The following is a 139739-nucleotide window of genomic DNA, read 5'->3' as shown; positions in this document are numbered from 1 at the left end:
TGGAGCCTCAAGCCCAACTTGGCCAAAAAAAGATCTCATGACTTCGAATTGGTTTCTTTAACCAACCTGGGCCATAGTTTCCTCATCTGTGAAATGGAGATGATAATGGAACCAACCTCATGGGGGTGCCTGTGGGGATTATTGTGGGACAGTCCATGTGTAGCAGTGTTAAATAGGAGTGATTTCCCCGCACCCCCCCCACCCCGCCCCACCCCAGGGGCCATTTGGCAGTGTTTGGAGACAGTTTGGGTTGTCCTTCTGTGTGTGTGTGTGTGTGTGTCTGTCGAGGCCAGGGATGTTGCTAAACATTCTTTAGTATACAACAAGATGGCCCCAGGACCAAGAATGTTCAATCGTGCCAAAGTTGGGAATCCCTGACGTGAAGCACGCCAGGCACAGAGGCAAAGCTCAGGAAGTGTGAGCTATTGCCATTATTTAAAGCTTCTAAAGCATCTGGCTGGCTCCGTCGGTGGGGCATGCAACTCTTGATCTTGGGGTTGTGCGTTTGAGCCCCACGTTGGGCGTAGAGATTGCTTAAATAACATCTTAAAACAAAACAAACAAACCCAAAACTTCTGTCTCCCCCTTTCTGCCATTTCTTCCTTCGAAGAAAACGTAGCACCATCTACCCAGTATTTAAGGCAAAATATATGCGGTATCTTTCACTCCTCTTTCTCACATCCCCGGGTCCTATTAGCAAATCCTGTCAGTTACTCCCCAGACATCCTGAGTCCTTGCGCCTTCCCTGCCCCCCATGCCTCCACGGCGTCATCGGTCCTCCTGTGCAGTGTGAGTGCTTCCTAGCTGGACCCTCTCCTCCCGCCCTGACCCCACTTTTGCCAACTCTCCGCACAGCACCCAAAGTGATCTTTTATTTATTTTTTTAAGTGTATTTATTTATTTTTGAGAGAGAAAGAGAGAGAGAGACTGAGAGTCGGGGAGGGGCAGGGAGAGAGAGAATCCCAAGCAGGCTCCGTGCTGTCAGCACAGAGCCCGACTCGCGGCTCGAACTCACAAACCACGAGGTCATGACCTGAGCCGAAGTCGGACGCTCAGCCGAAGGAGCCACCCAGGCGGCCCCCCCCCGCCCCCCCCCACCTAGCATCCTTTTGGCTTCTTGAACACTCGAGCTCATTCCCGCTTGGAGACCTTGCCCTACCTCATCGGCCCCTCCCCTGGAGGGCTTCTCCCCCTGACCCTTCCGTGCTGTCAACACTGACTCCATCTTTGGCCCGCCATCTTGTTCACGATCACTCGACGACCTCTCTTGGGGCTGTGTGTTCTGGGGCCCTTGGAGATTAATGTACATACCCTAGGAATGCCTGCCGAGGCTGGGATGGGGGAGACTTGCTTTGGCCTCCCATGCGTCTGTTAGAGATAACATAGTCTTTCCCCTTCCTGACACAGAGATGGGGCCACAGGATCTAATGAAGGCTTGGCTGTCAGGTGCGTGGGAACCCGCTGATCTCACCGCCTGCCCTTCTGTGTGTCCCCTCGCTCTACAAAATCTATGGACCAAGGTCTGGACTTTGTGGAGAAGGCTGTGCGGCTGCCACGGATCATCCTCTGCCCGATGCTTGTTGCCCCCCCCACCGGATCGTTCCAAGAGTGGAACGATCTTGGTCTTGTTCACCCTGTCCCCCCAGTGTCTACAACAGTGCCTGACCTACAGTGGTTTGCTCAATAATTGTTGAGTTGATTTTAAATTATGTGGCTTGCCTCTTCCTGATTTTTACTATTTTTCTCCTGCGTTTTTATCTTCTTTACTCGTAAGAGCTCTTGGCTTGTTAAGGATGTTATCACTCCGTCTTTCGCAATCTTAAAACAGAGAGGGAGGCAGACCCTCAGAGACTCTTAGGTACAGAGAACAAACTGAGGGTTGATGGGGGAGGCGGGGGAGAGGGGACCATGGGTGAGGGGCACTGAGGGGGGCACTTGTTGGGATGCGCCCGGGGTGTTGTGGGTAAACGGTACATCACGGGAATCTACCCCCAATACCAAGAGCACCCTCTATACGCTGTATGTTAGCCACCTTGACGATAAATTATATTAAAAAAAAAAAAAAAGAAAGTGCTCGTTCAATGTGAAAAAAAAAGAAAAAAAAGTTTTTGCTGAAAGTGCTGTAAACTTTTGACGGTGGTAGCGTGGGCTCTAACCACTTAGATTCACTGCTCCAGCCTCCGAATAAGAATATACAGAGTGAGGCAACCCCCACAAACCCCACTAATGGACACTTAGGGTTTGCCAACTCATGTGCAGAATCAGAGGGAGGGACCGTGTCCCCTCCTTGGAATGCTGAAGAGCTTGGGCTCCCAGATCCTTGCCCTGACTTAGCGAATGGCACGAGCCGGTGACTTTTTGGCATGTCTCTTTGCCTGAGCTGACTCACTCGCAAATTGGGGATAATGATGTTTGTCCCTGGCTCGTCAGCTTGGGGTGTTTTAAACTTTTTGGGTAGTAGGCTTTGGTGGGACCGACAGGTCCACAAATGTTCACTGAGTTCCCTCTCTGCACCTTGGCCCTGACAAAATAGTTCTGCCTTCGAGGGGCTCAAGGTCCGGAAAGGGAGAGAGACGAGTACAGAAATCACGACAGTGGCTAGGGGAAATGTGTGTGTGTGCACGTGTGTGTGCAAGGAGCCACACACATCATACCCACGAAGCGGGTGGCTGCCTAGAGGGGGGGCAAGAAAGGCTTCCCAAAGGAGAGGACATCGGAAAGGGTTGGAGGGAATAAAGAGAATAGGCGTTTATTGGACAGACAAGGGGCAGGGCAGTGAGAGAGAGGGAGGTGCGGGCGCAGAGGCTTGGAGATTCGTGCACCGAGAGCCCTGACAGCGAGGCTTTTGCTTCCAGGAAGCAACTTTATTCATGCCGGCACCGCTCAGTTGGGTTCGTACCCAAGAACTGAGCCCCGAACGCCACGTGGCATAGTTTCTTGAAATACATTTTCTATTTCTTTGTCTCCCATCTATGGCAACACTCACAAACATGCAGCCTGATTAAGTGGTCTCATGTTACAAGGTCATGAGGGATGTTGTCTCCTACACGTATAGCCAGGTTGCCTTGAAGTGTTTTTGGGTTTTTTTCCCCCTCCAACCGCAGCAACACAACAGAGATGGGGCCACCGAAACCTCTTTCCCTTCCCGACTTTGGCCTGAGCCGAGGTGGTCTTGGTGGGGAGGTGGCTGGCGTGTGACTGAGTGCCCAGCCTCCTCCCTGCAGAGGGCTGGGAAGCAGCCCTGCTGGGAGGTGCTGCTTGAGGCAGCAGGTCTTTGGGGGGGGCTGGTCAAGTCTCGTTTCTCTGCATGACAAGGAAAGAGGCAGAGGGAGACTCTGCCCTGTGGCTCTCTGGCCTGGCCTGGTCGTCTCACCTCTCATAGGGGAGTACTCTTTCCAGGAGCAGAGAAACCGCAGGGATGGGGACTCCGGGGGAATTGGAAGGCCCTGAGCTGAATGGCAGAGCTGGGGAGAGTCGGAGCTACCTTAGTCCAGGGAGGGCAAAGGGTTTCATCTTTCCAGGGACCGCTATCCTTGGTGCTTGGTGGCTGCTGGGAGTTGTGTATTTGAGGCTGAGATGTGTTTCAGCCGGAAAGTGTGCTGCGATCAGTTCGCAGGGTCTGTTCCGGGTGCTAGAAGGCTGGGAAGGGGCCTGTACACTGTATTTCTTGCCATCTCTGACCTAGTCACGTGCTGCTGGTTTACAGATGGGAAGACTGCGGAACAGAGAGTGGAAGAATCTTATCTGTTGTTCTGTTGTCCCAGGACAGTGTTTGTCACACAGTGTCGGGGACAGTCTGTGGAACCGGCTTGTGTGAGATCAGTCACCCAGTGCTTGAGCCTCAAGTTTGTGTTCTGTTAAAACTGGACAAGTGGCCAGTGCTTGGTGCACAGAAGGTTGCATGTTTCCAGGGAGTTTTTCTATCAAAGAACAGCCCCCAGAGGGGGAACTGGATTAATGCCTTTTCCTGGCAGCTGTGGGCTGACCTGGGCAGAAAGGCTAGAACAGATTCAGGCGTCAGGCTGCAGGAGACCTGACTCTGGACTTTTCAAAAAGATCAATGGGAAAACTTAAATATTAACAGTAGAGCCACAGAACCTCAGGTCTGAAAGCCCTCAACAGACTTTTCATTTCATTTCAGTTCGAAAAAGAGCACAGACCTGGTTTCAGACATCAGCTCTATCTCTTTCCAGCTGTGTGGCCTTGGGAAAGTGACCTAACTTCTCTGATTCCATGCAGTTTCCTCATCTTAAAAGAAGAATAACATAATCTCCAGCTCAAAGGTTTAAATGAGATATGCAAATAGGAGCTTCCATTTTACAAAGTGGAAGGGAAAAAGCAAGCAAGCAAGCCCAGCAAATTGAGGTTCCAAGGACACTAGTGTCCAAATTCCTAGCAAATACTCGTATAAAATGGGCACATTTCACTGGTCTACTCCACTCCTTCCAGAATATGCCATCCTTCCACCTCTCCGACTAAGTCTTCAGGCCACGGCCTCGTCTTTTTCTCCATCCAGTTCAATGTGGAGTTCTGGAATGACCCCGAAGGCCCCAGGTTCACGCAGCACCTATTGTGTACAAGGGCCTGGCCTAAGCGTAAGGGCCAGAGTTCAGTGTAGACAGCAACAGGCAATGACAGTCGCTGACCAGGGTTTCCACGAGGAAGTCCAGTTCTGCTGGCCTTGGCCAAGTTCCTTCCTGCTGGGCCTCAGTTTCCCCATCTGTGACTCGGGGATGTCGGCCTGGACCAGAAGAACTGCAGGGGCCGGGGCTGTTCTGGCCTGAGGTGTAATGCACGGAGGGGGGGTGGGGAGGTGTTGCTGATGGGGGCCTAGGGGCGGGAAGGGGCGAACCGTGTGGCGTGTGCGGGGCGAGAGAGGCGCGCCCGGCCGGGCCCTGACCCGTGACCGCCTAGCCCGGCCCGGGAGCGAGCCGGCAGCGAGGGTTTAGCGAGGCATTAGCCCGGGATTAGGGCGGACCGCCAGCACTTTAGTGACTAAGCGGCACCTTCGCGGCTCGAGCCCCCGCCCCCGGGGCGCGCCCAGGGAAGGGCCACGCCCTCCTCCAATCACAGGCTTGGTCTCACTCTGTCGAGGGGGCGCTGAAGAAACGCCAGAGCCCATTGGCTGGCGGGGGTGGGGGGTGGGTTCGCCAAGTCTTTGAGCGAGCCCCCCCCCCCCCCCCCCCCCCCCAACCCCAGTCCCGCCCAGCCTGGCTCCTCGCGGAAATCTGCGAGCCACTTTTCGGTGGTCCCAGGCTTCCTTCCGTTTCGTGGCAGCCCGGTGTGCTGGCGCGATCGATCGTGAGCCCTGGGTTCAAATCCCGCCTTTGCGGTTGGCGGGCTCCGTGACTTGACCAGTCACACCCCCCCAAGGTCCAGTTTCCTTACGGGACCGTGGTTACACTCGTCAGCGAGCACTTATTAAGAGCCCATATAGAGCGTGGAAGCTGCGTGTGGTCCGTGGACCAGCAAGCCCCTCGTCTCCGGCGCGCCTGATGGAAATGCAGAGGCTGGACCCCCAGTCGGACGTGCTGGGCCAGCCGCCTGCTTTGTACCGGGATCCGCAGGAGATTCCAGCGCGCTCTGAAGTCTGCGGGGCCGAGCGAGCGCGGAGAGCAGACCCTGTCTGCCTCCTACCACCTGCTAAGTTTGGGCAGGACACTCAGGGGGGCAGTTTCCTCCTCTGTGAATGTGGAGAATAACTGTGCTTTTAGAGAGCTGTTGTGAGGGTCAAGCAACTGAAAAATGAAAAAGACTAACAGCCCTACCCCCCCTCCCCCCCGCCCCCCAAACAAAACAGAACAACGGAACAGTGGCTGGTACAGAGGAAGGACTCCCTCCAGTCCGTTAAGGCCAGTGGAACCTAAGAGGCTCCTACATCTGGCCCTTGCTGTCTGCTCCCCTTCCCCAGAAAGCAGCTCCCGGCCCTAGTGCCTGCCCCTCTGGGGTATGACTCCCCTCCCTCCTTCCAGAGACCCCTGTCTCCTCTCCCTGTCCCCCAGCAGGGAAAGGGCCCGTGTCTTCCGATTTGCACCGCCCTTAGGGCCTCACACACAGTACTTCATTCAGAAGCGCTCCGCCAGGGACTCCTGGATGGCTCAGTCGGTTAAGCACACGACTTCCGCTCAGAGCATGATCTCGTGGTCCGTGAGTTCGAGCCCCGCTTGGGGCTCTGTGCTGACAGCTTAGAGCTTGGAGCCTGCTTTGGGTGCTGTGTCTCCCTCTCTCTCTCTGCCCCTCTCCCACTCGTGCTCTGTCTCTCTCTCTGTCAAACATAAATAAACATTAAAAAAAAAAAAAAAGAAGCGTTCCTCTAGTCCAGGCGGACCCCACCCTTGTTGCTGGGGGGTGGGGAGGAGGAAGAGGAGCTTAAAGAGAATTCATTTTTTTTATATGTACATATAAAATCTTTAATTCCTTTATTTACATCTATAAAGGGAATTTAATGATAGCCTTTATTAAGTACTTACTATGTTTCTAATCCTTGCTACATACTTCACATGGTTATTCATTTAGTGCTCAATAAACAGCTCTGAGTGAGATAGGCACTCTTATTATGCCTATTTTTCTGGTGAGGAAATGAAGGCTCAGAGAGATGAAGTCATTGGTTCAAGTTCACCCAGCTGGCAGGCAGCTGACCTGGGATTTGGCTTTATCTTTCTGCCCTGCTGTGTGACACTGTCTCCTCTTATTAAGTCTCTGGGGACAAAGAGCAGTGAATGCCTCGTGGGGAGAAGGGAGGCTAACCTGGGTCTGGACTCAAGTGGGGTCAGAGGTTCTCCTTTGCTTGCTTCTGGGAGAGAGTATTAATCAGAGCATAGGGTGGAAGGAGGGAGGGAAGGAAGGAGAGGGAGGGGAGGTGGGGTAGGGGAAAAAAAACATGCATATGAAAGGGAGCCGGCTATTTCTAGAACTCTTCTTCCCCATTTCCCAGATGGGGTGAGTGAGGTTTAGGCTAACTGCCTTTCTGGGGGTCCCACAGTCAGAAGCTGAGCCTCTTCCCTCCCCCCAACACCCTGGCTGCATCCGGCATCTGGGCCAGGACCTGCCCCTGTTTCTTCCGGCCCCTCCCAAGACTCTCCCTTAATCCTTTCTGCTTTGGCCTGACCAGGTGAGCTGGCTCAAGATCAAAGGCCCAAAAGAGAGCTTGGGGAGAGGTTCGGGGTGAGCTCTTGCCCTGCCCGCTCGGGAGGAGTGAGACCCCATGTAAGTCTGGATTCGAACCCTGGACTTTGTGACTTTAGGGCTGGGCTCTCAACTTGTAGTTCTCCCAGGAGTCCAGGGAGGGTGGTGCCGTCACCTATTTCCCAAATGGGGAAACTGAGGCCCAGTGTCCGTATTGGTTTCCTACGGCTGCTGTAACAAATTGCCACAACGTTGGTGGCCGAGCCATACACATTTATTATTTTATAGTTCTGGAGGTCAGAATTCTGATGTGAGCCTCACTGGGCTAAAATCAAAGCATTAACAGGGCTGCATTCCCTTCAGGAAGCTCTGGGGGAGAATAATTTCCTTGCTTTTTCCAGTTTCTAGAGGCTGCTCACGTTCATTGGCTCACAGCCCCCTTCCTCCGGCTCCAGAGTCAGAGCTCCAGGTCCATGACCCTTCTTCTGCAGTCATGCCTCCTTCTGACCCCAGCGAGGAAAGGCCCTCCTCTAAAGATTCCTGTCATTAGATGAGCCCACGCAGATAATCCAGGATTAACCCTTTATCTCAAAATCCTTAACTTTGATCACATCTGTACAGCCCCTTCTGCCACTGTTTGTGGGTTCCAGGGTTAGGATGTGGACCTGTTCGGGAGGGACATGATTTTGCCTAGAACAGAGAGGCTAAGTGATCTGTCCAAAGCCACACAGCCTAGGAGTGGCAGAGCTAGGCCTTGAACCCAACCCCCCAGGCGCCAAATCCCAGCGACCTCTCCTACTGTGGTCCTCTGCCCTCTGGTTCTAACTTCTGTTGACTGGGTGAAGGTTTGCTCAAAGCTTTCAGGAGCCTTCTAAGTGCATAAATCACTTTAGAAACAAAGAAGTCTCAACAGACAGGTGCTCAGTAGATACCCTTAGTTGGAGGACAGAAATGCCAAAAGTAGGATGGAGGCATTGGAACCCCCAGGGTCACTGCTGCCCGTGAAGAGTCAGTCTTTCTACCAAGGCTGGTGAGAGACAGGACCTTGTTGGTGAGAGATGTGGTGGGAGGACTGGCCTGGCCCCGACCGGTGTCCTCCACGGCAGGTGCTTTAGCTCCGCCTCCGTGCCAACCAAGCTGCCTCTGGGACTTCGCCCTCGATTTGCCTCGTGGAGTATAACCATGAGGTTTTATTTAGCAAAAACTGTGGCAGTGTGGATGGAGCTGGAGGATGAGTAGCCACGTCCCCCCTCCTGCTCTCCTACCGTCTACCTTAATATCAAGTGGGTCATGAGAGCCCTATAAAAGCAGTGTATTTCTTGTGGAGATATTATTGAAGCTATTTCGATTTGTTAGGATACTTTTCAGCAGCTACAGTGGGTTTGTAGAAAGCCCAACCCAATCAATAAAGGGAATTTATTGGCTCATGACACTAAAAAAGCCAGAAGTAGTCTAACCTTCAGGTATAGCTTGATCCAGCAGCTCATATCTGCTCAGTTCTGTAGCTCTATTCTCAGTCACATTCTCCCTGTGTGTTCCTAAGAGGGCTGAAGAAATTTCTGGGACTCTGGATTTCTAGATTCAAATTCAGTAGTGAAGAGAAAGTTCTGTGGTACTTCAGAAAGGTTCTGGAATGGGTTTGTTGGCTCTAGTCGGCCTGCCTTGGGTCATCTGACCGTCTCCCAGTCAATAGCTACGGTTCCAAGGATGAGACATTGACTTAAGCCAATTGGTGCCTGCCTCTGGCGCTGGAGGTGAGGTCAGTTTCTCTTAAAGTACCAGGTTGGCAAACTTGGGGTTCCGTTAGGTAGGGAGAATGGATGCTGGGGAGTCCATGGTGTGGCCCTTCCAGTCATCATCGTGTCCTCTTTGTGAGGACACACACCTCTGCTCTTTCGGAGTAATGGGCACATTTATAACTTTGGATACCATGGCTCTTAGGTTTGTGTGTATATGTGTGGGGGTTGGGAGGGTGGCGTTCAAATGAAAAAGAAATGGGGGAGAGGAGAAAATGAAGGTCACCGAGGCTAGAGCCAGGGAGAATTGGCACTTGGAAGCTAACATCACAAGCTCGTACTTTGTCCCTGCCTCTGTAAGCCTTAGTTTCCTTATCTATAAAATAGGGAAATGAACCCCAGCATCATGAAATTAAGGGAGAGGCCATTTGTAAAAGTGTGTAAATAGAGAGGGGTGGCCATCCAAGCATTCAACAATCCTTTATTAAGCACCTCTGTGTGCTAAGTGCCTTGCTGGGGATCTACTGATGGGCAAGCTAGATGGGGTCCCTAACCCAAAGGGCCCAGAGTTTTCGAGGTGTAAGAAGCTGTTGTTAGCATTTTTTAGGGGTGCCGATGTCAGGTGGGTGGGGACTTTCCCAAGGCCACACGGTGGGGGAGCTGGGACCTGGAGCCTCCGGCACTCTCCGGTGTGACCCTGGGCCTCTCCCGCCCCACAGTAGCTACTTCTGGTTAATGGGCCAGACTTCCTTCTGGTGAATTTAGGGGCCACATTTGATGTTGTCCTTCCTGGCTCCGGGAGCCGAAGGGCCCTCCTCAAATTGCCATCGGTAATTGGGGCGGAGAATTAATCACCGCTTTGACGGTCCACTTTCCCCTCGGGCAAAGCTGCCTAGAGAGGAAGGCAGAGCACCAGCGCAGGGTAATGATTTTTGTGTTCTGGGACGAAGCCACTGGGAGGAGGTCAGACCCGCTCTGCTCTGTGTTTAGGTGTGTGGAGGCACATTTGTGTGTGTTTTGTGTGTGTGTGTGTGTGTGTGTGTGTGTGTGTGTGTCTCGGGGGGGAGGGGTCTGTGAGTGTCGGAAGTATCACTGGACAGGGTTGGGGCCTCCCCAGAGGACACCTAGCTCCACTTGTCCCTAGATGGGTCCCCAGGGCCAAGTCACTTTCCCCCAGGTGGCCTCAGTTTCCTGAACTGTAAAACAGGAACAATTCTCGCCTTGGTCCTTGTCTTTTTTAGGCGATGTTTGTGAACGACAAGACCATGAGGATAGGGGCGGCTGGGTGGCTCGGTCGGTTGAGCCTCCGATTTCAGCCCAGGTCATGATCTCACGGTCCGTGGGTTCGAGCCCCGTGTCGGGCTCTGTGCTGATAGCTCAGAGCCTGGAGCCTGCTTCTGATTCTGTGTCTCCTTCTCTCTGCCCCTCTCCCATTTGCATTCTCTCTCTCTCTCTCTCTGTCTCTCTCTCTCAAAAATAAACATTAAAACATTTTTTTTCAAGAAAAACCATGAGGATCAAATTCGACAGGGGAAAGGGAAGGACGGCCCACAGAGACAGGACGGCCTCATGGTTAGGATGCAGACTGCTTCTGTTCAAGTCCCATCGCCCCCGTTTCCTAGCTGCATGCCCTTGACTTCACCTCTCTTGGCCTGTTTCCTCATCTGCAGAATGGGGATATTATTAGAAACCACCAAAGTTCATCAAATCTAAGACCATCAATTGCCCAACACCAATATTTTATGTCCCGTAAAGAAAGAAAGAAGGCGGCCGGCCAGGACACGGTGCTTCCTTACTCTGAGGTTATATCTTATTTTTACCGAAAGAGCTCTTTTTAGACAACATTCTTCACTATAAATCAGTCCTGTGGATGCTTTCCAAGGAAAATATTAGTGAAACATGAGTGAATTGGTTAGGATATTCCTCAAACATCTTCACATTCAGAGTCCAACTTTTCTGAATCACTTTTCAACTCAGACTTGCCAGGGAGCGTGTTTTCTCACGATTTTGTCCTCTGTGCCAGCAAGAGTGTGTGGGGGAGGGGGTGGCAGCACGTGTGTGTGTGTGTGTGTGTGTGTGTGTGTGTGTGAATGTTTGTTTATTTTGGAGAGAGCACAGGGGAGGGAGGGGTGGAGAGAGGGGGACAGAGGATCTGAAGCGGGCTCTGCTGTCACAGAGCCTGATGTGGGGCTTGAACCCACGAACCGTGAGATCATGACTGGAGCTGATGTGGGACATTCAACGGACTGAGCCACCAGGTGCCCCGATTGGCAGCATCTTTTAGAAGAGAGCCTGTCCTTCAGTGTACTTCCTTTCAACCCCTTGACCCTCCTGCATTCCCAGGGGCCACTTGCCCCCAAACCGTACAAGAGGCAGAGAGATTCAGAAGACAGGTGACAGACTGGAGTCCCCCTGACGCCGTGAGAGGGGCTCAGAGGGCACGGCGACTACAGAAGTTAGGGGATCAAGAACAGACAGGGCATGAATTGGGAAGCAGTGATGAAGGGAGGGTTTCCAGGCAGCGCCCCGAGGTCTCTGACCTCAGATGAGGTGCAGGGCAGCGGGAACTTCCAAGGACGGTGTGCAGCGGCACCGTGGGGTCATGGCAAGGTGGCCCTGGGTCAGGGCAGCTGAGACCCCCCACAGCTGAAAACGAGACAGGGATGCAGATCCCTCAGGATGGCCGTGAGCCCCGTGGCACGATGCCCACTTTGGATTCTACCCAAATGCCGGATGACCCCGGCCCTGGTCTCAGTATTACAACGCTACAGTTAAGTTATGAACTGTATGCTACTTAAATGCTACTGAGGAAGGAGGAAGGAATGAGGAATGGGGAGGAAGAACCCTAAATTGACGGAATGCACTCTAATTTGCTCAAAGCCGGCAAGTCCTAATTGGCTGAAATCATTCTGAAATTACTCAAGTTACCCACTGGCTGGGGTAGGTTCCCACCGGCAGGGAACAAGGAGCTTGAGACGTAAAGTACCTTCAGTTGCAGAAAAACAAAATGTTGCTTGCATCTGTGACTTTGTGTCCTGGGAAGGCCCTCGCTCCGCTCCGTGCGTATTTCAACACACATGCCCACGCGAACAGGTGAGTGTTCATGACTATATCGATATATGCAGGAAAAAGAATCGAAGGAGAGACATCCAAGGTTAATAGAGGTTTCCTCTTGATGGGGCCACCTGGGCACACAGGTTTCGTCGCTGTAACAGCGGCCAGAAAAGCAGTGGCTTCCAGGAACGGGCAGGACATACGCAGTCTGGGACCGATGTCGGAGCTGACGGGCATTTCGGAGCCCAGGCTCCTTCTGAGTTGTTGCTCTATCCTCCCCGATCCTTGGCTTCCACCTTATGATCTCATCCGGCTGCCCAGGTCCTTCCCTCACATCTGCCTTCTCTCGGGTGGGAAGGGAGAACGGGAAAGGGAGGGCAGATCTCTTTCTTTCTTCTCATTTTAAGGGCACGATCCAAAAGTTGGCACGCCTCACTTCCCGTCACGTGACTGGGGCATCCCCTGGGACATCACATGGTCACGGCGGCTGCAGGGGATGCTGGGAAATGGAGTCTTTCCTCGGCAGCCATGTGTCTACTCTTAAAAGGAGCAAGTGGATCTGGGGGAGGGGCGTCTAGCCGTCGGCCACCTGGATGGTTTCCAGTATTCCTCTGTTTCTTCCGTCGTTGGTGAAATCATTCTGCCCTGTACTGCTGACTCCATTTTTACGTGTTTTTTTTCCTTCCTTGTCTGACGGGAGGCAGTGTGATGTAGAAGGAAGAATGAGGGTCTGATCTGGGTTTAAATACTGCGTTTAAGTTTGCTACTTTCTGGCTGGGAAACTTAGGGCAAGTCATTGAAACTCTCTGTGGGGGATGCTGTTGTGTGCTGGCCAGATGCTCCCCTTCCCCGCGAGACAAGACACATGTGCCCCAGCTTCCAGGACTCTTGGTGGCTGAGAGTCCTCGGGTGAGTCCCTCTCCCGGAACTGGCCTTAGCGGGAAGGAGCTACTTTGTCCAAGGCCGTGCCCCTTTCCTGGGGCAGCCCATGTGCAGCAACTCACCAGGGTGGGGGTACAGAGCCCCCCCCGCCCCCACCTCAGTGGAGGACATCTCTGAACATTCCAGCTGCAGAGCCTCCTGTGGGGTTGGCAGAGGTCTCTGTTGTGAATACACCTCGGCCCAACTTCTCCCTCCACCCAGCCTGGCTCCCTTTCCCCCACCACCCTGCAGGGATCGATCCTGAGAGCAGCCCTCAGCTAACTCCTGCGTCCAAATCTCCTTCTCAGAGTCTGCTTCCCTGGGAGGGACTCTAAGCCTGTTCCCTGGATTTGTAAACTTGAAATAATATTGTTCTGAGGATTGAATGGGATTTTTTAAAAGTTTGTTTAGTTTTGAGAGAGAGAGAACCAGCGGTGGGGGGGGGGGCAGAGAGAGAGAGAGAGAGAAAGGCAGAGGATTCAAACCGGGCTCTGCATTGACAGCAGAGAACCCAATGTGGGGCTCAAACCCACGAACCGTGAGATCATGGCCTGAGCCGAAGTCAGATGCTTAACCGACTGAGCCACCCAGGCGCCCCCTGAACGTGATGTTTTAAGTGAAACACCCGGCACGTAGTAGTTGCTCAGTAAATTATATTAGCGAACACCTAAATGGGTAGCACTGACTCTGCCGGGACTTCAAGGCCAGGGCCTGGAGGACGGGCTCAGTGACTCCAGGCAGGGCGCCTCTGCACGTCAGCACAGGGGCTCCTTCAAGGCTCCCTCCCGGGCCGCCAAGGATGAAAGTGTTTTGTAAACGGTTTTGCGCTGGGCACCGTGAGGGTGTGCTCGTCTCGTGATTCTTATTACAATGATGACAGGGTCCGTTTGCGCCCCGCTCGCCATGTGCCGGGCCTGCGTTAAGCACTTGACCGACATTATGCCATTGACTTGGTACCCACCCCACAAGGCAGGCGGCTGTCACTGTCTATTTTGTAAATGAGGCAAGAGAGGTTCGGGGAGGTTAAGTAAATTGCCTCGGTCCCAGGGCTGGGAGGTGGCAACGTGGGTCGCAAACCCGGGGCAGTGTGAGTCTGGACGTTGTCCCTCACCACGAGGCCTTCGTCAGGATGAGGCCCTGAAGCTACTGAACAGACCCCAAGAGAGAGGATAGGCTTGCCAGGGCCAGGCTGGCCAGTGTCCCGGAGCAGGGGTCCAGGGAGTCCCCAGGGCATGGGGGAGACACAGGGCCACCCTGGAGAGGCCCCTACTTTGACGGGCAGGCCCAGCTTCTCTCCGGGCAGAACTGCTAGTCTGAGAGGGGGGTCCTGGGGAAGCTCCTGGTGTGGAGACGGGAGACACAGCCCCTGCCTGAGAGGAGATGCCAGCATAACGTGGGGGGCTCAGGCCCAGCCCTTGCTGTCCGCAGTGGGGAACCCGGATGCCAGGGCCCCAGGAAAGAAGAAACACGGTGGGAGGGGAGCCAAGGGAGGGGAAAAGCTGAGCAGGGAGCTGGCTGGAGGCCCAGGCCCAGGCCAGTTTCTCCTGCCCTCCCCCTCCCCTGTCTGTTCGAGCCTCTGTAACAAGCCCGTGAGTAACTGCCCAGCAGCCGGGTGCCAGTCACGAGGGCATGATGGGGCCTCATGAAGAAGCCACACAACCCGCTGAGGAATCTGCTGACTCGGGAGCTGCCCCTGTCGGGGCGTGGGCCGGCTGGCTCCGCCATCTCCTGGACGTGCTGTGTGGCCCTGGGCCGCTTCTTTCCTTTCCGGACCTCAGTTTCCCTCTCTGCCAGTGGGTTCGATATATATATACATTTGTTTTTCAAATAAATACAGTGACTGGCTAGTGGAATAAATGCATGAAAGCATCCTCATCTGTACGGTGGGGATGGTCATGGGGCTGACTTTCTTTAGGTATTTGGGAGGAGAGATCAGAAATGTCTGTGAGGGGCTCAGCCCACGCCTGGCACAGGGGGAGTGCCCAGTGCGTGTTGACGGTGACTGTTATCATCTGGCTGCAGTTTGGCAGGACTGAGTGACAGCAACTTAGTTTGCCACCCTGCCGGTTTCTTTCAGGCCTTGATTCAGATTCCTGCCCTTGGCTTTTTAGGGTGAGTCTGAGCCGGTATCTGATGGAACTGCTCAGAACTGCCGAGTCTCAGGTTCTGCCTCCCGGGACTTGTGGGCCACCCAGACCTCAGTGTTACTGTTGGCCAGTGCCCCCAGCAGTGACTGGGAGGGCAGCCAGCGACCCTTCGGGAACGCCCCATCTGAAAGAACAGAGGCGAGGCAGGACCTCACGTAGAGGGTGCCTCCTGGGGTTAGATCAGCCTTTGGATCAGTCTCTGACTCTCTACCGTGGGGAGGGGGTGATCTTGGTGAGACGCAGGAGGCAGCTGCTTATCGGGAACTTGGAGTCAGGCACGCTTAGGGTCAGATCCTGATGGTGTGGCCGTGGAGGAATCCCCTCACCTCTCTGAGCCTCGGTTTCCTCAGGCTGCGAGCTGGCCCTGAGGACTAAGTGAGCTCAGAACACAGCCTCATATGGTCATGCCGCGGGGCACAGGACACAGCATTCAGAAAACGGCATCTACCTTGTATGCTTAATTATAGCATGTGGTCTTGGCTCTTAAGGATCTTATATTCCAGCTGAGAAGACAGGACTGGTAAGAAGCAAGCTGGGAGTCCATAATTTCGGCCATGATAAGCATCTTGGCATTTAAGATGAAGACTCGCCCTGGGTTAGAGTGATCCAGGAGGGCTTTCTGGAGGAGGGGGGTCCCCGAGCAAAGCCCTAGGGAGAAACGGGCCGCGGACAGGCGGTTGGGAGAGTGGAGGGCATTTGGGCAGGGGGACAGGTGCAGAGGTCATGGTGCTGGAGAGGAACAGCGTTGGGGTGGCAGGGCCCACAGTCCTCTGAGGGCAGGAGGAGGCTGCTGATTGGGCCTGTTTAAGGAAGTTCTGACGCTTCCACACCTCGAAGGGTTAAAGGTTTAGCCGTTCAGGGAAGCGACCAGGGGCCTGCAGCCCTACCCAACCCCCTAGCTCTTCTGAACCCCACCCTGTCCCCAAACCACACCCTGCTTCTGAGGCCTTTGCTCCACTGTCCTTGGCCTCGAATGCCCTTTCCCCCACGTCCCCCTGGCGAACCCCTGCTAATCCCTTAAGACTTGGCTTCAAAGTCGCCTCCTCTGTGAAGCCTTCCTTGATCTGCCCAGGAGGAACCGATTCCTTTCTCTCTATGCCCCACAGGCACCCCCCGCCTTCCTTCACCAAAGCAAACGCATTTTGCTCTGCCAGTTACCGGCTGTGTGACCCCGAGCAAGTTATTAAACATCTCAGTGCCTCAGTTTCCTCCCCAGTAAAACAGGGGCGATAATAGTACCAGCCTCAGATGGGTTAACACTTGTAAAGCATGTACATCAGTGCCTGGCATTTAGTAAGTAGTAAATGTTACCCATTATTAAAATAATTACTGTTACCTCATAGGGCTGTAACGAGGATTAGTGAGTTAATGCATGTCAAGTGTTCAGCACGGTGTTGGGCACCCGGTGAGCCCTTGACAAACTGGACCCATCATCCCCACCATCACCGTCATCCGTTGGCTCGGCTGCCTCCCCCCCACAGAACCCCCAAGGCACTGCTGTGACCTGGCCATCTTTGTTCCCAGTGACCAGCTCAGGACCAGTCACACAGTAGGTGCTCAGTAAACGTTTCAAGTGGTGATGAGGACAGGGCAGAGAGACTCAGAGCTGGGTGGAAAGGGCTCAGGGGCGTCATTTTGCCCTCCTCCGGATATTTTTTAAAAATTCTTTTTAGGGGCGCCTGGGTGGCTCAGTCGGTTGAGCGTCCGACTTCGGCTCAGGTCACGATCTCGTGGTCCGTGAGTTCGAGCCCTGCGTCAGGCTCTGGGCTGATGGCTCAGAGCCTGGAGACTCCTTTGGATTCTGTGTCTCACTCTCTCTCTGCCCCTCCCCCATTCATGCTCTGTCTCTCTCTGTCTCAAAAATAAATAAATGTTAAAAAAAAATAAAAAAAAATTCTTTTTAACGTTTATTTATTTTTGAGAGAGAGAGAGAGAGAGCGCGCTGGGGAGGGGCAGAGAGAGAGGCAGACACAGAATCTGAAGCAGGCTCCAGGCTCTGAGCTGGCAGCACAGAGCCCGACGCGGGGCTCGAACCCATGAACCGTGAGATCGTGACCTGAGCCGAAGTTGGACGCTTAACTGACTGAGCTATCCAGGTGCCCCTCTCCTTGGAATATTTTAAAGGCAGTGCCACTGGAGGGTTAGAAATTTCTGTCTAGCTGTGACCTTGCTCCGGGAGGGTTGTCCCGTGAAGTTTTAGAGCCAGGGGTACCCAATTATGCAACCTGGTAGCTGTGTGGCCTTGGGCAAGTCCCTCAACAGCATGAGGCCTCAGTTTCCTGCTCTGTTTAAGGGGGGAGGTGATAACCACGGCCGGCATTCGTTGAGTGACAGTCCCCTGCCAAGTGCTTTGCACCTGGTGGTCAACTGAATCCTCAGTCACTCCGCGAGACAGGTACTGTTGCCACAGAGGCACAGGAGCACCTGGGCGACTGTCAGCTGAGCGTCTGCCTTTGGCTCAGGTCGTGATCTCAGGGTTCATGGGTTCGAGCCCCGAATCTCACTCACTGCTGTCAGCACAGAGCCCGCTTCGGATCCTATGTCTCCCTCTCTCTGCCCCTCCCCCGCTCTCTTGTCCCTCTTTCAAAAAATAAATAAACATTACAAAGAATTATTAAAAAAAAGAAACAGGCACAGAAGGGTTCCGCGTGGTAATGCTGGTGAAGGGTTTGGCTCACACGTCTGACCCTGGGGAGCACTCGGCACTTAGAGTTGCCAGGGAGGAGCGCCTGGCGGGCTCAGTCAGTGGAACATGGGACTCTTGATCTCAGGGTTTTGAGTTCAAACCCCACGCTGGTCTTAGAGCTTACTTAAAAAAAAAAAATTAAAAAGTTAAGTCTGCGTTAGCAACAAAAACAGCCAGTGAAATCAAAGAGGGGGCATTTATTTCCTTTGCAGAGGGAAGCAGCACAGGCCCTAGAACCCTCTGGATGCTGAGTAGGACTGAGGCCCATCCTCAGAGTTCTGTACCTTGATGATGCCCTTCTGTGTGAGGCAACGTCTGTGCATTTCCAGGTCCTTCTCTGGAGCCTGGTCAGGCCACCTGCCTCTCCGGCCTGTCTCGCTGTCCCCCCCCCCCCCGGGCAGCGGCGTGAGTCACACAGTGCCCCCTCCCTGGCTGTGAGCCCGGCCGGCTACCTACGGAGCCTCACATTTTGATGTCAGTTAATTACAGCCATTACTGTCATGATGAAAAAGGTTCGTGATCGTGCAGGCCCAGGAAGCCCCGAAACGCCCCGAGGGGAGCGCCTCTCTGTGGATGCTTGGGACGGGGGGTTCTTCCTTGCCGGCCAGTTCTGTCTTCCTCCGTTGGACTAGGAACCCTTTGAGGACAAAGACAGTATCTCCCTCCTCAGGCTGCAACTCTGGACAAAAACTCCAAAAGAATGTTTTTAAAATGCATGGCCGAGCTGGCAAGAAAGCAAAAGAAACACTCGAAAGCAAAAAATAAGCAAAAACAGATGAAAACTAAAGAATGCATATGCCCGTCAAGAGGTTTGTGTACTACAGAACCCGGCGATCTCACTCCCAGCTCTTTACCCCAGTGAAATGGAAAACCTGCACTCACGCCATAACCTGCACGCGAATGTATATAACAGCTTTGTTCGTAATCACTAAACACTGCAAACAACCCACCTGTCCTTCAACAAGCGAACGGATCGACAAAATGTGGTACGTCCATACAATGACATGAACTACCCTGCACGGGCAGCTCCCCGAAAAGATGCCTGTAAACTAGCGTTTGCGGGTTTTTCAATCGAAACCAAATTTACAGAGAGTAAAATTTGCCCCTTTTAGTGGAAAGTTCCTTGAATTTTGACAAATGCGTGTACGGCCGACCCTTGAATGACCTGGGGGTCAGGGATGCCGACAATCCCTCCTTCACCATGCCGTCGAAAATCCCCACATAACTTCTGACTCCCCAAACTCAACAGCCCGCTGTTGACCGAAAGCTTTACTGATAATGGAACAGTCCATTAATGCACGTTTTGTATGCTATATGTATTGTATACCGCGTCCTTACGGTAAAGTAAGCTAGAGGAAAGAAAATGTTAAGAAAATCATAGGGAAAAGAAAATACGTCTGCAGTACTGTCCTGTATTTATCGAAAAGAAATCCAAGTATAAGAGGCGGGGCGCCTGGGTGGCTCAGTCCGTTGAGCATCCGGCTCTGGCTCAGGTCATGAGCTCGTGGTCCGTGGGTTCGCGCCCCTCACTGGGCTCTGTGCTGATAGCTCAGAACCTGCAGCCTGGTTTGGATTCTGTGTGTTTCCCTCTCTCTCTGCCCCTCCCCATCTCGTGCTCTCTCTCTCTCTCTTTCAAAAATAAACATTAAAAACATTTTTTTAAGTGGACCCGTGCGGTTCAAACTGTGTCATTCAAAGTCAACCGTAGTTCTATACCCAGCACTACGGTCAAGATCCAAAAGTTTTCTCTCTTCTCAAATCTCCCTGTGTCCCTCTCTAGTCAACCTATTTTCTCATCTCCAGCCCTTGCCAAACACTGATCTGTTTTCTGCCCCTACAGTTTTGCCTTTTGCAGGATGTCATATAAATGGAACCATATAGTAGGTCACCTTTTGTGGCTGGCTCCTTTTTAGCATAAAGTGTTCAAGGTTGACCATGTTGCTGTGTGGGGCGCTAGTTTATGTCATGGTGTGGACGCACCACATTTTGTCGGTTCATTCGCTTGTTGAAGGACATCTGGGTTGTTTGCTGTTTTTAGTGCTTACGGATAAAGCTGTTACATCCACTCACGTACAGGTTATGGTGGGAATGTAGGTTTTCCACTTCACTGGGGTAAAGAACCGAGAGCGAGATCGCCGGGTTGTATGATCCGCACATGCTAGACTTTATAAGTAACTGCAAACTGTTTTCCAAATTGGCTGTGCCAACAATGGGGACCTTTGCTTTTAACACATACGCATGAGGGGCGCCTGGGTGGCTCAGTCGGTTGAGCGTCCGACTTCAGCCCAAGTCATGATCTCACGGTCCATGAGTTTGAGCCCCGCGTCGGGCTCTGTGCTGACAGCTCAGAGCCTGGAGCCTGCTTCAGATTCTATGTCTCCTTCTCTTTCTGCACCTCCCCTGCTCACACTCTGTCTCTCTCTCTCTCTCAAAAATAAATAAACATTAAAAAAAATTAACACATACACATGAGACAGGAGACATAGCCCTAGACCTGACCATGTAGAAAGGGGGATCTGAGGTCCCCGTAAAGTCAGAACTTCTGCAGGGAATATCTTCAGTGAAGGGGTAAACTTGAAAAGTATCTGTCTTCCAAAGATGGCAGGAAAAGTGTTGGCCTTGGCTTTGACTCAGGACGGAGTGGGGGAGAAACCCTTCCCAGAGCCAGCCTTCAGGGGAGACCAGAGCCCGAATTCCTACTTCTCGCTTGTTCCAGAAACCTCAAGCTGAGAATTAAAATAGTTCCTGGTGAATTATACTCCGGTATCCAGCAAAAGCAAACTAACATCCTTTCTGGAGGAAAACCTATCAATCAAAACCTCATAAAAGTCCCATGGATAGAGTCCTAATGATCAAGAGCTCACAATGACATATTTTAAAAAACGCACAAACCCCCAAGATTCCATGAGCAAGTTTCTAATAGACACGAAAAGCAGCAGAATCAGATCTGTAAATACGTCAGGCATGGGAATGAGAGCATTCCTGTGAGGAAATAAAGGCGCCGAATAATTTAAACAAATAAAAGAAAGTACAGACAGTATGAACACAGAACAAGAGACTATTAAGAGTGACCAGGCATGGTTTCTTATAATATTGTAGGTATTTGCCAAAGAGAGATGAAAACATACGTCCTGGAAAAAGATTTGTGTGTGAATGCTCATGACAGCTTCTAATAGCCCCAAACTGGAAACAGCACAAACGTCCATCCAGAGGCAGATGGTTGAATCAGAATGCTACCTAGAAATAAAAAGGAATGAGCGACAGACACCTTCAACTACCTGAGTTCATCCCCAAAACACTACGTGGGGAGGGAGAAGCTAGATGCAGTGACAAACTGTACGATTTCATTTTAGGAGCTTTTATTTATTTTTATTTTAAAGAGAGGGCGAGAGCATGAGTGGGGGGTGGGGGAGAGAATGAGAGAGAGAGAGAGAGAGAGGATCTTAAGCAGGTTCCAAACCCAGCATGGAGCCCGACTCGGGGCTCGATCTCACCACCCTGGGATCATGACCTGAGCCAAAATCAAGAGTTGGACGCTCAACCGACTGAGCCACCCAGGGGCCCATTATGAACTTGGCGAAGAGGCAAAAGCTAATCTATGGTGGCAGAATGCACATCGGCGGCCACTTTTTTTTTGGATCATGGAAACGTTCTACACCCTGATTGATTGTTGTCAAAACTCATCAGACCGTGCACTCCAGATTGACACTTTTACTGTACGCAAATTATACAGCATAACTACACCTTGGTAAATTATACTTCAGTAAAGTTAATTTAATAAAAGCAATAAACAGGCAGTTTGAAAAAGACTTAAGCTGAGCTTCTGGAGATGAGATATATAAAATCAAAATAGAAAATACAACAGAGAGGTTGCACAGTAGATTCATCACTGAAAAGAGACTCGATCAACCAAGCGATTGCTACGCAAACACCCAGATCACGGCACAGAAGGGCAACGAGACGGCAGTTGTAAAGAGGAGGTGAGGAGACGCGAAGGAAGACGTGAAAACATCTAAGACAAACGGACGCGGCATTCTAGAAAGGGAGGAACGTTTTTCAAAGGGATAAAGGCTGAGAATTTTCCAGAACTAAGGAGAGATGAATCCTCAAACTCAGAAACCCAAGCAGGAAAAAGAAAAAGAACGGCACATCTTGGGGCACCTGGGTGGCTCAGTCGGTTAAGGGTATGACTCTTGACTGTGGCTCAGGTCACGATCTCCGTTGACGGGATTGAGCCCTGCGTCAGGCTCGGTGCTCTGCAGGCTTGGGATTCTCTCTCTCTCTCTCTCTCTCTCTGCCCCTCCCCTGCTTGTGTTCTCTCTCTCTCAAAATAAATAAACATAAAAAAGAAAAAAGAAATACCCATCTCGACGATTACATTGAAATTTTGGAATAGGAAGGATAAAGAGTAGACCCGAAGGTAGGCTGATAGCTAAGAGCTGACCTTTGATCGGAGACATTGGAAGCCAGAGGCCGCGGGAGCCAGAAAGCGCAGGGGAAAAACAGCTCTCTCCACCAGAACCGGATGCTTCACAAAGCTATTTCTGTGGCGTGAGAGGGAGTTTCAGGCTGTTTCGGATCAAGAAAAGCTGCGAGTGTAGTTCCCAACGAGACACGTTTAGAGGGGATGGTAAAGGATGTGCTTCAGGAAGCCAGAGCACGATCTGAGACGGGAAGTCTGATCTGTGAGTAATAAACACTCCAGACATGTGGCTGAATCTAATTAAACACCGAATCTATAATTAGTGGTAGTAATGTCTTTTTTTCTGAGGGCTTGAAAAAATACGGTGAAAACACCAGACAACGGTAGCACGTTAAGTCTGGGGGGGCGGGTGGTGACGGGGTTTAACGTTGTCTAAGGTGGCTTTGCTGTTTTGCAGGAACGTGACTTAATGCACATGCGTTTAGGACAGAGGTCTGCAAACCGGGGCCCTTGGGCCAAATTAGGCTCCGTGCCTGTTTTTATACATAAAGTTTTATTGGAACACAGCCACGCCCCTTCCTTGAGGTCTCGTTTGTGGCCATTTTCACGCTACCTACCGAAGCAGAGTCGAGCGATTGCTTCACAGACGGTATGGCCCGTGAAGCCTGGAATTTTTACTACTGGGCACTTCGTAGGACATGTTTGCCGACCTCTGCTTCCGGACAACTACTGAAAGGAGACAGACAGAGGATATAACGTCTAAATGGAGGGGGAAAACGGAATGAGGAGCAAACTCAGTTTAAAGGGAAAAAAGGTGGGGTGCCTGGGTGACTCAGTGGGTCAAGCATCTGACTCTTGATTTCGGCTCAGGTCGTGATCTCATGGTTCGTGAGTTCGAGCCCCGTGTTAGGCTCTGCGCCCACAGTGCAGAGCCTGCTTGGAATCCTCTGTCTCCCTCTCTCTCTGCCCCTCCTGCACTCTCTCTGTCTCTTGCTCTCTCTCAAAATAAATAAATAAACGTTAAAAGATGCCCCACTGTCCCAGCTCCGGTCAGGGTGACCAACAACGTCCCTGTGGCTGAGCCCGGTCATCCAGAGCTTCTCGACTGGGGTGCCGTGCAGGGAAGGGTCCTGGATGCCCAGATGTGGGTTCATTCAGCTTATGGGGCATCGGGCAGGGCCCAGGGTGGCCGGAGATGCTGAGTCTGTCACGTTCTGTCTGTCCCTGAGCAGCCTTGTCTGTTCCCTGTGGCCAGACCCACATTGGTGTTTTCTCTGTGCGCCATGATATGGAAAAAGTTGGGAGGTCTGGCTGGGGTCAATCTTTAGTCCTTTTCTTTCTTTCTTTCTTTCTTTCTTTCTTTCTCTTTCTTTTTTCTTTCTCTTTCTTTCTTTCTTTCATTCTCTTTCTTTCTTTCATTCTTTTTCATTCTCCCTCTTTCTTTCTTTCTCTTTCTTTCTCTTTCTCTCTTTCTTTCTCTCTTTTTCTTTCATTCTCTTTCTTCCTTTCTTTCTCTTTCTTTCTCTTTCTTTTTTCTTTCTCTCTCTTTCTTTCATTCTCTTTCTTTCTCTTCTTTCTCTCTTTCTTTCTCTTTCTTTCTTTCTTTCATTCTCTTTCATTCTCTTTCTTTCTTCCTCTTTCATTTTCTTTCTTTCTTTCTGCCTGTCTGTCTTTCTAAATGTTTATTTATTTTTGAGATAAAGAGGGTGACGGGGGAAGGGGCAGAGAGTGGCAGGGACAGAGGATCTGAGGATCCAAAGCAGGCTCCGTGCTGACGGCTGCAAGCCCGATGCGGGGCTCGATCTCAGGAACCGTGACATCATGACTTGAGCCAAAGTTGGACGCTCAACCGACTGAGCCACCCAGGCGCCCCTTTAGTCCTTTTCTTAGACTCATGTGCCGCGTTTCACACAACCGATCGTGCCCCTTCCTGAGATACCCTCTCTCCCAGACACACCCACTCCTACCTCCCTGGCTGCTCCTTTTCAGGCTCTTTTGTTCTCCCCAAACTCTGGTTGTCGGAGGACTGCAGGGCACCGGCCTGGAGCCTCCTCTCTCCTGTCTACACTCCCAGGAGCGCTCAGCCAGGGCCCTGGCTTTGAACTAGCCCAACAACTCCCCACACTGCCACCTCCAGCCCATCCAGGCCTCTGAGCCCCAGCAGGACTATCTGTGCCCCACGTATCACCTCTTGGAGGCTTAAGTGGCACCTCACTGTCAACACCTGCAAAACCGGCCTCCGGATTTCCAGCCCCGCAAGCCTGCCCCTCCCCCAGAGCCCCCCTTTCAGTCAGTGGCAGCCCCAGGCTTCTGGTGGCTCACACCTAAATGTGGAGTCACCGTTGGCCCCTCTCTTTCTCCCACAGCCCACACGTGATCCATCGGTGAACCTGTCGGATCTGCCTCCAAAAAACAGTTTCAATCTGACCACTTTTTACCTGCTCCACTGCTGGGTTCTCATCTGGATTATTACTGCTGTCTCTGACCGGTCTGTCTGCTTCACCCTTGCTTGCCATGATCTGTGGTCGGCAAGGCGGTCAGAGGGATCGTGGTAGAAACTGGGCCAAATCATGTCTCCTCCAACTAAACCCTTCCCGTGATTCCTAATCTCATGCGGATGCGTGAGACCCTTCCTTCCGTCTTCAAGGTCAACACGAATCTACCTTCCACTTTCTGACCTCATCTCCTAGCACCCTGTCCCTCTTCCTCCACCCCCTGGCCACACTGGCCTCCCAGGAGGTCCTTGGATGTGCTAACCAAGCTCCTGGCTTTGCACATTCTGTTCCCCTTCCCAGCACTCAGATCCCCTAGACATCCCCACTGCTTGTTCCCTTGCTTCCTTCAGGTCCCTACTCAAATGTCACTCGGCCAGAGAGGCTTCCTGACCCCTGTACCAAACAGCAGCCTGGCCCTGCTCTATGGTGTTGAGCACCGTGCCTTACTGCTGTTGGCGTTAACCTTGATCACCTGGCTGAGGGTGTGTTGGTCAGTTTCCTCCACCTGCTGTGGGTTGAATTGTGTACCACCCCACTCCCTAAATCCATACGCTGCAGTCCTAACCCCCTGATCTGGAGATAGGGTCTTCACAGAGAGAAGCAAGTCAAAATGAGGTTGTTAGCTGGGCCCCAATCCAATATGACTGGAACCAACCAGAAAGAACCAGAAGGAACCCACCCTGTGGATGTGCCAATCTCAAAATTCCAGCCTCCAGAATTTGAGACAGTTTGTGGTACTTTGTTATGGCAGCCCTGGAAAATATATACCCCATTGTGAAGTCACTCTTTCTTCCCCCTTTCCATGCTCTGCACATTGGAAGAAAGTCATTATGTGCCTCCCATAATTAGGCTGTACCTCCTTGAGGGCAGAGTATCTACATAAGCTGCTTGGAATTCTCATCCCTGGACAATATATGTGTTAGTCATGTGTTTGTTGTCTCCTAGGGCTTGGATTCTGGCTCCCTGGTTCACTGCCATATCTCAGCCCCTAGACCAGTGCCTGGCTCATAGCAGGGACTTGAATATTCGAATGTACAAAACCGATGAGTCAGCAGTGACAATACTTGGAAGTAGACTATACTATCTACTTTTTTGCGGGGGCCACAAGTGAACGAGAGGCAGAGAGAGACAGAGAGAATCCCACGAGAGGGAGAGAGAGAGAGAGAAAAGTGGGGCTCACCCGAAGCGGGGCTCGAGCTCGCCCGATGTGGGACTCAAACTCACGAACCATGAGATCATGACCTGAGCCGAAGTCAGATGTTTAAGTGACTGAGCCACCCAGGCGCCCAATATATTATCCATTTTAAAGGCATATATAGTCCGGGTGGATGAAAAAGCACAACTTTGTACTAAAAGAAACCCCCTGGTATTAAATCACAGAAAGTTCGAAGAGTAGAAGAAGAGAAAAGAGACAGATGAAAAGAAATGTCAACCTAGAGGAAACTGGTGTGGCTTTAATAATTGTGGATAAACCATTATGAGGAAACAACACTGTGATTGTTTATAATAACAGAATAATTATACATAAATAAATAGAGAATGAAGGGGCTTGCCACATCATGTTAAAAGGTTCAGCACACTGGAAAGCTGGAACAGTTCTGACATGAGTTCAAAATATATAAAGCTGGGTTTCCTGGCTTTTCTTGTTGCCTTTCTTCTTCTTTTTTTTAACGTTTTCAAAAATTTATTTTTGAGAGAGAGAGACAGCGTGTGCGGGGAGGGGCAGAGAGAGAGGGAGACACAGAATATGAACCAGGCTCCAGGCTCCGAGCTGTCAGCACAGAGCCCAATGTGGGGCTCGAACTCACAAACCGTGAGATCGTGACCTGAGCTGAAGTCGGATGCTCAGCCAACTGAGCCACCCAGGTGCCCCATCTTTTTGCCTTTCTTTTGTATATCCCAGACTGGATACCAGAGAAGGTAGTAACCCAGAAATATCAACAGGCACAGACAAAAAAAGTCCCACAAAGGTCTATCTTCTTGAGCCAAAGCACCGGAAAGGAGGGAGTTGGGGAACACAGGACCCTCTTAGATAATAAACCACTCTCCTCCAGCTGAACACCGCAGACAGAACCGTCTTCAGGATCATCCCAGGAGCAAAATGGAAAAGAGTTGAGATCATACCATGCGTACTCCCTGACCAGAATGGAATTTAAATAAAAATGAATCCCAGAAGGTAACAGGAAAACCCCCTAACTCCTGAAGACTAAAAAATACACCTGTCAGTGATCCGTGGGTCAAAGAGGAAGTCTCAAGAGAAGTAAAGAATACACGGAGCTGAATGAGAATTGGAATACGTCATATCAAAATGTATGGGACACAGTGAACACAGTGCCGAGAGCGAAATCTACACTCAATGCTCATTTAGAAAGGAAATGTAGAAGTCTCAAATCAATATTCCAAGCTCCCACTGTAAGAAGTTGGGAAAAGAAGGGCAAAAGAAAAGCCAAAGCAAGCAGAGGGAAGAAAATAATAGATAAGAGCAAAAAATCAATGCAGTCAAAACAGGAGAACAACAGAGAAAATCAATGGAACAAAAAGCTGGTTCTTTGAGGAGATCGATAAAATCGACAAATGTCTTGGGGCGCCTGGGTGACTCAGTCAGTTAAGCAACTGACTTCGGCTCAGGTCATGATCTCGTGGTTTGTGGGTTCCAGCCCCGTGTCGGGCTCTGTGCTGAGACAGCTGGGAGCCTGGAGCCTGCTTCTGATTCTGTGTCTCCCTCTCTCTGCCCCTCCCCCATTCTCACTCTGTCTCTCAAAAGCGAACATTAAAAAATAAATAAATAAAAAAATTGACGAATGTCTAGGGACACTGACAGAGGAAAAAGAGAAAAAGCACGTATTGTCAACACTGGGAGTGAAGCCAGGGATATCAATAGAGATCCTGCAAATATTAAAGGGATAATAAGGGAAAAATAACAAACAGCTCTACACACAAGTTTGAGAACTTAGGTGAAATGGACCACTTTCTCAGAAAACACAAACAGCTAAAATTCGCCTGGTGTGAAATAGGTAAGTTAGTTCTATACCTATTAAAGACATTGAATTCATAATTTAGAGACGCCTCAAAAAGAAATCTGTCCCAGATGGTTTCGCTGGAGAATCCTACCGCGCGTTGAAAGAATTAACACCCATTCTACACAATCTCTTCCAGAAAATGGAAGAGGGGTGGTCATTTCTCAGTCCATTTCAGGAAGCCCTAATTACACATAAAAATCTAAAACAGTTAAAATATCACACATATAGAAAAATTTTTTTTTAATGTCTATTTATTTTTGAGAGACAGAGCATGAGCGGGGAAGGGCAGAGAGAGAGGGAGCCACAGAATCCGAAGTAGGCTCCAGGCTCTGAGCTATCAGTACAGAGCCGGATGCGGGGCTCAAACTCATGAACCACGAGATCATGACTCGAGCTGAAGTCAGAAGCTTAACCGACTGAGCCACCCAGGCGCCCCAAAATATCACACATATAAAAACACAAAAGTCACAAAAATATATGAAGGCAAAGTGGATGGAACTCTGAGAACTGGACAGATCTATGAGTGGGGGGGGGGATTTTAACATATCTCACTAACTGATGAGGCGGATGAGGAATCAGTAGCCAATAGAAAGTTTGACAAGCGCAGGGGGCCCCTGGGTGGCTCAGTCGGTTGAGTGTCCGACTTCGGCTCAGGTCATGATCTCTTGGTTCATGAGTTCGAGCCCCATGTTGGGCTCTGTGCTGACAGCTCAGAGCCTGGAACCTGCTTCGGATTTGTGTCTCCCTCTCTCTCTGCCTCTCTCTTTCTCTCAAAAATAAATAAAAAAAAGAAAGTTTGATAAACACAAATAAGTCTCCATCCGCTCAACAGATCTGAGGCTCTGAAACTTAATCACGGACAAACGCATATTCTTCTCAAGCCCAGGAATGTAAGTGAAAACTGGCCATGTGAACACTGCCCATAAGGCAAGTCTCAACAGAATCGGGATAAATCGTATCATCCAGACCGCATCTGACTCTACTGCAATTAACTTAGAGCTCAGGAAGGAGAGTGAGAAAAACCCGTTCGTTCGGAAATTTTCAAACACGGCCCTTTCAATAACTTGTCGGTCAAAGGAAATTGCAACGGAAATTAGGAACCAAACAATAGTTGGAAGACAACATCTGGAAACCAGTGGGCTCAGCTACAACGGGTCTTTGCTTCTGGGAGCTTCTCCGTCCCACTTGCAAACATACAAGCAGCTCAGGCCTCCAGGGAGGTGCCTCTGCTTCCTCTCTGACGGAAGCCCCCAGGGCGGGAGCCCCTTCCTGGGGTGATCGCAGAACCGTCAAATCACCCTATGGCTGCCCAGCTGACTTCCAAAGCAGCTACACCATTTTACATCCCCACCAGCTGTCTAAAGGCTCTGGTGTCTCCCCATCTTTGCCAACACTTGTCATTATCTGGTTTTTTTTTTAAATATATATTTTTAATGTTTATTTATTTTTGAGAGATAGAGACAGAGCACGAGCAGGGGAGGGGCAGAGAGAGAGGGAGACACAGCATCCGAAGTGGGCTCCAGGCTCCGAGCCGGCAGCACAGAGCCCGACGCGGGGCTCGAACCCACGAACCTCGAGATCGTGACCTGAGCCGAAGTCGGACGCTCAGCCGACGGGGCCACCCAGGTGCCACATCTGTGTTTTTCATAGTGGCCATTCTGGTGGGTGTGAGGTGCTCTCTCACCCTACTGACTCGTGATGCTGAGCGTCTTTTCATGTCTGTTGGCCACCTGGATGTCTCCTTTGGACAAATGTCATTTAAATCCTTCGTCCATTGTGTAGGGGCGCCTGGGTGGCTCAGTCGGTTGAGCGTCCGACTCTCGATTTCGTCTCAGGTCATGATCTCACGGTTTGTGGGATCGAGCCCCATGTTGGGCTCCATGCTGACAATGCGGAGCTTGCTTGGGATTCTCTCTCTCTGCCTCTCCCCTGTTCGCGCCCGCTGTCTCTCCTTCTCAAAATAAATACATAAACTTAAAGACAAAAATCCTGTGTCCGTTTTGTAATCGGGTTGTCTTTTCACTGTTGAACTGTAAGAATTCTTGATATGTTCCGAATGTTAGACCCTTGTTAGATGGCAGTTTGGAAATATTTCCCCCCATTCTCTCGATTGCCTTTCGCTTTCTGGATATCGTCCTTTGAAGCACAAACGGTTTAAATTTTGACGAAGCCCAATTTATCTTTCTTTCGTGGTGAAAATTAAATTTACATGAAAGGAAAAATGTCTGCCGACAAATGTGAAGGCTTAGACGTAATGGACACATCTCTAGAAAAATATAACTTCTCCATACAACCCGTGGCGTGCTGGTGAATGCTTTACACGATTGGCTTTCCAGACCAACAAAACACACCCTCACCAAAGCCAAACTCCCTGCTGGTCGCACTTAACCAATTTCCACGGTATAACTGTTCCCCCAGGACCGGTTTCAAGCTCCCCATGAGACATCGTGGAGGGCAGAGGTGGAAGAGAGGTGCCCCGTCGACTCTGCGGAGCCGGCCTCCAGCACCCCGCTGAGCTGTGACACAAGACATAGACACCTGCCGTGTCTTCCTGCACGTGACTTCCCACCAAGCCACCCTCCACCCTCGTAGAGTTGCTCATGCCGCAGCTTGTGAGGGATGGCAGAGTCCTACCAGAGAGGGACAGTCTGGGAACTCACCCCTCCTGTTGGCCCGGTCCCTTCCTAAGCACCATTGTTCAGCAGCGGTCCTGCCTGAACCTTTGAGCCCCATCAGGCATGTGCGGACTCATGCATCGCAGACTGTCAGCGAACAGCATCTGGAAACTGAGGCTCAGAGGAGGCCAGCAAAATGCCCAAGGTCACACAGCAGGACCAACTGGGACCTGAGCCTCTGAACTCCCATCCCAGACTTGGAGCTGTATGAACTTGAGTGTGGCCACAAGCCCTCTTCAGCGGGGCCCCTCATGCTGCCTGGCACCGGCCTGGGGATCCCCGTGGGGTCAAACATACCCCAAGGTCAGCTGTGGCTAGGCCTGCCCCATTGCTCCCTGCAGGGAGTTTAGGTTTGCTCAGGAAGCTCCAGGCCAAGGCTGTGGCATGCGGCAGGAGGCGGCAAGGTCAGCTGTGGGCCACAGCTAGAACCCTGCCTCCACGGGACCTCTATCCTGTGAGGTAGACAGCTCAGAGGAGGCGGGCAGCCCCTGGGACCCTTCCCGAGGCTGCGGGTACAAAGGAGAGCTAGAGCGTGGGCTTCAGAGGCAGACAGCCGGGCTGGCATTCCAGCTCCCCACACAGGTGCTGCATGACCTTGGGTGAAGTGTCTCAACATCTGTGAACCTCCGGTTCCTCTCGTAAACGGGCCCAGCCTGACAACGGTTGTGATGAGCTCATGTTTCAGGGCTCTCTCTGGGCTGGTGCACCGGAGCCGCTCCATAAATAGCATGTTCCCTGGCTTTCTCTTCTCCTCCCTAGGGGATCCTGGTGGCTGATGGTGGGGGGCTGGAGGGAGGGACGACGTGATCCTATGCCCCACCCAAACCTCGGCAAATCCCTACCACGGCCAGAACCTGGGTCGGCCTCCTCAGGGGATACTCTGGGGAAGTACAGAGCCAGGGGTGGGGAAGGGGGTTCAGCCCCAAGCCAATCCCCAAATATCCCCAATACAGAAGATCTTTCTGCCACCTGGGCTGTTCCCACAAGGACAGGTTGAGGTGCAGACCTGTTCTACCTGGCCCCAGGCTGGGAGAGCGCCCGACAAGGTTTAGGGGGCCGAGCCGTGCTGCTGAGGCGCTCTGTGACCTTGGGCAAGTCCTTGCCCTTCCTCTGGTCCTCACTGTTCCCTTCTGTAAAAGGCAGGAGTGGGGCTAACTCAGCCCTGGGGACCCTCTGGCTCTGACCATTGACGATTTCCAGCCCCTGCCCAGCCTTGGCTCACACAGAAGCCGTGCCCCAGGCTCCCTGGGCCAGACCAATAAACCAGGCTCATAAATGCCTGGCGGGACGGCAGGCCTCTCGCGAATAAAAGATGTTTCCCAAATAGGATTGAGAAAGACCAGCTCTGGGCGCCCCTGAGTCAGCCGTCACAGGGACACTGGTTACGGGGCGTTTAGCTGCCCGGCCTTCTGGGCCAAGGGTATGGGAACATCAGCTCCCTTAGGCGCCCATCCCTCTTTCTTGCCTCCTTCCTCCCCTCCTTCCCTCTGGAGATAAACTTGGGCTCTAATCCTGTCTTCCTGTGTGACCTTGGCCCTGCCGCTTCTCCTTCTTGGGCCACAGTTTCTTCATCTGTCAAACAGGGAGGCCAGTCCCTGGCTGGCCTTGCTTCCGGGTGGTGGTAACACATTAAGCACGTCAAGGAAGCACGTCAAGGAAGACGGTATATATGTGAACGCTTTTTGCCACAAGTTGAGTAAATGTGGGGTTTAAGAATGACGTTCGTGGTAGAACGGGTCCCTTTCACAGCCAGGAAGACTTTCCTTAGGGCTCCTCCATCGAACTGGAGATTCCTCTGGGACAGAACTGTGCCTCCCCCTTTAGATCGGAAGGCTTGATAAAGAGAGAGGAGCTTTGCTTAACTCTTATCTCTTACAAGGTAAGAGCTGTGTTTCCCCCATCAGACTAGCTGATCCCTACGGTCAGAGGCTGTGCCTCCCTATCCGATCGGAAGCTTCCCAAGGGTAGGGGCTGTGTCTCCCCCATCAGAGAGGACACTCCTGTCGGACAGGCAGTTTGGCTCTATACTCGGTCTGGGGACCCCACAGAGTGCGGGCTGTGCCTACCCCTTCAGACCGGGGGCTCCTTCACAGCCAGCACGCAGGAGGGCTGTGTTGTGGGCGGCTGCTGTGTGCGTGGCTGGCCCTTGGGGACCAGCACTGGACTTCAGGGAGAAAGAGGCCGCGTGGGGACTCGGGGGAAATAGGAAGCACAGGGAGCAGGAAGTGCACGCTAAAGCTGAGCGGTGGCTCAGAACGAACGAGGTGCCCGCCCTGCCAGGCCACGTTGTCACCAGGCACTCTCAGGCCAGGGGGCCGGGGTCAGGCTGGGTCCTCCAGGCCCGCGTTGGGGCCGGTTGGCTCTCAGACTCGGCCAAGCCCTGACCGGCCTCACTGTGGCTTCCCTGGGGGCGTCGCTGGGGCTGGGGGCCCTGGGATGCTGTTGGGGAGCCGGTGGGGGAGGGGTAGCAGGAGGCGCGTGCCTCACCAGCTCTCAGGGTCAGTGCCGGGAGTGCTCCAAGGATCAGCTACCCCTTCCTCTCCTGGTACAGACGTAAGGACCGAGGCCACGGAGACGGTGCCCGAAGCCACCTGCCAGTCTGCACGTGGCGTGTTGGCCCCGGATCCCAGGGCTCCTGACGCCTGGCCCGGTGCCTCTTCCACCCTGCCTGCCTGCTTCATGTAGTTGCACTCTTGGGGAGCCTCCCCACCCATCTGGGGGCGAACAGAACCCTCCCCGCACACCCCACTGTTAGCACTGAGCTGGGTGACTGGGGGGAAGGGGGGGCCATCTGGGGAGACTTCCTGCTCCCCTTACCTTTGCTCCGGGGGTCCCCCATCCTCCTCCCCTCTTACCCTTTGTTCTCTGGCTCTGTAACCGGGCCCCTCTTTCCATGAGACTTTGCAAAATAGACCCCCGAGTAAAGGCCCCCGTGGAAGCAGGCCCCCGAGGGGCCCAGGGGTCCCAGCCGGGGAAGCCAGCTGTGAGCACGGACTCTCCCCGAAGGTTCCCGCTTGGCATCTGTGGCCCGTGAATGTTGAGTGTCCTACTCGGCTTACTACGCAGGGCTGGTGGTTTCTATTTTTCGTGTGGATTATAGGCCATTTTTTTTTTTAATTTTTTTTAACCTTTGTTTATTTTTGAGACAGAGAGAGACAGAGCATGAATGGGGGAGGGTCAGAGAGAGAGGGAGACACAGAATCAGAAGCAGGCTCCAGGCTCTGAGCCATCAGCCCAGAGCCCGACGCGGGGCTCGAACTCACGGACGGCGAGATCGTGACCTGAGCCGAAGTCGGCCGCTTAACCGACTGAGCCACCCAGGCGCCCCTGTTTATTTATTTTTGAGAGAGAGAGAGAGAGACTGAGCACAAACGGGGGAGAGGCAGAGAAAGAGCGGGAGACACAGAATCTGAAACAGGCTCCAGGCTCCGAGCTGTCAGCACAGAGCCCGACGTGGGGCTCAAACTCACGGACCGCGAGATCATGACCTGAGCCGAAGTCGGACGCTTAACCGACTGAGCCACCCAGGCGCCCCTAGGCCATTTTTAATGTATCCCGGATGTGGGCCTTTTGTCGGATAGACAGATAATGAGTATCTTCTGCACTCAGCCATGGGTCGTTCCAGGAAGGTTGGTGATGACCGGCCAGGCCCTGTTGGTGCCGAGGCCTGTGCTGTGCCCAGGCCTGTGCTGTGCCCCTGCCCTCCTGAGAGCTCCCCTCCGGGGGAGACAGCCGTTCAGAAGGGGAAAGAAAGAGCTGTTAAGAGGCCAACGCCTCTCACCAAGCTGATAGGATTTTCTTTACAAACATTTTATTAAGGAGAATTTCTTCAGAACCCAGGTGGGGTGAAAAAAACAAACAAACAAACAAGGTTCCCCTGTGTTTGTTTTCTGGGCTGGGTCTTTATATCCTTTGCAGTGAGTACTGCTTCTAGAAGTTTCCCTGACGCTGCAAGTCCCAGTGGGTGAACATGTGCTCACCTGCTGACCTCGCTCCCCTGGGTTCTGCCCTGGTTTTGCGTGTTACGGCTGGACCCATCGGGACCCGGTGGGGAGCCTGAGGACACGCTTAGCTGATGTCAGCAAAAGTTAGGAACAGCCTCCCTGTCTCTTGCCAGTTCTGTGTGGCAGTCTGAGTCGGAAGGGGGTGGGGGGGTGGTGGTGGAGATGCCCAGATCCTGGTTCCTGGCAGAGATGACAAGTCTGGGGGTTCCTGAGCTGCACTTCCCAGAAACGATAGCAGGAGAGACGCAAGAAGGATGTGGCAGGGGTGTGTTGACAGCCTCTAGGGTGTTGGCGACGGGCCATCTAATAAGACCTGGGTCCCGCTGGCTGAAGACTTAGTGAGATTTATTGTGTCTTCTTTGTAAGCAGGCAAAGCTCCAGAGGGCCCGGCTTTTACCTTTGGCTCTGTGGCCGGCTGCTGTGTGACCCAGAGCCAATCACTTCCCCTCGCTGGGCCTCAGTCTCTCTGCCCCTTGCACTTCCTCCTTTACCCTGGCAGTGGTGGATCCAGTTTTATTGACTGAGTAACCTGATGGCTCCCAGCCTCAGTTTCTTCATCTGCGCAGTGGGGATAAACACGGCCACTACCTGGGAGGTCGCAGTGGTGGTGGGGGGTGGGGTGGGGTGGGATCGTGTGGCCACAGGACCCAGGGCAGGTGCTAAATAGGTGATGGGTACATGTCTGAGTGCGGGAGCAGGAGGCTTGGGGAAGGGAGCCCCTGGGGGAAGCAGGGAGTTGAGAGGGGGACCCTCTGTGCTCTGGGTCTCACGGAGCTCCTGGGCTCTCGTCTGCCTGGCCCCAGCTCTTTCTGCTTTTCCATCCGTGTCTGCCTTTTATTCTCCCTGGTTTCTGTCCCTCCCTCTGTCTTGCAGTTTGTCTGTCTTTGTCCCTGCCGTTCTCCGTGTCTTTCTTCTGTCTGTTTGTTCTCTGTGGGGCTTCCTTTGTCTCTGTCTCTCCCGGTTTCTTCCTGTCTCTGTGCACCTCTCTGTCCCCTCTTCCTCCACCTCTCCTCTCCGGAGGACTGCCTGGCCAGGCTGGCGTGGGGAGAAAGCTGGAGCTCAGCCCCTTAGACGCTGCTGGGCTCCCACAGGGTCGAGAGAGCGCAAGGGCTTGTCAAGGGGTGGCCGGACCCCCTGCCTGGAGAACTTGGCGGCTGCCGCCGACTGGCTGCGGGTGGGTGGCCGAGATCTCCTTTACCGCCTTGGTTGACTGATTTCATTCGAGCTGGCTTCCTGATCCCCCAGAGCTGAAGTCCTGGCCACTCCCCGTCCCTGCCCTCGGAAAGATGTAGTCTTGCTAGAGTGATGAGAAAAATGGGGTTAAAACAGGTGGTTTCCAGGAGCAGAGCCTGGGGCTGCTCCTTAGACAACAGAACATTCCCTGGGGGCCAGAGGCATGCGGGGACGGCTTCCTGGAGGAAGTGGACTTCGAGGGGCCAGCGGGGGAACTGATATGTAGAGTGCCCGCCAGGGGCCCAGACCGTACTGAGTGCTCTGTAAACATGACCTCAGTTTCTTCATCTGCACAGTGGGGATAAGCACAGCTACCACCTGGGAGGTGTCAAGGGCAACGTGTTGGAAAGCCCAGCTCTTGGACCAAATGCGCATGTAACAAGCCCCAATTTGCAGATGAGGCCAAAGCAGTCCTAGAAGGGTCAAGCTTGGTCACCCAGCCAGTGAATGATGGTCCAGGGCTGGACCTGCCCTCTGGACCCACGCTCTGTCCACTGTTGTACAGCCTGACCGACTGCTGACCTCCCTACACCCTCCTTCTTCTTTCCCTGTGTGGGAGAAACAGGATGAGCTGTGTGACCTTGAAAAAATTGCTGGCCCTCTCTGGGCTTATTATTGGTGACAGTCAGGCCATTGGCTTTCGGAGAGGATCTGTGGAGCCCTAGGCTCCTTCTCAAGGGCTGGGGGAGGGGGGCAAGGGTGAGCAGGTGGGCTTTGGGCCCCCACCTCACTTGGTCCTGAGTGTCTCTTTTGTCTGTTTTAAATGTAACCCCCTGAAACTTCCAGCTTATCTCTAAAGCCTCTTCTTTCCCTGACTTTTTAGGAGTCTCTGTGCCCCCACACCCCCACCCCAGCCATCAGGGCCCTCTCTGAGGTGGGCGTCTGCCCCCAGGCTGTCCCCCAGCCCCAGGGCTCAAGTCAGACCAAGGCCAGTGGGGGCCAGATGGCCAGGGCCCATGTCATGGAAGGTTCCAGGGTGTGAAGGTGCCAGAGAGAGTTGGGTGACCGGGGCTCACATGGCCTTAATGGTGTGAGGCATCTTGGACTGGGTGTCTCTTGAGTCCTGCCGTCTGGTCTCTGTGTCAGACACAGGACAGTCTTGCCTCCCCAGGGCAGAAGTTGGGGGTGCGTGTGATGCGACAGGAGGGGTGAGGCCAGCAGGCCCTGCAGCCTGGAAGCGCCGACGACAGAAGACTGTGGCAATTAACACACACGCTCTGAGTCCCCCCGGTGGGGCCACGGCTCCGTTTCCACCCTCATGAGCAAGGGACGTGTCCTGAAACTCCCTCAGACTAGATTGCCCCCTCTCCCAGCAGTTCGCTGCCTAGGTCGGATACAAGAATGAAAGATAGTGCTCAAAAAACACAGGCTGCGATCATTAATATCTTTCTCTCCTTGCGTGTGTCCCCGGGCCTCAGCACATTTCCCTGTCGTGGCTCTTGGAAAACTTCCTTGTGACAAAGCGTTCATACACCCGCATTCCCCATTAACCGTGCTCTCCTATAAGGCGGGATGCGGTCAGGTTTCGGTCCTCTACTCGTGGCCTGGCCCATGGTAGGTGCCCAAGGGGGACAGAGGATCCGAAGCAGGTTCCGGGCTGATAGCACAGAGCCCCACGCGGGGCTCGAACCCACGAACCGGGAGATCATGACCTGAGCCGAAGCCGAACGCTTAATCGACTGAGCCGCCCGGGAGACCCAGGAAAGAAGAGATTTTTAAGGAACCCTATCAGGCAGCCTGAGAATCCAAGCTTCTAACTCTGGGGTTGATTCCCTGTCTTCTACTTCACGAGGCTGTGTATTTTGAGGCAAGTTGCTCTCCCTCTCTGGGCCTCTTTGTCTTCAGCTAGATCTACTAAGCACAGTAGGTGTCCATTCCTGTGTTTTTACTTTCTTCCCCTACTCTCTGACTTAATTTTCTCATTTAAAAATTAATCTTATTCAGGGTGTATTTTGTAAGCTGGCCCAAATTCTTTCTATTAGGACATGGGATAAAAATCCAGGAAAGACATCCGGGTGCCCCGGGTGGCCCAGTTGGTTAAGCCTCCAACTTTGGCTCAGGTCATGATCTCGCGGTTTGTGAGCTGGAGCCCCGCGTCGGGCTCTGTGCTGACAGCACGGAGCCTGGAGCCTGCTTTGGATTCTGTCTCTCCCCCTCTCTCTCTGTTCCTGTCCCACTTGTGCTTTGTTTCTCTCTCTCTCTCCCAAAAATAAATAAAGATTAAGAAAAAATTTTTTAAAGTCCAGGAAAGACGTGGAAGTGTTGAGTCTGGGGGGCAGTTGTAGGGGAAGGCAGGAGGGCTGGGGATGGGCAGAGGTTTATGGAGACCCCCCAGGGCAGGGAGCAAAGCCCCAGGACAGGCAGTTGGTGGGGGCGAGAACAGGAGTCCGGCACTGAGTGAAGAAGGGGTTGTCAGGGACCTGTTCTGGGGGGGCCTTGAACACCAGGCTCAGTTTCTATTTCTTGATGATCAACTATATCCCAGGCACTTTACATATATCATTTAAAATTTCTACATTATTCTAGGCTTTCCACATTAGAGCACTATGCCTCCAAAGAGTTTAATCATTTGCCCAGGGCTCTGAAATCTAAGAAATGGCTGAGCCCAGACAGGAGCCCAGACTGGAACCACAGAAGGGTCCGTCTCCCATCCAGCCACCCTCCTTTACCTGGGAGCCTCGGGAGGCTGGAGCAGCCTTGTCAGGGGGAAGGCCAGATCAGATACCTGTTTCAGACAGGTCACTGCTACCTGTGGTGTGGGGTGTAGTGAGCCTGGGGACTGGGGGAGCGGGGGGCTGCTCAGGTCTTGGCCCAGACCCGGGGGCCAGGGCCGGGGGGGGGGGGGGGGGTGAGAGTCAAGGTGCAGGGGGCCAAAGGGGTTTGGGAGTTAGAGCTGATGAGTCAGGTGGGATGACTGGATATTGGGGACGAGGGAGGGGAAGACCAGAGAGGTTGCCTGGGTCTCTGGCTTGGCACCTGGGCTGGAGGCCACACCATTTGCTGAGATGGGACAAAGCCAGCTGGGGGCAGAGAAGGAGGTGATGTGCCTGGGGGGCTGCTGAGTCGGCCACTTGTGGGGGTGGGGCTGACTCCACCTGACCACAAGCCCCCTGGGCCTGTACGTGCCCAGCCCAGTCCTGCACGTGATGCCATTAAAGCCTCTGACGCTGCCCCACGGAGCCTGGGACGTCCCAGAGCCGAGGAGGGAGTCAGTGATTCCTGAAGGTCCGTGGTGCCCGGCAGAGACCTGGGCCTGTGTTTCCGGCTCTGAGGGGATGTGTGGATTGAGTTGGGTGACTCATGGCCCTTGCCGCTTCCTGCTATTAGAGCCACTGGCCCCAGGCTCTCTGGCTGTGCAGTATCGGTGGGTCCCCTGCTTTCTTGCGCGAGTTGAGTCAGAGCCCCCGAGGCCCACAGGGGGTCCAGGATCCTGTCCTGGGTGCCCGGGGTGGGAGAGGCGGTTGGGGTACCCTGGAAGACCCCAGAGGGGTGAGTCAATATAAGGAGTTGATGGTGACCGCTCTGATGCTCAGAACAGCAATGTAGACAGAAGAGCCCAGGAGATGTTTTCTTCAATGAATGAATGAAAACCTTGGATCCAGACTTGGCCTCCTGTGACTCCACAGTTGTTGTTTCCCGTCTGTCATCGCCCTTCTCTGAGCCTTGGTTTCCCCAGCTGGAAAATTAAGGGGCTCTCAGAAGCCCTTCCAGCTTGAAATGGGAGACTCCTGGAAGGCAGGCGGAACTGACCCTGTGGCCCTCAGGGATGCCGGGAGCGGAGAAAGGCCACAGGCAGGGGGTCCAGAGAACTGGGCTCTGTTAGCCCCGTCACCCCCTGCCACCTCCCCTGACGGCTATCCTAGGTAAGCTCAGGCGCAGGTGGTGTGTGGGGGCTGGGAGAGGGGTCCCCCGAGGAGAAGAGCCCACACTTGGTATCAGTAAGCATATGGGAGCAGTCCAGAACCCATTCTGACTTCTCACCAGGCTTGAGGCAGACAGATTCCTTGCCCCAATGATGCCAAGGCTTACCTGGGGCCAGGTAGCTTTACCCTCCTGGGCATCAAGTGACTTCCCCAGCCTGACTTTTTCCTTCCACCACCCTCCTTATTCACCAGTTTTTATCTATTTTTTATTTTTTTAAGTTTATTTATTTACTTAGAGAGAGAGAGCAAGCAAGCAGGGTAGGGGCAGAGAGAAAAAGGGAGAGAGAGAATCCCAAGCAGGCTCTGAGCCATCAGCACAGAGCCTGATGCAGGGCTTGATCTCACGAACCACGAGATCATGACCTGAGCCAAAACCAAGAGTCGGACGCGTAACCAACCGAGCCGCCCAGGTGCCCCTTCACCAGTTTTTTAAATAAGTCCATGTTGGGGTCTCAAACAATAGCCCAAGGGGACAGGTCTGACTTACAAATGGGTTTTGCTTGACCTATAGTGTTCTGTTTTTAAGAAATACTGAATTTTAATGCACTGGGCAAAGCGGGTTTTATTCCCTTCGCCAGTTGCCACTTGCTCTGTTGCGATGCTCCTGGCTCTTCCCACACTTACGTTACCCGCCAGACCCCCGAAGGCATCTGAGTCTGGAAGCCCTGCTCTAGCTCAACAATGCCGTTTTGTGAAAGGGGGGATGGGAGGTGGGGGCTCCTGGGTTAATGGAATCCTAGGTTGCCCGAGGCTGGAAGAGCCCTGAGGGTCCCTGAGGGTCTCCTCTTCAGGTCTCTGCTCCAATATCCTTTCTCCAGCGAGCTCTTCCCTGATCAGCCTACTCAAACAGCACCCCTTCTCCTCTGCCCCTCTACCCTGCTTCACTGTGTCTCATTTCCTGACCCAATGAGGTCATTCAGCTCCCCCACCCCTGCTCCTCCCAAATTTGACCAATCAAGCCTGAAATCCCAAGTTCAAATAGACCACAGCATAGGTGAACAGGATGTACCTTTTGCAGGTTTTGGGCAGGGCAGGGTCCCGGGCAGGTCATGGTGTCTTAAAGGAAATGTTCTAAAAGCCCGGGAAAGGAGGGAAGGAGACAACGAGCAAAGAGCCAAAGGTAGGCAGGGAAGCCAAGAGCAGGAAACTCCTTTTATATTTTCTTAAAGAGAGACTTCATTTTTTTTTTAAGTAGGCTCCATGCCCAATGTGGGGCCACAACTCATGATCCTAAGATCAAGTGTCAGATGACCTACTAACTGAGCCACTCAGGCACCCAAGAGAGACTTCATTTTTTTCCAATAGTAAAAATATTTGCTTACCAAACTTTCAAATAATACACAGAAGCATAAGGAAGAAGGTAAAAAAACACACCCCAAATCAGAGATATTCTATCTCCCAGGGACCCAGTCAACAGTTAAAAGCCAACCCAGGGTCAGATGGTGTGGGCTCGAATCTTGGCTCTGCCGCTTTCTAGGTTCAGACCTTGAGAAGGTCCCTTAACTTCTCTGTGCCTCGGTTTCTTCATCTGTAAAATGGGAATGCACTGATGTTCCTCTCAGTCTCTCTGCCACCTCTCTTCTATTCCCTCCCTCTTTCCTCTGGCTGTGAGAACATTTCCTTTAAGACACCCTGACCATGGGGCGCCTGGGTGGCTCAGTCGGTTGAGCGCCCGACTTCGGCTCAGGTCATGATCTCACAGTCCGTGAGTTCAAGCCCTGCGTCGGGCTCTGTGCTGACAGCTCAGAGTTGGAGCCTGTTTCGGATTCTGTGTCTCCCTCTCTCTGACCCTCCCCCGTTCATGCTCTGTCTCTCTCTGTCTCAAAAATAAATAAACGTTAAAAAAAAATTAAAAAAAAAAAAAGACACCCTGACCTGCCCGGGCTCCTGCCCTGCCCACAACCTGAAAAAGGCACATCCTGTACACCCATGCTGTGGTCCATTTGAACGTGGGATTCTCAGCTTAGTTGGTACCTGCCACCTAATATTATTGTGAGCATTAGGCGAGTGAATACATGGAAGGGGCTGAGAACAGTGCCTGTACATGGTGAGTGCCAGGCAGGTGTTTGCTAGCATCTCCTTATCACTGTCACCATGATCTTTGTCATTTTTGCAAATAGCTCCTTATGCAACAACCTGCCTTCTTCCCTTTCTCTCTCTTTCCCATCCATCTGTTCATCCATCCATCCATCCATCCACTCATCCATCCATCCACCCATCCATCCATCCATCCATCCATTCATCCATCCACCATCTATCCATCCACCAACCCATCTACCCATCCATCCACTCATCCACTCATCCATCCATCCATCCATCCATCCATCTATCCATCCAGTCATCTACTCATCCATCCATTCATCCATCCATCCACCCATCCATCCACCCATCCATCCATCCATCCATCAACCCATCCACCCATCCATCCACCCATCCATCCATCCATCAACCCATTCATCCATCCATCCACTCACCCATCCATCCATCCGTCCATACATCCATCCATTCATCAGTCCATCCGTCCATCCACTCATCCATCCATCCATCCATCTGTCCATCCGTCCATCTGTCCATCCGTCCATCCACTCATCCATCCATCCATCCATCCATCCATCCATCCTTCTCTAATGGGTATATACCTATGTGCTTTTTGGGAACCTGTTTTTTACACCCCACATTACATTACATATGAACAAAGTGACTCATGTTCTGATGAGTGGGGGTGGGGGTGGGGTGGAAACCATTGTGACCCCCTGGAAACCCCTGTGCTGTGTTGCTAGGTCCTGTGTCCACAGAGTAAACCTAGACTCTGTGTTGGTGCCATTGGGTATAAAGAACTTTGCAGATTAAGAACATTTGTAATCAGATATGTTGGCAATAAAGAAAGATGTTTCAGGGGCGCCTGGGTGTGGCTCAGTTGGTTAAGTGTCTGACTTTGGCTCAGGTCATGATCTTGAGGCGCATGAGTTTGAGCCTTGCATTGGGCTCTGTGCTGACAGCTCAGAGCCTGGAACCTGCTTCGGATTTGTGTCTCCCTCTCTCTCTGCCCCTCCCCTGCTTGTGCTCTCTCTTGCTCTCAAAAATAAATAAACATAAAAATGATAAAAAAAGAAAGACATTTCAGGAAGATCTTCAAAATCAAACTGAACAAATAAATGTTTGAGGGGCACCTGGGTGGTTCAATCGGTTGAACCTCTGACTCTTGGTTTCAGCTCAGGTCACGATCTCATGGTTTTGTGAGTTTGAGCCCCACGTTGGTCTCTGTGCTGGCAGCACTGAGCCTGCTTGGGATTCTCTCTCTTTCCCTCTCTCTCCATCCCTCCCTTGCTCGTGCGCTGTCTCTGTCTCTCTCAAAAATAAATAAATAAACTTAAGAAAAACGTGCCATTTTAATGCTTCCTATCTTCCTAGTCAGGCCGGGGGTTCCTGGAGCAGGGGTTGTGTCCCCCTCCTGCCCCATCTGACTGGCATCCCCCAGGCAAGCGTGTTCCTCCTTTCTCCCTCTCTCTCTCTGCCACCCTTTCACCCAGGCCTGTGGACGGTGGGGCTTCTGGTTGTGCGTCCTTATTCTGCCTTGTGCGATGGCTGCCGGGAACGAGGGGACGCTGTGGCCAAGGGGGTGTCCCGTGCTTCTCAAGGGAATTCTCTTCCTCTTCCTCCTCCTCCTCGATGCCCAGTATGGAGGGAGCACGTTACTCGTAAAGCATTGCTTCCCCTGGAGGCCTAATAGACACTTCCTGTCTAACTGGTCCAACATGGGCCGGCCGAGCCCCCTGCCTGCCCTGCCCACCCCCAGCCCTCCCCATGTCTCTATGACAGCTCTATCCTTCCAGCGGCTGCGGCCCGAAGCACTCCTGTCATCCCAGACTCCCCTCTTTCTCTCACGCCCGGGTCCAGTCCGCCAGCCACCCTCCCCCGCCCCTGGGACCGAGCCACCGGCGACTCAACTCTTAATCGTGTCTTCCAGAATACAAACGCTGTCAGGGCAGGGTGTGCGGTCTGTTTCACTCTTAGCTGCATCCCCATCACCTAAAGGGGGGCCCAACACGGAGTAGGTGCTCAGCGAATGCTTGTCCACTGAGATTCCACAAACACCCTGACAACAGGCAGGAGGGGCACCTGCTGGAGCTGCAAAGAAGGGATTTTGAGAAACGAATCAGCCGTCCCCAGCCCACTGCCCTGAGCTCCCTCTGAGGGGCCCTCCCCACGGGCTGGCCAGGGGTGCCCGCCGGCGGTGGCGGGGGGAGGGGGAGGCTTCTGCCATCTCTGGAGAATCCGAACCAGTCGAAGGGAACGGGTATAACTACCGTCTTCGGCGCCGGGAAACAGAGTCTTGAGAGGTGGGGTAACTGCCCGAGAGCATAGGTTGTAAGGGGCTCTAGGTTGTAAGGGGACTCGAGCCCCGGAGGTCTGACTGCCCTGTGCTTTGTATATGCTACCTGATCTCTTAGCGCGTGAGATAAGATCTCCACCCGGTACTTGGTCAGCCCTCAGAGCCAGGAGTCTCAGAACAGAGGCAAAGCTGGAGAACGAGAGACGCGGGGCTGATGGGGAGCTCCCGCTGACCGCTGAGCCCTCCTCCCTCGGGGTCCCTCCATTTCCCCCCATCTCTCTGAGGGACCTCGGTGCCTCCTCTCCCGGCCTCCTGGATTGGTAGCCTGAGTGAGGAGGGCTGGGCACGGAGCCAGGAGGTGGGGACTCGGCTTAGGCAGCTAATCAGGTCACAGGGTGAAATTAAAAGGGAGGAGGAAATCACCGACCCATCAGAATGTGCGCTCCTTCCTGGTGACTTGGTGCCCAGGAGAGGAGCTGGGGTGACCGGGCGCGCCGAGGCCGGGAGCCAGGGGCGCAGGATGGCCCCGCAGAGAGCGGTGCAGCTGTCCCTGAAGAAGCCCACCTATGCCGTGTGTGTGGTGGGAGTCGAGACATACGTGGACGTTCACAGGTGAGAACATAGAGGCAGCCACCTGGCTGCATTGGGCCGGGCCACCCCGGAGGACCCCAAGGCAAGGGGGGGTGGGTGCCCGGTGGACAGATCGAACATGCTGGAGGGTGCTCGTAGGAGGTTGCTCTGACGGCAGAGTAGGGGGAGTGGGATGGAGAGTCTGGGAGGGAGGAGCTAGGGTATCAGGCCCATCCTGGGGCTCTGTCTCCTGGGCACCTGGGTCAGGTCTCTGGCCTCAAGCCTGTGGTTAAGGGTTCCAGCTCTGGGCCCCGGGCGGTGCGTTCTGACGTCCGAGCGGAACTTGTGTGCAACGGCGGAATGACCTGGGGCTCAAGACCGGGTCGTCCCGAATTCCGCCTTCTGTTTCTTGCCCACGACCCGTATGTCTGAAAGGAGGTGTGGGGTGTGTGGCATCTCGATCCTTGGAGGCCAGCCCGGGTGATTGGGATCAGGAGGGGAGTGTCAGAGGGATGATTCAAGGAGTTAATAGAGGACCAGAACCTGGTCACTGAGGGAGCTGGACTTGGGGACCTCGGGTGTGGGGCTTTTCCAGCTCTGACACTGTCTATGGTCTCCATCCCTGCTGGAGGAGATGGAAGGTCATTTCAGAAACTTAGGCCGCACGTAGTGCTGTTGACTAAGGCCAGAGGCATTTTACTGGGAGCCAGAAGACACGGGTTCTGGTCCTGGCTCTGATGCTCGCGTGCTATCTGGCAGGGGGCCAAGTCACTGGCCCTCGCTGGGCCTCATGTCCTCATCCGAGCCCCGACAAGGTGAGCCGAGCCCCTCTTGAGTTCAGCGTGGAGGTCGAGTGCGCAGATTGCGGGGCTGGACGGACTTGGGTTCCCCCTGCCATCACGTCTCAGAGGGCGGCAAGAGCAGAGGACAGATCGGGGCATGTGTGGTGGGAGCGGAGGGCAGTGCTGTCTGGGGACCCCCTTCGGGATCACCAAGCATCTCGGCACCCTCAGATTTGGGCGCTGGCCCAGCCGTGGGGCAGGAGGAAGCTGCCCAGCCTGGCCCGTGCTGCTGTGCCTCTGGTTGACTCTGGGAGGGGGTGCTCCTGAGTGAGCGTTTTGAGAGCCCCCCCACCAAAGAGCCTTTCAGGAGCCTTCACCGGGGCACGGGTGGCGACCAGGGACATAGCCACCGAGAGTCTCGAAACTAGAAAACAAAAGTTTATTCTGCAGCAAGCTGGCTGAAAAGTAGACTGAAGGCAGGGCTTCCTGCCCATGGGGTCTGTGATAGACGGAGAAGGGCCATGGGACTGTCAGCCTGGGAAGGTTTGAAGAAGAAGCCTGAAGGTCCCCCAGGGCCTGGGCTGATCAGGAGGAGGGGACTCCACCCCATGATGAACTTGGGGCTCCTCTGCCCCATTGCCAGTTGTCTGGCTCCGGCTGAGGCCAAAAGCAAGGGGTTTCTACTTAGCCTTACTGGTCCAAGGGGGAAAGCCCTCCCGAAGAGGGGGTGTTTCAGTCGCCAGGGCAGCCCAGGAGCTAAGCCCTCTGGCAGGGCCGGTGGCGATGGGCATGTGGGGTGACGTCATGGGAAGTGATTAATTCCCCCCGGTGCTGCGTGGACTGGTTATTTGGAGAAATATTTGTGTTCGAGGTAATTGTGCGCCCCGGCCCAAGGAAGCTTTAGAAATCCCGTGACTCAGGGGCGCCTGGGTGGTTCGGCAGACCGAATGTCCGGCTTCGTCTCGGGTCGTGATCTCACAGTTGGTTCGTGAGCTCGAGCCCTACATCGGGCTTGGTGCTCTCAGAGCAGTGCCCACTTTGTTCGGATTTGCTGTCTCAAAAAGAAATCAAATGTTAAAGAAAAGAACACCCTGCCTTAGCATGTGCTACAGATTCTGTCCCCTTCCCTTCCCTCCAATGGACTAGCTCACTGCCCTGACCCACCACCCCTCACCCCCCCCAGCGGGCTAGCTCACCACCCTGACCCTCCAGGTCTGGTTAGACTACCCTGGTGGTCCTTGTCCTTGCTCAGAAGTGACCCCTGGAGGACTCAGGCCAAACAAGAGGGGGTGGGCAGTGTGGGGAATCCATGCCTGGTGCGGTCTGGTCTCTTTGTCTGCCCAGAGGCCATAATGAATGTTTATTTTCTGGAATGGAGGAGAAGGCTGGCTGGCTGGGGGACAGAGACATTCTCCTGGATCTCTCCCAAGCCTCCCCGAGCCTCCCCGAGCCCTGCACAAAAGCATCAAAGCAAAATAGATGCTTCCTATCGGACGGGTAGGATTGGAGGTGTGCAGGGAGGGGGCACTCTGCAGGGCCTCTCTGATGAGCCAGCGTGAGGCCCCAGGCTGCTGGCTGCTTTTTCCTGCGGTTCTGTGTATTTCAAAGAAGGAAAGCACCAGAACAGAGTTCTGAAACTTGTGGTGGAATATATATGTATATATATATATATATATATATATATATATATATATTCTTAATTTTATATATATATATATTCTTAATGTTTACATGGACTAAATTGATGCTTTTAACTTGCACAGAAGTACAATGAAGCATAATTGTGCTGCTCATGGGATAATTACAGGATTGATGCAGACACTAATTCGTCATGACTGACAGGCTCCGAGAGCCAGGCTGGGACCTGGGTTTAAAAGCCGGGTGAGGACCTTCTCTCCTCCTGGCTGCATCCTGTGCCACACGGCATTCCTTTATTAGAAGTAATCTTACAGTTTAAGTGTGAGGTGTCTAGAGAATGTGAGGCCAGGGTCCTCCCTGTGTTCCACGGAGGGGTGATGGGCCGGCGTGTCGTGCTGTCTGGACAAGGGTGGGGGGTGATTTCTTGGAACAGAAAATGCTGGCATCTGGGTGGACCTCTGAGGTCAGCCACTCCTTAACCCTACAGGTGCCCCTGCCTCCCTGGTCTCCCTGGCCACCTGCCGTTTGAGACTTCGGGACCCTCCCTATCAGCCACTCTGCCCTCCCCTCCCCGCTCCTCCCATCATTTTTGGCCCTGGAATTCCATTCTCATTCTTCACCTCCCAGTCCCTGCCCTTCCTTTCTTGGTGGGCGGACCAGCCGGGGACCCCGAGAGGACACTTGAGACACAAGGAATGGGGGTGTTGCTCATGTGTGAGGTCGATTCCTCTTGACCCCCCCCCAAATGGTCTCCTTGTGACATGTCCTCAGCTTTGCTCCGTCCAGAGAAGCATCCACTCCCTTCTCTTGGGGCTGCTAAGCAGCTGTTCAGCTCTGTCAGGTGGCCCTGATGCTCGAAGGTGTGGTGGGTAGGATGTGGGGCTCGAAGGAACTGGCAAATCGCCACCCAGCCTAGGACAGCGGCCCCTCGGGGAGCTCCGCGCCTGTTTCGCCCACGCTAGATGGGGGTAACGTTTTTTGTTGCTGTGACCTGCGAATTTGGGCCCCGTTTTACAGATGAGGAATTCCACAGTCCACAACACGCATAAGCACAGCCACACTTGCTTTTCCTTCCGCACACGGGGGGCCTGCGGGGGACAGGGAAGCAGTAACTCACGGCTGACTCCCCATTCAAGGCTCTCTCGCGGGGAGGTTTGCCCCTGGTTTGCCTCTGCTGGGAGGCCTGTGGGTGACAGCCGTCTGCCCTTGCCCGCCTCTAGCCCCCACTCCCAGGAAGGCAGAGGCCCGCTTGAAAGAAGGGCCTACCCAGCCTGGGGCCTCCTTCCAGGCCCTGGGTGCGTCCTCCCTGAACAACGACAGAGCAGAATTTACCCATAATCATTATCTCTGGGAAGGAAGGAAAGAGGGAGAGGATATGGCCGCACCCTAGATTTAGGAGAAAATGCCTGCCCGTGATGTGGGGTCTGTAAGGTGCCAGTCATTGCCCTCCCCGACCTCTGTCAGCCACTGCCAGCACCCCGGGAGGTCCAAGGAGAAAGCCGCACCAGGGTCGGGAAGTTGAAGGACTCTCTGTGGCCTTTTACCCCACGGCGCACAGTGGTCATTTAACAGATGTTACTGAACAGCTCCACGCCGACCTTGACTCTGGAGGCGATCCATCCAGCCCGTACCCGCCGGTGAGGGGCTCCCATCCTAGTCTGAGGGCAAAAAGGACTTCAGGATGTGGATGTTAACAATCCACAGTTTCGGTCAAGTGGGCGAGTGAAGGGAGGTACCAGGATCCTCTGAGCCACCAGCCCTCTCTCCAGGATCCGCCTGTTCCCCACGCTCTTTGTGACGGTAACGGCCGTGGGCAGGACTATAGTCAGTGAAATGTCACAGCAAGCCTGTGAGACGTGGGCACCTACGATCCCCACTTTGCAGACAAAGAAACCGCGGTACAGAGAGGTCGGGAGACTTGCCCAAAGTCACATGGCCCTCCCGTGCTGGAGCTGGGATTTGAATCCAGGCGTGCCCAACCCTAAATTCTCTGAGTTCGACACCCAAAAGCTTCGTCAGCTGGGAATCTTCTGTGTTGCTGGGTCAGTTCGAGGGGCGGAGTGGCGGTCGAGGCGGAGGCTGAGCTTTGGAGTCAGGCCCCGAGTGGGGTCCAATCTCAGCTCTTGTACTGGGTCCCTTTGAATTTCAAGACGTCTTCTGTCAAATGAAGAGAGCAGCTCAGCAGGCGGGGGGCCGTGGGGATGGAATTAGAACAGGGTCAAAGTGTGGTGCAGACTGTGGATCACCTGCCCCGTGTGGACCCCCCCCCCTCCCAGTGCAGGGCTGGGGTGAGCCATCTCCGCCCTCCCCATGCCCAGCAGGTGCTCAGGGAATGCGTGTTGAGGCCGAGCAGCCCGCAGCACTCGCAGGAAGCTCCGTGCACCCCTGGCGAGCTGCCGTCCTTTAGGACTGGAGCCCGTGGGGGCCGGCCAGCTCTGTGGGACTCTTGGCTCCCAGCAGAAGCACTCACAGAGCTGGCCGCGTCAGAAGGGACTTGCTGGATCCTGCTGGCTGGCCCTATGGCATCTCTTGTGGCTTCAGTCTAGAAAACTTCAAGTCTAGGGTGTCTGGAAGGTGGCACCTTGGGGGCATCCAGTGGGCAGGTGGCTGGCCGGGCGTGAGGCTTGCCTGGCCTGGTCTGCTCGAGAGCTGCCCGCTGGCTTGCTTTTCAGCCTTTCCCTCCAATTCTGCATTATTCTCCCCTCCTGCCCTTGCCTCTCCCCAGCACCGGGCCCTGGGCCACCCTCCAGGGCGCACTGGTCCTTTGCCACGATGCTCCCATCCCCCGAGACCAGGTCAGCACCACTCTGCCCTCCCGCCCGGACCCTAGGCTGGGAAGAGGGGCCCCAAACCTCCGAACTCTATCCCCGGGGGCTGGTGAAGTCCAAGTGGCAAGAATGACGGAGGGCACGGGAGAGACTTGTCCAGGATTGCCGTGTTTCTCCTGTCCTTAGAGGTCAGGCAGTCAATTTCTGAGTAGTTGAGAGAAGAAGGTATGGCCTGCTGAACCCCAGTGGGAGGAAGCTTCTGGGAGGCAGGGTGCAGCTAAGCAAAAGGAAAAGCTTTCTAATTACCTGAGCTGTCAAAACACAAAGGGGTGTGAGAGAGTGAGTTGTCTGTCATAAGAAGTGTTCAAGCATAGAGCCCTACTACGGGCAGGAGGCGGGCCAAGATGATCTCCGAGATCCCTTTCTGACCCAAGGCTTATGCAGATACTTCACAGGCTCGTTGTTTTAGGGCAGGCAGGAGCCAGGAGTTCCCGGGTGCTGCCCTCTTGGCCTTCACTGACCTCACCCCTGTAAAGTTCAGGTGCGTGTGTGGGAGGAGGGGACATGACTTTCCTGACTCAGTGCCCCACATGCTGCCCTAGGCCTCGCCTGTCCACTGCCGAGGAACCATACCGAGGAGCTCATGTTGCGAAGTTTCAACATTTTCCTTTTCCCTTCCTGTATCTTCCCCAGCGATCTCATCCTTCCGGTCCCCGCTGGGGACGTGCTCAGGGCAACCGTGTTCCTTTTAACGTCAGCCAGGACAGCATAAGAGAGAAGACAAACCTGCTGCTCCCTCCTCCCTTTGCCAGCTGTGTGACCCTGGGAAAGTTACTTAACCTCTCTGAGGTTTTTTCATCTGCTAAATGAGGACAGCAGCATGTACTGGGGAGGGTTGTTGCGAGGATGGATGAGATCATGAGCGTCAAACACTGAGCACGTGCCTGGCCCATGGTAGGTGCTTGAAAATGCCACCCCCGATCCACCCCACCTCAGTATTACCTGTGGCACATGCCACCCTTATGCCCTACCAGGTGGGTGGGCACACGCCTTGCCAGAGCAGGTGGGCCTGGCGGGGAATTGCCCGTTGACTTGAAATTCCTCGTCCCACCCTCTGCGCCTCCTTCTGCGAGATTCTCTAGGAATCTACTCTGTTCTCCTTGCAGCCTCTTTATTAACCTGGTCCCCCGGGCCCGGGCTGGGGCGTGGGGTGTGGGGACGTGCAGGGTGAGTCAGGCAGGACGCTGCTCTGGGCGACACAGACGAACCGTGAACGGACCCCAGGGCAGGTGTGAACCAGCCCCGTGGGAACACGAAGGAGAGGACGCCGGGATCTGGCCCGAGTGGTCTGGGCTGGTAGGGGGCTCTGGGGGGAGCAAAGGTAACGGTGACAAGGGCAACCTCATCCCTCTTAAGCACCCACGGTGTGCCAAGCGCTCTAAATGCATCATCTCATGGAATCCCTCCAACAGCCCTAGGGAGTAGCTCTTTGGATTAAGCCCATTTCACAGAGGGGGAAAATAGAGGCCCAGGGCAGTTGAGTGACCAGGTTTGAGGGCGCCCACCACGCTCCGCACAGAGCCCACAATTCCCTCCACCAAAGAGGTGGCATTTGAAACGGGTCTTCAAGCATGCAGAAGGTTTCTCCTCCCCCCTTCCCCGTCCTCATCCCCCACCCCTGCAGAGACAGGAGGAGGGCGCTGGGGAAGCAGAGGGCAAGGGCAGGGCCCCGGAAATGATGATAAAGACAACAGTGGTTACATGTATGGTAATGACTCAGACCCTCTGATCTAAGGGGTGCTTTCAAACCCATGACCTCACCTGACTGTGAGTTTGGGCTGGATCTGGGGGCTGCGGGGTGAGACTCCCCTGGAGGCAAGCAGGCGGGTAGGTGTGACCTGAGAGGCTCCTGCCGCTGCCGCGGGTGGGCCCGGAGCTCGCCACAACCTCCCACGCCCGCTGGCGACACCCCCAAGAGCCGCCCTGCATCCACGGCCCCGCCCGCAGATCCGGGAGCCTGAGCGACGAGGAAAGGGCGCTGCGAACCCTCTCATCGAGGCCCGGGGCTCGGGTTCGTGGGTGGCGGATGGCATCGAATGAGAATCTGAGGCGGCAAGTGCCTGCCTGGCGTCACCTGCCCAGCGTGGGCACCAGGGAGAAACAGCAGCCCCTCCGGGGGTTCCCTTCCTCTCCCTCCCCCTCCCAGTCTGCGAAGCTCCTGGTGGGATAGCCTTGGCTCTTTTAACACCTTTTCCATCCCGAGAGGCAGCCCAGGCACGGGAAGTTGCCTGGATGTATGTGAGTGACGGAACCTGGAAGGCGGGTGGGTGGGCACAGGGCAGGGGAGACCTGCAGAGGCGGCCGTTTAGGGACTCATCTGCCGCCTGCAGGGAGGAGACAAGCCGAGCCCGGACTCCCGGCACCCCGGAGATTGCGAGCTGAGACGTAGTGACTGAGCAAGGTGGGGGGCGAGGAGCAGGCTGGGCTCGGAAGGTCCGCTCTGCGCCCCTCTTCTTTTACCCCCGTTGTTGTCCTCGCTGTTTCTATTATTTCTTACTCCAAATAAGGGAGCTTTGCGCCAGGGCCGTGACTTGGAAATGTCAACTTTTGCCCAAAGCCGGGGACTGGCCCCCCGGAACCCCGCTCCCCTTGAAAGGCTCCCACGAGCCGGGAACCTTTCTGCCGCCAGCTGGGGGCCCGGGGCTCATGCCTACTTGCTCTCGGGATCAGCGGGCCCAGGCTCTGGGGCCAGGAGGTTTGGATTCAAATCCAGGGCAGTCTTGGGTTCCGGGGTTTATCCTGAACACAAGGGCTCATTGTGCTTCCGCTCCAGGCCAGGCGCTGAGCTGGATGCTCAGGTGACAGCAGCATTAGAGAGAGTCAAGTGGGGTGGGGGGGTGTGGGAAACGGCTGTATTCTAGAGGGAGAAACGGGAGGGGCAGGCAAGAAGCAAATATGTCAAAATGAGCAGATGTCGGGGGCAATGACGTTGGGTCACGGGGCTAGGGAGCATGGGGTTCGTGGTGTCCTCTCTATCGCACTGTCCTAAATTGGGCAGAGACGACCTCTCGGAGAAGGAGCTGAGGGAGCGAGGCCCCAGTGGATATCTGCGAGCTGAACATTGTGATTAACGAGAACTGCAGGTGCAAAGGGCCTGGGGTGGGAGTGCGCCAAGCATGCCGGAGGGGGAGCAAGGAGGTGGGTTCGTGGGAGGGGGAGAGGAGTCACATGGCCAGGAAGCCAGTTGGGGGCAGACCACAGAGGCTCTGTGGAAGGCTTACGAGCAGGAGGGACACCATGGCACTTAAAAAAAAAAAAAAAAAAGCGTGTCAAGAACAGACCGAGGGCGGCAGGAGACCAGCCATTTTACAAAATCCGAGTGAAAGCAATTGGTGGTCAGCACCAGGGCGTTAGCTGTGGAGGAGGTGAGAGTGTCAGCTTTGGAGATGATGTGGACGCAGAGGCGTTAGGGTCTGCTGGGGTGCTGGGTGTGAGTGGGAGGGAAGGGGGGAGGGGGGGCACCCCAGGATGAACTTGAGGACGGAGAGGCAGTGCAAGGTGTTGGGCACGTTTGGACGGGGCGGGGGTGGGGAAGTAGGAGTTCGGTTTTGGACGCTTCACATTGATTTACTTATTTATTTATATTATTATCGTTTTCTAGAGTAGGAGGTCTTTTTCCCCTTCTTTTAATTATTCCAGTATAGTTAACATGCAGTGTTGGCTAGTTCCAGGTGCACGATACAGCGACCCAACAATTCTGTATGCCCGTCAGCGCTCCGTACGATAAGTATGTTCTCCGTCCCATCCGCTATTTCCCCCATTCCCCCATGGGTAACCTCCCCTCTGGTAGCCATCAGGCTTTTTGTGCAGAGTCTGTTTTTTTGCTTTCTCTCTCTCTTTTTTCCTTTGTTCCTCTGTTTTGTTTCTTAAATTCCACCACGACTGAAGTCGTTTGGTATCCGCCCTTATGTTCCTTGGCGTTGTGCTTTCTAGATCCAGCCACGTTCGCATACGGCAAGATTTGTGTCCTTTCTTATGGCTGACTAATATTCCACTGTGCGCATGCGTATACGACACGTGTCGCTAGCACGTCTTCTTGACTGTTCGTCTAGTGATAGACGCTTGGGCTCCTTCCATAATTTGGCGATTGGTAAATAACGCTGCGACAGCGCACGTATCTTTTCAAATTCGCGTTTTCGTGTTGCTTGGGTAAACACTCAATAGGGAGATGATGGGATCCTATGGTAATTCTATTTTTAGTTTTTTTGACTCACCTCCGTACCATTTTCCAGAGTGGCTGCGCCAGTTTGCGTTCCCACCAAAACGCAAAAAGTTCGCATTCACATCCTTGCCAGTCCTTGTTGTTATTTCTTGTGTTTTTGATTTTAGCCATTTTGATAGGTGTGAGGTGATATCTTACTGTTCCTTCCTTCCTTCCTTCCTTCCTTCCTTCCTTCCTTCCTTCCTTCCTTCCTTCCTCCCTTTCTTTCTTTCTTTCTTTCTTTCTTTCTTTCTTTCTCTTAGAGAGTGAGAAGGCGAGGGGAAGAGAGAGAGGGAGAGAGAGAATCTTAAGCAGGCTCCGTGCTCAGCTCAGGGCCCAATGCAGGGCTCGATCCCACAACCCTGAGATCATGCCCTGAGCCACAGTCAAGAGTTGGACATCCACTGACTGAGCCACCCAGGAGCTTCTCTCACTGTAGCTTTGATTTGCATTTCCCCGATGATGAGTGATGTGGAGCATCTTTTCACCTGTCTGTTGGCCATCTGGATGTCTTCCTTGGAGAAATGTCTGTTCATGTCTCCCGCCCATTTTTGATTGGATTGTTGGTTTTTTGGGGGGTGGAGTTGTATAAGTTCTTTACATATTTTGCATACTAACCCTTTATCAGATATGTCATTTGCAACCATCTTCTCCCATTCAGTAGGTTGTCTCTTAGTTTTGATGATTGCTTCCTTTGCTGTGCAGAAGTATTTTATGTTGCTGTAGTCAAAGAGCCGATTTTTGCTTTTGTTTCCCTTGCCTCGTGAGACATATCTAGAAAAATGCAGCTATGGCCGATGTCAGAGAAATGACTGCCTATGTTCTCTTCTAGGAATTTTATTGTTTCAGGTCTCACATTTAGGTCCTTAGCCCATTTTGATTTTATTTTTGTGGATGGTGTAAGAAAGTAGTCCAGTTTTATTCTTTTGCATGTTGCTGTCCAGTTTTCCCAATACCATTTGTCGGAGAGACTGTCTTTTCCCCCAGTGCATATTTTTGCCTCCTTTGTTGAAGTTTAATTGACTATATAATTGTGGGTTTTTTTTTCTGGATTCTCTATTCTTTTTTTATTTTTTTTTTACGTTTATTTTATTTCTGAGAGACAGAGACAGAGAACGAGCAGGGGAGGAACAGAGAAAGAGGGAGACACAGCATCCGAAGCAGGCTCCAGGCTCTGAGCTGTCAGCACAGAGCCCGACGCGGGGCTCGAACCCACAAACCGCGAGATCATGACCTGAGCCAAAGTCGGACGCCCAACCAACTGAGCCACCCAGGCGCCCCTCTGGATTCTCTATTCTGTTGCATTGATCAACGGGTTTCTTTTTGTGCCAGTTCCACACCGTTTTGATTACTATAGCTTGGTAGTATATCTTGATATCTGGAATTTTGATACTTCTAATTTTGTTCTTCTTTTTCAGGATCGTTTTGGCTATTCAGGGTCTTCTGTGGTTCCATGCAGATTTTAGGATTATTTGTTCTATTGTGTGAAAAATGCTGTTGGTATTTTGGATTGTATTAAATCCGTAGGTTGCTTTGGAAAGTATGGACATTTAAACAAGATTTGTTCTTCCAATTCAGCTGCACGGAATATCTTTTCATTTGGTTGTGTCATCTTTAATTTCTTTCATCAGTGTTTTATAGTTAACAGACTACAGGTCTTTCACCTCCCTGGTTAAGTTTCTTCCTAGGTATTTTAATATTTTTGGTGCAATTGTCAATGGAATTGTTTTCTTAATTTCTCTTTCTGCTGCTTCATTATTAGCGTCTAAAAATGCAACCGATTTCTGTATATTGATTTCGTATCCTGCAACCTTACTGAATGCATTTATCAGCTCTGCTAGTTTTTTGGTGGAGCCTTTAGGGTTTTAAATATATGGTATCATGTCGTCTGAGGATCATGACAATTTTACTTCTTCTTTACCAATATGGATGCTTTTTTCTTTTTGTTGCTTGGTTGCTGTGGTTAGGACTTCCAGTGCTATGTTGAATAAAAGTGGTGAGAGTGACGTCCTCGTCTTGTTTCTGACCTTAGGGAAAAGGCTGTCAGTTTTTCCCCACAGGGTATGATCCTAGCTGTGGGTTTCCATTTAAGGCCTTTATTATGTTGGCGTATGTTAACTCTAAACCTACATGTTGAGGGGTTTTGTCACAAATGGATGTTGAACTTTGTCAGATGCCTTTTCTGCTTCTCTTGAAACGATAATTTGGTTTTTTCCCTTTCTCTTGTGTAGAACGGGTATTGGCTTTTCTTTGAATGTTTGGTAGAATTCACTTGTGAAGCCATCTGATCCTGGACTTTTGTTTGTTGGGAGCTTTATTTTATTTTATTATTACTGATTCAATTTCATTGCTGGCTATTGTTCTGTTCGATTTTTCTGTCTCTTCCTGTTTCATTTTTGGTAGGTTGTATATCTCTAGGAATTCATCCGTTTCTTCTAGGTTGTCCAGTCTGTTGGCACATAATTTTTCATCATATTCTCTTATAATCCTTTGTATTTCTGTTGTGTCCCTTGTTATTTCTCCTCTTTGTTTCTGATTTTGTTTATTTGAGTTTTCTCTCTCTCTCTTTTAGGTCTGGCTAAAGGTTTATCAATTTTGTTGATCTTTTCAAAGAGCCAGCTCCTGGTTTCATCAATGTGTTCAATTGTTATTTTAGTTTCTACTTCGTTTGTTTTGGCTCTGATCTTTATCATTACCTTCTTCTGGTTTTGAGTTTTGTTTGTTTTCTAGTTTCTAGGTCCTTTAGGTGTAAGGTTACATTGTTTAGTTGAGATTTCTCTTGCTTCTTGAGTGAGGCTTGTACTGCCATAAACTTCCCTCTTACAACCACTCTTGCTGCATTCTGAAGATTTTGGACGGTTGTGTTTTCATTTTCATTTGTCTCTAGGTATTTCTTTTTAATTTCCTCTTTGATTTCTTGTTTCATTCATTGAAACATTCTTTGTTTAGAAGCGTGTTATGTAACCTCCAAGTATTTGTGTTCTTTCCAGATTTTTTCTTGTGGTTGATTTTTAGTTTCATAGTGTTGTGATCAGAAAAGATGTATGGTATGACTACAGTCTTTCTGAATTTGTTGAGGCTTGTTTTGTGGCCTAACATGTGATTTATTCTGGGGAACGTTCCATGTGTACTTGAGAAGAATGCGTATTCTGCTCTTTTAAGATGGAATGTTCCAAATATATCTGTTAGACCCATCTGGTCCAATGGGTCATCCAAAGCCACTGTTGCCTTGTTGATTTTCTATTTGGATGATGTGTCCATTGGTGTAAGAGGGGTGTGAAAGTCCCCTACTATTATTGTGTTACCATCAATTACCTTCTTTATGTTGGTTATTAGCTGCTGCATGTATTTGGGTGCTCTCATGTTGGGTGCATAAATATTTAAAATTGTATCTTCTTGCTGGATTGTTCCCTTTATGCTTATATACAGACACATTAAATTTAAAATGTCTGTTACTCACCTAAGGGAGATGTTCAAAAAACAGTTTGCTATAAGGGTCTGGAGATGGAAAGTGGGGTTTCTAAGCATCTCAGGGTGGCAGGTGGAGATCATCAAGGGAATGAGTGTCACCAGAGAGGACTGAGCACCAAGCCCTGGGGCCAGGTGGGCTGGAGCCCCCTGGGACACACTCATAGGAATGTCTGTAAGGTGGCCCTGCCTGTCGTTGGGTGTCTACTCCAATTACGTGTTCCAGATCTGGGGGATAACCCCCCGCCAATAGAATGGGTTTGGGGATAACCCCCACCCCCCAATAGAATGGGTTTGGAGACCTACTAGACCCACTGGGAGCTGGACCTGAGCTAACCCCATTGATCACCTGACTGCTAAAAGCCTCTGCTCTGACTGGCAGGTGGCCGTGACATGTGGGTCTCTTGGAATTAGCCTCAGTTCGGAGCCAGTGTCTACTAAAACCAGAAAAGTCTGATTATTTCCTTTTCCCCAGGGCACGTCACCTGGTAAGGGCTGTGAGTTCCTTTGGAGAAGGCTAGGAGAGAGGTGAACAGGGCCTATTTTTAGCAGGCAGGGTCCTTCCCTAAGAGCACCTCATTGCCCATTTTTAGGAAGTTTACCAGCCTGCTGCTAAACACAGCCATGACAGTATTTAAAATGAAACTCTACGTGTTTGCAATCAAATAAATTATATTTAAAACAACGGTAACAACTCAAAACGCACTGCTTCCTTACGATGTTACTGGACTCTACTGCAATCTATGCTCTGACATCATTCACCACCGTCCGTCCGTCCGGGAGAACTAGTTGCACACCAGGTGTGATCGTGTATTTCTTTGCAACTCTGAATTCGTTGATGTTACATTGGCAACTTGAATGTGGCTGTTGCTGGAAGCCTCTGTACCACAGAAATTGGCAAAGGCTACAAACCAGGACTCACATTTATTGCTTTATTGATGAAGGAAAGGAGATCAATGCAGATTAACTTTAAAGGTGTGTTAGGTTGAGATTAGCACAAAAAGGGGGGGGGGGGGGGGAAGCTGTTAGTCCAGCATTAGCTAACTCAGCAAAGAGGTTGCCCGAGGCACTGACGGAGTGAAAGTTTTCACTGCTTCCCTTCCATTTTCTTCTTCTTCTTTTTTTAATGTTTATTTGTTTTTGAGACAGAGAGAGACAGAGACAGAGCATGAGTGGGGGAGGGGCAGAGAGAGAGGGAGACGCAGAATCCGAAGCAGGCTCCGGGCTCCGAGCCGTCAGCACAGAGCCCGATGCGGGGCTCGATCCCGTGAACCGTGAGATCATGACCCGAGCCGAAGTTGGACACTCAACTGACTGAGCCTCCCAGGCGCCCCTCCTTCCATTTTCTTCTTGGACACAAATGAAAACATCAATCCACATTTATGTCCCTGATTAGTGGCAGGTCACAGGGACCACAGGGAGACAGAGTCAGACAGCAAGCACACTCAACTTCTGAGGCGTTTTCCTGTAAAGGAAGGGAGCTGAAGAGACGAAGGCCCCGCCACCTCAGGCAGATGGGTCGTAGGCAAGAAGCGGGGGGAGAAATTTGGGGCAGCCCAGTCCTGTCCCCATCTTGAGCACCAGGTCATTCTAGGGCCACACCCAGGTTCCACTCGGACGTCAGAACGCAGAGCCCAGGCCCCAAAGCCTGGCCCCAGGGCTCAGAGCCGGAACTCTGGAGATGGAACCCCAAAATCGGCCTGACACCAGCCCCTCCCTCCCAGGCTATCCAGCCCCCAGAAATGTTGTAAGGCTGCTGGGCAGTGACAAGGGTCCCTTGAGGACAGTGATGGCGAATCTGGGTGGGCTGCAGTCAACTGTGTGGGTGCAGGTGCACAGTGGGGAGGGAGGCAGTTTGATGGGGGCTGGGGCGGTGCTTAGGCAGTCGGATGGAGAGCAAGGGGCGCAGAGAGTCAAGCGGTACCGGGGAGTGACTGTGACACAGGCTAGGGACTCTAAGCCTGCGAAGGGGAGGGAGAACAGGCAGCCCTGGGCTGCCCAGGGGGGATGGCACCTTCAGTGGCTGCGGAGCTGGGGGCTTCATGGGGTTGGTGTGTTAGGGGAGGGAGCTGGCAGGTGAGCAGGAGGAATCCCCGGGCTGCTGGTAGGGGAGTCTGTGGTGGGCGCAGTTCTCAGTGATGACAAAGTCTAGGGTCTGCCCTGGGAGAGGGTGGAGGACAGGGTCGCTGGGGAAGGAGGTCAGGCACTGGGACGCCCGGTGCCGGCCCATCACCCACCTGGCTTCTGAAATTGTAGGTAGTGGCAGACATCGGCCCCCTCCAGGAATGAGGGCAGAGTGACAACGATCTGGAAGTGACAGGGAAGAAAGAGCACGCAGGACTCCCACCCACCTCTGGGCCCCGGTCGAGGGGGAATGAGGGGGAACTGGCCACCATTGAGAGGGCTGCAAGGGGACGCTGCCCACTGTGGGGAGCAGGTTTCTGAGGCAGCAGGAAGGTCAAGGAAATACTCTGAGATGAGATGAGCCCCCCCCCCCCCCGCACACCTGGTGGCACATGGGATGGTCTGGGAGTGGGGGCGGATGGGAGGCGGGGTCAGATCAGAGGGTGAACATCAGGCGGGTTCCCGTGCTGTTTAAACGAGGACGAAGGGCGTGCGAGATGGGGGTTCCCGAAGGTACCATGGCTCATGGGGATGAGTGGGGGTGGCGGGGGCGGGTCTGGCCAGCGGCCTGCAGGGCTCCAGTCTCTTCTCTGTCCCGGCTGCCTCTGAGAAATGAGGAGAGTGATAACTGCTTTGCAGGGCCGTGCTGAGCATCAGGGAGCCAGGCACTGAGTGGGACTTGGGGTTCTTATAACCACAACCCCCATCAACATTGTCAATGGAGGCAGTTTGATGGGCGCAGGTGACCGTGGTGGTGGTTTCGGAGGGGTGTCTGGTTTCTCCAGAGGGTTTAATATCTGGCTGGGTTCTCAGCAGCCCAGGAAAGGATAGAGGCAGGACCCCTCTGGCCCAGCATCTTTGCAGACAGGTGGACGTCTGCAAGTGGACTTTACCTTGAGCCTTGAGGCTGATGGCTCTGTCCTGGGGAACGGCAGGGAAGAGCCCTGACATGTAGGGGGACGGAGAAACACTGACGCATAGTTCTGTTGTTCAACTTCCCCTCTAGGGTATGGGATCCGCACGGCCAAGAGCTTCATGGAACCCTGGGGCCTAGCTATCAGAGCGGAGTGAGAGGGATAGGGTGGAGGGGGAGAAGGTGGGGGCAAGGTGCAGCATTAAATGGAGTGATGGGGGGCTCACTGAGAAGGCAACCTTTAAGCAGAACCCTGAAGAGGGTAAGGGAATGGGCCCTGTGGATATCTGGGGGAAGAGCATCCTATGCAGAGGAAACAGTCAGTGCAAAGGCCCTGAGGCAGGACAGACTGGCTTCATGGACCAGCAGGGAGGTCAATGTGGCTGGAGCAGAGAGGATGAGGGGGAGCAGAGTGGGGGAGGAGAAGGTCAGGGAGGTGGCAGGGGGCACATCACAGGGGGCCTGGTAAGCTACTGTGGGACAGGAGCCACGGCTTTTGAGCGAAGGAACAGCACAGTCTGCTCAAGTGTGCTGTGTGTGGAACAGAGGGGGCACGGGTGGGGACAGGGAGACCAGTGAGGAGGCTGCCCGGCCGTCAGGTGGTGAGAGGTGGATGGCCAAGTGGGTTCCCTATTGGGTTGGAGAATTTGCAATTATCAGAACGGGAAGCCTTGGGGTGGGGGGTGGGGTCTCCAGAGGTTGGCGGTCTCCGCTCTCTGGAGCCTCGGGGACCACTGTCAGCGTGCGGGGGTTAAAACCGTGGCTCAGCTCCATGCCCCGCTGCCTCTTGGATTCCACCTGGGGTCCGCTGAAGGGGCCCTGTCACTAGAGCCAATGCTCTGCTCCAACCCCTCAGGTTACGGTCGGGGAGACTGAGGCCAGAGGACAAGGTGCCCAGGGCGGGGTCCTGGGGAATCAGTGGGGAGCTGGGATGGAGTCCAGGCTGCCTGATGCACAGCTGGGCTGGTCTCCTGGCCAGTGGCAGGTTAGGGGGTGCTGAGGCTTGTGTCGCTTGGCTGCCCCAGCCCCCACTACCCTGCTGAGGCCTCCGTCCCGAGTCCGCCGGAAACTGCCCTCTCTCCTTTCTATCAGTGATGTGCCCAAGGGTGCCGAGACCTTCGGGGTCTCCGGGAGCCCCGGAGTGGAGGTGTTCGTGATCTATGACCCAGCACGGGTGACAGTGCCCACAGGCAAGACCCGCTGGCCCCTGGACGCCAACGTGGATGTGACCGTATCCGTGGACGCGGCCAGTAAGGACTTACATGATCTCAAGGTAAGCGCCCCACCCCCCTCCCCGCCCTCGTCTCCACAGTCAGAGGCTGCATCTCCCAACCCCCACCCAAGCTCAACCCCACCCACGTATCCCCCTCTGACACCTCCATCCACGTAACGCGTCCCGATACAGCTCCACAGACACCCCGCACACGCAAGCACACCCCAGCACGGCAACGTCACACGTACACGCGCGGATGGATATGCCCATAAAAACGGCCCGCCTGCGCGTCCGCTCAAGTTCACAAGCACCTCCCCACTAAGCCCCGTGCCCGGGCTACACACAGACCCGGAAACAAGCCCCCGTAGCGGGCGGGACCCCGCAGCAACACCGCGGGCCCGCGCATGCGCGCGTGCCCGCAGACGCAGGTGCCTTCCTGGATGTGTGTGTGTCCCCGTAGCGAAGGGAGAAGGAAGGCTTCTCTCCTTCACGCCCTCGTCACTCACCCCCGGGCACCCACGGCACGCACGGCGACCCACTGGGTCACTGACTTGGCCCTTTCTCCCCCGGCAGGCAAGAGGCAGAGGCTGTGCGGCTGTTCTCCCCCTCCAGAGCAGGGGCCCTGGAGCCTGCCAAGGGTTCAAATCCTACCTCTTCTGCTTCCTAGCTGCATGCCCGCAGGGGTGGGGGGAGGGGGCCGGAGTGGCCCCACTGTGAATGGGCCTGGACTCTTGGGGCCATGTTGGGGGCCTGGACTCCCTGGTGGAGCACTTGGCGTGCATTCCGGGCCATGGGAGAAGCCGTGACCATTGGCTTTTATTGGGGAGATGTCCCATTTTCCAGATGAAGACACAGAAGGCTAGACAGTCCGAGTAACTTGCCTCCATCAATGGCGTCGGCGGCCCCTTCCCTCCCTCGTCCTCTTTGACGTCTCCACGGATTCCCGAGGGTCTCGTTGCTCCCTCTAGGATGCGCCCCGCACGGCCGGGCCCTGCTTGCTTCTTCAGCCCGGCCCTGGACCGGGGAGCCAGGCACAGCCTCTCTAGCAGGGAAGGCAGCCCTGAGTCCAAGCCGGGAGACTGAATCTTGGACCTTCTGCGGCGGGGAGCGTCTTGGGGTGCCCAGGGGTCCCCACCTCTAAGCGGGACCGTCCCTCCTACTCCCTCTGCCACTGCCACCTCTGAAGGGGTGGCCGTGCTGGCTCAGGGCTGACGATGTCCCCACAGGTGAAGGTCTCCTACTTCGGGCGGCAGGAGGCTGGCACCCTGGGCCACAGCGTGCTTTACCTTACCGCTGTCGGTAAGTACTGCCCCCCCATATCCCCTCCCCCCTCCATGTTGCCCCCCGAGGGCCTTAGGGGAACCCCTCAGTGCAAGGCCCATGGCCATCTTCCTCCACCAGCAAGGAGCTTCTTCAGAGGCCTTCCATTCGTTCTAGAACCTCAGGGACGGAGACCCAGCAAGACTTAGGGCCACCAGAATCTAGAAACTGCACTGCCCACAGGTCACCAGCTAGACCCACCATAGGGCTCCTTTCTCTGGAGGCCTTTCTCCCACATGTCACGCTGTCGGAACCCCAAGATTCCCTGAGCCACGAGCCGCCCTCGGCCAGAGCCCGGGCAGCAGGCTCCGAGGACCGCAGAGCCAGCACCTAGAACCCGGGCCTCGTCCCAACTGCCAGAGTCAGGGCCGCCCGGAGCATGCACTTCAAGAGCCCGAGACTGGGTCCCTCCAATATCCAGAACCAGGGGGCGCGGCCACACGGCCCCCCGGCCTCCCAGGCGTTGGGTATGGTCCCCAGAACAGGGCTTCCTGGGTCTCATGAGCGAAGCTTGCCTCGGCCGGGATGTCATGGGTCTGACGACGGGACCGGGTGAGCCCCTGGCAGCCCCACTCCATCCCTTTTCAGACGTGTCCCTGGACGTCGACACGGGTCGCACGGGCAAGGTGAAGAGGAACCACGACAACAAGGTGACAGTCTCCTGGCTCCCCCAGATGGAGCGGTCGACAGGCAAACCTGGGGGTGGTGGGTCCTAGGGTCTGTGGTAGCCGAGAGTGTAGGGAACCCATGTGGGGACCTGCCAAACGGGCGCGGGTGGGTGTCACTTCCACCGTGCGATCGACATGCTGCGTGACTCCCGTGAGACCCTCTCTAAGCCTCTCTTGTGCCACTTTGGAGTTGGGATTGGGTCTTTTGCTGGATGTGCCTTCTATTTCCTTGGCTGTATTTGGACCCCCAAACGTGGTAGGTGCTTCATAAAAGGTCGCTGAGTGACTGACTGAAGGCTTCTGACAGAGGAGGCTGGGGCGACAGCCTCAGTTAGACCCCAGAGAGTGAGGAGGAGGGTGGCGTGAGTTCGAGACATTACTGCAGGGCAAGTATCTGGAAGCCATCCTGGAAGGGTAGAAGGTATAGTTTATAGGGAAAGACCCTAGAGAGAAAGCCTGGGCCACAGGGACAGGCTTTGAGGACAAGATGGGGAAGGGTAGCCATGGATGGCTGCGCAGGTTGTTCACTGCACAAGGTTGCTTGGCTAAGCGGGTGAGTGGGGCTATGACACAAGTCATGTCTAGTGCCCAAGCACAGGGCAACATTTACCCAGAAAGGTGGACAAGAGTGCCATATGGGTTAGCAATGGCCCTCTGAAGTCCCCCATAGGAGTTTGAATCTGACCTATGGGACTTAAGGCTCATTTCCCAGAGCGTTTCTTTCCTTCTCTGTGAAATGGGGCAAGTGAGCCGTGCCTTGTGGGGTCTGGTGGGCATTAAGTGGAGGTGTGTCAGGGAGAGCTGAGACCAGAGGCGGGGCTCCAGCTATCTTTCCCACCGCAGCTTAGACCTCTTTGCAGGGCATGCAGGACTGAGGGTAGGTGCCAGAGATGTCTATGCAACAGGGCCCAGGAGAGTGCTGAGACGGAGAAAGTTCCCCTGGGATTGTCCAGCCCCATCAAGGTCAGGGTGAGGTAGCCTCTGTCCCCCAGTCAGGGCCAAAGCTCAGCAGGTTGGTGGAGGTTGTTTCTGGATATGGCGACACCACCCTTCCTCCTCCAGTGTGATGGCCAGGTGAGGCCCCTGGGTATGGTTGCCCAGGTTGTTCACTATACAAGAGTGGGGTGGATCTGGGTCTAGACACCTGAAACTCCAGTGCCCACATCTACGATGCCTCTTTAAATCTTTAAGCAAACCCAGAATACAGCAGTCTCCATTTCAAAGAAGCAGCCAGCTCTAGCCAGCTCCAGAGCCCCTTCCCAGGCCATCCGGGTCCCACTGACCCCCCAGTCTCTTGTTTTGCCACAGAAAACCTGGCGCTGGGGCCCTGAGGGCTATGGGGCTGTCCTGCTGGTGAACTGTGACCGGGACAGTGTCGTGTCCGCGGGGCCCGACCTCACCAACAGCCAGCTGGCAACACTGGATGGTGTGTGACCGGGGTGTGTGTGTGCGTGGCGGGGGGGGGGGGGGGGGGTGGGGGAGGCTTGGGGGGGGGGGGGGGGAGCGTGTGGGTGGGGTGCGGGGAGAGTGGTCTCCAGGTACCACTCTCTCCAGACCTGCAGGACATGTCCCCCATGGTGCTGAGCTGCGACGGCCCAGACGGCCTCTTCGACAGCCACAAGCTGGTCTTGAATGTGCCGTTTCCTGATGCCAGAAGAGTGGGGGTCTTCTGCGCTAGGGGTGAGTGGCCCGGTGGGGCTGCTCTCCCCCCTGCTCCACTCGTTCTCTGCTTCCCAAGCTCTTTTCTTCTCTGACCCCTATCCCCGCTCGCTCCCGGCATCTTCCATAACGCTCTCTACCGCTGATGAACAGCCTCTCCAGCGGCTCGCCGCGTGTTACCTAAGAAGGAGGGTCCGACACGAGTCCCGTTTTACAGAGGGGGCCAACTGAGGCTCAGGCGCACGCATCCACCGTCTCCAGGTCACCCAGCCGACTGGGGTGGAGCAGGCGTCAAACCCAGGTCTCCAGAGCCCCTCCTCTGGTCGGTCAGCACGGGGTGAGCTCCGTCCAGGCTGGGTGAACTGAACCCTGAGCTGCCTTTACTCCTTTTTATAAATGGCAAGAGGTCTCTCCTCTTCCCTTCCCTCTTCCTCCTTACTGTCCTCTGTTCAAACTGACCCAGAACTTGTTGTTGTGGCTAAATGAGCCTGGAGGGAGCCCCAACGTTCCTCCTCTTGTCCCCCTGGTGGAAGTTCAGGCAGACGCCCCGCTCGGAAACACCGTGATACCGGAACATGAGCAGAGTCTCAGTCAGTCAACCCGATAGCCTTTCCTGCTGTGAATGAGAGCATGCCAGGGTGACATTTCCCAGACACCTTCGGGGGGGAACAGTGGGGCGCAGGACAGAAGTACTGTGGGCCAGGCACTTTTAAAAATAAATGAAGGCAGGGGCTGGGCGGGGGGGGGGGGGGGGTGTCTGGCTGGCCCAGTCGGTTGAGCGTCCGACTTCGGCTCAGGTCACGATCTCGCGGTTTGTGAGTTCGAGCCCCGCGTCGGGCTCTGTGCTGACAGCTCAGAGCCTGGAGCCTGCTTCGGATTCTGTGTCCTCCTCTCTCTCTCTCTGTCCCTCCCCTGCTCGTGCTCTCGCTCTCTCTCTCTCTCTCTCTCTCACAAATGAATAAACATGAAAAAAAAAGTAAAAATACATAAATAAATGAAGGTGAAATTCACGTCGTACAAAATTAACCTTTTGAAAGTGGATAATTCAGCGGCCCTTGACACGTCCTCACTGATGTGCGAACACCACCCCCGTCCAGTTCCTAGACAGTGTCATCACCCCCCAGGGAAAACCTCATTCTTCTCAGCTGTCACTCCCCCTCCCCTGCCTCCAGTCCTAGGCAGTCATTGATCTAGCCACTTTCTGTCCCTACGTATCTACCGATGTTGGACATTTCCTGTCGACGGAGTCATCCAGTATGTGGCCTTTTGCATCTGGCCTTTCACTCAGCATAATATTTTCAAGGTTCGCCCGCATCGTAGTAGGTGTCAGCGCCTCGTTCCTTTTTATGGGTGGAAAACATACCATTGTGTGGACATACTATATTTTGTTCACCCATTCCTCCATTGATGAGCATTTGGGTATTTTGCACCTGTTGTGGTGCCTGCTTTTATCCCCGTATCTGACTTAAAGCTTACGCTGATCCCAAGAGATGCTGCCAGCCATTTTACAGGCGAGGAACGGAGGCTCAGAGAGGTTGAGTCACTGAGCCAAGGTCACACAGCTTGCGCGTGGCCGAGCTAGAGAGGAGCGGCCAAGTAGATCTAACACGAAGGTGTAGTCGGCTCGGCCCTGGATTCCGGGCCTCTGGTGTCCTTCCTCCCATCCTTTGTCCCAGCACTGGCCCCTGACTCTGGCTCCCCCTAGGTGGGACTTCCCTTGAGGACTACAAGCAGGTACTGGGACCTCAGCGTCTGTCCTACGAAGTTGAGCGGCAGCCGGGGGAGCGGAAGATCAGCTTCTTTGTGGAGGGACTCGCCTTCCCCGACGTTGATTTCTTGGGGCTGGTCTCCCTCAGTGTCAGCCTGGTGGACACGGGGGTAGGTACCGTGCCGGTGGCTGGGATGGGGGCTGAGGGTTTGGGGGACCAGTCTGGAGTCTCTGGGGCCGGGCTGGCTGGGGGCTGGGGGATCTTGAGGCCTGATGGGGCTCCCCGCAGGGCCACTTAGTCCTCATTTTGCCCCCTAGACTCTGCCTGAGGTGCCCCTCTTCACAGACACCGTGGCCTTCCGCGTGGCCCCCTGGATCATGACCCCCAACACCCAGCCCCCCCTGGAGCTGTACGCGTGCAGGTAAGGCCTCACCCTCCTGCGCAATCCCACTATCTCTGGACCGGTAGAGACAGGAACAGAATGCCGTGTCCAGGGCTGGGCCCTCACTCACTGGATGGATTCACCGAGGGCACCCACGGGCGCAGGCTGGGTACGGGATAGCAGCAGGCTGGCTTGGGCCGGTCGGTTAAGGCCCCCAGCTGAGGTCACCGGCTCAAGCTTCAGCACCCCTGCCTCTACCCTGTCCTGTCTGTAGCAGCCCTGGAACAGCTCAGACTTAGTCCGGGCAGTGAGACCAGGCCCTGTTCAGGCAGCTGGAGGTTGTGGGAGTCCTAGCCTCGCTCTGGCGTGGGGTGCTGTGGGGCTGAGGAGAACACGGGACCCAGCTGCTGGTGTCTGCCATGAGCCCTGGCCCAGCCTGGGATCCTAGTCCTGTGTGGCCCAGAATCCTCATCAGTCCCCTCATGGACAGGTGGGCCTTGATGGGTGAGGCTACTCAAGGCCCCTGCGTCAGAGGTCAGACTAGTGGGAAGGGCCGCAGCTGACTTGGAACATAAGTCACAAGGCCGGGATGGTGTAGAGAAACAGGTTTGCTCTGTGGGTGTTTGGAGGGGAATTCTTTCTTTCCGTTTGCTCACGAACCCCACCCTGGTTCCTTTGCGTAGGCCAAAGGGGCAGGAGTAGAGGGGGCTCCCTGCCCCCTGGCTGCCACCTTAACCCAGTCCCCGGGGCCACCTCCTCCATGGCTGTCACCTGGTTTTGGTGGCCCGCCTTTGGGCTCCACCCACCTGGGTGCCTTTGGGCTCCACCCACCTGGGTGCCTTTGCACTCCACCCACCTGGGCTTGCCCCGCCCCTTGCACCTACCACCGGATATGATGTGGGGACATCACCTGCCTTCTCTAGGGCGGGGGCTGTGTTCGAACCCTGAAACCCAGAGGCCACATGGGGCCCAGTGCCGACTGGACCCAGGCCACCGCCAGAGGTCACTATTACGTTCCCCTCTCCCTGGGTTTTGCAGTGTGGTAGACTCCCATGGCTCAAATAAGAAATTTCTGGAAGACATGTCTGACCTAGCATTGAAAGCCAACTGCAAGCTGATCATCTGCCCTCAGATTGAAAATCGAAATGACCGCTGGATCCAGGTGGGTACGGGAGCAGGCCTGGGGAAAGAGCAGGGGTGGCCTGGGAGGCCTGAGCCCCTGTCCTTCACCCCGACTTTGGGAAATGGAGCCTGCACAGCTTTGGTCTCCCTAGAGAAGCCAGGACTCGGTCAGGGCAGGGGGGTGGGGGGCGGGGCGAGGTGCAGGCAGCTTCCAGAAACGCTTCCCCACTGCCTGTGTCACTCCAGTCTCTCCTGTTCCCTCGAATGCTCAGGTCCCAGACAGAGTCCTCTCCCAGTTGGGGTCCCAAGAGGCCTCACCTCCATCCCTGGCCCCCGTGCCCCCAGGTCTTGGGGGAAATCTGTGGCACCGCCCTGGGCGAAGTCTGGGGGCAGGGCTCACCGTGTCAGGAAAACGACGCTGGGGATACCACTGTGATCTCTTCCTCTCCCCTCCTAGGACGAGATGGAGTTTGGCTACACCGAGGCCCCTCACAAGGCCTTCCCAGTGGTCTTTGACTCCCCCCGAAACAGAGGCCTGAAGCATTTCCCTTACAAGCGGATCCTGGTATGTGGCAAAGGGCAGAGGGGAGGTCCCTTGGGTGGCTCTGTAATAGGACCCTGTAATCAGTCTTCCCTGGTCCTGGTCCTTTAGGGGGGCCAAAAGGACACAAATGGTGGGGAAACGGGGAGTCAGTGGGGGGACTGGGACAGAACATGCAAATAGCATGCAAACAACATGCAAATCCTCCTCCCCCTTCTGGGTGGGGCAGGCCAGCAAAGTTGTCCTGGGGAACCCTTCTCCCCCACTGGGGAGTCGACAGAGGGGTCAGTCCTGGGGAGACCGCCTCATGGGGGAAATGCACCAGTAGTGAGCCCTCATGACTCTTGCTTTTACGAGGTGGGGCCTCTTTTGGGGTAACACACTTTTTCTGAACACCTACTGCGTGCCAGGCCCCATGCGGCCTCTTCTGCGCAGGCTGGGGACAAGAGCAGCCCCAGCAACCGTGCGGCCCTGACTTTACACGGTCACTCATCCAATCCACACTCCTGTGGCTAGCTGCTGTCTTTATTCCCTCTTTCCTGAGGCTCAGAGAGGTTAGGTAATGGACCCCATGCCACCCAGCTATGGCACCAAGGTGCAAAACCAGAGGGGCTGTCTCCATACCCCTACTTCCGGGCTGAACTGCCTTTCGAGGTGGGCCCGAGGCCTGCAGCCTGTTTACCAGCTCCCATACCCCCACCGCCAGGACAATGCCCGTGTTAGGGTGGGGGCTGGGAGGGAGATGCCCGGGAACTTGTGGGCACACAGAGCAGGGGCATTTACCTCAGCCTAGAGGGGCCAAGAGACCAGTCCCAGCGCAGGTGACAATGAGCCCTGTGGGGTGACTCTGAATCGACCAAGGGCTTGACCCCAACCCCAGGCTTCACCTGGCCAGGGCTTCCTCCACTGATCCCTGCCCTCATCTTTTTTTTTTTTTATATACAATTTAAAAAAATGTTTATTTAGTTTTGAGAGAGAGACAGAGAGAGCAAGCCAGGGAGGGACAGAGAGAGAGGGAGACACAGAATCTGAAACAGGCTCCGGGCTCTGAGCGGTCAGCACAGAGCCCGACGCGGGGCTCGAACTCACGAACCTTGAGATCACGACCCGAGCTGAAGTCGGATGCTTAACCCACTGAGCCACCCAGGCACCCTGCCCTCGTCTTTGCCCTGTCCCCCCTTCCACTTTCTCTGGGTCTCATTTGCTGTTCTTTTCCCAGCTGCAAACGGAAGCGAAGATTTTTCCGACCTCTCCTCTTCTGTACCTATGCGTATGGACCTACGGGTGGCTCCCCAGCAGGTGCACCTTCACCAGCATCCTGCAAGTTCTAGTGTGCTGTATCTTTTATCATCTTTTGCTTCAAAGTCTTGCCTCGTTTCCCCCTGGCTTCCTTCTTCGGCCCGTGCGTTCCTTCTGAAGCGTGGTGCCTGATCTCTCAGCATTTGGGGATTTTCTAGTTATTCTGTTGTGGACGTTAATCGCCCCCCCGCCCCAACCCCTGCCAAGAGCCGTCGCTTCCTGTCCCAACTGACCCCTCCTTCTGGGGTGGGGGGCTTGCTGGTCCTCCCCTAGGGTCCCGACTTTGGATATGTAACCCGGGAGATCCTATTCGCTGGTGCCTCCAGCCTTGACTCTTTCGGCAACCTGGACGTCAGCCCGCCTGTCACGGTGGGCGGCAAGGAGTACCCGCTGGGCCGGATCCTCATCGGCAGCAGCTTCCCCAAGTGAGAGGCCCTGGCGGAGGGTGGGAGGGCTCGGGGGACCGCCGTGGCGCCCACCTGTAGCTCCCTCACCACCAGTATGGGTCTCCAGGCTCAGAGGTGGTCTTAAGTCCCTCGCTCAGTCCTGGAGTCAAAGACCCAGAGTCCTGGAATGTTAGATTTAAAAGGTCATAGAATCTTGGGGGAAAACTCAGAAACGACTGACCCACGGTCTCTTGGCCTGCCTAGTATTTCGTGAGTGTAATTAGTCACCGACTCCGTATGTGCGGGGAGGCCTTCCATAAAATCCCAGATTTTCAGCTTCTTTAGAAACACTGGGGTTCTGGGGAGGTGATGTGCCAGCTGGAGCAGAGGCGGGAGACGGACGGGTTGACCTCTCCCAGCAGGAGGTCAAAATAGCTGATGTTCTAGCAATAACTTAAAAAGCCCCGGGGTCACCCTGTGGCTACTGGTGAATGAGTGGCTGGTCAGGAGACCCGGGTGACAGAGGTGACTTGGTGGGTGCCCGCCCCCTCCCGCCCCACCCCCCGACAGCTGTCATCAGGCAGGAAACAAGGTGCCCAGGATTTAGTGCTCAGACAGGTGACAGTATCCTGCTGAATGGGTCCCCACCTTGCTGCGGGCCACCACAGAATGGGGTGAGCTGTGCGGGGATCCTGGTGGGGTCCTCTGTTTCCCGCCTGGAGATGAAGCCCGCTGCAGGCACCGGAGCCACCTTCTCGTCTGTGTGGGGTTGGCATGGAAACCAGGTGAGCCCAGCTTGCCCCTCCCCCAAGTCCCCAAGCCCTGACTGACTATTTAGAGCAGCCAGGCAGTCATAGGAAGGTCACCCAGCCCCTAGTGCTGACCCTGGTGGCCCCAGGGCTCTGGATCAGGTGAGGCGAGGTTTCCTGGCACCAACCGCAGGCATGTAGCCGGGGGCCCAGGGCTAAGGTCGGCTAGAGCAAGAGGAGTGCTCACCTTGGCGGTGACTCAGGCTCAGACACCACTCTGCGATGTGATCCTGCCCACAGCCCTGGAGGCAGGAGGATGCCGGGCCTCTGGGTAGAATCCTGGACTTCGGGGATGGACCCAGGAGGAAGGAGCACAGTTGGACTCGGGTTTGAGTCCTGACCCTGCTGTATATACTAGCCATGTGGTTTTGGGTATACACCTAAGCAGTGCTTACTATAGTGCCCGGCACACAGTAGGTGCTCAGTTAATTCATTTGGAGCAATTTATTTCATGCCTACTATGTGCCAGGCACTGTTGAAGATACTAGGGATATACATCAGTGTGCAGCAGATACTTTATCAAATGAACACATTAGTTTATAGTCCATGCCTCAGTTTCCTTGTCTGTGAAATGGGTCCATTAAGAATCTCTGGGCTGGCTATAAAATCAGCACTAGTGGGGATAAAGAATCCCCCACTAGTTTAGGTATTGTTTAGCCGGGCCCCTAGCAGTGGGTCTGCTTTGAAGCAGGTTGGAACTTATCAGACAGAAGTTATCGATCACCTACTACGATTTAATTCTTAGAGCCGTCCTATGGGGCTGGGACGATTGTTATTCCCATTTTACAGATGAGGAAGCTGAGGCTCAGAAAAGCGAAGTGAGTGCACTCATTCACGCATTCATTTGCCAATTCAGCAAATATTTACTGAGACTTCCCACAGGCTTAGATAAAAGAAACAATCTAGAAGCTCTAGATAAAAGAAACAATCTAGAAGCTCCCAGGGTCAGAGCAAGGACTAGGGATGGGACAGTGGGGGCCTCCAGTGCAGCTGTGAGCCAGTCCGTTGACCATTGTATTGAAAACCAGGAACAAGGTCCTTGGTAAACAGAAGGGGTCCTGAGGCTCAGAGAGGGACAGCGACCGGCTAGGACCGCACAGCGAGTTAGTGGAATAGTCAGGATCCAGGTCTCCTCCCTGGACTCCAAACAAAAGTAACCCTCTGTCCTGTGTTCCTGTCTTGGCTTCTTTCTGTCCTCGGCAGTGAACAAACAGACAGCCTGCATTCATTCTAACAGGGAGAAACGGACAGTAAGCAAACTCAACAAGTAAGTAGATAATATAGTGTGTTAGATCAAGGAAGCCCTGGTGAGAAATCGCCATTTAAATAAAGTCCTGAAGGAAATGAGGGAGTCAAAGATGGGGGTATTTGGGGGGGAAAGCGTGCAAAGGACTGGCAATGGCCAGTGCAAAGGCCCTGAGGCAGGAGTGTGGCGGAGACATTAGAGGAGCAGCAAGGAGGCCTGGGGTTTGGAACAGAGTGAGCATGAGCAAGGAGGGGCTTGATGGGAGATGAGTTCCGAGAGCTTAGCGGGGCAGAGTTCAGATCGTGACCTGGGCCTGTTATTTGTACGTACATCAGAGAGGACTCATGGAGATAAAGCAAGATACTTAGTGGGAGGAGCCTCAGGCAGGCACACACTAGGTGCTCAGTAAGTGTCACAATCATTCGCTGAGCACCTAGGTCTGTTCTCTGCCTGCTTGGGTTCTCCACAGTCTGCTCCCCATAGTTAAAATCATCTTTGAGCAATTCTGCCCCCTAGTGCTGGCTTTGATGTGACTTGAAGAGCGGGTCTGTCCCGTCACCCCCGCCCCCACCAGCCTCCAGGCAGAGGGCAGCACAACGCGGGGCTCTGTCCCTTCCCCAACCGTATGTGTTTCTGATGCCTGCCACTGCGCCCATGAGAAGTTTCTGGAGTCCAGCGCTTCTCCACCATCTCACCGTGTTTAAGAACTCCTTTTAAATTGCCGGCCCTCTACCAACATAACAGAAATACAAGGAAATAGTTGCTACACACTTATCCCCCAAGTCAAATCAGCGTTGTCATTTGTCACTGTTTGTCAGGTCTCCCTTCTAATCTTTGTCTATGACATATTTGAGTGATAGAGACCAGGGATTATTACACAGCTGTTCAAAAAAAAAACACTTTTTTTTTTAAAGCATTTTGAAAAAAGCTGTTCAGAAGCACATCATTCGCTGAGCCTCTATTATGTAAGAGGTGCCGGGGATACAGCAGTGAACGTAGACAACATCCCAGCCCACCCGGAGCTTACATTCTGGTGGGATGCCAGACAATAAATGAGATATCAAATATGCCAGCTGATACCAAGAAGAAAAATAAATCTGGGAAGGGGGTTGAGGGACGGTTGCAATTTTCAAAGGGCTCGTAGAGAAAGAGGGTGACATTTGAGTTAAACCTGAGGAAAGATGGAAGTGAGCCATGACAGATGGGGAGTGGGCGACAATTCCTGGTGCAGAGAACGGCATGTGCAAAGGCCCTGAGGCAGGAATGTACCTGGTATGTGCAAGGGGCAGCGGGAGGCCAGCATGGCCAGCACGAAGCAGATGAAGAGGAGGGTGGACCGAGGGAGGTGGTAGGGATGGGTAGGGGCTGTGCGGGTTGTCCTGAGGACTTTGCTTTTACAGTGAGGGAGAGGGGAGTGGTGGGAGGGTTTTGTCCGGAGGAGGGAGACGATCTGACATATTTAAAAACTCTCCATCCGTTTAGACTGCGGGGGAGCAAAAGGGTGAAAGCAGAGAGACCAGAGAAAGGGGCAAGCCGCTAAGATTATTTAGAGGAGGGGGGTGTCTGGGCCAGACGGTGGCAGAAGGGGAGGAGGGAGGGGCTGGATGGTGTTCTGTTTACGGTAGAAGGCACCAGATTCGATGCAGCCTGGGGAGCTTGTCCATGACAAGCAGGCAAGGTCAAGGAATGTGATGCCTTTTTTGGTAAAACATATTGAAAGAAGAAATCTCTATACATACGTATGCGTGTTTCCTCATGGCTACCTGTGCCAGGGGCAGGTGGAAAGTGCCCAGAGTATACAACGCATTGTTCTGACTTTGAAAAAGTCACCCCCTTGAACTTCTGGGGACTCAGCTGCCTCATCTGCGAAATGGGGACATGGCCTTGCCTGAGGCAGGGTCGAGCTCCACACAGGCGCAGGCAGCTTTGGGTAACGACTCCTCCCACAGCTCTGGGATCCCGGCTCCCGAGACCCGCTCCCTGTCCTAGGCCACCCCAGCCCCTCCTTCTGTTAGTAAAGGGTGGTTTGCAAATACCCAGAGCCCATTTCGGGAACTGCTGGGGACGAGACAGACCGTGTTGAACACAAAATGATGGCGACAGGGCTTCTCTGGCGCATGAGTCATTATTATTTATTTTTTTAAGTTTATTTATGTAGGGGCACCTGGGTGGCTCAGTCGGTCAAGCGTCCGACTTCGGCTCAGGGCGTGATCTCACAGTTGGTGCGTTCGAGCCCCGCGGCGGGCCCTGTGCAGACAGCCCAGAGCCTGGATCCCGCTTCCGATCCTGTCTCCCTTTCTCTGCCCCTCGCCTGCTCACATTCTGTCTATTCTCTCCACCAAAAATAAATACACATTAAAAAAATTAAAAAAATAAAGTTTATTTATTTATTTAGAGAGAGAGAGAGAGCCAGAGAGAGAATCCCAAGCAGGCTCTGCACCATCCGTGAGGAAGCCGATGTGGGGCTCGAACTCACAGAACAGTGAGATTATGACCTGAGCCAAAATTGAGTTGACGCTTAACTGACTGAACCCCTCAGACGCCACAAGACCCCTCCTTGTAAACAAGCGCCGCCTGCCCCCCCCGAGTCTGCCCCCGAGTGGTCCAGGCCCCACACTTTGGGAAACTCTGGGCTAAGGGAGGGGTTCACCAGGTGCTGGTCATGTTTTGACCCAGAGACTGGGCATCCTGGGTAAAGAGTCAATGTCTCTGAGTCCCGGGATGGGAAGTGAGGGTCTTTGTCTCTCATTTGGCTCATTTTAGTGGGCAGGAGCGGGCAGGGCCTTCCCAGCCTTGGTGTAAGGAGGGAATGAACTCTCTGGAATGATGGTCCGGAGGGACAGTGAGTTGCTGGGAGCACCTGGGGGCCGGGGCCCAAAGATGACCCGTTCAGAGGGTTGTCGTGAGGCTTGCACAGAGGTGGGATGCTCAGGAGGGGCCTGCAGGGAGCCAGCAGTCAGCAGGCACTGGTGACCCTGCTGTCTCCCTCCTGGGCCAGGTCTGGTGGGAGGCGAATGGCCAAGGTGGTGCGGGACTTCCTCCAGGCCCAGCAGGTGCAGGCGCCCGTGGAGCTCTATTCCGATTGGCTCTCCGTGGGCCACGTGGACGAATTCCTGAGCTTTGTGCCCACCTCTGACCAAAAGGTGCGTCCCTTCTCTCTGAGCCCCCTCTGCTCCTCCCCGACCTGATGGGATGGGATAGGGCAAAGCCACTTGAAATCAGCTCCCCGCCCGTGTCCGTGGTCAGCTCAGAGTCCGGGCACCCGGGGAACCAGGCGGTGTTAATCAGAGGGGGCTTCCTGGAGGAGGTCAGAGCTCAGCTCCGGAGGGTACTCGTCAGCCCCCCTGCTCATACACCCATCCTCACACTTGCTGGGTGTTTGCCCTGATCCAAACCTCTCAGCCTAGACCCAGGAATGACACGGATAGTAATTGGTAACATTCGGCATCTATGATGTGCGTGTGTTTTAACTCATTTGATCTCCTGACACTTCCGTGAGGCGGGTACGCTTCTCGCTGACCCCATTTTATAGATGGGAAAACTGAGGCTCGGAAGGACAGCTACTGGTAGGGTAAGACCCAGACCCAGACAGAGGGCTTGGGACCGCTCGGCTGCCACCACTTTACAGAGAGGGGCCCAGCCCTCAGAGAGCACGCAGCCCGGGAGGGGCGGCCTCCCAGTGACCAGTGACCGAGTTCCCCGGAAGGCAAGTGAGGAAGGGCATCCAGGCAAAGAGATTATCTTGGACAAAGGCCCCAGGAGTGTGAACCAGCTTGGGGGGTTAGGGGATGCTGCCCGGGGGTGCTTTGTGGCTGGCGGGTGGGACTGAGCGGGAGAGGGGAGCCGCCTGCGTGGTCTGGCCTCCTCCCGAGTTTGGGGTCTCCTGCATCTCGGGGAGAACCCGTCCACCGAGCCATTCTCCCTTCCTCTGTGCCAGGGCTTCCGGCTGCTTCTGGCGAGCCCCATCGCTTGCCTCAAACTGTTCCAACAGAAGAAAGAGGAGGGGTATGGGGAGGCGGCCCAGTTTGACGGTGAGTGCCGATGACCCAGTCACCCCGTGCGTGGGGCCTCTGCCCTCTGATTGCCAGCCCTGAGCACCTCTCATGCCTTTCGTGGCTGTGCTCTGTTTACGGGCCCTTCGCCTCACTTGGATCCCTCAGCTCAGAACCGGCCATCACTAATTCTCCCAACACCCTCACCTGGGAGCTAACGATGAGCGCTGTCCCTTTACTGGGCCAAGGCCAGGAGGCCAAGAGGCCGGTGGATGGCCCCAGGCGCCCACAGAAGGTGACGTTCTCAGGAAGAGCGGGCGGCTCCTGGCCACACCCCAGGAGAGGAAGACAACTGGACACAGCGCACACCCCGCGGGAACTCGCCCCCGCCCCCAACCCCTTTCCCCAGAGGCTCAGAGAGGGGTGGCGTGCCCAGGGCTGTCACCGGGATGTGGCAGGGCCGGGGGCTCGAGAGTGGCAGGGGTGGGAAGCCAGGTGGGTGGTCGGGGCCCCTCTGGGGACCTGCCTCTGGGGCTTGCCAGACCTACTCGGGACCTGGCTGGCCCCCCTGAGCACCTCCCCCTTCCCCACCACAGACCTCAGTGTTCTCATCTGAGAACTGGAGCACTGGAAGGGACGTGGCAGAGCTTCAAGACCTGAATTCAAATCTTGATCTCGCTACTCATGGCTGGGAGATCAGGGTCGCGTTCTAAACCTCTCAGGGCCTCAGTTTCCTCTTCTCTGAATGGGGGGGGGGTGATAATTACCCCACCTGGCGTTGTTTTAAAGATGAACGATAATTTAGGAGGGTGCCCAGAGCATGGCGGGTGCTCAGTAATGGCAGCTGTACCGTGATCATTAGGCCCCGAGTCGGGAGTCCCTTCCCGAAGAGTCTGGGCTCCATCACCAGGAATTCCCGGCCGTACTGGCAGCCAGACCCTGGGCGCAGCAGGGTCTTGGGTCTCTGGCTTTCTCTATCCTTCAGCCCCCTGGCCCTGGAGGCAGCCCTGGGCGGTCCTTCCTGAGCCCTTATACTGTCTTCCTTCTCTTGCAGGGTTAAGACACCAAGTGAACAGAAGCATTAATGAGATGCTGGCTGACAGTCGCCTCAGGAGGGACAGCCTCTACGCACAGGTGAGGATATGTGGCCACGCTGCTTGCTCTTGGGGGGGTCCCCGTCCTCCCAGGAGAAGCAGCCCCAGGACTCGCTGGGGTGGAGTGGGAGTACGGGGCTCAGCCCCAGGTCTCGGCCGTGAACGCACAGTCTGATGGAGGAGGCACAAAGGAGCCCCCAGGGAGCTCCCGGTCTGGTGAGGGGAGATCCAGCTCTGGTCTGGGGGAAATGATGAGTTTCCGGAGAAGCTGAGTGAGATGAGAAATTGGGGCCCCGTGGGGGTGAGGGGTGGGGTGGGTGGGAGTCAAGGGGATCCGGCAAGGAGGAGACTGGGTGGGAGGAGGTCTCCGGAAGGGGCAGGGCTGACGCCCACCATGGGCATGGTGCAGGGCCCGGCGCAGAGGCCCCTCACGTCTCCTGCGTGGAGCCTGGCACCTTCTCCAAGACGACTGAGATGGACAGACGTGTGAGCCGCGCTGTGGCTGGGATGGGGGGGGGGGCGGCCACAAACACTCTTGGAACTAGAAGCTGCCTGGGTCCAAATCCCAGCTGTGCAGCTTCCTAGCTCTGTGCCCTTGGGCAGGTCACCGGAGCCTCAGTTTCCCCATCTGCGGGTGGGCAGTGGCACCCAGCTGTTGGAGGACCTGAGGAGCACGAGGGCGAGAGGGCTCTGCATGGGGCCCGGCACGCAGCCGGCGTTCAGCGAGCGTGAGAGCCTCCCTGGCTCACTGGGTGCGCCCGCTGCCTCTCCTCGTGCCCCCCCCAGAAATGCATCGACTGGAACCGGGAGGTGCTGAAGCGGGAGCTGGGCCTGACCGAGCAGGACATCGTGGACATCCCCCAGCTCTTCTTCCTGAAGGGCTCCCATGCGGAAGCCTTCTTCCCTGACATGGTGAGAGCGCAGAAGCAGGACGGGGCACTTCCTGTCCCCGGGGCCCCCTGGCAGGGTCCGCAAGGGTGTCACTTGGGGTTCCAGAGGAGAAGCGCTTCCTGTCCGAGGGCAGAGACAAGCACAGAGACCGGGGCGGGCCTGGCGGATCTCTAGGTGTGTGTTTCCTTTTTTTTTTTTTTTTTTTTTTTTTAAGTTTATTTATTTACTTTGAGAGGGAGATCGGGAGAGCAAGCACAAGCAGGGGATGGGCAGAGAGAGAGAGAGAGAGAGAGAGAGAATTCCAAGCAGGCTTCTTGCTGACACAGCACAGGGCACGACGCGGGGCTCAGACTCACGAACTGTGAGATCACGACCTGGGTCGAAATCGAGAGTTGGACGCTTAACTGAGCCACCCGGGCGCCCCAGTGTGTGTTTGCTTTTTGTGCGGGTACAGGACATCTCCGCCGGGGGGGGGTCTCCACCGGGGCGATTTTGCCTTCCAGGTTTTCTTGCTTGTTTTGTTTTTCTTGCCACAAGGAGGGAGGTGGCTACTGGCATCAGTGGGTGGAGGCCGGGGATGCTGTTGAACGTGGGTCAGTGCCCAGGGCGGCCCCCACCACTGAGGGCTTTTTGTTTCCCTCCCAAGTCGAGACAGGAAGTCTGTTTTGGTTTCAGTGTTTCCAGCTCTCACTCCCGGGGGGCCCCAGCCGCCTGCTCTGCTCCGCACCCCACCGGCTGCTCCCCGGTGCGGCTCCTGAGGCGGGCAGGCGGGCCCACGGTGGCTGCCTCCCTGGCTGTCATTAAGTCAGGCAGCTGACAGCCGATGCATAGCTGTGATGTCACCCGTGTGGCCTCTGGGAGGGGCCTGGTGATGCTATCGGCTGCACAACCATTAACGCCTTTGGGAAGGGATGTCAGGCTGTTGGCCCCTCGTGGCTTGGTTCCCCAGCATGGGAGACCCTCCCTCTTCAGCCTGGGGCCTGTAACTGGAGTCCCCCCCCCCACCCCGGCACCAGCACTGGCCAAGCGAAGGGTTGGGAGCGGGTCCCGAGGTCCTGATTGGAGGCACGGTGACAGGGCAGGGTTTCCCTGCCGGGACCCCACACTCCTGACTCCTCGCTGCGGGGTCTTGGCAGAGGCCCCTAAGGCAGGACCTCGGCTCTACTGATGTCTGGGCCTGACTCCTTTGTCGTGGGGGCCCCATCCTGTGCATCGCAGGATGGCGGTGGCATCCCTGTCCACTGCCTGCTGGGTGTCAGCCGCTCTCCTCTCACTGTGACAACCAAAATGCCCTGGGGCCCAGATCGCCCTGGTTGAGAACCGACCCTCCAAGGCGGTGCTGCCTGTGAGAACTTTCTCGGACGATGGAAACGTTCTCCATCTGCACGATGGGACAGGGGAGCCACCAAGCCACATGTGGTGATGGGGGTCTTCACATGTGGCTAGTGTGGCCAAAGGATGAACTTTATACTTCTGTTTAATTTAAATTTCGACAGCCATGTGTGGCCAGTGGCTGCCCCATTGGACAGGGGGGCACTGAGGGGGCAGCCTGGCTCTGGTTCTGGCCAGAGCCCATGACCTTGGCTGGCCCTCTCTGGGCGGTGGCCTTGCCCACACCGGGTGGAAGCCCCCCTCTGTGGGAATCTCTCAGCTCCCACCCAGACCCTGCTGAAGGAGCCCGGTGTGTCCTCACTGGAAGAGCCCACAGGGAACTCAGTTAACCAGTTTGTCAGATGAAGAAACGGGCCCTCAGAGGAGAGTGGTTGACTCCCCTGAGGTCATCCAGCAAGTGAGTGGCCTCCAGGCTCCTGAGTCCTCATGTGGGAAGAAACGGACCTGGCTCCCCTCCCTGCCCTTTGTCCCACTACTACCCAGCACGTTCTGGCTCCTTAGGGGGCAACTGGGTAGCTCAGGGCAGAGGCCATGGGACTGACCCCAGAGGACCCTCCAGGGTCATGTTGATCCCAGCTGTGGATGGCCCTGCAGGGCAGTCTGGAGGGTGAGGGGCCAGAACATGGAGAGCGTGAGGGCACAGAGCCCAGGACAGGCCACCCCATGCTGAGATGACCCAGCCCTCCCCTCCAGACAGCAGGTTCAGCGTATCCCCTTTGAGCACCAAGGACAGCTCCTCTGGCCACCCATCTGGGGCCGAGGTTTTCTCTAAGACACTTCCATACCCTGCCCCGGGGAGACGTCCCTTCCCCAGTGTTAGGGCCCCCCAGCCAGGGAAACAGATGTGCCGCTGGAGACACAGGCACCCCCAAGGGCTCCCAGCCCCTTGTCCCAACTCCTCAGCTCCCCAGGCAGCCACCGTGCCACACTCTGGCAGCATATGAAGAGCATGGGTTTGGGCGTGAGTTGGCCCCATGTCAAAGTTCAGTCTCCGCATTCTCTGATTGTGTGGCCTGGATTATGTCACTTAACCTTTCCCTGCCACCGACTCGCAGGGAGGCTGTGAGGCATAGTGATGACGTATCTGGCGTGCAGGAGATGTTCAGTAAACCATGACGACGATCAGGGCTTCCAGGGAGAGTGAAGCAGGCTGTGCACTGTACAAGTGCACCAAACCTAGAAAGACATTCACACCATCGACCTTGTAGATAGCTGCTGTACAAGGTTTCTGGCAGAGGAAGGTAAAATCTTGCCCTGAATTGTCCCGACAACTTTCTGATGGATGGAAGACCGCGTGGGAGGAAGGGGTGACTTTCATTCGTACAGAGTTACCATGCATGTTACTGGCAGCCCTATGTGGTATGAATCCTCTCTTCCAACCGTCAATCCATTTCTTCTCTTCATGGACCCTAGTTTTTGAGGCAGCGCCAGTCCTGGTGGCCCGGGCATGCTGGGGAAGGTGGGTCGGACCTGGGGATGGGTCCCCTCTTGTCTCCCTCTTGCCTTCTCTCGTCTACAGGTCAACATGGTGGTCTTAGGCAAGCACCTGGGCATCCCCAAGCCCTTTGGGCCCATCATCAACGGCCGCTGCTGCCTGGAGGAGAAGGTGCGGTCCCTGTTGGAGCCGCTGGGCCTCCGCTGCATCTTCATCGACGACTATTTGTCCTACCACGAGCTGCTGGGGGAGATCCACTGTGGCACCAACGTGCGCCGGCGGCCCTTCTCCTTCAAGTGGTGGCACATGGTGCCCTGAGCCCCCCTCCACCCGCCGTCCCCTCTGCCCACCTGCCAGGGAGCCCCACCAGGGAAGGGGGCGAGGAACTTCCACCCGGCCCCCGTCCTCGTGGAGGAGCCTCGGGCGCTTCTCCTCGGGTGCCTGCGAACGTGCTGGCCACCGCAGGCCCCGGGACGCAGCGACGGACGCCCACACCCTCACCTCTGGAGTGGCCTGCACAGCCCGAGAGGGACTGTCCTCATTCCTCCCTCCCTCTTCCCGATCCGCCACTCCCAGAGGTTCTGGAAAAGAGCAACAGCCTTAGCACGTTCAAGGGCAGCCGTGTGTGGCCGCAGCTGTGCCCGACTTTGAGTCACTCTCCCTCTGTTCTGATATTCCTCTCGCGGGTCTGCACCGGGAACGGCATCCATGGGGCCTGGGCTCAGAGGCAGGGGCCTGGGTCCAGGCCATCTGTGGTTCTTGTAAGGGCAGGCACAGGGAGGCGAGGCAGCCTCTTTTCCAGACCAGCTGTCCTCTCCTGCAGGGGACCCTCAAGATGTGACCTCCCAGCACCCCTCAGCCATATTTATAGAGGCAAATAAGGACGGGAAAACCTAGCATCTGGGGGCCTGCTTTAAAAAGAAAAGGCAACAAAAACCCTTTAATACCTGACTCCGTCCTCAGAAGGGTGCTTGTTACCTGTTTAGAAGGCCTTTAATTACGAGTGCTGGCTGCTTCCGCCCCGAAACGCTGAGAGGCCAGAGAGAGGCCTCAGAAGGGCACACGCGAGGAAGGCTGGCAGGCGGGAGGCCAGAATGGTAGAGGGGGCCGAGGCATGAGGACAAACGGCGGGGCCTGGCCTCCGTGTCTTAGGTCTCCCCGCTTCGGATTCTGGACTCTGGATGTGAAGGGGGCTGGCCATTCCAGATGTCACAGGGGATAGGAGCCCAGATGTTAGAAGAGGGTGGGGGGGGAGCCATTAGGTTATCTCGGAGGGTGGGGTTTAATTTCCTTTAATAGTCTTTAATTATTCCCCTTCGCCCTGCAGGCCGTGGGAGGGAAGGCTCGCCCAGTCGCTCTCAGCAACCCGGAGACCCTGCCCGTAGCCTGGGTTTCGCCTGTGAGGAAACCCCCACGGCAGGCGTGTGTCCCCTCCCATACAGGGCACAGAGCTGCCATGGGGGTGAGGGGATGTTAATAGCCTGGCCCCAGGTGGGGTCACGGGGACATGCACGGGCTTGGCCAGTGCCGGGTGAGAGGTGACCCCTGTCCCAGGCACACAGGGGCGCGAGGTGGCCAGCCTGCCCTCTCCCCACCATTGCCCCTGGGGCCATCGCGGTGGCTATCAGCCCTGGGCCTCCGCCTCCTAGATTTTCAGTGGCCCCTGGGAAGACCGAGACTGAGCCAGCCCGCCACGGTCAAACTCTGTTAGCCACGGAACACTTGGCAAGGCTGCCGTGGACACCCGACGCGTGAAATGGATAAGACAGAGCTGCTCTGGTTTCAGGTGGCTGGCGGGGGGGCAGGGGGGTATACCTGGGTTCTTCCCCTTCCGGAAGACTCTGTGGGACCCCACGTGCCAACTCCTGGTCTAACCTTTGCACTTTCTGCTCGTAACCATGACCCACAGCCCAGCCCGAGCCAAGACGGCAAGGAGGCCCTTCGGGGCCCACGGGCATGCGGCCAGGGTTGAGGTTCCCCAGGGAAAGGCTGTGGGTGGAGGGAGGTTGCAGAGAGATGGGGAGGGTGGGGAGCAAGCCTTCTGGACCTGCGCTGAGCGTGGGAAGCCCTGGAATTGCTTCTGGAGCTGTCGGAGAGCCCGATATCCCCTCTGAGAATGTTCCGGGTGATGGATCGCCTCCTACCTGATTAATAAAAATGTCAACGTGCGTTTCTTCAAGTGGCTGCCTCCTCAGCTTCTGTTTGTCGGGCTGTGGGGAGGAGTGGGGAGGGGAGGGGAGCCCTATCCTAGTTCTACCCCCCCCCCCCCCCCCAAGCTGCCAGCTCCTTGGCTTAGCTTCTGCTGGCTGGGACAACCCCTGGGGCCAGTGCCGGCCAGGCAGGCTGATTCAGCAGGATGGCTGGCACAGGCCCGTGGCTCTGAGGCCAACTGCCCCGCTGAGATGGGCATCAGGCGAGGGGCGGGTCCTACCTCGTCACCTCTTCTCCCTTCCTTGGGCTATCTCTTCCAGCCCTCAGAGGACAGGTGTGCTGGGCCCTATTGGCAGAGGTGGGAGATTCTCCAGCGGGACCTGTGTCCAGGGCCAAAGGCTACTATGATTGCCTTTCATTCCTGCCTCCCAAGTTACCAAGCTACCCAGCGGTCTGATCTCAGGGGCCTGAAAGTATTATCCCTCGCATCCTACACGCTGGCTCCTACCTCGATTGCACCCTTTGCCAGTCGCTCACTCACTCACTCAGTCACTTTTGAAAACAACCTTTTGTTGTGGACTCAGGCAAAAAGATGCTGCCTATCAGCCACTGACACTTTAGTCTGAATGAATGCCAGATGTGTTTCTAAGCGCTGGTATTAACTGGGGGGAGGTGAAGGCATGGGTCTATTTCCAAAGGGAGAGACAGGGCCCCGAGCCAGAGGCTGGTCTGGCCCCCAGCACAGTGGTCCAGGGGCCAGGGGGAAGCCTCCACTTTCTGGATCTATTTCCCAACTAGGTTCATAAGCAGGTAGGAAGACTGGGGCTTCCTCCTGAGCCCTGACTCTTACCCAGAGGTGAGTTGGCCAGCAAGCCATTTTATAGCCGAAAAAGTAAAGCGGTCACTGAAGCCAGCAGCCCAACAGCTTTCCTTGAGAACGTCCTTCCCAGACTCTTGGGTATAAGAGCACCAGGCTTAGAGTCCCGCTGAGATCTGGGAACTGCTAGGAGTGCACCCACTGGGGACCTTGGGGAGCAGGTCCTGGTCCCCGCCCTGTCTCAGACTGGCAGCATGTCCAGAGAGAAGGGAGGAAGTTTCTATTCAGCACCTTTGGAGCCTGGCCGGGCAGGGTGTGTCCCCGCCATTATCTCTACCAGGCTAGTGATCAGCCTCATTCTCTACAGATGAGGAAACCAAGGCTTAAGAGGGAACGTAACCCTCCTCCCACCCCCCAGGCCACAGAGCCGGTGCATGGTGGAGTCTGGACCCGAACCCAAGGCTCCTCTCCCCAGAGCCCTTGCTCCTGCTGTTTCAGGTGGCCGAATGCCCCCTTCTGGCCTCAGTCTCCCCACCCCACAAATGAGCCTTTCTACGCCCACATTCTAAGCTCTTCCTGGCCAGAGAGGGATTTAACCCTCACCACCCACCCCTTCCACAAGTGTTTGGCATGTAAAAATAATGACAATGCCGGTAATAGAATAATGCCAAGCTCCACACTAGAGCTCTACCCACGTCGTCCATTTAAGCCTCGCAAGAGCCATTTTCAGAAGCAACAAGTGAGGCACAGAGCAATGAAGTGACTTGTCCGCAGCCGCACAGCAAGGATGTGTGGTTGACTTAGGGCTGAAATCCAGTCCTGCTAATACGTTCCATGCTCGTAAGAAAAAAGCCGGTGTTTCTCAGTTTCTCAAAATGCTTTGGGGTGTTTATACAAAAAATCCAGTTGTCAGGCCGCACCCCTAACCTGCGGCGTCAGACCTGGAGGCGGGGCCTGGGAATCTGCGTTTGCACCAGCTCCTCCAGCAGGGTAGAGAAGCTCCCCTCTAAACCGCATCATCTCGGAAAAGGCAGGAAAGGGGGTGAGGAGGAAGAGCGTGGAAAGTCGAGAAAGAGGCCCAGGTCAATACTCCACGTCTCTGCCTTCCCCACCCCCCCAGTGCCCCGGTGCCCCGGCCAGGTGCCTGTTGGGACACGCTCCCTTAGAGAAACTAACTGCCTCCGTGCTGGGGGCGGAGCAACAGGTTCATATGCAAACGATGGCTTCCTCCTGGCCAATCCTGTGCTCCTAGCTCTGGGAAGGGGCTGGGCTTCCAGGAGTGGAGCCAATGAGCTAGCACCCCGGGCTGGAGAGGCGGGGCCAAGGTCTTTTAAACCACTCGCCAAGGGCTCTGGGAGGCAGTGTTGGCTTTGGTGGCTCAAGTCCGGGTCCAAGGCCAGCATGTCAATGAAGAGGATTGTGCGTGTGTCCCTGGAGCATCCCACCAGCGCCGTGTGTGTGGCTGGCGTGGAGACCCTCGTGGACATTTATGGGTAAGAGCCAGAGGCCTGGGGGTCTGCAGGCCCTTGGTGCTGAGCCCCTTGGGCTGGTCTGGTGCGCTGTGCAGGATTTCCTCGGGGCTCAGGCCTGGCTCGGCTTCCCTCCCCCAAGCCAGGGGAGTTGAGTGTCGGAGACTGCATGGGGGACAGAGAGGTTTGCAGTGTTTGAGCTCTGGTCCAAGGGCCTTTGAGGGTGCTGGGCACGTTGGAGGACCCTGCAGGCTGGATACATACAAATAGGAAGAGGTGTATTCCCCTTGTCCTGGTCCCCAGCCTAGGAGCTCTGCAAACAGCGAGTGTCATTTTTTAAGAAATCATTTATGCTTACGTAGCATTTCCTATGTGCCGAGCACTGTTTTAAGCTTGGCAATCTTCTCGAACTTTAACGCTCGAATCTAGCCGCTCGAATCTAGCCTTCACGACACCCCATGAGCTACGTTTGTTACTAGCTTCTCATTTGACCGATGGGGAAACTACGGCACAGCGAGGGCGAGCCATTTGCTCAAGTCAAACAGTTACTAAGCGTCAACGCCAGGATTTAACACCCCCCTCCCCCCCCACCCCAATGGTCAAGTGTCTTATGCTTTTAGCTGTCTGCCACTTGGAGAGGAAGGATCTGGTTTCCTCCAGCCATTCAGAGCCCACACGTTAAGCTCCTACTGTGTGCCATGGCCGTGTCCTTAGAGCCAGTGGCTGGAGGTGGGGCCCCACCTTCTCTCTCTCTCTCTCTCTCTCAGGCAGAAAAGGAGAGTTTGGGCAGGTTTTAGGACCTGGGTTCTGGGAACCCCCAGGGAGCCTTTTGGGGAGTCTCCAGGGGTCCCAGCTCCAAGGCTGAGCTGGGGACACAGGTAGTCAGGGGGCTGGGAGGGGAGAAGGCAGAAGCGTGTCACTGTTCCCTTGTCTCAGGTCTCCCACCCTGCCCTGTGAGCCGTCGAGCAGCGCCCTTGGCTTCTACTCACTAGATGCCAGAAGCACACCTTGACTTGCGATGGCGAAAAATGTCTCCAGGCATTGCCAAACGTGCCCGGTGTGTGTGTGTGTGGGAGGGAACCGATCCCAGTTGAGGACCAGTATCCCAGAACAAGACTGTATGAATTGGAGCAAACTTAGTTGAAAGCAGAGACGGGGGCGGTCCCAGGACATTAGATGTAAAGGGGTGAGGGGCTGGTCAGGGGAGGGAACCAAGTCCGGAGCAGGCCCAGCACAGCTAGGTACCGGGAGCTGAAGCCTGGTTGAGTGTGGGTGGGGAGTGAGAATTAGGAAGGGGATTTGGAGGAGGGACAGCCACAGGGGCCGTGTCAGGAGTGACACGGGAGGATGGGCGTCCACGCTGCCTGGTGCCACCCCCTCCTCCAGCGCCGTGTGCCCATGGGGGTGACTCACCTGTGTCAGCAACCTCATGCCCATCGGGCAGATGTGCCCCCGGTTTGACCTGCTCTGGGAAGGCCAGGGCTGGCTCCTCCCCTGCAGGGCCTCCTTCGAGGAGGGGGGGCGAGTCAGGGCCACGGGAGGCAAAGGCAGCAGCATCTTGGGGTTCTGTGAATGGACGGGCCGTGTTGGGGTTCGGAGAGGAGGCCGTGGGGGGGACGGCCCCAGCGTGCGAGGCAGAGCCTCGGGCACCCTCGAAGGAAGGATTCTTGGGCCTCTATGCCTGGGCCACCTTGGGGGACAGGCGGAGAGCTGTCAGTTCACTCGCTCACACATTCATCAAATACTTCTTTGGCGTCTGGTGTGGGCCGGGCACGGGGACACAGTGGTGAGCAAGGAGGCACGGTCCCCGCTCTCTGAGAATCTGTCCCTTCAGAGTTCTTGCAGAGGCTGGACCGCTCCCGGACGGATTCCTGTCTTGCAGGGGGAGCGGGACCAGCTTAGCTCTACGTCCCTTCCGGCTTGGAGAGGTTGTGACTCAGCCCTCCTGGGTGTCCACACCGTGGGCCAACGAAGGAAGGGGCGGTGGGTGTGCTGGCTCAGCCCTGGCTCTGGGACCTAGCAGCTGTCTGACTTGGGGAGCATCACTTAACCTCTCTGTAGCCTCCTCCGGAGGACGGAGACAATGTTATCAGTGAAGATCCTTACAGACTGCTCCATAGCAGCCACTGCCCCAAGCGCTTTATATATAGTAACTCATTCTCACGATTCTGCCAGGTGGATGCTCTATCATCATCCCCATTTCAGAGATGAGGAAACGGAGGCACAGAGAGGTTAAGTAACTTGCCCCATGTCACACAGCCTGTGAGGAGCGGCCGAGCCAGGATGCAACCCAAACACTTAGGCCTTCACTTCAAGGGAGTGGGGAGATGGGATGAGATCGTGTGTGTAGAGCATGTTGGGGATGCCTGGCATGTGGGGGACATTCATTTATGGTAACTGCCACCGCTATCACCATCATCATTTTAAGGCTCTGTCCTGGCCCTTTGGACAGCCTCGAGTGTCCCCAGACCTGCCATAGACAAGGGAGCCACCTCTGAACCAAACTGGGAGATGAGACAAGAGGAATGAACATAAGCTGAGTGGTCAGGGCAGGCTTCCCGGAGGAAGGGTCCCAACCAGAGCCTTGAAGGATGAACACAGGCAACACTCACTGGGGCACTCTGTCTGTGGCAATGGACAAAACTCTGTCTTCTTGCCTTCCATTGAGTTGGAGGTGGCCCAGACTCGATAAGGGGGCTTTGCTTTCCCGAGCAGGGTTTCACGGCGCGGGGGCGGGGGGAGGGCGGTGGGGAAAGGGAAGGAAGACTGACACATGGGTGTGGTGAGTCGTGCCCCGGGGATAAATGTGCAGCCAGGGTGGCAAACCGCTGCCCTAGTTGGACCAGCCAACAACTCGTGTCACCTCTGGCTCAGCAGAGGCAGTTCAATGGAGTGAAAAGGCAAAGGGCACCCGGGGGCCAGGTACCCTGAGTTTTCGTCCTAGCTCTGTCGCCCTTTGCGATGTCACCTTGAGCAACTTTCTGCTCCTTCCTGGGCCTCAGTTTCCCCACATGTGCCCCGAAGAGGCTGGCACAGATCAGTGGGTTTCGAGCTCTACTCGTGGAGGCGTCTGAGTGCCCCCCCTGGTTTGACAAAGCGGCTCTCCTCCTTCGACTGGCTCGTGTTAGGTGAGCGTGCCAACCTGCCCGGGCAGAGCCGGGCCCCGGGAGGCTGGTGCATCATCGACTCTCTTAACCATCTGGGCTTTGGGAAGAGGGTTCATGTGGCTGCCATTCCCCAGGGGCGGCACGGACTTGGGACTAAGGAGGGGAGGTGGTCTTCTTGACCCTGGTGGTGGCGAGGCCGTCGGAGGTGGGATCTGGGGACCCCGCTGAACAGGGTGAGGCAGCTGGTGCCGCCACCAGAGTCTGAGCCGTCCGAGCCTTGGTCTCCTCTGCCCCCATGGGCCGTGTCGGTGGGGACTGTGGCAGTCAACTTGTCCACCTGTTTCCAGCCCCAAAGACCTCTCCCATCCGTTTCTCGGCTCTGCAATGTCTGCTTTTGTTTTCGCAGAGGCCAAGGCTCCTGGGCCCATGAAAGGAGAGGATGGGCTTGGGTTTGCAGGGGAGCAGGGGGGGGGGCAGAGTCGGTTGTGAGTCCTCGCTCTGTCACCTACCAGCTGTGTGACGTTGGGCAGATCTCCTGTCATCTCTGAGCCTGTTTCCTCATCTGTAAAGTGGGGATAATAGTACCGATGTTGTGTGCCTGTGGGGACTGCCTCTGTCACCATCCGTGTCCTCAGCATTGAAGGGGTGACACAGAGCCTCAAGGGAGACCTGACTTGACTCCCAGGAGGGGGTGGGCTCGCACTGTGATTCCCACGACGCGTGGGGACACAGCCCACCCTTAGCCATAGTTCTCAGACGTCACTGGGCATCAGTATGGCTTAAAGCGCAGGTCCCAGGGCCCTGCCTACAGCATTTCTGGTTCTGGAATCTGCATTTCCAACGGGTGGGTCTGAGGTTGGCCACCGTGAGGCTGACCAGCTGTCCCGGTTTGCCCCAAACCTAGATTTTAGCACTGAAAGTCCCATGCCCCAGGAAGCACCCCGGTCCCGGGTCACCCTACAACGTTTTACCCACCATTCGCCACCTCCCAGGCTGGCAGTGCGGGCAGAGTCGTTGGGCCCTCGGGCTGGCCGGGACCACCGGCGAGGAAAGGCCTTGGAATGTTCTGGGCATGGACGGCCTCGGCGGGGGCGAGCCCAAAGCCCCCAGGGCTGGGCTGGGGCACTGTCTAGAGCGGCGTGCTGGCAGCGCAGGGGGCCCGACCGGAGGAAGAACTCCGTCCGGGTGAGCCTCTGGCTTCTCCTCCTGTCCTCCGTGCGATGGGAAATCCAGACCCTCCCACGTCCGATGCGGGCTCTTCTCCCAGCAGCCACCCCTTGATCGTCCTAACAGCTTCCCTGATGGGGCCTGAGCACTGGACCAGGAGTCTGGAGCCCTACCTTCTAGTCCCTTCTCTCTTGGGCCTCAGTTTCTCCAGAGTGAAGTGAGGCATTGGTCAGGCGCCCCCAACTTTCGCTGATCTTGGATGCACACGGACTCCTTTCATCTTCTCTGCTTTATAGACGGAGACGCTGAGGCAGGGGGAGGCCGGGCCTCTCCCTCACGGTCACATACCTGGCGAGTAGTGGGCCTGGGATTTGAACGTTCAGCAACTGCAGGCTTAGTCCCTCCTGATTAAGAACCTTCGCTGGCTCCTCGTTACAAAGGAATGAAATGAAAGGAGCTCCTCACAGCCCGCACTTACCCTTGACCTCCTAAGGCTCCACCGGGAAAATGCCTTCCCCTCAGACAGGTCACCTCCTTGTCTTTGGTTCCCCTGCCTCCCTCCAGGAGGCTGTCCCTAGAACCACCCCCCACCCCCAGCCCACCCTCTCAAACTGCCTCCATTTGCCCATTTCCTGCTTCCTAATTTACTGTAAGAACCCCTTCCCCCGTCCTGGGAGGGCGGTTTTCCAAGCCCTTCCCATTATCGTGTCTGAGCTTTGCAATTGCCCATAAGGTCGACCAAGTCGGTGTCATTATCCCACTTTATAGGGAGGCGAGGTGATTTGTTCAGAGTCACTTGGCTTACATGCGACCCAGCCCGGTCTAGGACCTGACTCTTGACTCTGGTCCTGGCACCGCTGAGCTCCCAGCTTCTTCCCCCCGGGCCAGAAGGGATCTTCATCAGGGATCCCCTGGTGCCCCACCCAGGGAGGTGCAAGGGGGCTGGGCTGAGACACCCCAAGCCCAGGGGCTGGGGCCGGGGAGCTGGGTGGGGTTCCACACCACAAGGACCATCAAAGGTGCTCAGCTCCAGCTCGTGGGCCCCTGGGGTCCAAACAGCAGCTGACGGGTAGGAGAATTTCCATAAAGAGTTTATGAGCCTCCCGGGGAGCTGGAGGCAAGGCACCGCGGGCTGTGGGGCTCAGGGTACATCCTGGGGTGGCCGAGTCCCTTCACACCCGGTCTGTCTCCATGTGTCTCCTGGTGGCTCCCCGTTTTTCTGGGTTTTTCCATATCTCTTTGTCTCTCTCTCTCTCTCTGTGCCCCTATGCCTCTCTGTCCAGCTTCTCTATGTCCCATGACGGGCTGGCCCACACACCCGGGGGCATCACAGGGCAGAGGGCATCACCAGCCCCAGAAATTACAGGCTTTGGAACTATGGTTGTCAGATAAAATCCAGGATGCCTAGTTAAGTTTGAAATCCAGATAAGCAGTTAATATATTTTTTTTAGCATATCCCAAATATCGCACGGGCCATCCTCCTACTAAAACAATTATTTGTTGCTCATCTGAAATTCCAGTCTACCTGGGTGTTCTCTATTTTTATTTGCTCAACGTAGCTGCCCTGCCTGGGAGGAGAAGCGGGTGTGTCGGCTGGTGAGGACGCCTGGCAGGGTCATGCACTGGACCCGCCTGATGAAGAAGAGCTTGGGCTCGCCTTGTTTCTCTTTTTCTCAAAAAGCCACCTTGGGAAGTAGCCGGCTCCTGCCGGTAGAGGAGCAAAGAGGGCGTCTGGAGGCAGGTCTGCTCTCCTCCAAGCGGAGTAGGGCAAGGAAAGGGCCTGGAATTGAACGGCCAGCTGTGCAACCTTGGGGAAGTCTCTTGCCCATCCTGAGCCTCCGTTCCGTCACATGTAAGTGAGAGTAATCATGCCCTCCTCCTGGGGCCACGGTGGCGATTCAAATCCTGTTTGGAAAAGCCTAGCCGAGACCTGCCTTGGCAACCGTGCAGCCTCCGGGGCTACGATTACTGACGTTACTCCTGGGGAGGTGGTAGGTGAGGATATGCGCTAAGGAGCCGGAAGGCCTGGGCTGGGACCCCAGTCCGGCCGTTTACTAGCTCCATGACCTGGGACAGGTTACTTAGCCTCAGTTTCCCCATCTGTCAAATGGGAGACAGTGATAGTACTCAGTCTCCTGGGTTTATTGAGAGGATTGCACGATGTCATGCAATTAAGAACCTTCCGCAGGGCTGGCTGTATAGCAAGAGCTCAACAAGGGTCAGCTACTGCTATCCCCCCGTGCTCCCATGTGCTGCTTCCTCCAGGAAGCACTCTGTTCCCTCTGGCTCACAGTGGCCTCTCCCTACCCGGGATCCCACTGACCAATGACTTCATGAGCCTGAGCCCCCTCTGGCTGCCCTGGGCAGTGCTGTCCTTAACTCCTTGGCGGGATCGAAGGTTCCGGGACGGTGGGGAGGGTAGTGAATGTATCTGCCACAGTCTGGCAATGCTTCAGAGCACAGTGGGAGCCCCCAGACCCCTCCCATAGACAGTAAGAAGGTGAACGGATGATTTCGAACAGGACTGCCAGACTAGCTGGAGTGGGGGAAACACGTCCCAGGGCCGGACGACATAGGCTTTTGGACCCTCCTGCTTGACTGGATCTGGCCAAGTTTTCCCCGTGACCCTGCCGAGCCGTGGAAGAACTCGGGCTCTGTGTCGGAGCCCTGAGTGCAAAGCTGCCCATGCCGTTTGCTGCTGTGCGACCTTGGGCTTGATCTCTCTGAGCCTCGCTTTCTCACCTTTCCAGTAGAGATGATACCACCCGCTCACTTGGCCGACTTGTAAGAACACAAGGAGCTAGGAAACAACGTTCTGCACACAGCGGGCACTGCACAAAATTGGATGCCCTTCCCTGGAGAAGAGCCCAGGGGCATCTTCCTGCCTGCTAAAGAGGGCTGCAATGGGACTGAGGGGAGGGAGACTAATCTTCTTAAAAGCCACGGTCTCAGAATTGCAGGGGGTCCGTTTGCAGGCTGGTGTCCGCTGAGCTCCCTGTGCCCAGCTCTGCACCGGGGAATTATAAAGCATTCAACTGGTCCTAACTTGCAAAGAGCTTGCAGTTTTGTTGGGAGGCAAAGACGCTCCCGAGAGAAGTGTTAATAAACACAGAATGTGGGAATGTGTATGCACTTGTGTGGGGTCCAGGCTTCACTCCCAGGAACTTGCTGTGGGGATGTGAGGCCTGGGGTTGTCAGGGAAGGCTTCCCGGAGGAAGCAAGAGTTGGCGCCAAAGCTCAAGCATCTGAGCGAGTATTGCCCCCTCTGGCCCTTCCCACGGCTTCTTGTCTTTCCCAGGTCGGTACCTGAGGGCACAGAGATGTTCGAGGTCTACGGGACCCCCGGTGTGGACGTCTACATCTCTCCTAGTGTGGAGAGGGGCCGGGAGCGTGCAGACGCCAGACGGTGGCACGTTGATACGGGGTTGGAGATCATCGTGGTCATGAACTCGCCCAGCAATGACCTCAATGACAGCCATGTGAGCAGGTCCCCTGGGCTGGGCTGGGGGTGGGGCGCTGAGCTAGCTCCACAAGGGCCAGCACCCTCTGCTTACCCAGATGCCAGGGTAGCATGATGGGTAAGCACCCGGCCCTGGAACCAGGCAGCTCTGCGACTTACAGACATAAGCTATGTGTCTCCTGGCAAGTCACATCAGCCCTCTGGGACTCGGTTTCCCCATCTGTAAAATGGGCATGATCACCGCACCTTCCTCCTGGTGTTGGTCTGGGGCAGAACACGAGCCAACGTTGGTTTCCTTTCTTGTTTCCCGAGACCCCTGTGAGGGGAGATGTCCCAGCTTTTCTGGGTCGGGCCTCAGTTTCCCTACCTGCAGGCTGAGGGCTGAGTAGGTGATCTCTGTCACTCTGGATGAAGGAGAGAGAGCAGAGATGGGAGGAGGATGCTGGCGCCTGGGGAGACCCCCTTCTCCAGGGTGCCTCATCTTTCCTAATCCATTCTTTTCCTGACTCCATTCCCTTTCTCAGAGACACGTAACCTCCCTTCGTCTCCTCTCGGCTCATTTAGCCACCAACGGCGAGTTTAACAAGCCCTGACTGTAGGCAGTGCTCTGGCTGGGGCAGGGGGCATTTACAAGATGCGAGAGGGACGCCTGGGAGGCTCAGCTGGTTAAGCGTCTGACTCTTGATTTCGGCTCAGGTCACGATCTCCCGATTTGTGAGTCCGAGCCCTACTTCGGGCTCCCGACTAGCAGTGGGGAGCCTGCTTAGGATTCTCTCTCTGTGTCCCTCCTCCCCTCGCTCTCACTCTCTCTCTAAAATAAATAAACTTTAAAAAAATGAATAAAAGATGGGAGAAATGGGATGGCCCTTGAGCTTGGCACAGCTGATGCCCCCATAAAGGGGTGACGGGAGACAGGTCTTGTGGCACGAGAGTGGCAGGTTCCCACCCCATGTCAGGAGCAGTGTTTCAGGAAAGGATCCTCTTAAGACCATTGACCATACGCCACATACTGGGCACCATGACCTCATCCAGCCCTCACGACAGCTCGGAGAGGCGGGGTCTGATCCCCGTTTCACAGGTGGGGCCACCAAGGTTCAGAGTAACTCTGTTCGGGCCACATAGCCCATCAGTAAGAGAGCGAGTATTCGACACAGACCTGCCAGCAATTTCCCTTCATCACCCCCACGTCTTTTCCCATTTGTGTATCGGAGACGAGCCTCTCCGCTGAGCGCTGTGACGCAGGTGGGCAGGACTCAAGGAACTCATTTTTCAGACGAGGAAACTGAGAACGAGGCGCAGCTTACCTGAAGGCACCTGATCTAGTGAGGAACAGAGTTGGTGAGGGTCAGGACAGAGGCCCTGGGGCAGGGCCAGAGGACCAGCCAGCCTGAGAGGGCGCCTAAGAGGGGCTGAGCTGGGGGGCTGTGTAGATGCAAAGGACAAGAGGGATCGAGGAGGGTTGGAGCGTCCTGTCCTTCCCCTTCCCGCACCTTTGGCCTGGAGCCGGGTAATTGTATGGCTGAGGCCAGCATCGTTGCTCTGGCTTGACACATGGGGTCAGCAATTGCAGGATTTAGGGGCTCCCAGCACTGAGGGGTGAATGGCTTCTATAAGAGGCTGAACCTTCTGGCTGAGCTGAGGGACCCACATCAGGAGGAACGTGCAAGTGGAGGACTGTGGGTGGAAGGGGCTTTGATTCATGGGCCTTGAACTGTGTTACCCTCAGCCATTGTCAGCCTGGCCTTTTAGCTACTGGGCCCTTGCTGCAGGCCAAGCGCTGTGCTGAGCACATCACACGCCTTCCTTCCTTGATGGTCACACCCTGCAATCAACCCTTTGGGGTGGGAACTATCATTATCCCCACTTGACAGCAGGGGACATTGAGGCCTGAGGACAAGTGGCTCTTCCGGGGATACTCACAAGTGGTGCTTCAGAATCTGAGCCCAGAGCCCTGCACCATCTCACACAATGCCACCTGCCCGCTATTAACAATAGCTGGCATTTCTTGGGCACTACCTACGGGGCGAGTCTTGTACGTGTATTGTTTCTGAGCAGCACTACGATCATCTATGGTAGGGACCTGTATGGCCACTGTTCTGCAGATGAAGAAACGAGACAGCTCAGAAAGGTGAAAGGCCTTGGCCAAGGTCACAGAACCCAGAGGGGCTGGGCTCAAGTCCAAGGCTGTCTGAATCCCACAGATAAGAGAGGATCCATAAACCCTGCCCAGTCAGACCTCCTCATTTTGCACATGGCAAGACATAGATCCAAAGGGGAGGAGGGGCCTGCCAAAAATCACACGGTAGTCATTGGTAGCACCGGGACCCAGGTCTCCAGGGACTCCCTCACAGATGGTTCCCATTTTACAGATGGGCCAACCAAGGCATGGAAGAATAAGTGGCACAGAGAAGGCTAAAGGAAGAGCTGGGTTGGTGAACGCAACTTCAGGGCACAGAGGTTCCCGAGACTCCCTCTCTTCTTTGCTAGGTTCCCCAAGGCCTGTCCTTTGGGGTGGGGGCTGTTGGCTTCAGCTGGCTTGACTCCGGGCCCATTTCTCTACAGGTTCAGATTTCCTACCACTCCAGCCACGAACCCCTTCCCCTGGCCTATGCGGTGCTCTACCTCACCTGTGTTGGTAAGTTGGGGGGAATGCTGGGGCCTCGGCCAAGAGTGAGAATGGTTGGGAATGACATTGAGCAAGAGTCTTTTTATAAAAATCAACTCATTTTCTTTTAAAAATTAAGGGGCACCTGGGTGGCTCAGTCGGTTGAGCGGCCAGCTTCAGCTCAGGTCATGATCTCACGGTCCGTGAGTTCGAGCCCCGCGTCGGGCTCTGAGCTGACGGCTCAGAGCCTGGAGCCTGTTTTGGATTCTGTGTCTCCCTCTCTCTGACCCTCCTCTGTTCATGCTCTGTCTCTCTCTGTCTCAAAAAATAAATAAAAAATAAATAAAAATTAAAACACGACAGTTACATTTAGAAAACTCAAATGGTACAAAAGAGTATATATTGAAAAGTAAACCTCCTTCCCTCCAACCTAAGGCTTCTAATTCCCAAGCCTAGCATCCCTCCAGAGATCTGCTGTGCTCATACAAATGGACGCACACATATCTGTATATTCCCCCTTTTGTAAGCAAAGGGAGGCATACTGTGGATATGGAACTGGACTTTGCTTTTTCCACCTTAAATTTTTTTGTGCTGATTATCCACAGATTGATATATAAATTCCATACAAGAGAAGTCATTTTGATGAATGCGTCAAAGGCTCTAGAGGCAAAGATGAGTAACGTGAAGGAATAGATGGGGAATTTCAACAGAGAGAGAAAAACTATAAAAAGGAGTCAAATGGAAATGCTAGAACTAAAAATCATGGTAACAGAGATTAAAAAATTGTTTTTGGTGAGTTCGTTGGTAGACTTGACACAGCCGAAGAGAGAATCAGTGAACTTGAAGATAGGGCAACAAAAATTACTTAAACTGAAACAAAAAGAGAGGGGAAAGAAGAGTATAACAAACAAAACATTAGAACAGATGCAAGAGCTCTGGAACAGTATCAAACAATCTAAACTCAATTATGTGCCCATTAAAATTCCAACATGACTTTTTTTTTAATGTTTATTTCTGAGAGAGAGAGAGAGAGAGAGAGAGAGAGAGAGAGAGAGAGAGAATGAGCAGGGAAAGGGCAGAGAGAGGGGGAGACACAGAATTGGAAGCAGGCTCCAGGCTCTGAGCTGTCAGCACAGAGCCCGATGCGGGGCTCGAACCCACGAACCGTGAGATCGTGACCTGAGCCGAAGTCGGATGCTCAACGGACTGAGCCACCCAGGTGCCCCCCAAATTCCAACATGACTTTTTTATAGATCTTCATAGAGCTGATCCTAAAAGGCATATGAACGAGCAAAGGGCAAGAGTGGCCAAGACATTTTTGAGAAAGAACAAGGTGGAGGTATTCGTGGTGCCAGATATCAGGACTTTGTTCAAGCCATAGTACTTGAGGCAGTATGATATTGATGCAGGGCTAAATGCAAACCAGTGGGACAGAGGAGCACTTGGACACAGAGCCGTGTTCAGATGGTGATCACATGTGAATAAAATGGACATGAAGCCCTACTTCACACCATACTCAAAAATAAATTTCAGATGGAATGAAAATCCTAAAATGAAAATCAAAATTGTAAAGCTTTTAGAAGAGAATATCTTTCCAACCTCAGGGTAGGCGAGATGTTTTTTTAACAAGCAAAACAAAGGCACAGACCATAAGGGAGAAGATTGATACATTAGACTCTATTAAAATTGAAAACTTGTATGTAACAGAGGACAAGTAAAAAGTCAAACTATGGTGGCGGCTGGCTGGCTCAGTCCGTAGAGAATGAGACTCTTGATCTTGGGGTCATGAGTTCAAGCCCCACATTGGGCTTAAATTTACTTAAAAAAAAAAGAAAAAAAGAAAAAGAAATCAAACTCTGGACCAAGAGAAGAAATTTGCAAAGCATATGGCTGATTCAGTGCATATAGATTACGGAGAACTCCAATCCCTAAGAAAAAGAAAGACAACCTAATGGAAACAGGCAAAAAAATATGAACAAGCAATTCGCAGAAGAGAAAGCCTCAGTGATCAGAACCCAGATGGAAAGATGCTTAACTCAGTGTTGCCAAGGATATGGAACCAGGGAGCTCCTTGATGGTGGGTGGGAGTTGGCACGGGTCCAAGTCCCTGCAGAGCACTTTGCAAGAAAGTTGAAAATGCTCGGTCTGCAGGAGGCGCTGTTAGAAGCAGAATGTGCCTTGTAAATTTGGGGGGTTTACTCTGGGACTAGGGCTTGTCAATTTTGGTAGAGGCCGCCAAGCTGCTCTCCAAACAGACCATCTCACCTCACACAGCTGCCAACAGCACGTGAGATTGCCTTCGCCAACACTGCATTGTCAGCCTTTTCCATTTTGCCCGGGCTGAGAACTTAGTTACCCTGTTTGGCTTTAGTTTGCCTTCCTTTAGTTAGGACTGAGGTTGGGTATCTCCCTGCCTCTCCCTCCCCAAACCCACACCCTTATCCCCTGGAAAATATACATGCACAAAAGTGCATAAAGCTCTGTGTGTGGGGGGGGGGGGGGGGATGCACGTGCACGCGTGCACGTGTGTAGCTGGCGAATAATTACAGAGCAAACACTTGAACAACCATCACCCTGGTCAAGAACTAGAACATGACTGGCACCCCGAAGTCCCCAAATCTGATTATAACTCCCTCCTTCCCCTGGAGCTAACCACTATCTTGTGATAAGTATTTCCATGTTTTTCTTTACGGTTTTCTCACTTGGATATGTATATATAAGGAATATAGTCTATTTTTGCCTCTTTGAGCTTTCCGTGGATGGAACCATATTGAACATATTCTTTGGGGTTGGGCTTCTTTCGCCTCCATTCTGTTTATGAGATTCACCCACCTGTTGCATGGTAGGTGGGTATCTTTTTGCATATTTAAAACTCGTTTCAAGTTTTCCTTCTCTCTCTTTCTCTCCTTCGAATGCTCCATTTGTGCTGTAAGATCTCCCTGCTTTCTAGGGAGAAACATTGAGAATGTGGGATGGGGGCTGGTATTGGGGAGTATAGGATAAAGCTGAGGTTCAGAGAGGCCACAGAGCCAGTAGGTGCCAGAGCCTGGATTCACATCTTCATCGTCTAACACCAACAACCAGGCTCACTGCCCCATCCCCAGCTTCACAGAGACCAAGAATGTCCAGGAGAACCTGGGCTCAGTATAGGGTGGGCCCCAGACAGTGAGGGCTGTATGGATGCAGAAGAGGGAGGAGTCGGGGAAGGCTTCCTGGAGGGGGGCACCCTTTGACCTGGCCCTTTCCTCTTACCCTCCTTCTTCCCCAAGGCCTCGTTCCCCAGCTCAAGGAAAGAGACTTCAGATGCTTCTACCTCTGGACAGTGTCTTCTTAGAAATGACTTTCTTTGCCCAGTTCCAGATGGGTCCTGAGATTGAGGCTGAGAAACAGAGGCCACAGACCTGTGCTGGACTCCTGGGCACCCCCTAGTAACTTAATCTCCGCCCTCCCCTTGCAGACATCGCTCTGGATTGTGACCTGAACTGTGAGGGCAGACAGAACAGGAGCTTCGTGGACAAGGTAGGGCATCTCGATCTGGGCCCAGAAAGGGGCCTGGAGTTTGGAGTTGACCTAGGTTGGGTTAAGAGGGGCGAGGTCATGACAGGTATCCCCCTTGCCTCCCTGCTGCTGCTGAGGTCACGGGAGCCAAATGGGAGCCAGGCATGACTGGGGATCTTTTTTTACCAGGAGAACAAAAACGTTACCGAGAAGTATCAAGTTATATAGATGCCCAGGCCTGGGCTGGGCCTCTCTTTGTGGCAAAAAGTCCTTTGGGAATTTCAATCCAGGTCAGGGGTCAGCAAACTTTTTCGGCAACATGAGATAGTAAATATTTTAGGCATTGCAAAGGGTCTCTGTTGCAACTATTCGGTTCTGTCATTGTAGTGTCAAAGACCTATAGTTAACATAGAACAAAGGGATGTGACTGTTCCAATAAAGCTTTATTTGCAAAAATAGGCAGTGGGCCAGCTGGGACCCACGGGCCATGGCGTGCCAACCTTCTGATCTAGGTGAGAAGGGAACTCTTCCAAGAATGAAACTGTTCAAGGACTTGGTTCTGGACTGTGGTGGCACTCAATGCCTTGGGAGGTCAAAGCAGGAGGTCCAGGTGGACCGTAAATGCAAGAGGGAGGGCATTCCAGGTGGAGGGAATAGTGGGAGCCAAGGCCTGGAGCCAGGAATGGATCTGTAATCAGGAGGTTGCCTGTTGAGGAAGGGGACGTTGGCTGGGGACACATCACAGTTGGCCATGAAAGACCACTGCGTGGTTTGGACTTGGGGGTGTGGGCAGTAGGGAGCCATTGCCACATCAGGTGCAGGAAGCGCTTCAGTGAGAGTGGACCTACCCTCACAGGGAGGGTGAAGAGGAAGAGGTGGGGTTAGGAGTTGCAGGGTGGGGGCTCAGGTCCGGTCTGAGCCCCATCAGCAGCTATGCTTTGCTATGGACAGCGGCAGTGGGTCTGGGGGCCCAGTGGCTATGGAGCCATCTTGCTGGTGAACTGTGACAAGGACGATGCGAACTGTTACGACCAGGACAACTGTGACCAGCACGTGCACTGCCTGCAAGGTGAGGGGGAGCCCAGGGTCACCGCTCCGCCTCCCCGCCGGGATTCCCGCCTGTGGCAGGTCCGAAGCTTCCCGACCCCAAGGCCGGCCTCCCTGCCAGGCGTCTATCCCTGGCCTGCATTTTAGGATGTCCCGAGTTCCAAGTCTGTCCCACGCCGCGTGCCACAGCCCCGTGAGGAAGGCCTCGGCGGTTGCCTGGGGTACGGGCCAGGCGCCTTACACATGGGTGCATACAGCCTCTCTGAAAGTGGACGCATCTGTCCCTCGTTTCAGAGAGGGGAGCGCTGAGGCTCAGGGAGGGAGGGGCCTGTCCGTGCCAGCAGGGAGTGACGGGCTGGGGCACTGAGGCCAGAACCCTCCCCTGCACCCGGCCAGGTGGCCTGCCTGCCCCACACCTTCTCACCTGTCACGTGCCAGGCACTGGGCTGGCCCCTCTGCACTTTCTAGAGTTCTGGGCAGGTGAGGAAACGGAGGCGTCTTCATGGTTTCCAGTGTTTTCGCAGGGTGGGCAGAGCTGGGGCTCGGACACCCGGATCCTGGCACCCTCTGCCCTTAGGGGGCGCGGTGGGCAGGAGGAGAAGACAGAGTGTCACAGTGTCACAGGCCCCCTGAGCTGCCGCCCCTGTCTGGCTCCACAGACCTGGAAGACATGTCAGTCATGGTCCTGCGGACCCAAGGCCCCGCCGCCCTCTTTGACGACCACAGACTTATCCTCCACACCTCCAGCTATGATGCCAAGTGGGCCCGGGTCTTCCACACCTGCGGTGAGTTCATGCCCATCCCTCACACCCCCACTGCTGGGGAGGGGGACCTCAGTTTTCCCACCTTGGGCCGGAGGGCAGCCCCTGCTCTGGCTTCCAGCCTGCCTTGGGGGTCAGAGGAAGCACAGTCAAGTGTGGGAACTTCAAAGCAGGTCCGCTGGGGTCCCCGGGCAGCTGTGGCCCAAGGCCATTTGATTGGATGGATCAATTTAAAAAATGTATTTCAAGCACGTTCAGAAATTTTTATTACCCAAACTTTCAAACATACACAAAAGTAGAGAGAATAGTAATGGACCCCCACAGGCCAACCACTCAGATTCGACAATTACCGCTGTCTTGCCTCTCTCGCTCCGTTGATCCTGTTTGCTCAAGTGTTTTGTTTTATTTTATTATTTTTCATGTTTATTCATTTTTTGAGAGATAGAGACAGAACGTGAATGGGGAGGGGCAGAGAGAGAGGGAGACACAGAATCAGAAGCAGGCTCCAGGCTCTGAGTTGTTAGCACAGAGCCCAGTGCAGGGCTCGAACCCGTGAACTGTGAGATCATGAGCTGAGCTGAAGTTGGATGCTTAACCGACTGAGCCACCCAGGTGCCCCAATGTTTGTTTTATTTTTGAGAGAGAGAGAGAGAGAGACAGAGTGTGAGCAGGGGAGGGGCGGAGAGAGAGGGAGACGCAGAATCCAAAGCAGGCTTCAGGCTCTGAGCTGTCAGCATGGAGCCTGAGGCGGGGCTCGAACCCATGAACTGTGAGATCGTGACCTGAGCCGAAGTTAACTGACTGAGCCTCCCAAGCATCCCTATTTGTTTATTTGAGAGAGAGAGAGAGAGAGAGAGAGAGAGAGAATGAGCAGGGGAGAGGGGCAGAGGGGGAGAGAGAGAGAGAGAGACAGAGTGTGAGCGGGGGAGGAGCAGAGAGAGAGAGAGGGAGACACAGAATCTGAAACGGGCTCCAGGCTCCGAGCTGTCAGCGCAGAGCCCGATGCGGGGCTCGAACTCACGGACCGTGAGATCATGACCTGAGCCTATGTCAGACGCTCAACCGACTGAGCCACCCAGGTGCCCCTGCTGAAGTATTTTAAAGCCACTCCTAGACACTATGGCTAATGCCCCTGCATAATTCAGTGTGCATCTCCCCAAAAAATGACTTTCCAAAAGTGCCCCCCAAAAAATGACTTTCTTCACACAGCCACGATGCTCTTATCACCCGTACGAGCAAGGACATAAAATATCTTTTAAAGATACACACGCATGCAAGTAATAAAATGCTCATTGTTAACAAGATCAAACACTATAGAAGTATATGTGGCTAAAAAAATGAGAGTTCCCTGGGGCGCCTGGGTGACTCAGTAGGTTGAGCTCCCGTCCGACTTCGGCTCAGGTTATGATCTCACTGTTTGTGAGTTCGAGCCCCGCGGCAGGCTCTGTGCGGACAGCTCGGAGCCTGGATCCTGCTTTGGATTCTGTGTCTCCCTCTCTCTCTGCCCCTCCCCCACCCTCTCTCTCTCTCTCTCTCTCTCTCTCTCTCTCAAAAATAAATATTAAAATTTCTTATTTTTTTTTCAACTTTTTTTTAATGTTTTTTTTTTTTTGGGACAGAGAGAGACAGAGCATGAACGGGGGAGGGGCAGAGAGAGAGGGAGACACAGAATCGGAAACAGGCTCCAGGCTCTGAGCCATCAGCCCAGAGCCTGATGCGGGGCTTGAACTCACGGACCGCGAGATTGTGACCTGGCTGAAGTCGGACGCTTAACCGACTGCGCCACCCAGGCGCCCCTAAAATTTTTTAAATAAAAATGAGAGTTCCCTATCCTCACCCCTAAACCTGACTCTTAACACGTGTTCATCGTTAATGATTCGCTCTGTGTTCTTCGTCACTTGTCTCTGTGCGTGGCGTGCACGTCTTCAGCTTCCCCAGCGGTTTCTCCCACGGAATCCTATACCCGACACCCCTTTCTGTATTTATCCGGCTCCTCCTTGATCTTGTCCACAGCTGCATGGTATTCCAAAGCGTGGATGTGCTATAACACATCCAGTGCCCTGAACATCCCGTTGTTCTGACTTTGCAAGAGTACAGGCGCCTCGAGGGCACGGGCCTTGCTCCCGGTTTGCTCCTGAGTCTAGAACCATGCCCTGTCGGTGCCGAGGAGGTGCCCTGTAAATATTAGTTCAATGACCGGATAAAGAACCAGCGGACGCCCTTGTACGTGTATTTGTATGTACAGATTTCCGTCAACTCCTGGCCACGGGGTTGCTCGCTTAGGAGTAGACGGGACTTTGTGAGAGGTTGCCAGATCGTCCTGCGGAAGGTCTGAACAGCCATCTCAGAAAGGAACGGCCTCTCCCCGGGCTGTGCCCACACTGGGTATCGAGCTCCTGTCGCTCCTTTGCCGGCGGGAGGGCAGAGGTGGGGGCTGCGGTCTGGCTTGAGGCTCTTTGGGGAGGTTGGCGCGGCGGCTTCTTCTTGTGCCCCTGGTGCTCTGCGGGCCCACCTGGGAGTCACGGCCATCCCTTCCGTCCCCGCCCAGGTCCTGAGGACTCGTGCGAGGCCTACAGGCACGTGCTGGGCCAGAACAAGGTGTCGTACGAGGTGCCCCGCTTCCACGGTGACGAGGAGCGCTTCTTCGTGGAGGGGCTCTCCTTCCCTGACGCCAGCTTCACGGGGCTCGTGTCCTTCCACGTCACCCTGCTGGACGACTCCAACGAGGTAGGGGTGGCCAAGGAGGAGTGGGGGGGAGACAGGGCTCCGTCCTGGGGGGGAGGGGCTCCGCTGGCATGAAGGGTCCCAGACCTCTCCACCACCCCGCGGTGCCTCTCTAGAAACTAAGAGGTGCCAGTGGCTTGCCCAGGGTCCACGTGGTCCTTGACTCAGCCGGGCCTCTGGATTCCAAGGCCGGTGCTCTTCCCCTTCTGCTCCTCCCCCTCTGCAGGATTTCTCCGAGTCCCCGATCTTCACTGACACCGTGGTGTTCCGTGTGGCGCCCTGGATTATGACGCCCAGCACCCTGCCGCCCCTGGAGGTATACGTGTGCCGGTGAGTGTGTGTGTGTGTGTGTGTGGGGGGTGGGGCAGCAGGTGTCCTTCTGACCCCGGAGGCCCCTCTGGTCTCCAGACCTGGCTGTGTCCTGAGCCCCTCTCCCTGGGCTTGTCTGCAGCGTGGGGAACAACACGTGTTTTGTGGATGCCGTGGCGGAGCTGGCCAGGAAGGCTGGCTGCAAGCTGACCATCTGCCCGCAGAACGAGAACCGCAATGACCGCTGGATCCAGGTACCATGGACAGCGTCTTGGAGGTTGAGGCTGGCGTATCCCGAGCGGGGGTGGGAGGAGGTCACTTACGAATTCTTAGAAGGACCTGGGGGCTGTGAGTATCCTCCCCAGGGCGCTCCTTTTTCTCCTTCTAGACCTAGAGCTCTCTCCTTCTCTCCAGAACTTTCCGGAGACCCAGGCACACCCTGACACTAGATTGAACTCCCATTCGCCCATAGGATGTGGGCTAGGCACGGGGCTGGCCCTGAAGGGGATGGCGGGGGTGTGGGACACACTCCCTGCCCTCAGCAGCCTGGTCCTGTGGTTCCCCACGGGAGGCAGCTCTGTCCCCCTAGGGACATTTGGCAGCATCTGGGCGAATGTGGGGCTGTCACACCCAGGGTGGAGGTGCTACTGTCTTCTAGTGGGTGGAGCTCAGAGATGCTGCTAAGCATCCTGCAGGGAATACACAAGAAAGAATGATCTGGACTTGAGTGTCAGTTGTGCTGCGGCTGAGAAGCCCTGATGTGGTGAATTATTGCAACAAAGCCCCCGTTCCCGTAGCTGAAGGTGCAGCGGGGATGGGGGTGGGGTGGGGGGCGGGGCAGGGTCGGCCAAGTGCCAGAGGGTTTGGGGGGTGGTGGCATCACCTCTGTCTGGGGGATGGATAAAGAACTCCCAGAGGAGGGACACCTGGGCGGGACCGGATGGGCAATGAGTGCTGCCGTTTATCAAGCGCTTATGGGGGGGGTCATGCGTGGTATCCTTTTCGCCTTCTCGACACCTCCCTGCTGTCACCCACCTGAGGAACCCTCGGGGGGCAAATGCCCAGAGCCACAGAGCTGGTAAGGGCCGTGCCGGGGTTCCGCGATGCTGGTCCTCAGACCAGCATGTGCAAGGGCCCAGAGAGGGGAGGCACGAGAAAGAATGTCTGGCACTCTTGTGGGCCAGGGCCAAGGTTCTGTGAAGGGAGGCGCTGAAGCGGGAGACCCTGAATGCCAAGCTCAGAAGCTTTTGTGGCTGGAGGGTCCTCCAGTGAGGTGGAAGCTCGGGGCAGGAGTCTGGAGCAAGATGGGCTGGGTTTGGAGCCCGGCTGTGCCACTGACTAGCTGTGTGCCCTTGGACAATAATTAGACCTCTCTGGTCCTCGCTTTCCTCATCTGTCACATGGGTAACAATAGTGCCTCTGTGCAGGTGTATGATGAGGATTCCTGGAATTAATATTTATAAGGAGCTTAGAACAGGGCCAGGTACGTACCAGTGAGCTTGTCATCGGATATAGAGTTCATCGGTGCTGAGCCACCTCTGCCTCCAGGACCAGAGGGCTTAGGATTGAACTGGGTTGAATGTTGAGCGATCTGAGAAGGAGGCAGATCTCTACCTCCTTGGGTCCCCTCAGCCCTGTCCAGCTGCCAGCCCTTCCTTCACGACCACATGTGGAGGCCAGAGGTGCTGGCTGATGTCCAGTGACTTATTTGTCCAAGTCGGGCCACCCTGAGCCCCTCTCTGTGTCCACTCTGCCCCGATCTGGCACAGGGACACCCCCAGGGTCACATCCACCTTCTCATTCATTCCCTCCCGTCTTGCTGTGTGACCGGAGCAAAAGCGTGCCCTCTCTGAGCCTCCAGCCCCTCCTGCAGCCAGCAGGCATCATACACCCCTACCCTCCTCACCCCGAAGGGCAAGGCAGGCCCGAGACGAAGGACCCACACGAACAGTCTTCTCCAAGGTTCTCGGTGCCAAACGAGTGCGGATTGTCCACACGGCGTCTCTCTCGTTCGCAGGACGAGATGGAACTGGGCTATGTTCAGGCGCCACACAAGACCTTCCCGGTGGTCTTTGACTCCCCCAGGAATGGAGAACTACAGGACTTCCCTTACAAAAGGATCCTGGTGAGTGTCCAGGCCGCAGGCTGCTGCCCGGCTCTGAGGGCCGAGGGACATTACCCAAGAGCCACACTGGGGTGTAGGGCGTAGGGTCTAGGGGGCTGCACTGGGAACCACGTTCTTTAGGGACAGGAGTGACCAGAAAAAAATACGAGAGATGCCCAGTTACATTTGAATTTCAGATAAGCAACGAGTAACCTTTCGTACCAAGCATTGCACGGGACCTAGTTATACTAAAAGTGTATTTGTTTATCGGAAATTCAAATGTAACTGGGCATCCCGTATTTTTATTTCCTAAATCTGGCGGCCCTAGGTAAGGGGGCGGGGGGCGGGCAGTGCCGTTGTTAAGAACACAGGCTCTACAATCAGAACAACCCGGCTCGGTTACTCATATGCATGTGACTTTTCATGAGTCACCTCCCCACGCTGAGTCTCAGTTTCTTCATCAGCAAAAATGATCTTATAGCCCTGGCCTCACAGGTTTCCCAACATAGGACCCTGCGCGTGTGTGAAATATTGAACAGCTCAGGGGGCGCCTGGGTGGCTCCGTCGGTTGAGCGTCCGACTTCGGCCCAGGTCATGATCTCGCAGTTCGTGAGTTCAAGCCCCGTGTCGGGCTCCGTGCTGACAGCTCAGAGCCTGGAGCCTGCTTCCGATTCTGTGTCTCCCTCTCCCTCTGTCCCTCCCCAGCTCATGCTCTGTCTCTCTAGCTCTCAAAAATAAATAAAAACATTAAAAAAATATATTGAATAGGTCAGACTGAGTCTTAGACTCAGTATTTCCATCTGAAGAACGGGCAGCCACTTCCTGCCCCATCCTCAAGGAGCTCAGAGCCCAGCAAGGTGGTTCAAGCTCTTTCTGGTGACCCCCACCGCTGGCCTGACTCCGTTCCCCTCGCCAGGGTCCAGATTTCGGCTATGTGACACGGGAACCACAAGACAGCTCTGTGAGTGGCCTGGACTCCTTCGGGAACCTGGAGGTCAGCCCCCCAGTGGTGGCCAATGGGAAAGAGTACCCCCTGGGGCGGATCCTCATCGGGGGCAACCTGCCTGGGTGAGAGAGGAGCAGGGAGAGGTGTTCCTGAGGTGGAGGGCGGCGACAGTGGCTGGGGTGGTGAGGGACCATTCTGTTCCTGGGAAAGAACAAGAATGGAAAGATAAAATTCTAGTTCTACATGTGGGGATGGTGGTACAGCAGGCTGTTCACCAGACACTGTCCACGCTTCACCCTGGGGAGTTTGAAAAGGCCAAACTGGGCGTAGACCGAAGAGACCATTCAGTCCAGCCTTTTCATTTCATAAGTGAGCCCAGAGAGGGTGAATGACCTGGTACAGGCCACACAGAATGCACAGTTAGGACGTAACTTAGGTCTTCTGATTCTGAAAATAGACGATACTGCTAATACAATCTATTAATTAATAGTTATGGAAGAAGAAGCCTCAAGTCTCAACAGTCCTGGGGAAATTCTATTTCAAGAGCTTGTTCATACTATGATGTAAATGACTACTATCAGTTATTTTCCTGAGAACAGGAGAAGGAAGGAATAGGACATGGAAAACGAGATGTCCAAAAAAAAAAAAAAAAAGCAAGAAAAGAAAAGAAAACGAGATGTCATACCACACACACACACACACACACACACACACACACACAGAATAACAGATTATTTGTTGTTCCACATGTGACAGAGATACGGATGTGAAAGAAAAGGAATGATGTGGTAATGGTTATTGGCTGTGGCATTGACCAAGACATCGGGCCAACCAAATTCAACAAAGCAGTTAGGACAGACTTGAGGTCAAATAACAAGTGAAGCAAGAGGCTTTGGAGGGGACTAACTGTCCTCAGCACGGGATCCCATGGAAAGAGGAAGTTTGGGCCATGCCAGTAGATACTTCTGCAGAAGGACAAACGAAGAACGGGGTTTACGTTCGTGAGCATAAGAGGCCGGGGCTGTGAGGCCTCTTGGGGTGACCTTGTCCACCTCTCTTCCCACTGATGTGCAGGAAGGTGAGGCCCCAGCAAGAGAGACCCAAGTTAAACTCAAAGAAGAGCCGCCTGGCCAGAGGGCACGGGGTAGGGTTGAGTATCAGGCTCTTGGAGAACATGAGCATGGGTCTGAGGGCGGCTCGGAGCATGTGCCTGGATGGCAAGACCTGGTGGGTCACCCGCCGGGTGACTGGGACCGAGCTGTCCTGCCCCTGCACAAGAGCTCACCCCGAGCAGAATTGAAAGAATACGTGCTTGTTGTCTTTCCTGCTTACAAAACGGTACGTGTCTTTTTGTTTAAAACAACAATCAGACCTTGCGGGCCACCTGGGTGGCTCAGTTGGCTAAACGTCCGGCTCTTGGCTCCGGCTCAGGTCATGATCATACAGTTCATGAGTTCGAGCCCCCACGTCGGGCTCTGTGTCGGCAGCGTGGTCTGCTCGGGACTCTCTCTCTCTCTCTCCGCCCCTCCCCTGCACTCTCTCTCTCTCTTTCTCTCAAAATAAATACAATCTTAAAAACTCAGATATTGCAGAAACCTTGAACTCTTTCATTCCATTTCTGCATAGACTTTTTAAAGTGAAACAACTCTTTTTAACCCCTCGGGCCGCAGGTCCAGTGGCCGCCGGGTCACGCAGGTGGTGAGGGACTTCCTCCACGCGCAGAGGGTGCAGCCCCCAGTGGAGCTCTTTGTGGACTGGTTGGCCGTGGGCCACGTGGATGAGTTTCTGAGCTTTGTCCCTGCCCCCGACGGGAAGGTAAGGAGCGGGGTTACCGGCCTGTCCCCGGGTGTCTGAGTCAAAGGATGAGCTCCAGGAGGCCAGGGGAGCTCAGGCGCGTCTGCCCTCTCCACACAGGGCTTCCGGATGCTCCTGGCCAGTCCTGGCGCCTGCTTCAAGCTCTTCCAGGAGAAGCAGAAGTGGGGCCACGGCAGGGCCCTCCTGTTCAAAGGGGTTGTCGGTAAGCACCAGGGCCGTGTCCCTCAGCCCAGCCTTCCTGCCCCCTCACCTAAAGCAGGACACGTCATCGGGCTTGAGAGAGGGATGGAAAATTCTAGAGCAGGGCCGTCCCCTAAAACTCAAGAGCCTCACTGCCACCGCGCGCCTTGCCCCACCAGCCCCCACTGCCCAGGGCTGGGGCGGAGATGTGGCCAGCTTCGTGGGTGCGTGACCAGTGTCACCGGACAGGGCCCTCCCCTCAGAAGGTTTAATGCTCTGCTCTCACTCTCTTGAAATTCTTAATAATCTGTGCCTTGTGTGTGAATCCTCCTGCTGCCTCCCAGGGATGAGATCCCTCTGTACCCACCCTCGCTCCCCGGAGCCCCGGCCTACCGGGCCTCCCCCTCCCTGCCCCTGCCCACTGATGGCTGCAGCAGGAGCCCGGGAGTGGGCAGGCCTGGATGCACATGCCCCTTGGCATCTGGGAGGGGGGTGCTGGCATTAACTGTCCCTGTCCTGGACTAGCAGTGCCACAGGGGATGTGGTGGGCAGCTTGGAAGGGTGAGCCTCCTGTCCACTGCACAGAGGCTGACCTGGCCCTTGGAGAGCACCTGTTGGCCATGGCTCGGGATGGTGGGCCTGTGGGAAGGGAAGCTGTCTGGCTCCGTCTGTGGCTCACGGGCTGGGATGTGTGGCAGCATGTGTGAAGTTCCAGGTGGGGCTCCCAGTGCTGCCGCGAGGGTCCGTGCCCACCACGTGGGCGTCCCATAGCCGAGGGAGCGCCACATCCGATAGCAAGTAAAAAACCGACACGCGGGGCACCTGGGTGGCTCCGTCGGTGGAGCGTCCGACTTCGGCTCGGGTCACGATCTCGCGGTTCGTGGGTTCGAGCCCCGCGTCGGGCTCTGTGCTGACAGCTCGGAGCCTGGAGCCCGCTTCGGATTCTGTGTCTCCCTCTCTGCTCCTCCCCTGCTCATATTCTGTCTCTCTCTCAAAAGTAAATAAAGATAAAAACAAAACAACAACAACAACAAAAAACACCCCACCTGCTAGGGCAGGAGGGAGACCGCGGAGGAAAGCCAAAGTTATATTTTAGTACTTTTGGTGATACTTTTTTTCCTCTGCTCTTTGAGCAAAGGGCCCCGCATTTGCATTTTGCTTAGAAGGAGCTCTGAGAGAGCTTGCTGGCGTGGGCCACAGTGGATGGGCAAGCTTTTTGGCTCAAATTCCTTTCCCCACCAAGACCACGTGGCTCCTAGAGGGGCCTTCCTCTCTGACAGGGTCCCTGGGGGTCTCGGGGCAGAAACCTTTGGCTGGTGGGCAGGGGTGGATCATAGATTTTCTTGGCCTCGTACGTGGTAAATGATATCCTGGGCCAAACCTACCTCCAAGAGAAAAGCTTCTGCAGAACTCAGAAGCGCTCAGGTAGAACTTTCCAGTCCGTTTCTTTGCATTTTAAGATCCTCATCCCCTTCCCGCCACCACCCCGGAGCCCCAGCCGTGAGACGAAAGAAATAGTCTTCCCCGCCCCGTTATTCCCATAGGGACCATGGCTAATGCCTCTGAGCCCAAACCTTAAAAAGCCTCAAATCCAGGTGTTATGTACCAGGTGGAGGCAAGACCACGTTTATCTTTCCTGGAAGGACCACACTGACCGTGAACGAGACCCAGGAACGGGCCGAGCGGTTACTCCAGCCGCCCAGCTAGGAAGGAGACGGCAGCCGTTCACAGCCGTCAGGCCACCCGCAGCCACCGTGCTGCCCCATCCTGTGGAGCAGTGGCCGTGGAGGCCCAGCACAGCTCGTCAGTCACCCCCCGCCGTGTGCCACGCCCCAGGCCATGCTCCATGCCCTTTCCCCTGCTGACCTCACAGATTACTGTCCCCTCCCGCTACATACCCAAGAACATGGGGAAGTCGGGGAAGTCACTGGCCCAGGGGGCTCAGCAAGAACGCGACGGAGCTGGGACCGGACCCCAGCTGGCTGACCCCAAGCTGGGCCTCCGGGAAGCCCCTTTGCCAGGCGGTCGCCTTGTGGAGGACAGGGACAGGGTCCAGTGGTGTCCATCGGGGCTGGCACTGATGGGCAGGTGGGTGACCGGCCCCACTACTGCCCCTCGGCGAAAGGAGTCGCCACCCAGTGCCCTGGAACAGGTGGGCATTTCCAGTAAAAGTCATCACCACTTCCCGTGCCCTCAAAGAAAGGTCTAAAGTGCACGGTGCTGTGGTCACCTGTCCCTCCCACCCCTCCCACGCCCAGGCTCACACAGTGGCCAGTCTGAGCTCTGCTGGGTGGTGCCTACCCAGTGTCCAGAAATACCAGAGAGCTGGTCTCACAAGACCAGTAGCTGTGAACTTGGCCTCTGCCCGGCTGCCTCCCAGAGCAGGTGACTCTCACCGCTGGCACTGTTCCTGCCCCTCGTCTAGTGTCGGTCTCTCCCTCACAGGTGACAAGCAGATCAACACCGTCTCCATCAACCAGGTCCTCTCCAATGCAAACCTCATCAGCTACAACAAGTTTGTGCAGGTACAGGGCCAAGGGCTGTGAGCGGAAGGTGGGTGTGGCTGGGGACAGCAACGGGGACAGAGTCTGAGGCTCGGGGTCTGTGAAAGCCCAGGCTGGAACTGGCCCAGACAGAGGGGCTCCAATCCCTCCTCTGCCCCTGGAGAAATGAAGGGTAAGCTGTGTGCATGTGGGAAGGACGTGCATTCAGGCAGAGGGAACAGCCCACACGATGACCTTGAGGTAGAATGCAGGGGCATGGACTGTCTGGGGACAAGCCAGGGGGTTGTGGAGTGAGGGGAGGCTGGGTCATCAAGTGATGGAGGGGACCACAAGGACTTTGGCTATGGCTCAGAGATATGAGGCCACCAGGGGATTTGGGCAGAGGAGGGACCCGATCTGATTTATGCTTTGAAAGAATCTCTCCGCTGCTGTGCTGACAATACAGCAATATTTCATAGCAGGGGTGGGTGGGGTGACATCAGATCCCGGCAGGAAATGCTTCAAGCTGGATAACGGTGGAACAGCTTTACCAAGGGAATATTTACAAAGGCACAGGCAGGATTGGAGGAAGTCAGTAAGGGACTGTGCAGTGTCCCCAGGCTAAGGGGAGGGGAGCTGTGGTGACACCTAGACCTGAAGGAATTAGTTGGGGGGGGGTACTGGAACTGGGATGGGATGGGTCACCATGAAAAGAGGGCTGTGAGACAGGAGCTGTGACCGTCCTGGCCAGCCTGCAGTGACCTGGCAGTGAGGTAGGTGCAGGAGCAAATATCCCAACTGCACTCTATCACCCCCACCTCCTGTCAGTGCCCCATTGGCCGAATCCGACCAGAAGCCAGAGGGCATGGGAGCCCCTGATTGCCAAGGACCAGCCTCCCAAGGCACAGAGCAGGGGAGAAGGGTACGTAGGGGTTCCGGAAGGACAAACAGAATACCCACGCACTCTCTTCTAAGAAGCAAATGCCAAGACGGGGTTCAACATGCAGAGATCCTTTTAGGGACAGTGCCTGTCCCCAAGAAAGAGGAAGGGAGCTGGAGGGACCTGGGAGAGCAGACCCTGAGTAGGGGGGGTGGTGCGGAGGGGAGGAAGGCCGAGGGGGGCATCCCTGCCATGCAGTCTCAGACAAGTTTAGCAAAGCTGTGGAGGTTTCCCCAAGCCGCTGTTGGCCAGCAGAGGAGTCCCCTGTCTCCCAGAAATAGGTTTGCCTTAGTGTAGCCATTGGCTGTTAGCAACTGGAGGGAGGTGTGGCCTCGGGCGGGAACAAAGGAAGGGTTTCAGAGGGGCAGCAAGGCCCTTGGTCAGGTCTACTAACGCAGCTGGAGGTCATTATGATAGTTGCCACGTGGCCCCAAAGCAGATGCAGCAAGGAGACCAATTAGGAAGCCACTGTTGTCAACCAGGCAGTGGTTGGGGTGGCTGTCACCAGGTGGATGTGGTGGAGGGGATGTGAACAGGTCACACTGGGGATAGATTCTAGAGGTGGAGCCCACGGCACCTGTTGAAGATGGGTGTGAACGGAGGGGAAAGGAGTCACTGGCATGACAGCAAGGCTTCTGGCACAAGCAGCTGGCTGCAATGACAGAGCTGAAGGACCCCGGGGGGGGGGGGCGGCGCCTGGAGTGGGGAGTAGAAATGAAGAGTTTGTCTTTGGATGCGTTCTATCTGATGTGCCAATTAGACACCCAGGCAAAGATGCCAAGTGGTGGTTGTATGTGTAAATCTGAGTTCCAGAAAGAGAACTCTAGAGAGCTCTAGAGAGTGGCTGGGACACAGACATTTGGGAGTTGTCTGTGTCTAGATGGTATTTTCAAGCATGAGGTTGAAGGAGAGCCCCTAAAGCGTGAAAGATCTAGAGAAGGGAAGAGGGCCAAAGATGGAATGCTCTGGAAAACTCTGGAGCTGGCCCAGCAAGTCGGCTGGGCCTTTGAGGGGTGGGACCCAAGGACAGGTATGTTTTGTGTGGAGAGCTGGTCTACGGGCAACTGGGAAGCCTGTCTCCTTAACCAGACATGACCTCTTGGGTTCCCCCCGACGCACGCTGGCAAGGTCTCTCCAACTCTACCCACCCCCCTTAGAGCTGCGTCGACTGGAACCGGGAGGTACTGAAGCGGGAGCTGGGCCTGACTGAGCAGGACATCATCGACATCCCTCAGCTCTTCAAGATTGAGAGGAGAAAGGCAGTGGCCTTCTTCCCTGACTTGGTGAGGCCCCTGTTCATGACTTAAATCTGTTTCATCAGATTAGGCTCCACGCTTCTGCTCCCCAGAGGGGCAAGACATTTGGTTGCTGCCGTGTTTGGGATTACGGTGACTGATGGGGGTGGCAGAGAGAATCAGGGGTCCCATGATGGGCCAAAGGAGGGCTCTAGTTGGCTGACTGTCCTGGCCACTATGGAATGTTCATTGGCGAAGCCCTTTGTTCAGGGGCCATCAGGGAAGGGCCCTTCACTTCCCCCAGGGACCTACATGATATTTGTGGAGTGAACCAATGATCGCATGAGGTCATGTGTGCCCCGCAGTGCAGGTCAGCTGAAAGCTCAGATGTCCCTTGTGTTCTCTCTCTGAGCCCGCAGCTGTACCCCCATCCCCCATATATTTAGGGTACACTGTTAGAGACACAGAAACGATTAAGTCTGCTTGCTGCTTTCAAGGAGGGAGTCTGATCTAGTGAGAGAGAAACTCTCTCCACCTCTCTTAGGGCATATCCCAATGATGTCTTTTGTATAATAAAACCAAGTGGCAGTTGAGAGGTGGGACAAAGCACTTCCAGCCTGAGAGGTAGGACTGGCAATCCAAGAAGGCTTCGTGGAAGCAGTGGTCTTCCGTTGAGTCCTGAGGGCTTTGCCTCTGGACTAGGTAGACTGCTGGGGCCCCACCCCATGTGTCCTGATTGAGCAGGTCCGAGGCAGGGCCTGAGACACTGCTGCTCCTCTAACCAGCACCCAGGTGGCGCTCAAGCTGCTCTCCGGGGACCACACTTTGAGTAGCATGGCTGTAGATGACCCAGCTCCCCTCCCCTCCCCTCCTGTCACTCGCCTCCTCCAGTCCCCATCCCCCTCCCCCCCCCCCCCCCAACAGAGGAACTCAGCTCGCCCATCATCAGGGCCTCGCTGGGGTCCTGTCCACACCACCCTTGCTTCATCTCCCCCATCTCCCTTCCCCTTTCTGGCTGACCTTTCGCCCTCCTCGATTTCCCAATTTGCAAAACTCAGTTTTCCCTCCTTTCATGTTTAAGGCAGGCTTGCAATTATGCAAGTGCCTCTGGTGCTTGCAAGACACGGGGCCACGGGAGCCGGCTTCGGCCAGAGCAGGAGGTCTAATGCAAGGATGCCATGAAAGCTGAGGGCAGGGATGGCTGCAGTGGCGCCTTCAGGAGGGCCTGGGACCATCTCTCATCTCTGCGTCTCCATCATCCGCTCCCATCCCCTTCCCTTGCCCCAGCTTGGCTTCCTTTGCTTCTCTGTTCCTGGGGAGGAATATAAACATACACAGAGATACAGAGGTAGGCAGAGATCTACCCAGCCGGCCCACTCGGGTCATCTTCAAACACGAGAGAGAGAGAGAATCTGATTGGTCCAGCGTGGGTCAGATGTCTGCCCTGGTCCAATCAGCTCCAACGTAGGAAGCTGGGCTTCTGCGGCACAAACATGGCCGCGGCCACGATCCACCAGTGAAGAGGGCGGTCGCTGGGATTGAAATAAGCTGTCCCTGGGAGCTCAGCGGTTGCTCCCTTGGCAATGCACAGCTGGCCAGAGTTCTCCCCCACCGCGGTGCTTCTCCCCTGCGTGCAAGAGTGAGGAGCTGTTTTCAGGGTCGCCTGGAAGACAGACGCAGGTCCGGCCAGGTATGGTGCAGGTGTTGACATGGTGCCGATGAGGAAGTGTCGCCCCTGACCCGGGACCCCTATTCTTCGCAGGTGAACATGTTGGTGCTGGGGAAGCACCTGGGCATCCCCAAGCCCTTCGGGCCCATCATCAACGGCCGCTGCTGCCTGGAGGAGAAGGTGCGGTCCCTGCTGGAGCCGTTGGGCCTCCACTGCACCTTCATCGACGACTTCACCCCGTACCACATGCTGCACGGGGAGGTGCACTGCGGCACCAACGTGCGCCGGCAGCCCTTCTCCTTCAAGTGGTGGAACATGGTGCCCTGAGCCCATCCCCCCCCCCATTGTCGTCGCCCCCTGGGGTGGGACATCGGGGGGCCCTGAACAATAAGCGTCAAGAGGCCCCAAGGTTCCAGATAGCACGCCGAGGGTGACTGTCTCTCTCGGAAGCCTTTTCCCTAGAAGTGTTGCAACCCATTTGGTTTTCAGGCTTGATTCTTGTTGGCCTCTCAAGAAGAAAGTCCTCATTTCTTGAAAGCCTCTCATGTGGATCAACAAGACCCATGGGGACTCCTCCAAACTTACCCCTTCTCACCCCCAAATCCTCTGAGATTTCATGCACTTTGGGGTCTAGAAACATCCATGCATCTCATCTGCCATCTTGGCCTGCGTGTCCTAATGAAGGAAGGACCCACACTTCTGCTTTGGTGTGATTGCCTCTCACCCTGCAGGGGAGCAGCCCTAACGTTAGATCCCTCCACGCAGGAGAGAGTCTACCCATAGCTTCCCCCAGAGGGAAGGAGGTGGGGCCCATTTGGATCAAGGTGGGATCATCCATCTACCTGCCAAGCTTCTGACCAGATGTTGAACTCTACACCCCACGCAGTGCCCGGCATGAGCTTTCACATAGTTGGTCCTTTCCAGATGTGTCTTGAAGGAATGAATGTTGGCCCTTAGCCTTATCATTGCCCCATCATCTGAATCCAGAAATCTGGCTTTGTGCAAAAACCTCCTGGAATTTCTTGGAGGTGATAGTATGAGTTGGGGGCACTTGGCTGGCTCAGTCGGTGGAGTGTGCCAGGGTTGTGGGTTTGAGCCCCACATAGGGTGTAAAGATTACTTAGAAATACATTTTAAAAGAGAAAGTATGTTGGGAATTCCCGGAGATGGGGAAGCCTGCACGTGCAAGGGTGAGACATGTCCTCCACGGTGCATAGGCTGCTTCCTTGGCCCTGCACCTTGTTCTGCAGGAGGGGAGACCCCTGGTAGAATAGGTCCTAGGCTTTCTGTTGCCCTCTGGCCAACGTTTCCATGTCCTGCTGTGCCTCAGGAGAGGGAGCCCAAAGGGGCAGATCCACTAACATAGCTCACAGCGGGACACTCTGGGAATGAACGGCTCTGAGTGCGAGGGGAGGGGCGAGGGGTGGGAGGTTTTCTCCAGATGTGTGCCAGTTACGCATGTGTCCCATATGGGCCCAGCTGGGTTTCTACCAGTGGCTAATAAATCTGCAGCAACACGAATGGTTTGAGTCCAATTTGGGTCCTTCTTTGGGATTAGAACCTGTCGGTAAGAACAGAGAAGTTGCTTGCAGCCGAAGCGTTTGCTTGCCTGGCCCCTGCAGAATTTGGCGCTGCCAGGCCCAAAGTTTGGTAAGTCGGTGAGTTTGCTCCGTCTTGGCCACAGGATGAGTTAGGGCTGCCACGGGCAGTGATCCAGCCACATACATGCAAGCCCAGGGGTCAAGTGCTAGGCTGCTGGGGCCAAGCGAGTGCGGCAGGGCAAGGGTCTGGGCTGTGGCCGGAAGGTTGCATTGTGAGTGTGGCAATGGGGGAAGCCGAGGTGTGTGCCCTTACCAGAGCGTCCTTCCTGCCCCACAAAGGCCAGGTGGACTTGTTCTGGAGCCCCAGGAAATCACTCCCTCTGCTCAGCACCCTTCCAACCGCCCCCCCCCCCCCCCCAAGGTGCAGAACAGAAACACACCCACGCTGGCCCCAGGGCTGGGTTGCTTCTGGGTGGTTAGAGAAGGTGCTCAGCCTCCCCCTCCAAGCCCCCTCCTCGCCACGATTTACTTAGAATCTCTTGAACAGACTCCCAGTGCCCCTGTGTGGCCAGATTTTTATCAGAATAAGCCCACCTCCAAGGGAAGCTGGCACAGATTCTGCTGAGAAAATCCTGTTTTGTGAAAGGTGGGGAATGTGGCTTTTCTAGAAGGCAAGTGCTTAGAATTGGGAGAACTGGGGTGAGTTTGCAAGCAGGCTTTTCTCATCACCCCCCCCCCCCCCCGCCCACTGCCAGATGCCCTCAGGTTGGACACAAGACAAAGTCCTGGATGTGGACATCTTTGGGGGGTGGAGGCATGATTCTAATGCCTACCACGGCCAGCTAGCCACCACCCCCCTCCCCAACTGGGCTTTCTGGACTCCGTGAGCTGGGCCACACATGTCCCCTCTGAAATCCAGCTCGGCTGCTCCATAAGAGTCACGGGGTCAGCAGGAGAAAGATGTTACCTGTGGACCCTCCCTTCAGGGCTGGTGCTCAGTCCTGGACCATTGGGGGCACTAGGCTGAGACCCGGGATCCCCTGAGTTCAGGCTGGTGGTTCCTAAGAGCACCAGGGGTTGCTTCATCCAGCCTGAGGACCAGCCCCCGCCTCCCGCCCCAGACAGCTGCCTGTGCTGCACTGCGTGTTCCCTTCCAGGGCCTGGAAACCCCCAGGAGGATGGGGCCCCCGGGCCATTTCCCCCAGAACACGCTATGTTTTCTCCGACACAGAGGTTAGCCTTGACCCTGGGAAGGTCAGGTTGGGTGCTCTAAGGCAGGCTGAAGGCTGCTAGGTTGGGTCAGTTATTTATACCCCAGCAAAAGTCTTCCCAGCACCCTTCTGTATCCCTCATCCCTTCACTCAAAATCTATTCAGGGAGGATCTACTGTTTGCCAGGCAAAATCGCCAACCTCGGGAGTTCACATCTAGGGAGGCAGCAAGTAAGGAGACAGAGATCACTAGAAATGATGGCGAGTGCCATGCAGCGGAGCATGAGGAGCAGAGAAGCGAGGCGGGGGCTGCTTTTGCAAGGTGACAGACTCCTCCCAGCAGAGGAGCTATTTGGGCTGAGGCTGAAGAATGTCACGGATCGGCCAGCGAGGGAACAAGCTTCCGGGCGTGAGGACAGGACGAAGCCCGGAGGTAGGGAAGGGAGGGGAGCGTCTGTCGCATAGCAGGACCAAAAGAAGACCAGGACGGGGTAAGGGTATGGAGTGGGGTGAGTGGGGACGAGGCCCGTTTTCCCAGAGCCCTACGGCGCCCATCTCAAAGCACACTGCCCCTCCCCCCACCCCAGGGTCTAGACCTGGGGGTAGACAGGATGGGGGAAGAGTGTGTCCAGACGCTCTGCCCACGCACCCCAGCCCTCGGGCGAAGTAGCGTGGGGCAGCGGAAAGGCCAAGTGCCTCGGAGTCGGACGATCCGACGCTGAACTTGGCACTTCTCGGCTCTGAACCTCTCGGAGTCTGTTTTCTTCTCTGTAAAATGGGGGTCATGATTGTGCCCGCCTCAGAGAGTTCACACGTGGTTTCAGTAAGAGGCTCGGCAGCACACCTCCTGGCACATAGTAAGTGCTCAATAAATAATGCCTGCTGTGGTACAACAGACCCTCCTCAGGCCACTCCTGGGTATAGAGCTCCTAACTCCTGCCTTCGTCTTGGGGACGGAGACCCTTTGAGGCCCCGAGGCCAGATTTGGGAGGAAGGGACGGGAGGGCTGGCCCAGCAACTCTTAACGTGATAGCCCACTGGTCCCAGCTGCGTGGGATTGACCAGGCTCCGGCCCAGATGGGAAGCGAGGGCCTGTCTTTCCTGTGGGAACCGGCGACGCTCCGTGGCACTGGACCCGCCTGACTCGTGCTTTCTTCAGAATTAGGAATCGGTAACTGCAGGGCCTTGGCAGGAGGTTGCCCAACTCTGTGGTCTCCTACGCCTCGGCCGGCAGCCCCGGAGGACAGAGCGTCAGGCTGGGGCAGCTGGGGCTCCGGGATGGCCCGGAAGGAATTCTGGTCGACTGGGTGCATTCAGTAGAAGCCACCATTTCCTAAACCATCGGCGTCATGGTACGTCTCCCACGGCCTAAGGTCGGCGAGTGTGAGCCGTGTGCCAGCAGGTGCCGTGCACCTGCCACATAACCATCTCGTTTGCACAGCAGGCTGGCAGGTGGTTATATTATCACCCTTACCTTATAGGCAAGGAAACCGAGGCACAGAGACATGCAGGAACTTGCCCGGGTCACAGAGGCCTTAGGTGGAGAGGACAGGTTTGAGTCCAGACGGGGGACCTCCGTAGCCTGGGTTCTTACGCGGCCACGGTACAGATCCTCACCCCATCCGCACGTTAACAGTCACCCGGGGAGGCTGGAAACTAGCCGGGCAAAGTCTCCGCCCTTGGAAGGTCGGTCTGGACCTTGGGATGTTGCACGAAGCTGCCTGGTGATTCTGACGGGCAGCCAGAGCAGAACATCAGTGACCCAGGCCATACCGCCTTCCTAAGCCTGCCCGCCCCTGCCCCTACCTGGTGGCCGTCTCCGCCACCTAGAATCGGCAAGTTCGGGGGGCTGTGGGACCCCACATCACCCAGGCTGTGGTGGCACCTCCAACAACCAGACAGCTCCTGCTACTTTCAAATTTTCTTGCAGGGCCTGTGGCTCTCCGCGTGCACACAGGATTTCCCGGAAGAGTCATTAAAAATACAGATTTCTGGCCACCCTCACCCGTCAGGCCAGGCCCCCTGAGCCAGATCCCTGGGCCTGGCTATCGGGATGTTGTAAACTTCCCAGATGGTTCTGATGGTTCTGGGTTAAAAATTCCAACGATTTCCTGTTCATCATGACAAAACATCTGGACATAGTGTGGACGTTTATCAAGAGGGGTCTTTGGATGTTATTATTATTATTTTTTTTTTTAATTTTGAGAAAGAGAGAGAGAGACAGAGTGAGTGGGGGAGAGGGGCAGAGGGAGAGAGAGAGAGAATCTTAAGCAGACTCCGCACTCAGCATGGAGCCCGATGCGGGGCTCAATTCCATGACCCTGGGATCATGACCTGAGCCCCAGTCCAGAGTCAGGTGCTCAACCGACTGAGCCACCCAGGCGCCAAGAAGGTGTCTTTGAATTCTGGGGTCGTCCATACCTGGGACTGTTATAGTGTCATTTAATAAGAATGAATGGGAATGATCCCAACTGACTTGGAGGGGTTTCCACAAGGCAGTGAGGGAGAAACCCGAAGCCCAAACTGGCGTGCACACGCTGTGGTCAGCAGGGGCACGGTGCCCTCAAAAGTGCCCCCGCTGTGCGTGTGTGTATGTGCATTGCTTTATGATTATACAACCATGAAGAAAGCACAGACTGACTACCATGGTGGCAGGGAGGAGGAAGGAGACAAGCAGATACATAAGGGATAAAAAAGACACCAAGCGGGGGCACCTGGGGGGCTCAGTCGGCCGAGCGGCCAACTCTCGGTCTCAGCTCAGGTCATGATCTTACGGTGTGTGGGTTCAAGCCCCACATCAGGCTCTGCGTCTTCTGTCAGCATGGAGGCTGCTTGGGATTTCTCTCTCTCTCTGTCTCTCTGTAGAAATAAATAAACCGGGGCGCCTGGGTGGCGCAGTCGGTTAAGCGTCCGACTTCAGCCAGGTCACGATCTCGCGGTCCGTGAGTTCGAGCCCCGCGTCAGGCTCTGGGCTGATGGCTCGGAGCCTGGAGCTTGTTTCCGATTCTGTGTCTCCCTCTCTCTCTGCCCCTCCCCCGTTCATGCTCTGTCTCTCTCTGTCCCCAAAAAAAAAAAAAAAAAAAAAAAAAAAAAAAAGAAATAAATAAACCAACAAACCAACAAACCCTTAAAAAAAATGTGCCCATTAAAAAAAAATACGCTGTGAGGTGGGTATGATTCGACTACCTGCGTGATTTATGTATTAGAATTACACATGGTGTGTGTATATTCAAACACTTTTTCTTTTCTTTTTTTTTTTTTTTTTTGTTAGTGAAAATGAGCTGTGCTTTGGGCCAAAGACTGTGGCCACGCTGGGAAGTCAAAGTACAAGTTGAAGTTTCTGGAGAGTGGACGGGGGAAAATGGCGCTCCCCACCACTGAGACCACAATGGAGGTTCCTCCTCCACGGAGCTCATAGTCTGATGTCCCAAGCAGACAATGCGGTAACCCAGCCCCAAATAACGCTCGGGGCACGAAGGAAACAAACGGGGGCGCGCAGCTGGGAGCCCCAGGGGACCTACCTCAGACAAGTGGTCAGGGAGGCCTTCCAGGAGGTGGTATCTCAGACTGGATAGAAAGAGTGGGAAGGGGCCACAGTGGAGAGCGCAGCGGGGGCCAGAGCCCCGAATGGGGGGCTGACTCTGTGTGTTCTAGAACCTGGCCAAAGGCCTCCCGGTGTCGGAATGGAGGCAGCTGGCGCAAGGGAGTGTCCTGGGAGAGGAGGCGGGTCCCCATCGCTCTCACAGGGACGAGCTTCGCTGTGGCTCTGAAGCAGGGGGAGCCCTCTGAACAGGGTGCGATGTGGTTTGGTCTAGATTTTTTTTTTTTTTAGCGTTTATTTATTTTTGAGACAGAGAGAGACAGAGCATGAACAGGGGAGGGTCAGCGAGAGGGAGACACAGAATCCGAAACAGGCTCCAGGCTCTGAGCTGTCAGCACAGAGCCCGACGCGGGGCTCGAACTCACGGACCCAGAGATCATGACCTGAGCTGAAGTCAGACGCTCAACCCACTGAGCCACCCAGGCGCCCCTTGGTCTAGATTTTTTAAGAGAACGTTCTCGACGGGGAACCGGCTTGGCGGTAAGAACTGAGGCGGCCGCAAAGACGGGTCAAAGGGCCGCCACCGTCAGCCGGAGAGCAGGACCGCGTTCAACTCCCCGTTTGTGTGAGAACCGAGGCAACAAGGCGGGTCAGGGGCAACTGCCAGCTTTCCAGGCTTGTTAACTCACCGATTTACTACGCAGTCGATCGCAGCTACAAAAAAGTCTTTATAATGTTCCTGGAGGATTTAAGGGATTCATTATGACAGGACCCGGGTCTATGCGGCCCTGTTTTCTTTGCAAAAGAGAACGTTCCAAACCCCTCCGCGGTCCTGTGGGTGACCCTTCCCGCCCTCCTCCCACACCCGGGGCCTGTCGCTACCCTGAACGTTGTGTTTGTCATCACTCCGCCCCTCGTTATGATTTCACCACTCTCGGCAGCATCTCGGGACCACCTGCTGTTCAGTGCTGCCCGTTTTTAGAGTTTAGACGCTTCCAACCACATTCGTTCCCGTTATTCCGTGTCTTGCTCTTTTCATGCAACACCGTGTTGGTGAGATTCCTTCCCGCTGCCTATCGCCAACCGTTCCTTTGCACGGCTACGTAGTATTCCGTTTCGTGAATGGGATTTGGTTATGTCTTTCTGTCAAGGGGTCTTGGGTTCTTTCCATTTTTTAAAAAATTTTTTTGCTGTAACGAACAACGGGGTTATTGTCAGGATGTTCCCCGCTGTGCAGATTCACGAGTCTCTCTAGCTGAAGTATCTAGAAGGTCTCTAGCCTCCTTGACTGGGGAAGTGGTGATGCGGTGGAGGAGAAAGGGAAATAAATGGGTGCTTTGGCGGAGGTGGGGAAGCGTTCGTTTCGGGGAGGCTCGCGGTTCCAGCGAATAGACGGTAACACGGGTCGCGGCTCAGACGCAGCGCGTGTTTATTTCCTGCTCGTGCCCACAGTCTGAGGTGGGCGTTGTGTGCCCCATGTGTGGTGCGCCGGGTGGACTAGAGAGTTCTCCACACAGTCGCTCGGGGGCCCAGGCTGGCGGAGGCCCTGCCGTCGTGATGTCCAAGGTCCCCCTGGGCGTTGGCCTCGAGCCGGCAGAAAAGGGGAGAGAGAGAGGAGAAACAACATCAGGCCGGAGGGGACACACATCACCGTGGGAACTCAGTGCCCGCGTGTGGGTGCAAGGGACTCTGGGAACGTGGTCCTCGCCAGGGCAGGCGGCCTGCCGAGTCACATCCACATTACAGATGAGGGAAGAGGCTGCTCACCAGCCTTCCCGAGCCCAGAGGAGAAAGAGAGTGGTCCGGGAGAAAGATCCCTCACGGAAGGGACATGCCAGGTCCCAGCGGTGAGCTTTCAACCTGTTTCTTCCTACACCTCCCTCCCTCCCCCAGCCTTGGGACACCGGGCCCTCCTGATAGCTTCCTGGACAGAGATGAAGGGGTCAAGGGTGCCTTCAGTGCAAGCAGACCAAAGTCCCGCGTTGAGGACCCGGTGACCGATGGAGGCGTGCAGTGCCTCCGTGTTTCCTGCCTCCCTGTTTGTGGCGATCGAGCGACTGGTGTGCCAACACGGGAGCGGACTGAGGCTCATCCGCCCGCCTGTACCTGCCCGTTGCTCCTGGGCGAGAGCTCCGCCGACGGAGAGAGAGAGACACTTCCGTCTCGCCTGTTAGATGTTTCCTGAGCACGTGCTATGTGCCCAGGCAATACGCGGCAATGGCCGTAGCCCGGCGAGGAGCCCATCGGGAGCCAGGCCGCCAGGGTGCGCTTCCTGGCTTGGCCGTCGCCAGCTCTGTGACCTTGGGCAGGTCGCCTAACCTCTCTGCACCTGACTTTCCTCATTGGTAAGGCGGGGATGGTAATAGTCCCCATCTCGAGCTGGTGCTGTGAGCAGAGTAAGAGATGGTCTAAGGTGCTTGGCATGGCGCCCGGTGCTCGGTTGAACGGGAGCCATAACTTGAGGTCATCGGAAAGACAGGTGTGGTTTGGCTCAGAAGCCCCGATTTGTCTGCACTGCCACCCAAGGAGTCCCTTACCCGCTTTCTCCTGATAAGCTTTTTTTTCTTTTTATGCTTAAGAAGTCTGGCTACAGCCAACGCTTTGATGAGCAGAGTGGATGCAAACACCCTCCGCCCACCGGGGGGCGGGCTGTGGAGGGTCCCCTGTGCCCACGACGATGTGCCCGCGGCCACTCCCCTCTGACTTGAAGCTGAAGTCAGCAAGTAGTGGGCAAGTTGTCACAAGGCCAGGGTGCCGAGGGGCTGGCTCCCCGTTCCTCCGTCTGGCCACCAAGACTGGGGCCTCCTGGTTCCGAGCGTTTTCTCGTTACGTCGGTGGCGAGGATTTGAGACGGCTTTTGGTGGGATGCCGGGGCGGGGGAGGGGGGCCAGGGGTCCCCCTCGGAGTTCCTAGAAAGGACCGCGCGCTCGAAAACACAGGGTGCGGGGTGCTGGTGTGAGCGCCCCGCAGACGTGTGGGTGTCCTCACCCAGCAGATGAAAAGAAGCGGTCGTTAAGCCGACTCCTGAAGCAATGCTGTCTTTGAAGAGTTCGAGGCCAGCATTAAAGTTCATTCCGCACTTGCTTCTTTGAACTCTCCTTGGGTCTTTAAATGCCTCGGCATCCTGCGAAGCTGCATCTCAGCGGTAATTATCTTAATCGGAAACATCTCAATCACAGAAATGACAGCTGCCCCGGGTAATTCCCAGGGCTCCGGCAAGCAGGGGCCTGAGCAGGGCTGGGCAGGGCATGACTCAGAGATGAGTTTTTATGTGAGTAACACTACCCAGGAAGGTACGGGGCCACTCAGCCCTTATAGTTACATATTTTCTTTCTTTCTTTTTTTTTTTTAAATTCCCTTGACCTTGACGGGAATGATTTTTCAAGGGATTTGAGACCATTTATCGTAAGGAAACAGTCAGCAAATTGATTAAAAAATAGAGGAAGGGAAAGACACCAAAGCAGGAAAATTTTAAGAAATAGAGGCCACAGGAAGAAAGGACAAGCAAAGATACGAAAGTGTGGTTAAGCTCAGATTTGGGATCTGAGCTTCCCGACAGACCGTGCAAAAACAGGAAGCAGAATCAGCCATCTTGTTCTCATTATCGGAAGGAAGGCAACGTGCCAGGTGATCCCCGCCACACGTGGGCCCTTATAAAAGGACGTGGAGAGGTCGCTGCCTTCAACCCTCTGTGGCGACAAATGTGACGAGAGATCTCCTACGTCTGAGCCTCCGTTTCTCATCTGTAAAGTGTGATCGATGCTTGTCTTCCCGGATCGTTCGAGGAGGACTAGACCCAGGCCTGGCAGACTGGGAGCAGCCGGCAAACGTTCGTTTCTTGACTTCCCGTTCTCCAACCCTACAGGACCAGTGCCTCATTCATCCTCTCCGTAGCAGCCGCTTAATCCTCACCCCTGTTTTATACGGGCGCAGTCATCCCTGCGGCGTGTCCAGCTTTGTGGTAGATTCCAGGGAAGCGAATGCGCAGATGTGGACCCCGCCTTTACGAAGCTCACAGGTGAGGAGCGAAGCAAGGCCACTGGGCAACGGTGGCATGGCAGGATATATACAACGATCAGGACGTAATGGGAACGTCCGTTTGTTAGCACTGAATCTGAGTGCTAGGTCCCGGCTTCGACGAGAGCAGCATGGAAAAGGAAGCCTGTAGGCACAGCAGTGAATTCATAAATACAAAAATTGTAAGCAGAACTTCAGCAAACTAAATGCAAAGAGGATACAATATCGGATCAAATTAAGCCGATCCCAGATCGCCTCAGAAAATCAGTCCGATGGCCTCATAAATCAAAGACAATTTACACAATGATCTCAATAAATCAGAAAAAGACAGTTGATAAAACTTCCATTAAAATGGAAAGTTTTATTTTAATATTTATTTTAGCTTAAAATAAAACTTAAGCTAAGCATAGAAAGGAGCTGCTTTTTAAAAAAATGTTTATTTCTTGAGAGAGACGGAGGGGGAGAGAGACAGAGCATGAGTGGGGGAGGGGCAGAGAGAGAGGGAGACACAGAATCCGAAGCAGGCTCCAGGCTCCCAGCCGTCAGCACAGAGCCTGACGTGGGGCTCGAACTCACGAACCGTGAGATCATGACCCGAGCCAAAGTCGGACGCTTATCTGACTGAGCCACCCAGGGTCCCCAGGAAGGAGCTGCTTTAACCTGATGAGGAATATCGACAGCAGATGTTCTCACGGCGTGGTCCCCAGACCAGCAGCAGCAGCACTGAGAGGGAACTCCTCCCAAACGAAGCCCTCGGGCCTCCCCCGGACCTACTGAGTCAGAAACTCTGGGGTCAGGGTGTGGACAGGGGCAGTGGGCTGTGTCTGCATGGGCCCTTCGGGTAACTCTAATGTGGCTGGACTTCAAGAACCACCGGTCTACGAGAAACCCACGTCAACAATTACACTTAATGAGGGAATGTTGAAACCACCCTCCTAGGATCAGAGGATCAGGGCGAGACAAGAGCACTGTGGTCATCACGTCTATTCAGCATTGAGCAGAAAGTTCATGCAGTACAGGTGCAGGTTTTAAGGACCAGAAAGGAATGATTACAGGCATAGAAAAATCCAAAAGAATCTGCACGCTATAAGAATAAGAAGGTTTAGGGGCGCCTGGGTGGCTCAGTGGTTAAGCGTCTAACTTCAGCTCAGGTCATGATCTCATGGTTTGTGAGTTCAAGCCCCACGTCTGGCTCTGTGCTGACAGCTCGGAGCCTGGAGCCTGCTTCTGATCCTGTGTCTCCTTCTCTCTCTGCCCCTCCCTGACTCATGCTCTGTCTCTCTCTCTCTCTCTCTCTCTCTCAAAAATAAACATTAAAAAAATTAAAATGTATCTAGAGCTGCAAAGAGCCGAGAATAGCTAAGTGACTGTTAAGATGACAGGATGGGAGAATGGGCCCTACCAGGTATTAAGACTTATATTAAAGCTGTAATGATGAAGGCAATGCAGAATTCATGCAGAGGTAGACAAACAGTCTGATTACCCAGATCGGAGGGTCAGAGGTTTTATTATGACCTGGTAGGAGTTGCTGATCAACCCTACCTGTCACCCTTGGCATGTATCACAGTCAGATTTTCTCCGGGTTTGTGGTTTATTTTTTATTCACTTAATCTTTTAATAAATGGAAGTTCCTCATTTTATTTTTAAAATTTTTTTAATGTTTATTTTTGAGAGAGAGACAGAGTGTGAGGGGGGAGGGGCAGAGAGAGAGGGAGACACAGAATGTGAAGCAGGCTCCAGGCTCTGAGCTGCCAGCGCACAGAGCCCGATGTGGGGCTCGATCCCACGAACTGCGGGATCATGACTTGAACCGAAGTCAGATGCTCAACTGACTGAGCCACCCAGGCTTTCAGAAGTTCCTCATTTTAATACAGTTAATCATTCCTTTATCATTGTGTTCTTTGTGGACCACTATCCAGAATAGATAAATAAGTCCTACCACTCAATAAAAATAAGAAAAAGAGAAACAATCCCATAGGGGGGAAAAAAAGGATAAAACTATAAATAAGCCTGTCACAAAACAGAAAACACAGATTTCCAATAAAGAGATGGAAAGATACTCAGCCTCCTTTGTAACGAGGGAAACTCCGAGGCAAACCACAATGATACGTTATTTCCAGGCTTGGCGGAGAGGCGAAAATAAATGCATAAGGGAGAACTCTTAGCCAGGATGTGGAACAAAGGGAAGGCTCAGAAATTGCTGATGGGGATGAGACTGGTGCGACCACTATGAAAAATAGTTTGCTACGACCCAGTGAATTCAAACTGCCCCACCCTGTGCCAGGAATTCGACTCCTAGGCATATACCTGCGGGAACGCTTGCACGGTGCCCCGAGAGACGTGACTATTCACGACAGTGGTGCTTCCATCATCCCCGGACTGGAAACGCTGCCCATCGCCTGCGGGACAGATCGCTACGTTGTTGGACGTCCATGTGACGGGATATTGGGAAGCAACGGAGATGCACCATATACGACTCCCCCCGGCAACCGGGGCGCGTTTCAAAAATACAACCTTGAGCGAAGGAGGCAAGTCACAAAGGACTGAAGTGCGCTTCCATTTACGTCGAGTCCAAAACCGGACAAAACTAACCAATACGGTAAAAGCTGTAAAGAAAAGCAAAGGAATGATGACGGAAAAATTTGCTGAATTGTTGGTTCAGGGCTGGGACGGGGATGTAGTGAGAGAGGTGTCCCTAAATTGCTTCAAAGATACTGAAGACTTTCTAATTTTTTTTTTTTAATTTTATTTTAGAGAGAGAGAGAGCCTGAGTGAGGGAGAGGGGGAAAGGGAGAGAGAGGAAATATCTTAAGCAGTCTCCATGCTCAGCACGACCTGGGACTTGATCCCACGACCCTGGGATCGGGACGCGAGGCGAAATCAAGAGTTGCTCGCTCACCCGACGGAGCCACCCAGGCGCCCCCTTTCTATTTTTTAGCCTAAGTGGTGTTTGCACGCTGTGTCCACTTTATTACTGTTCCTTAAAACGAGTGCGAGTTCTCTCGCTTCTCCGTATGCATGAGGTGTCACACACGATTTGGGCTCACGCGTGCAGACAGAAAGGCGGCCGTGGAACGTGAGCATGAGCAGATCTCGTTCATCAACGCGGCTCACGCTGGCTGGAACGAGATCCCCGCCTCCAGCAGGCAGACAGCAGGGGATCTGCCAGCCCCGGAGGAGGGCCCCTGGCCGTGGCTGCCAGTGCCCCGCCTGCCGTCCCCTCTGTCTTCAGTTCACGGACACCTGGCCTCCAAGAACCAGCACGAGCGCTCTTTGTCTACGAGAGCCTGCTCACCAGATGCCAGGGACGCGAGGCCCTCAGGAGCAGCCCTCCACCTACTACGGCTGAGGGGGATGGGCTGTAAATGGCCCGGCTCCCCTGCCGCTGGGGTGGGCTGGCCGTGGGGTAGGGGCTCCACACTTTCCAGCGCCCCCGGGGTGGGGGGGGTGGCCCTGAAGCTCTCAAGTAGTAACCACGGTGACCAGCTGACTCACACACCTTCACGGGCCCCCTTCCCCGTCTCACTTTCCCACCTCGTCCTGGCCTCCTGCACCTCCCAGATAAACAGCTTGCACTCAAGTTCCTGTCCCAGAACGTACAGACAGAGCGAGAGCGAGACAGAGACAGACAGAGACAGAGAGATATCTTCTTAGTCCTGTTTCTTGGACTTTTTTTTTTAATGCTTATTTATTTTTATTTTTTTTATTTAAAAAAATTTTTTTAACGTTTATTTATTTTTGAGACAGAGAGAGACAGCATGAACAGGGGAGGGGCAGAGAGAGAGGGAGACACAGAATCTGAAACAGCTCCAGGCTCTGAGCTGTCAGCCCAGAGCCTGACGTGGGGCTCGAACTCACGGACTGTGAGATCGTGACCCGAGCTGAAGTCAGACACTTAACCAACTGAGCCACCCAGGCGCCCCAGTGCTTATTGATTTTTGAGGGAGAGACAGAGTGTGAGCAGGGGAGGGGCAGAGAGAGAGGGAGACACAGAATCTGAAGCAAGCTCCTGGCCCTGAGCTGTCAGCACAGAGCCCGACGTGGGGCTCGAACCCACGAACCGCGGGATCGTGACCTGAGCCAAAGTCGGATGCTTGACCAACCGAGCCACCCAGGCGCCCCTGTTTCTTGGACTTTTGTTTCGTGTTCCTTGAGGGCAGGACCCTCCGAGCTTCTGTGTCACTAATACCTGGCACACGGCCCTAGTGCAGAGGGGGGCTCAGTGGATGTCTGTTGAATAAACATAAATCAGGGGGCGCCTGGGTGGCTTGGTTAAGCGTCCGACTTCGGCTCGGGTCACAATCTCGTGGTTCGTGGGTTTGAGCCCCGCGTCGGGCTCCGTGCGGACAGCTCAGAGCCTGGAGCCTGCTTTTGATTCTGTGTCTCTCTCTCTCTCTCTCTCTGTTCCTCCCCCACTCTCACTCTGTCTCTCTCTCTCTCTCTCAAAAATAAAGATTAAAAGAAAAATTTTTTAAGAAAAATAAACAAATCAGAAGACCCAAGAGTCTGGGGGCTTTTATTCTCCCCCCAGTGGCCAGTAAAGCCTTGTGCTTACGGCTTTGCCATCCGCTCGACCTGGATTCAAATCCTAACTTCTTTTACCACCAGGTGCTCTTGTGCCGGTCGCTCAAGTTCTTTGAGCCTCAACTTCCTTGCCTGCAAAATGCCTTCCCGGTGGAGTCATCCTGGGCTCCATTATGGCTGCGTTTATAGGACCGAGAGGCATGTTCAGGCTAAACCCACAAGGCCCCTGAGTGGCAGCTGAAGATGCCTGGACGGTCCTTAGTGAGGAGGGACGCATAAGGGGTCTAGAGCACCAGGAGGAAGAGGTCTTGGCTGGCCTGGCCAAGACCTCTGTGACAGAGTCACCCGGCCCCGCCTTTTGGCTTCCCCGTTGGGTGTGAGTCCACTGAGCAAACAAATTCCGCAGAAGATCATCACCCAAGCCTGGCTGAGAAGAATGTGAGGTGTCAGTGTTATTTTAAACCAGCGCTTGGGTTCAAGTTTTTACGGCCGTGTTATTTTAACGTAGCTCCAGGTGCAACCTCCAAGTCGCTGCTGGAGAGAAGCAATCGCGGTCTAACCAGAAAACGCAAGGTGAGGGGTTTGTGAGGACACAAGTCGCCTGCGGGGCTCCAGCCCCTGGCTCCTAAGGTCTCTCCTGAACGGTATCGCTCATCGACAACGTTGGCACCTGGATGGCAGACATCTGGCACGTGTAGCCACCTCATTAGGCACGAAAGAAACACGAAATACCACCGTCAAAATAGCAGAAGCACCCCCACCCACCCCACCGCCCAGCCCGAAAGTGTTGTGGGGCAGGCGAGCGAGGTCAGCCGTCTTGGGCAGAAGCGTTTGGACTTGTCTTCGCGGAGACTGGCGTTGCGATGATCTTGCTGTCCTCCGTCTAGTGGGTGTCCTCCCCCGGCGTTGGTTATCGGTGCCTGGTGTTCTGGACAAAACCCAACGTAATCCGCCATGTAACAGGCTAAAGAAGGAAACTCATACCGTCATATTCAATGGGTGCCAAAAGACCATTTGAAAAAAATCCAATAGACATTCATGATTCAAACTCTCCGCAAATTAGAAATAGAGACAGGCACTGGGGCGCCCGGGGGGCTCAGTCGGTTGAGCCTCCGACTTCGGCTCAGGTCGTGATCTCACGGTTCGTGGGTTCGAGCCCCGCGTCGAGATCTGGGCTCACAGCTCGGAGCCCGGAGCCTGCTTCGGATTCTGGGTCTCCCTCTCTCTCTGCCCCGCCCCCACTCATACTCTGTCTCTCCCTCTCTCTCAAAAATAAATAAACATTAAAAAAAAAAGGAAGTAGAGAGGCACTTCCTCAACTAGAAAGACCATGCACAAAAAAACCACAAAACCACATCTACAGTTATCAACATACTTCATGGTGAAAGACTGAATGCTTCCCCCCACAAGATTGAGAGAAAGATAAGGATGACCATTCTCACCAGTTATCCAACCTAGCACTGAAAGTTCTAGCCAGTGGGTGACAAAGCAAGAAAAGAAAGATGTACAAACGAGGAAGGAAGAAATAAAACTACCTCCTACCTATGTTCGCAAATGCCATAATTATCTATGTAGAAAATGCCAAGGAATCTACCAAAAAAAAAAAAAAAAGCCCTCCTAGAACTAATAAGTGAGTTCAGTGAGGTCACAGAATATGAGACCAACACATAAACATCACTTGTGTTTTAATACACTAGCAATGAACACGTGGATACTGGAATTAAAAGTACAAGACCATCTATCTACGACCGCCCCACCAAAATGAAATCCCTAGATAGAAGTCTAACAAACGTGCGCGAGACTTGTATTCTAGAAGCTTCAAAAGGCTGGCGAAAGAAGCTCTAAATAAGTGGAGAGATGCTGTGTTCGTGGGTCGGAAAGCTTGGCATAGTGAAGTGTTAGTCCTCAGCAAACTGATACCCAGGTTTTAATGCAGTTGCAGTCAGAATCCCAGCAAGATTGTCTGTAGATATAAGCAAGGTTCTTCTAAAATTACATGGAAAGACAAAAAAACTGGAATAGCTAAAACATTTTTGGAAAAGAATCAAGCGGGAGCCTTTAGTCTACCCAATTTCAAGATACGGCTGTAGTAATCAAGACTGTGCTTGAGGGTTGGGGGATAGACGCGTCGATAGAACAGAACAGAGAACCCAGAAACAGCCTACGCAAGGATGGCCAACTGACTTTTGGGCAACGTTGCAAAGGTGATTCGACGGAAGAAGGATCGTCATTTCGACAAACGGTTGATGGAATAAGGATGTATCTTAAACAGTTTTCAGTTCAACAAAATACAGAATTTCTTGTGCACCTGCTCTGTACCAGCACTAAGGGTACAGCAATGATCACAAAGGCAAGTCCCTGCTCTGGGGGTGTTGACATTCTCATGGTCACGGTCCCCAAGAGAAATTCTGGGTGTTGGAGAAGGGATGTGGGCACCTGGGGTCGAAGACAGGGTAGAAGGCGGCTCCAGAAAAGACTTGCACCTGGCTGGATCCCCCTCTTTCCTCAAAGATGGCATAGTGGAAGGTCACAGGCTTTCGATGCAGGCGGACCTGTGTCCCATCTCCCAGCTCTGCCCAGACATAATGCTCACCTATCGGTGACTAGTAGGGGTCTTCCCTTCGTCAGGCCAATCTGGAAGATCTGGACACCCGGGCTTCAGAGCCGAGGGACTTGACCAGGAGGCAGCTGTGCGGCGGGCAGAGTGGGACAAGGGGCGAAGGTAAGCCCAAGTGTCCCCACTTGCTGTCTGCATAACCTTGGGCGAGTTACCTAAGCCTTCCAAGACTCAGTTTCCTCATCTGGAAAGTGGGGAGAGCATAACTCAGACATTAAGGTTGATGTGGGGATCTGAGATGAGGTCATGTCAGTGGCCTGGCTCGGGCAGGGTCCGCACCAGAGAGCAGAGCATGTTGGGCAAAGCGGGGTTTGAAACCCACACAGGGGCCCGGTGACCTTGAGCACGGGGCTTCACTCCTCTGTAGAAACGAGATCCTAAGTCCTGCCCGCTGGGTTAGGGTGAAAATTGGAAATAATATAGCCAAGGACCTGGAGGCAAGTGTGGAACATAGTGCACATGTAATAGACTGCGGTCTCTGTTATCACCCTGGGTCCTTGTAAATCTATTTTCAACAAAGCTTAACAGCCTCTAAGAGAGTGCCGGGCACTTAGGAAGCATCTGATAAGTATTTATTGAGTCAAGAGCTAAGTGAATCTGAACTCTATCTGTGAATGAACGACCCTGGAGAAATGGCTCCGCCGTCCACCCCAAACATAACGTTGCCCTACACCCTGTCCCTGCATCTCGGAGAGTCCCTGACGCCAGGGCCTCTTCCCCAGACGACATCATCACAACCACCTGGAGAAAGGGCATATATCCAGGCCAGTTGCTGGGGCATCAGCTCAGGTGCCGGGGGGTGTCGGGCAACTCTGAACGTCGCCTTACTTCCTGTAAGCTGTGAGCAGCCCCGCTGGTGATTCTGCCTTTCAGTGGGGAGAGGGGCCCCTTCCTGTAGCGGTTCTGGTCTGGGCTTTGAGTCAGCTGCTCTCTTGTGGCAGACCGTTTGCTTCCCAAACTTCACAAGGTCGATGCCATTTTGGAGATAACAGGCCGGGTTCTGAAGGATCCTCATAGGAAGCTGTCCTTAGCGGCCCCACCCCAGGGTCTGGTGCCGGGCTGGGTGCTGGAGAACACTGCAGTCTTCAGCCACAGGGTTTAGTGAGCACCTATGATGAATCGGAAGCTATTCTAGGTGCTGGTGGTGCAGCCAAGACCTATAGAGGCCCTGCTCTCGTGGCTGATTGGGGGATAGACATTTGAACACACACACCTAATAATAAGCTGTAACAAATTTCAGGAAAAAACCAAAATGCCCTGTAGGAGAATGAAGAGAAGGAAAGATCAATCCACAAGATCCCTGTAAGTAGCCACAGACCTGGATGCAATTGTGTATCATAACATGGTTTTTATGCCAGAAATCCGCAAACAGCCTTCACGTCCCGCATGGCTGCCGACTAAATCGTGGCTCCCCCCAAATCCGTAAGTTGAAGGCCTCACCCCCAGTGTAGTATTTGCACAGGCAGCTTTTGGTAGGTAATCGGGGTTAGATGAATCATGAGGGTAGAGACATCAGAGAACTAACGGTCTGGGTTTCTCTCTGTCTCTCCCTCCTCCTCTCTCTCCGAGCCACATGCACAGCAAGAAGACGGCTGTGTGCGAGCCAGGAGGAGGGTCCGCACCTGAACTGATGCCATGATCCAGGACTTACAGTCTCCAGAACTGTGAGAAAATAAATCTCTGTTGTTTAAGGCCCTCGGCCCAGGGTATTTTTGTTACGGCAGCCAAGCTAAGACAGGGAGCGGCCGGGCAATGGTGCAGCTGGGGCGGGTGGTGCCCCAACGACCCCCAGGTCTGTCTGCCCTCGGGCCACCTGCCCACCGCAGAGCCTTTCATCCCTACTCTGCCACACGAGGGCACGGGAGTCTGCAAAAGGGCATCGCGCCCAAGTACGGCTGCTTTCCCCGTGTGAGCGTGTAGAAATGCGTGTGTGTGTGTCACAAGGCTGGTTGCTCACCACAACCCTGTGAAATAGCAAGACACACCCTCTTTTGTTTCCCGTCCTGCCGGTAGCCCCTCTCAGTCTCTGGTGCAGGGTCCTGAGGCTTCTCCCTTCTCCGTCCACACTCATTCCCTGGGGACGCTCTAGACGTTGGCAGACTTGTCATTTCTAAGCCCAATCCTCTCAAACTCCGGGATCATGTGTCCCACGGCCCACGGGACGTCCCCACACAGACTCAGATAGACAGCTCCCGCTCGGTATGGCCGGGACCAAACTCCCGATGGCCACCCCGCCTGCAACTGCCCCTCCCCAGCCCTCCCCGCTCAGTGGGTGCCAGATCTATCCCTCCAGGGGCTCATCCCCACCCACCCCCACCCCCCGGACCTTGGATTTCTAGACTCCTCACTTTTCTTGCTGCCCCCCTTCTGGCCCATCTGCAAATCCTATTGGCTGTACTCTCAGGCTATGTCCAGAATCTGACTGCTTCTCACCTCCTCCACTGCCAGCACCCATCATCCACCACCTCCCGGACAGCAGCAGCCTCCTCGCTGCTCTCCCTGTGGTTGACTCCCCCCAGCAGCCAGAGAGATGAGACCATGGGTCTGCCCTGCTCAAAATGTCCCCCTGTCTCCCCAAGTCACTTGGGGTAGAAGCCAAAGTCCTCACAACGCCCGCAAGGCTCTCTGTGCTCCACACCGGCCTCTTATCACTGCCCTCCAGCCCCCCTCCCATTTTGCTGCCTTCCAGCCACACGGGTCTCCTTGCCCTTTCTTGAACCCTCCAGGCACGTCCCTGCCTCAGGGCCTTTGCACTAGTTGCACTGGCCGGTCCCTCAACCTGGAATGTTCTCCCCCCAGGTATTCTCATTGTCACCTTCCTCCAGTCGGCTGAGATGTCACCTCCTCTGATCACCCTTTTGGAAACTGCAATCTACCCCTTGCCCTGCCCTATTGTTTCATTTTTCCATAACGCTCACATGTTATATAATTCACTTATTATATTTATTGCCTATTGGCTCTCTCTTTCTATTACAAGAAAGTTCCATGAAAGCAAGACTTTTGTCTGTTTTGTTCTCTTTGTATCCTCAGTGCCCAGAGCAGGGCCTGGCAAACAGGAAGCAATCAATAAATGTTTGTTGAATTAACAGAAGTGCTCTGGGCTTGTTCTCTCTGTAGCTTATTCATAGCAAATGTAAACCCTAAAATCCTGAAGCAAAAAAGGGGAGAAGGATAAAGGAGAAAACTACTCCAGGAGACCTAAGGCTCGGGGGTAGAGCCCAACCCGGCCACCGACTTGCTGTGCGAGAGTGGGCATGTCATAGCCCTCTCTGTGCCTAGTCTCCCGTCCACAGGATGACTGGGTCTGGTGGCGAGGGCCTTCTTGAGTCTGACAGTTGACAGCCCCCTCCCTCTGCTTCCCTCCCAAACTCAAACTAGTCCTAACCCTATGACCAGCCAGGGAAATTGGGTTTATTAAGACCTGCTGTGTACAAGTAGCAGTGTAGACGGGTCAGAGCATCAGGTCCGGCCGCATCGGCTTTTGGCTCAGGAAATGGGCTTTGAGCCCCGAGAAGGCTCCTCCTTATGGCTGGTGGAGCCCCGGGAGTATTATTTAGCTTCCCTGTGCCTCAGTTTCTTCTGTAAAATGGGAATAATAACGACACTGACCTCCGAGAGGTGCCGTGAGAACAAAGCGAGGGAATCACGATTGTGTTCCCCCCCAACAGGCCTGCCTCAGCGGGCCATTCCATGCGAGGGGCAGAGACGGCTGCCAGACGCACGGAACATAGCAAGTGGGCCATCACGTGGGTGACCAGCCCGGGGAGACCCGTCCCGAGCCAGCCGTGACCTCCTGGCGACGATCTCCCGAGCCCCCTGCGTTTCTCGCCTCCTCCTGATACAGGTGTTGGGCACGGCGAGGCAAGGTGGGAGGGCCCCATGTGCGCACGGGGCTGTTACGTGAAGATTCAGACCTACGCTCCCCACCCCCAGGCTTCCTGAGCCCCTGGCCCTTCCCAGGAGCCCGCGGGCTTCAGTCCCCTGATTCTGGCATCTTCACTCGTACAGGCCCGAGGGGCAGCTCCTGGGCTGGGGAGGGTGGAGAGGACACGCCCCGGGGCCTGCGTGGGGAGGGCTAAGCCGCTGGCCCGCAAACCACAGGTGCTGACTCATGGCTCGGCCGGGCCGGGCCTTATAAAGGAACCAGCCGAGGGGCTCCCTGCAGCTGGAGGGACGGGCTGGCGGGACTATGGCCCAGGGCACGGTGATCCATGTGGCCCCGGAGGAGCCCACCTATGCCGTGTGTGTCCTGGGCACCGAAAGTCAGCTGGATGTCTACAGGTGAGCGGGGACATTCGGGGCCAGGGGCGGGGACGGGCCCAGTGATGCTGGATGGGCAGGTTCTGCCGACACAGGATGTGTGGTTGGCTGGGGCTTCTGGCCGCAGCCTCCGCAGCTGCCGCCAAGGGAGAAGCCAGAGGGGAAGAGCTGCGTGGCCCCGGGATGTGCCTGGACTCGAGGCGAGGGTTCCCCAGGGCCTCACCGCAAATGAATGACCACAGGGCCAACAGGACCCTCTCCTTTCGCCGTTGAGGCAACGGAGCTCAGAGAGGGTCTGTGACTTGCCTCACGGCACACAGCAGGCCCACGGCCCCGGAAGGAAGGCTAGGGCCTGGACTCCACGACCCACACCTGGTTCAAGGGGCCGTTTGCCAGCCCCTCACCTCTCAGCCTAGCCTCCCTCCAGGTGTGCGTAATAACGCATCCACGATGGGACAGGCTGTGGCGTGGGAGAGGCTACGGCCAAGGCCAACTGAGCCCCAGGTTCCTCATCTGTGAAATGGGGATGATATCCACTTCACATGGCGGGTGGAGGGATTAAACATGAAAGTGTGTAAGAACTCAGCATAGAGCTGGACATACTGTTAGTGGTTTTCACCCATCCATCCATCCAACAAATACCAACGGAACACCTACTATGTGCCAAGCCGGCCCCAGGCTCTGGTTAAACGAGATACGGTCTAGGGACGCTCAGCGAGGGCACGTGGTCGGTGTCGTTGTCGTCAGTAGAGGTAGCGGCCTCCCCCGGCTTCCTCCCTCCCAGGCCGGACATCTGTGGTCCTCGATGGTGCCCACGGGACTGTCTGGGACATTTCCTTCAAAGTGGCACCTCTGCCTCAACCTGGACCGCGGTAGAGCAGCACCAAAGCGGGGAGCCTCCCGGAGACGTGGAGGGGAAGCGGGAGACCGAGAGGCCGAGGGATAAAGGGAAAAGAGAGGCTGATGTCACCTGAGGCCACCTGCCCCCTCTGAGAGTGAGCTCCTTCTGAGACACAGAGCCCTGTCATTCACCAACACCCCCCCCCACCCCGGACATCTCACACAGTGATGCCCCAGATTTCCCTCCCTCTGCCCACACACAACTCACTCAACGGCCTTATGAAGGCAGGCGGTGCTGCTATTCCCATTTTACAGAAGAGGAAGCTGAGGCTCTGAGGGGTTAAGTAATCCCCCTGAAGCCACACAGCCCAGAGGTGAGGGAGTTGGGATTCAGACCCAGGCAGCCTGGCTTGGGGACTCCTCCCTCTCCTTTCTTACCTGCCCTTGACCGCAGCCCCCCCCAGCCCCGCCTCACGAGGACCTTCTTCGCATCTCCTGTGCAGCCGCCACACCTACTGCAGTCTGAATTCTCTTCATATGTGTATAAATAGATATATAATTTATTGTCAAATTGGTTTCCATACAACACCCAGGGCTCATTCCAACAGGTGCGCCCTCCTCGATGCCCACCCCCCGCCTCCCCCTGAGAACAAACTGGGGGTTGATGGGGGTTGGGGGGGAGGGGAAAGAGGAGGTGAATTCTCTTCTTGAGACACGCCCTCCTCCCCAGCCCAGCCCCCTGGTCCTCCCCCTGCGGCGTGCACGCCTCCACCCCTTAGCTCAAGCCGAGCCCTCTGCCACTGGGCTCAGAGCCCCGGGGGTGAGAAAAACAGGGCTGGGGGGCGCCTGGGTGGCTCAGCGGGCTAAGCATCCGACTCTTGGTTTCGGCTCAGGTCACGATCTCACGGTTCATGAGTTCGAGCCCCACGGTGGGCTCTGTGCCGACAGTGGGGAGCCTGCTTGGGATTCTCTCCATCCCTCTCTCTCTCTCTCTGCCCCTCCCTGGCTTGTTCCGTCTATCTCTCTCAAAATAAATAAACACTTACAAAAATTAAAAAAAAAAAGACAGGGTTGTAGAGGCAGGAGCAGACCCGGGGCCGTAGGCCCCATATTCCAGAGCTGCTCTTAACAAACGCTGTTTGCGATTTCCGTTCTGCATTTGGAAAAGCTCTTTTCCTGTCATGGGAAATACACTGATGGTATTCCAACAAAATTCCACTGTCCCCCCAGCGTCTCCTTCTCAAC

General features: G+C 54.8%; 3 protein-coding genes across 3 annotated transcripts in view; all 3 read left to right on the top strand.

Annotated features, from left to right (window-relative positions):
* Positions 1 to 44295: 44295 nt before the first annotated feature.
* On the top strand, positions 44296 to 83609 carry PADI1 (peptidyl arginine deiminase 1). The gene is made up of 16 exons (XM_049617978.1): positions 44296 to 44387; positions 61392 to 61572; positions 62739 to 62811; positions 63421 to 63482; positions 64809 to 64926; positions 65055 to 65180; positions 66865 to 67037; positions 67186 to 67289; positions 68289 to 68412; positions 68830 to 68937; positions 70486 to 70637; positions 75652 to 75796; positions 76591 to 76684; positions 77700 to 77779; positions 78526 to 78651; positions 81542 to 83609. The coding sequence occupies exons 1-16, from the start codon at positions 44296 to 44298 to the stop codon at positions 81773 to 81775; spliced, it is 1992 nt and encodes a 663-aa protein (XP_049473935.1). The 3' UTR covers positions 81776 to 83609.
* A 2152-nt stretch (positions 83610 to 85761) lies between these two features.
* Positions 85762 to 117587, top strand: PADI3 (peptidyl arginine deiminase 3). The gene is made up of 16 exons (XM_049617976.1): positions 85762 to 85918; positions 93467 to 93647; positions 96191 to 96263; positions 99691 to 99752; positions 100683 to 100800; positions 101438 to 101563; positions 104088 to 104266; positions 104490 to 104593; positions 104715 to 104826; positions 106590 to 106697; positions 107593 to 107744; positions 109293 to 109437; positions 109537 to 109639; positions 112063 to 112142; positions 114198 to 114323; positions 116038 to 117587. Exons 1-16 carry the CDS (start codon positions 85827 to 85829, stop codon positions 116269 to 116271), a joined length of 1995 nt encoding a protein of 664 aa, XP_049473933.1. The 5' UTR covers positions 85762 to 85826; the 3' UTR covers positions 116272 to 117587.
* A 19944-nt stretch (positions 117588 to 137531) lies between these two features.
* PADI4 (peptidyl arginine deiminase 4) overlaps positions 137532 to 139739 on the top strand; it is a 32975-nt gene continuing 30767 nt past the window's right edge. The window contains exon 1 of the mRNA XM_049617974.1: positions 137532 to 137675. Within this exon, the coding sequence (XP_049473931.1) occupies positions 137584 to 137675 (92 nt within the window). The 5' untranslated portion in view covers positions 137532 to 137583. The remainder of the gene's footprint in view (positions 137676 to 139739) is intronic.

The sequence above is a fragment of the Panthera uncia genome (genome assembly GCF_023721935.1).
Source record: "Panthera uncia isolate 11264 chromosome C1 unlocalized genomic scaffold, Puncia_PCG_1.0 HiC_scaffold_4, whole genome shotgun sequence".
NCBI lineage: Eukaryota > Metazoa > Chordata > Mammalia > Carnivora > Felidae > Panthera > Panthera uncia.
The sequence above is the reverse complement of the archived record's forward strand: the minus strand, read 5'-3'. Positions and strand labels throughout refer to the sequence as shown.

What these genes read in the sequence shown, in the direction of transcription:
- PADI1 (XM_049617978.1), top strand. Translation starts at nt 44,296, where the DNA reads ATGGCCCCGCAGAGAGCGGTGCAGCTGTCCCTGAAGAAGCCCACCTAT. An exon ending in TCCCTTACAAGCGGATCCTG is followed by an intron (nt 68,938 to 70,485) that starts GTATGTGGCAAA and finishes GTCCTCCCCTAG; the next exon opens with GGTCCCGACTTTGGATATGT. An exon ending in TGCCCACCTCTGACCAAAAG is followed by an intron (nt 75,797 to 76,590) that starts GTGCGTCCCTTC and finishes CCTCTGTGCCAG; the next exon opens with GGCTTCCGGCTGCTTCTGGC.
- PADI3 (XM_049617976.1), top strand. Translation starts at nt 85,827, where the DNA reads ATGTCAATGAAGAGGATTGTGCGTGTGTCCCTGGAGCATCCCACCAGC. An exon ending in ACCCTCGTGGACATTTATGG is followed by an intron (nt 85,919 to 93,466) that starts GTAAGAGCCAGA and finishes TGTCTTTCCCAG; the next exon opens with GTCGGTACCTGAGGGCACAG. An exon ending in CTGGAGGTATACGTGTGCCG is followed by an intron (nt 104,594 to 104,714) that starts GTGAGTGTGTGT and finishes GCTTGTCTGCAG; the next exon opens with CGTGGGGAACAACACGTGTT.